At 32.5% G+C, this 144,179-nt stretch overlaps 2 protein-coding genes across 2 annotated transcripts; both read left to right on the forward strand.

Annotated features, from left to right (window-relative positions):
• The first annotated feature begins 9,180 nt into the window (after positions 1 to 9,180).
• On the forward strand, positions 9,181 to 70,675 carry Tk (Tachykinin). Its single transcript, XM_077434542.1, has 3 exons — positions 9,181 to 9,253; positions 67,377 to 68,326; positions 69,621 to 70,675. Exons 2-3 carry the CDS (start codon positions 67,381 to 67,383, stop codon positions 69,668 to 69,670), a joined length of 996 nt encoding a protein of 331 aa, XP_077290668.1. The 5' UTR covers positions 9,181 to 9,253; positions 67,377 to 67,380; the 3' UTR covers positions 69,671 to 70,675.
• A 1,915-nt stretch (positions 70,676 to 72,590) lies between these two features.
• On the forward strand, positions 72,591 to 102,139 carry LOC143914642 (COMM domain-containing protein 4). The gene is made up of 6 exons (XM_077434932.1): positions 72,591 to 72,656; positions 92,716 to 92,767; positions 98,202 to 98,339; positions 100,632 to 100,671; positions 100,745 to 100,948; positions 101,083 to 102,139. The coding sequence occupies exons 2-6, from the start codon at positions 92,765 to 92,767 to the stop codon at positions 101,265 to 101,267; spliced, it is 570 nt and encodes a 189-aa protein (XP_077291058.1). The 5' UTR covers positions 72,591 to 72,656; positions 92,716 to 92,764; the 3' UTR covers positions 101,268 to 102,139.
• The last annotated feature ends 42,040 nt before the right edge of the window (positions 102,140 to 144,179 follow it).

The raw sequence follows: 144,179 nt of genomic DNA on the forward strand, positions 1-144,179 counted from the left end.
AGACGATTCGTCCGTGGAAATCCACAGGTGCTTATCAATTGCAACCGGTGCGGGGAAATCCATTGTGGAAAACCTTTTTTCCACGGCTCTTTTCACCGCGACCGGAATACTTGTTAAAGTATTTTTCTTTTTTTTTTTCATGTTGTATCAATGGAAGGAGGAAGAGGTTGAGTATTTCCATTTTTAATACTCTAAGGACATTATTTATACGCAGAGGTCCCCCGGCAACACGGTGACAGGCCTTCAAGACATTTTCAAATATAATAATAAATATATCCATATATTTAAATATACATAGGTATATTTTCATGTACAATACATATGTATGAATGTAAATATATACTATTAAATATATCTACCAGTAGCGGCTCGTGAGAATTCATAGTGGGGGGGGGGCTGCAGAGATTGATCGGGCTGTAGTAGCTCGTTGACCATACCGGTGATCAAAAGAAAACAAAAATAGCATGCATATGTACTATATTAGGAGGCTGCAGCCCCGCAGCTCATGCCGATGACAAAAATAGCATGAATTTGTACTGTACAGGGAGGTCTGCAGCCCCGCAACCCATTTGGACGAGCCGCCACTGATATCTACATATGCTTTTTACGAAATGTATATGCATTTTTCCTCTCATGACTTCGAATTTTAAAATTATAATGAGCAGTTTTAAAGGGGGAAATAAACGAGAGTACCTAAGAACTATATGTAGTGACCAATAAGTTATTGTTATTGGTAATGACACTATTAACAACTAGTGTTGTGCCTGTTGATTTTAACTGGTGACTTCGAAAAGGAATTGGTACACGAATTAAAATAAAGTTATATATTATATGTATATAAATGTGTCACTCGTCAATCGGCCTGACGTCGCACATGCCTGTCGTCGCTCGGCTTGACGTCACATGACTCTCCACCCCCCCACTATCACGGGGTTCTGATATCGGGTATCTGATTGGCTGTGTGTCCACAGTCTGGTACATGCCCACATACCCACATCGTGTCCGTTTTTATATATATATTATAATGGCAGTGTTATTGCCAATAACACTGAAAAACAAAAAAATTATCGGAGCGGAAACTAATCAATCTTAAGTTTGACCCATTGAATTCGATATGACAATAATTTTTGTTTGCTTGTTCTTGTTAAAGAGGTATGAGCGTTTAAAAAAAATGTGCAATTTTTACAGATTTTTGACTTTTGCTAAATTTAATTGAAAATTTAGTATTGCTGTGCCAAAAATGAGTATTTGAATCAATTGTCAGATGTTACTAACCTCTTATACGTTTCACATGGTTTTCGTGTAAGCGGTCATTTTTTATATCCCTTATTCTGTAATATTCCGCAAATTTTTCATTTTATCTCGTTTATAAGGGTTGGTTTACAATCTCAATATTTTATTTGCTCGTCGAATACGAATACATAATAACACATTTTTAAGGTAAAAATACATATGTATGAAATTTATCTTTATAAATATAATAATTGGCCCATAAATTTAAATTTATGAGCCAATTATGGAATAATTTTATTTTGAACGATGATGTATATCTAATAAATACCTCGTTTTTAATTAAATTTAATTTGGGGAACATAAGGTAAATCGGCCATTAGATAAGGTCAAATAATAAACAATATAAAGCAAATTAATGAAATTATCATAATTACTTTTATATAAAAAGTTAAAAAGCATAATTAAAAACATATTATATTTGATATTTCCGGTATCATGATAAATTTATAGTCTACATATGTATGTACATATGTATATGTTACAGTGCGAGTGTACATTTCATTCGTTCATGATCATACTAGTTTGTTAATACACGAACCAATAGTATATACAAAATAACAAATTGACAAACGAACTAGTTTGTTCATGAATATATAACCTATTGGGCATAAGTACTCTCAATCGATTGTCTCATTCTCTATTAATGTATATATGTACATATGTGTATATGCTCACCTCGGGTGGCAATATTTTTAATGTTAGCGATAATGGGAATTATGGCAACGTTATAATGCGGTTTCCGTAGCATTTCCCATTTCAAATACTGACAGCTTAATTCAAATATTGACTGCTAAAAGTTTTATGCGTCACCTGGTGGGAGTCTATTTGAAGATAGCTTTCGACTGTTAGCACTTTAACTAAAAGTTGTAGTTCGTGGACAAACTAGTATGCTTCAAAACGAACCAAAATGGACAGTTGGACTGTACATCGTATGTACTATTTAATTCGGAGAATAAAAATGACGTAGTACTTAATTTGCTAACTAGCGAAAATAAATTCAACGCATTATTTTATTTCAATAACCGTCTACCCACATACGTATTTACATATATATGCATATAAACATACATATGTATATGTATATGTAAATTCAATTAAAGTATGAAGGATTTTAAAAACGACTGCGAATGTAATTACCAATAATATAAAGTTTGAAGTTTTTCAAAGAAAATTCTTATATTTTGTAGGTTTCCTCGGTAATTAGTTCAATATTTATTGCAATACGCTAGAAGTGAAAAGTTTATTTTTTGTTCTTTCGATATCAGATTTCATACTTCAACTTAACAAAGAAAGTTCATTTTATATAAGGGAAAGCACGTGTTTTTACGTACATACATATGAGCTGTTATATAATATTTGAATGGGGCCAATTTTCAGTCTCAAAAACACTATTTCAGTTTGATTTAATTCTCAAATTGTGACCACTACTTTTAATTCGACATGTCCAGACTTTCGGAAAAGCAGAATGGCTTATTAAAGGCCACCAGTATTTTTAAATACATATTGTAAAACGCAAAACATTATATTCAATGTTTTGCGAGATATTTTTCGAATATTTTTTGAAGGCAAGTGAACTTATGCCAATTTAAATTAATATAACAGCTAATATATTGCTTTTTGGATTGAAATAATATAAATATTAGCAGATTCTTAAATGCAACACTAATAATGATCGTTTCTTTAAATATATGTACAAAGTTGACGTCGTTTAATCTGTTTGAAGAAAAGGTACAGGTTTTTTTTTTGCATATTAGCTATCAAGACATAAACCCTGAAAGCCCATATAAAACATTCCATGAGACATGGATTACAATAGTATAAGTTCATTTAAAGTACAAAGAAAGATAATAGATATGATCTATGTAATTAAAAAAGTACTCATATTATTTATCGATATTTGCCAATTATTTTATGGTTGCAAAAATGCTATTTTTACACACCTCCTTTACGTTTCACTTACGATTATTACTAACCTCCTTTACGTTTCACTTACGATTATTACTAACCTCCTTTACGTTTCACTTACGATTATTACTAACCTCTTCTTACTTTCACTTATTTAAATTAAAATTTAAAGTATGATTTAATATTTCAGATATTAATATAATAAAATATAGTATTTTAGTATAAAACATTTTCAACCATCATTTGTAATTTAAATATTTATGCAATTCAAAAGGAGAATTACTAATACAGATTTGGCTGTATATTTTTTTTATACAAAGTACAAAATGTGATGTACATGTTAATGATTATATTTGTGTAATTACTGGTAATTATGATAGTACATGATCAATAAAACCACTGAAGCTTTTTTTTCAAAAGAAATCAATTACCCGTGACGTTGGTTTTCTTTTATATACTTTCCATATTTTCGTTTGAATCATAATTAGATATAATTTTATTGCAATTTGTCCAGCTGAAAACTTTCGAATTGACAGTGGACTTTCGAGCTAATTGAGCCACTGACAACGGAATGCCGTTTTGTGTGTTTTGACATTTAGGATACGAGAACAAATGTTTGAAAAGGACCTGTAACCAAATGGTTACACCGTGGATACGAAGTCTGTCTTAATTAAATCTGCTCGTCCAGCAGCGGTTAGTGTGGTTACTTCATACTTTGGGAGTCCCGTGCTATTATAAAATATTATCTCTAGTTTATATATTATATACATGTTGGCCAAGATTTACTAAAGCGTGAATTTTTTCAGGTTAAAGTTTCGACAGCTGTGTGAAATGTCAAAGGGCAATGATTCATATTGTTTTATACTGTGTATTTCCGTATGTGACTGCTATATTATTTTTAGATTTCGAGAAAAGCATTTTAATTCAAATGAAGTACGTATTTACGTAGGCTTCAATACGGGTGTGAAAGTCAATCATAGGTTGATTATCGTAATTGAAAGTCAAACTAATTCGATTTGTTTGAAGAAATGTTGATCCAATTTTCTAAATTGAATTTGTGTTATTTTTAAATGGTCTGTGAGACTAAACAAATATACTTTTTGTTTATATCACGAGCCCAAATCATGAAGTGTTATATATTTTTATTTCATAACATTTATTTTATACATATAATCTCAACTGCGTCCTAAAATTTACACTTCATATATCACTTTACAAGGTTTTAAATTCCACAATAGAAAAAAATGTTTTAAATATTTCAATAAATAACACGTTCATCTCTTCAATTTGAACCACTTCACGTTGATGAAATCACGTTTTTTGCCATTTTTATACCTTTCAATCGATTTTCTAGTTTCCTTGACCCACTATTTTTTACAGTGTATCAAAATTTTATTTGTAAATATGGGTGACTTTCTGAACAGAACTTAAGTGAAATTGGGAAATGAATCGTAAATATTATACACATATGAGCGGTTATATTTGAAAATGTAATTTCGAGAAATATCTCCCAAAACATTGTATTATATATAATGATTTGCGTTTAACAATATTTAAAAATACTGGTGACTCGTAATACGTTTATCTTGTTTTTCCAATATTCCGGACATATCGATTGAAAATAAATGATAATAATACGTGAATTAAGTCATAAATGAAATGATAATAATACAAAAATAATGTTTTTGGAATTGAAAATTGGACTTCCGCCACTTTCAAATATAACGGTTCACATCTACATACAAATATAGTCGAGGAGCACTTATGTATTTAGTACTAGAACTTTTTAATAATATGTGTATGTATATATGTAAATATGTATGTATACGAACCATCAACATAGTTCAGCGGTTAGTGTGTAATGCTTTCAACTGGGTGGTCATGGGTTCATTACCTGGCCTTTTGTTGCTGGCCAAACCTTGGATATATGTAGCTCCAGGTCGATCGATTCCTATGAGAGTTTGCTAATTTATCTGATTTTATTGAAACGGTTCCACCAAACTGGCAAAACCTTTTCTGTTTCTCGCAAATTCGAATTTATACCATCTCAAATTTTCTGATAATGTAAATATGCTACCTACTCTGTAAAATGTTTGTATTTCTCGAAATATTAGTACTATCGGATTTTTACATAGATGTCTCTATGATATTCTATAAACATAATTGTTTATAAATGTTTATTATATACTTTCAATACTTGTACAATATACCTATACAATTGTTGACCATAAATATACCTATATAAGACATAAACCTGTATAAATTAATAAATAAATAAAATGCACAAAATAGCTTGGAGAGCATATTTGTATGTTATATGTACTTATTGATTCGCCCTAATATGTACCTACACATGTACATATGTATGTAGTTCAAATTGATCGGAGACTAGTCGCACAAATTTAAGATAGTTTGTAAATCAACTGTATTTTATCTTTAATAGTAAATAAATATGTATACGATTTCATATCGATGCCAAGAAGCCGGTTGTTGATTATTAGCACATTAAGGACCTACATACATATGTACCTATATGTATACTTAAGGATCTTACAATTTTAACGACGGCTGGACATCGGTTAAAGTGATGTAGAACAACTTTAATAATACATCAGTTTGAGACTGTTTTTGGATGTTAAGCGAAAGTTATCCGTATTGACATCGGACAAACTTGCAAGATTGATGCCACGAGGTGCAGAAACTCACAAACTATTGGAAGGTGTTTTGGATAATCTTGTTTGAATTAATTAGAACACGTGAAGGTTTTGTGCTGCCAATTAGGTACCTATCCGGGAAACTACAGTTTGAATCCACCACACTATGAAAATCTTTATTAGGTATATGTATGTACATATGTACATATGTATATTACGTTATAGTATCTGCTTTATAAATATGAATACAATTTTAATGAAGAACCACTAAATTTGGTATATTATTTCATAATTTCATGTACCTATAAGTACAGATCACTTTTTTTTTCTTCTAATTTTAACCTTCGTGATCAACGCCAGTCAATTTGATTAGAATTTAATATAAATAAATTGCGATCGGAATAATATTTACATATATGTAATAATAGTATGAAAAATTGAGCATACATGTAATAGAAAAAGTATTTTCACAATCCAGAATGAATGTATGTATGTACTATAAATACGGTATATGAATTCTACGTATGTATAATATAATACCTATCTCTATACATATTTATATATATATATATATATATATATATATATATATATATATATATATATATATATATATATATATATATATATATATATATATATATATATATATATATATATATATATATATATATATATATATATATATATATATATATATATATATATATATATATATATATATATATATATATATATATATATATATATATATATATATATATATATATATATATATATATATATATATATATATATATATATATATATATATATATATATATATATATATATATATATATATATATATATATATATATATATATATATATATATATATATATATATATATATATATATATATATATATATATATATATATATATATATATATATATATATATATATATATATATATATATATATATATAGCACTTGTAAACAAATTTAATATAATCTTAGGGGTAGAGAGGCGACTAACATTAGATACAGGTAGGTAAGTCAATATCCGTAATTTTTGACGGAAAGTTTTGTAATATTACTACAATATTTTCGGTTCTTCGGTTCTGTAATCCACATGGAAACTGTTTTAAAATATGATAGGGGAAAAACGAATAAAGAAAGAAACATCGATTGTGAGGGCTCAGGTGTTAAGATAAAGTGCGGTACATAATCTTTATGATTGACTACAATTTAATACATTTTGGTAATGCAATGTTGCTGTCACATTCGACACATTTTCTGTATGTATAAGTATATTAAAGTTGTATCAAATTTAGTTACATACATATATTATACATTGTATCATTATCATTTGCTAGAATTTTTTTATCTTCCTTGCGGCCTTTCTTTGGTCCTTTTACATTGTCTAGGGTAGCATTCTAGCACTTATTTTGTCCACCTTTCGTTCATTCTTTCAGCTACATGACCCACCCATTGAAATTTAATATTTCTACACTCTCTCCATTATACCCACTACTCTTTTCAAACTTCTTACCCACATATTCCACTATCCATTTCTCATCGTTTTGCCGAGCATAGTGTTCCATACTTCTTTGTGTGCATTGGATTTCGTGTAACACCTTGGCGTTTAATGTCTAAGTTTTACATCCATACGTCATTGGCAAAATATTTTTTTTCAGGAAAAGTGGCATTTTAGATTTAAAACCGGCGTTCATTCACCCAAATGCACTCATCCTAATTTCATATGTCGCTTTATGTATTTCCTCTTCTTTACTACCGGACATGTATATTATTTGCCCTAAATATAAATAATTGCTGAATTAATTGTATATGGTACAATTGTATGTATATGTACATATGTATGTACCAGTGGCGTGCCGTCATTGGACTAAAAGGACTAGGCTAATCCCCTAAAATCTTTTAAAAACATCACCAATTGATATTGTTCGCTCGGATCAGCAAAGCTCATAAAGCGGAATCGGACCTACCTGAGGTAGTGGTAGTGGATTTTTATGGTATGGTCTGCCGCATCATTCGCTTGCACGGACTCGCGTCTCAATTCTGATACCTTTCCGGTACTCGCGAATTATTATGTATATATGTAGGCGTCCCGTCGAAGACGAAATACTTTTTAATTTACTCATCTCTTCAAGCATTTATGGAATTTTCAATAAGAATGTTCTGATTTGTATATATCAAACATCATTATGAACTTTTTTTTTGGTTCAAATAACTAACATAAGTTTTTAAGTGCAAATGTGGTAAGGGACTTGGCTTGCGAAACGATTCTTTCAGAACAAATCAGTGCGGAGCTTGATTTTAGACAGATTATTAAAATTCAAAAATGAAAAATATATATTTGTATACATTTTTTTTCCATATATAGTCCCCTGTTTTAAAAATCACATTGGTATGTATACAAACATACATTGGTGTTGAAAGTATTTAAGAATGAAAATGATTTATTTATTTAGACATGAATAGTATGATGCAAAGTTTTGCGCAAATACCTGTATTTTTCATAACGTTATATTTAAAATGAAAAATATATATTTTTAAGATATTATTCACGTATGGTGAGATTCAAATGTTTTGTTTGATTAAAAATAAAAAAAAACAAGTATTTAAATATGTTCAATTGTTTTTATAGTATATTTTAACCGATGGCTGAGAGGTGAAATTCAACGCGAAAAAAGTACGTATTTCATCATAATTAGCTATAATAATTTATGACAAGAAGTATCTTTATAAGAAGCATCTTTACAGAGTTTGTTCCCGATTAATTAATTATACATTAGAGGCGTAATATTCGCACAAGTAACATATCGACATATGTATATTTAGACCAAAAGTCGATAGTCAGCATATTTGTATAGGTCGAAATTCGTACAATATTGTCAAACCATACATCTCTGGCTCGTAAAGCAAAGTTTATATGTAAACTGACGACAACAGCCCACATATCATTTGCACACGTAGCATCAGCTATTTTCACTATAAAAGACATTCAATCAAAAGTTCAAGGGTGCATTTTTTCCGACAGTAAAAAAACCTTCAACTGCAATCAATCCAATCGAATATCAAAATATAAAAATAGGCGACGTCAGAGAATGACGCGCGAATTTGCAGAAAAACCTTACAGATCGATACCATCTCTAAATTTACCAAACCATCGCACTGTTGGATCGCCGTTTTGTTAAGTTCGCGTTCGTTTCAGATCGACGGCCTCTGATTGGTCGTCGGCTGGTAGTGGGGAGGGATGGATGGCTGCCATTGGTCGACAGTGGCGGTAAAATCGCCGACAGAACAGACGAAGCACGCAGTGATCTTCGAGCAGCGCTCGCAGACTCACCGACATCACATCCGAACATCGCCTGCAGAATCCACCGAATTTGCAGGTGAGTCGACCACGTTTTTCCAACTTTTTATCTGGACGTGTTCTGTTTTCTTTTAGATTTTCCGATTTTCCGATTTTCCGACTGCGCTGGACCTCTCCGCGTTGAATATTTCAATTCGAGAGCGGAGTAAGTTTGAAAATTGACGTTCTATGTAGTAGGTGTGTGCAATTAATACTGATCTAACGAATCTGTAATTTGCTCTCGGTCTGTAATCAATTTTTGGATAATTGCATGTGTGAATATTCGACTAATTATATTATATATACGGCAAATGTTGTACGTGAGCTTTCATTGGATTTTTGGGCGAAATTTATGTCTTGATGTGTTTTGTAAAATTTTTATACACCTACATATATATATTATTTAGTATATTTCAATACGTTGAATGTTTTTCTACAATCGACAGATTTTGAATGATTTTTTTGATAGGTTGTTTCGTTCGTTTTTCAATTGAATTTCAGTCATGATATTTTTCACAGTTTTATATAATATTAATAATTTATAAAAAATATTTTATTTTCATTTTATACATAAAAAATTTGACGAGGAAAAATTATTACAACTATAATATATTTTCATTGATTTTAAAAATATGTATAGGTATATAAAATTTTGCTTAAGTAATTCTACAACACATTTTGAAATATTATTTTACATAGTTTAGTGAAATTTATATTTCATATTTACGAATATGTAGATCAAAAGACATTGTAAATAGCATTGAACTTTTCTGAAGTTTGATTTTTTAATATATTTCAGAATTTTAAACGAGTTGTCTTTGAGCCGTTACATTTGAAAGTGGCACGGGTCCACTTTTACTCATTTTGAGAAATATTTCGCAAAAAATAAGTATATTGATTTTCGTTTAACCATATTTAAAACAATACTGATGGCCTGTAATTTTTTATAATTTATGTAATATGTTTATTCTGCTTTTTCGAGATTTTGAACATATCAAATTAAAATAAGTGATTAAGACAAATAGTGTTTTTGGAACTGAAAATTGAACTTCCGCCACTTTCGAATAAAGCGGCTCGTTTAATTCAAACATATTATATGTTTTATTTAACTTTGGTAATAAAATTTTCTAATACATACATATTTAAATGTAGAGTATCTCCAAATTGAAAAAAACCATACAAATATTATACGATGTGTATTAGATGATTGCATATGTTCGTACCCGTTTACCATTAAAATCGGGCACGAATTTATGCAATCATCCAATATGCACAAATAAAATTGCTTATAAAATATGGTTTTTTTGTGCTTTTTAATGAAATTTTTCTAAATAAATTTCGGTTTATATGTGTCTTTATTATCCTTTTGTTTCTTCTTCAAATTCTTTAATTTAATTAATATCGTGAAACCTGGTCGCATAGGAATTCTAGACTTCTACAGTAGAGGAGGAAAATATATGTAAATTAAATTGAAATAATTTTTTAAATATATCAATTTGCTCTTTTTTTTTATCGATAACAAACATGTACATATTTGTGATATTGTTTCAGTACTATTTGAAATTTAGGTTTGAAAAAGTAGTGCACCCAAACGTACTCGTATACAAAAAGATATAGTAAATTTGTAGGAAAAAATTATATGATTTATGTGCGTAGATTAAAAAAGATACATTTTAATGCGAAGTATGTATATATGTAAATTCGGAGATTGTTAGAATTAGAATTTTTCAGAAAAAATATGATGAAATATCAGTTTTCAATAAAATATTTTTTTTATAAAGTTGTTCTTGTTTACAACATCAATAGCACATGTAATAAAGTTTAATGATGTTCTAGTTTGATTAAATTTAAACAAATTACTAAAGTTGCGAAAAAAGTTCCAATTTATTATATTTTAGGCGTGCCTAAAATAAAACGCGATCCGGTCTATATATATATTTATTTTTCTGTTGAAAATGAATTCCTTATATGTGCACACATATGTACATATGTGGCATTAATTTCGTCAACATGCAATTTATAATTTTTGTATATATTAAAATATATAATAACAGTGCGTGGTTATATAGAGAGATCGCACTTAGGGAAGAGTCGTCAAATTCCTTTATGATTATTTTTACGACTCCAACAGTTAAATTTTGCGGTAAATAACAGATTTAAATTTGACCATCTAGTCATTTAACCCTCTGTAGAATTTTATTTTATAATTTTGAAAAAAGCTTTGATTGACGTAATAAAATGTTTATAACGCTAATTTTAGTAAATTGCTTACATATGTATGTATGCTTATAATATACTATCCTGTTTTATCTGCATTAAAAAATATATTAAATTCAATATGTATGTACATACATATGTACCTATGTACATAACCATATGTGGTTGAAATAATATTCGAAATGAACACGAATTCGTATGAAATTCATCTATTTAGCAAACATGCAGTGAATTAATTGCTCTTTAATATGATTTTATATATACATATGTATGTATACGAATTCCTATGAAATTCGTTAAATTGCACATTCGATATTGAAGATTTATTTACACATATGTATTTTTTTTACATCGAATAGATAAGGAATAGTTCAAATAATTATGATTGAACTTTGACTTTTTAACTCACAATGATATAACGCTACACACGTTTCGTATTTTTACAACAGGGCTATAACAAAAGTGTCATATTACGTCAAAATATAGTGATTGTGTTTAAAACGCGATATCTAGGTTTATTATTATTGATGGATACGTTGAATGCATTACATTAGCTACCGAGTTTATAATTCTAATAGATTATATTGAATCGGATACAGCTGAAATTTGACAAATCATCGTGAAAAATATGTAAGCAGAGTATCAAATTTCGGGTCTAATTCGAGTCGTATAAATACTAGCGTTCAACTTTTTGTGGAATTCTTGAATAAAACGGTGGTTTATCTTTCTTAGTATGAAATTTTATATTTTCATTTTCATAAAAAAATAACTATTTATCAACTGCTTTGATAAATTTTTACTAGTTTTGATTTCGAGGTATTTTTAAAATATTGTAAATGCCGACGGTAGTCATATATTTAGAGGGCCGATTTAAGGGGGGGGGGGGAAGTCGGGGTTAAGTTCCAGGGCCCGGAATACTCGAGGGGCCCTACTATCATACTTTCTTATTCAATTATTTAAAAAAAAAATAGCAACCAAAATATAGGTATTTTTTTAATAGTTTTGATAGATCTTTTATAAATAAAAATATGTCTATAATATATTTTTTTTAGTTTATCATAGGAATATTTCCCCAGGGCCCGGTATTCCTCTCGGCGGCTCTGTATATGTACATACATACATATGTATATATATTTAAATTGCAATAATATTGATGTTCCTAAACGAATATATTATATGTAGTTCAAATTCAAATTTTCAAATTCAAATTTTTAAGAACGTAGTGTCCAAATTAGGGGTTCCAAAAAACCGCCCGAAAGAAAAAGCCAGTTTTCGGTTTTTTCCAAATAAAAAGCCGGTTGGCTGGCTTTCTCCGGTTTCAGAAAATTAAGTTTTTTTTAAGTTTAAAATTTTTATATCGAAAAAAATAAATGTAAATATATATTATATATTGCAAAAAAATAGTTTTTTATAAATTAAATTGAGTTATAAACTTTATGAACTTTCATAAGATCATTATTATATTTTATTATTACAAATAATACAATTTGTATTATATAATATATCACAGCCGTAAAATGGTATCCTAAGTACCCACAAATAACAAAACTATCAAGAATATATTATTAAAAAAATAATGTGTTACCTCGCAGAAAAACTATAATTGTGGAATCGTGAATAAATATTAAGAATACTGCTGAGATTCGCTCTGAGGTTCGCTCAACGTTGAAATATTTCCATCTTTCAAAGTTATTTTTACGCAACTGTTTTAGCTTAAAAATCCAAAAGCTTGTCAAACCGTTGCAAATTTCGGAAACAAATTCATTAGAAACGGTATATCACAAACATTTAAAAACCATAATGAAAAGTAGGTATGTGGCCTCAAAATTTAAAGGGCTTTGAATTCCTTCGAAGAAAAATCAATTATATTCCGGAAATTCCCATGCATTTTGCCATAACGCATTTGAGTTTACGACTACTTGTTTTTGTTGTCTAGTACAAGGTTTTGCGATAATAATGTTTTCTATACTTTTATACCTGAACTTGTGTAGGTCATTGAAACTACTTTCAATAATAATTATGACCTGGTCTTCGTCCATTACTAAATCTCAAAGAAACCGCTAAGTGATGTACCTTTTTTTGTCGTTCAAAGAAATATACGCCTATTACCTAAGAGAGTTTAGATATACGCAATTATTTTGATCTTTCTTAGAAATTCGAAATTCATAATTGCTAGTTTTGAGGAAAATACATTAAAAAAACCGGTTTTCGGTTTTTTGAAATATGGCCAAAAAGCCGGCTTTTCGGTTTCGGTTTAAGCCGGCCTGGAAGCCCTATGTTCAGACATCTTTGTATCAGTTCTTAAATTTTCGTAATTCGATATATGTATGCATGTAAAACAATGTACAATGTATTGTTCATATTGAATATGAATCATTCTTTTATCTGTATCATATACAGATATGTAGATTTGCTTTAGAGTTTTTCGCAATAAAATCATACAGAGTGTAGCGAAACGTAACCACATAGTGCATAAGTACGTATGTACATACGTCTTTTTCTAGATAAGTTTCAAAACAAATCAAACTTGAATATTACACTCAAGTTCGAGTAGTTTTCCATTACTGAGAGAGGGAGTGTGAGTAAGCGTGACTGAGTATATGTATGTACATAAGTAGGAGGCAAAAACTAATCACGTGAGCAAATAAAAACTTAACAATTAACAAAACGTACATCTGTAGGTACAACGTTTAGAGGATGAGTCGTCGAGTATTTCACCGACAGATATGGCACAGAATAACTACGTCCGAAGCTTGATTAAACTTTTACGTCGTCGAGTACCTACATACGATAGATAAAGAGCGAAAGCTTTTACTATTATGTGTGTTTCCTTTAAGGAGACTACCATTCAAACCGGCGGCATTGTGTATTTGACGTAGGTTAGGTCTTTACGACGTCGGCGAGGAGATGCAGGAAATTTTGAAACGATGATTGTGACGATGATTCGATGATATTAAAGAGCGAAATTGCATACGTGTTCCATCTCAGTGTACCTCGGCACGTAGCTTCGGGCTACGTGACTAAGATTTCGGCCATTCGTACCGTTGTATATACTACATACATACATAGTCGTCGTTTTAATTCAAATTTGAATCTGGGCAAATCTTACAAGTTGATACTTGTATTTGTATTGTATGTGTATGCTTTGACAGCGTTTGGGGTGATTTGATTTTTTTGTAACCGTCAAGATTTACGTATATTGGAGTGCTTTGTATGAAGAGTTTTCCCGTGGAAATTTTTTGTCGTTTTACCTGAGTTCCAATTTTCTTTAACGAGTCTAAGAATAGTGTTATCTTGTATCGTTGTTTCGACTTGAACAACGTATGGTGACTATGAAACCGAATGAATAACAAAGTAATGATTTTGAATAAATTTTCATTTAGTTAACGAAAATATTGACATAAGATATATTTGTATAGTATATTTTATATTATATGTACAATAATTACACAATAGGGTAAGACTTTCACTCAAAATTTATTGAGAGCTTCATTCATGCTATATATGTATGTATTTCGCCAGTCTTTATTACAGTACATATACGGGTGCTTGAAAATTAAGTTTGTAGATACATGATGATGTATTTTTCGTCCGAAGGTATTTTAATTTTTTTTTGTGGAATAAAGAAATATTTTTGTTTAACCGATTATTAACTTATCTCAAGCCTTAAAAACAATTTTATCATAATTTTGTTAAACACAAAAAAGCTCTCGATTCCATTTATGTGCATCTCACTGTTGCTTCGCGTCGGAAGAAGTCGTTAACGAGAAAATGAAATTATTTTTTCCTCTTCATAATCGAATTTTCAATGGAAAACCGGATGTCCGGTCTGTAAATACATAGTTGTCGCTGAATAACAGTCTTTTCTGCTCGACGGACATTCGAATTCGACTACTCCGGTATAAAATATATGCAAATAATACGTATAATAAAATAGATAGGCTCAATTTGTATGTATCGAAGACCTTTGGAATAGTTTCACTTGGAAACTTCGACTTTGACCTTTCATTAAGTTTTCTCTGACGGGTTAGTTATAGGCGTACTCTGCAATGTAATTTGATCCGGAAATCGTTTGTAACTAACCTAATTTAACCTAATCCTTCCCGATAACTATTGCACATTAAGCCTATCGACGTGCACACATACATATCTACATATATACGTATATGTGATCGAAAACTCGTGTAAAAATATGATATTAGTCTTATTATAATTGAGAAATGATACAGTGTGTTCAAATAAATTTCCTGAAATTAAAATAGATTGATCATTTAGGCTATCGTCCTGTGCGAGTAAAGGTCTTTAAGGGCACGCAATTTATGTATTAATTTCGCTTTAGTTCTCTCGTTTAAATGGACTATGAATGAATGGGCTTTTGTTCGAAAATATCAGCGTGTAATATCGCACGGGTGGTGATTTTCAGCAAAAGATATGTACATCTCACGACAGTTTGTTTCTCGTGTTTGAAAGACTTGAGCGTCATGAGATACGCGTGTTCGAACGACTTTTGAAAATCCCCAAAGGCAGACGTCAGTAATAGGCATTTTTTTCTTCTTATATGTACAGGTATGTCCCAAAGGATGAAGGATAATGAGGCAAAATCCGAGGATTGAACGCGCGTAAACAAGAAAGGGTTATGTCGAACGGATCGAAAAGCTTTCCGAGCTTCGAATACTGCGGGCTGCTGTTAAGTGGATTAGCGGTAGTGGCTGTGACCGTTTTAAAAAAATGGCATCTCTCCGAATTTGCATACCCAATGTGTCCGAATTAACTGCAATTTTGTTCGAATTCGATGGCTACCCGCGCAAATTGGAAAATCCGATGCTGTATTCAATTGTGGTATTTTTTTCCCCCGCGTTTTTCTGTCATTTTTAAAGCTTTCATTTCACCGTGTGCGACTTTCAGCGGTTTTGCTGTTCTTTTTTGCAGCTGAAATGATTGCGCATGAACATCATTACGCTTATACGGGTGAAGTTAAATGATTTAAAGCTTCGCTATATCTATGTACATACATATGTATATTATATGCTTACTTTGTTTAGATAGACTTTCGACCGTGAATCGTTACATGACAAAATTTGCGTCAAAATCAAAACAAATCATATTTACATGTAAAATTTTGAAATTGGATTTATATAAGAAAGATTTTTAAATGTTACACAACGAAATGAGATTGTTATGAGCGATCGGTAGTACCGGAAGTACTAGAAATGCGAGATAGGTAGTACTGGAAATGCGAGCTTTTATGTCGAACCCTTCTAAAATTATTTTTACGCAAACAAATTATAAAACAGCGGACTTCAAACGAACAATTGCATTATATTACTCTTGCGGCAAACTTTCAAACGGGCAATTGCCGTGCATTTCGATTTAAAACTCTCTGGAAGTATAATATATTTTTCTTTTTGAAATAAGATTGAGAAAGCTTTCGCCGAGCGAAATTCGTACACATAATAATTGTAAAATAACAACCGTGTTTCATCTCCACGACTACATAGACTGTGAAATTGAACCGGTAAAAATTTTACATTAAGCTTTTGTTTTTCGACTGCTCTTTTTAATCAAGACTGCATGTGTTCATTTATGCACATACATATGTAGACGTGCTTATATAATACACAAATAATGCGTAGAAAATCGCTAACTAATAATTTCGCAAAGTTGACACAATGACCGTTTCAGTGTGAATGGTCTGAAATATAATATACCTATAGTTATCGGCCGTTCGAATTGTTCGCGATTTCGAAAGGCCGGATGCTGTCATTGAAGATGAAGCCCGGTTTGGCGGTTCTTAAAGTGTCAATTTCTCCGACCATCCACAGTGTAATAATGGAACAAAAGTAAAGTGACTTTATATAGATGAATTGTACTATTACCGCATCGGTCTCCTCGCCTACTTTTGTTTATTCGGTTAATTGTACATAAATGGGAGTTTTTAATTAAATCTGCCGAAAGACAGTTGTTCCTCGTTGTTCTAAATACGGCGAATAATATACATAATTAGAGTATCCATCTGAAAGTTTGGAAATTAGGAATTATAAAATTTTATGCAATTTTCATCAAAGCGAATGGGAAACTTTCAAACAAAAGTTTTGAAATTTAACTCTTTAGGCTCTCGAACGCAGTTTTTTGTGTGAAAAAAAAATTAAAAAAATTAGAAGAATGTCCCCGAAGGGTTTATCAATGTCGTTGAATAATTTGAATTTGTCATTCAATTAAAATTACTGGACGTTGAAAGCCTTCTAAGAATTATTCATCGTGTTTTTTTTTGACGAGATGATGAGATATTTTCGGAACGTTTAAAGGGTTAATTAAGTATATCTATGCATGTATATATGTACATACACATTTTCAACGATATGTGTATATATTTAAATCTATACAGTTGTAATGAAATAAAAGTACGATCGTCTCAAAGGGAATCTCTTATAAGTCCTGGACGAGATAGAAGATACATAAGTAAAACATAAAATGCGAAAGGGCTTCAAATGAAGGAGTTCAACTTCATCATAAATTAATAAAGGTATACATTTATAATTACATATTTATTCAATGGTTAATAAATATTGCATATTCTATCTTAGGCACGTCTTTAATATCTTGTAGTAATGTATTAGTTGATAAATTAGCAAGACGATTTCTCATTAAATTAAATCGAGTTGTATATGTAAGATTATATTATATGATTGGCGAGAGCGCACACGTGCAAAGTTTCGCTTCATTGAATTATTTCGTTTGTTTAATATACATACATACATACAATGTAGTATTAGCTTAGCTTTTCATAAATGATTCTGCGTCGTTTTCTCGTATTTTGGGACGGTTTAAACCTCAAGATCGTAGATTAATTTCAGAGATAATTCGAGCTGTTTTATTAAAAGCGTTTCACCGGTCAATAGGAGAATTCAACGTTGAATTTATAAATTTTCTTTTGAAATTATTGCGAACATGGAATTTATTCTTATTTTGAGTAAATATTATGTATATATTGAATGTTATTGTAGATTTTTGATCCGTATTCAATTCGCGATAAAACTTAAATTGCGAAAGCCGCCCGCTTTTTGATACGCGAAAAATTTTTCTTCGGACTTTATTTTTCTTCTAGGCCACCGTTTTATTTCATTCTTAAAAAGGGCCAAATTGATTTATTTTTGACGAATGCGAACATGTGTGGGGGGCATAAGTTGTAATTTGTTGCGAAGAGTGTGCGATGTGTGCTATCGGAAAATACTCATGTTTCGAAATCAAAAAGTTAAATAGAGTTTCTCGAGGCAATTATTCGCATCGTACTTGACGTCCTTTCATTTCGTTTGCGAAAATAATGTAATAATATAATATATTTTATTTCAAATATAAGTATTTGTAATGTTTTTGATTCATTCGGGAGCGATTAAAATTGCAACCAAAACCTTCGAGAAAATCGATCGAATTGTTGTGTTTTAATTGAAATGAATTTTGACTAAGAAAAAGCTTTATTTGAAACAATCTATATCTCCAAAGCTTACTGAAGTGTATTTTTATATTTTTTAACGGTCAAATTATCTTTAGAAATATTGTACTTACACGTGATCAATGGTCGGGAAACTTCCTAACATGATATATAGGTACATTAAGTTTCCTATAAAAAAGTCAATCAAAGTATGTATATACAATTTTGTTACATGGTATAAATATTTTATTTATTTTTATTACATATATACATACATACATATGTACATCAAATATGCCATGACAGGAATACATCAAGGCGAAACATTAAGGTTAGATTATATTTGTACGTAAGAACTAGCAATTTTACAAACATAACAATACATAGATATAATATATGTTAAATAAATAAATAAATAAATAGAATACAATAGAGACATCTATGTACAATCAACAAAATTTTTGATACATAAAAAATTCGGGAGAAATACATTATGTTGGTAGCATACATATTTTTTAAAAAAATTCAACAAATTTAAGATGCCGAAAGGATACCGATTTATTGGATCCGTCAAACAATCGGAAAATTCTAAAAGGATCTGTGTTTTTTTTAATATATATATATATATATATATATATATATATATATATATATATATATATATATATATATATATATATATATATATATATATATATATATATATATATATATATATATATATATATATATATATATATATATATACATGTGATTGACTATTTAGGAATAGGGTTTATTTCATCACAGCGCCGAATCATTAAACACTAGTATTTACATTGACATTCATTAATTGAACGAAACCAGTCGTGAGATTCGTCATATACGTATGTATATCAAAAGTTAGTAAAATAAATCAGAAGAAGCGGGCATAAAATTAATTCGCATCATTTTGTTCGTATTCAGAATGTTAAATCGGGGAAAACCTTTTCGTGAAAATTAGCGGTTCGTTTTCATAGCGATTTCCATCTCAGCTCAGTGTTTTGCTTCTGTTTTCTGCCTGTGTAAATACATAACTGACTAATTCCGCGCGTGAATTGATTCGATTACATACTGTGTATGTGTATACTTCATTAAGGCACATTTTAGAGTTTGCGAAATTTAAATATACACACACACACACGCACACACTCACAAACGCATATATACCTACGTAACGATAAACAATAATATTTGAACACGCACGTAATCGTCTTGTTCGGTGTACCCATTTCGCTTAAATCTCGGCAATTAAAGCGCTCTCTCAAGCGAATTTCCTCTCGAATATTTGGAGTAATTGAAAACGCGTTGCAGTGTCGTCGAGATTTAACCCTTTGAGTGTTGCGCGTGCATTGAGCGCGAAAGACATCGCTGACATTCTCGGAGATTATAGAATTTTGCTGCGGATTGAATTGAATTATACGGCGTACGTACATACATGTATGGACATATGTACATCACTGTATAAAATGATTCATAGTACACTCACACCCCAATTTACGCGATACTTTTTTACTCGTAAAGTAAAATATTTTAATTGTTATTTTAGTTGTTGTTGCGTAATTGTGTTGGGGTTGCTTGTCGTTTAATTTTTTTTAATCAAAACACGTACATATTATATACTTAAAACGTTTATTTATACTGTTGTTAATTACGCGTTGTTTTTTTTAACATTTCATGTTTTTGTATGGGTTTTGTACGAGATTTTTCGCGGAAGCTTTCAACCGTGTTAATTTCTAACACGTAACCAGCAGTATGAAAAGTATTTTTCGGTACATTTTATATGGACACATTAATATCTATCGTGCGTAGACGTAACAGCAAGTAACAGTAGCCGACAAAATCTGGTCATACTATACAGCAGTATATGTCACCGTAATGTATCAAGAATAACCGGTTTTTTTTTTTTGGAAACCTAAAATAATTGGTTCACTGTGGAAGTTCACGCATGACATAACATCATAGTAGCGAGTGCACGCGCAGTAACGAAAGTGAGCATGTGCATATGAATATTTTCGGAAAAGTCATATTTTGACAGTATTGACAATACTGCACCGTGCTATCACATTCTGTTATGTATATTTAAGACGATTTTGCCTGGCACTCGGCTAAAACTTGTTGAACTTGCTGGAAATATGCGTTGCTGTGTATTATAAATAGAAACTGTCGTTTACGTGAGCTGCTGTGCTGCGCTGTAACCGTGCACTGCTGGATAGTATGAATAGACCTTAAATCAACATACATATATATATGTTGTTAAAAAAATCGTTTCATAAACACAGGTTTATAATAAATGAATCTATATTTGAAAATTTGCATTTATGTTGAATATTAATAGTTATTATATGTCTTATAGATAATTATTGAATGCATGAATAATACTGATCAATTTTTTTACACATTAACATAACATATACATACATATTTTACAAATATAGCTAAATAAAACAATTACTTTATGTACATAGATAAGTATGTATGATATGTGTTTAGATATTTTGGAATTTGTGTGTAATTAGACAGTTTTAATGATTCTTTCTTACAATTAAGTTGCAATTTCTGTAGGTATGTAAATTTGCTGTAGCTACAATATATTAGGCAAATATCAAAAATTAATACAAATTTATATATTTTTCATAATAAGACATTCATATTACGTTTATATTCATCATACCTGAGGAATATTATTAGTAGTATAAATATAACTTTGAGTTTATATACCCTTTGAATAATTTAATAACGGCCAATCACAAATACCGAACCGTCATTCTACATATGTTTACATAGTTATTATGTATAATATGAATATTATATGAAATATGAAATGACATTGATTTGAACGATTTCAATAAATACAATCTGAAATTCTCTTCAGTTAAATTTAATCTTTCAACCCAGTCTATTTTTATTTAAATGTGTTAGATAATTGTGAATATAATATATTAAAAGTATATTATCTATTATATTTCGAGTCAGATAAGCTTAAAAATAAACAGTTTGGAATGAGGCAGAAAATATTGTGATTAAATTGCATGAATTTACATCAAATTATGTATGAGGGGGCTGGCAACGAAAGTGTGTTCTTATGGTGTCGATTTTCTAACTGTTTGCACGAATTTATATGCAAAAGCGCAATCGCATGCACTTTACGATGCAAATGACATTTAGTCTCGGGCCACTGGCGATTAAATTATTTAACCCGTTTGTAGGGAATGCCGTCATTCAAAATAGGCACACTCGTCGGGCCATTCTATGTCTCAGAATTCAGATGGAGCTAGAGTATTCAGCGGTCGTTTTCCGTCGACAAAAGATCCGAAATTGTCTGTTTAAATATTTAATATCGCGTTTGGTTGGCTGGGGGTTAAGTCATTCGAACGAGCAGTTTACCGGCGCAGTTCATAAGGCTTTTGAACGCTGCACGTCAGATGTGAAAGCTCGAAAGCTCTCGTGACACAGTTGTTTAACGGTTTGATGAGAACGATCACACGCGTCGACCCGTTAAAGATCGAACACACACATACCTTTGATCTGGAATTATATGTATGTATGTACATACATACATAATATGTCATTAATTGGTTGCTTCGTTTGCAGCGCGTGGCGATCGGATCCGTTCGTCTTGAAGTTTTTAAATCAATTTTTAAAGTTTGAAAGTGACACCGTCGAGAGACTCGTTAAATTGTGTTGAGAAATTTAGTTTAAATTAAATATAAGTTCAATTTGTATTTTAATTAATTTACTCGGGAAAAGTTCCGTATATATGCATATCTTATCTTTTTTATCATATTCTTTTAGCGGTGTAATTGAATTATCTTATTGCATTTGTTGTTGAATGTATACAGGTTGATTTGAATTTTATATTTATACTGCATATTAGATAAGTTATATAAATTAGAAATCAATGGTTTAAATTGGTTTAAGTCATATTTAAATAATAGACCGCAAATTGTGAAAATCGATAAGGTATTAGCTGCTGAGTGTGAAACACCTCATGGAGTGCCACAAGGGTCCAAATTGGGACCTTTATTATTTATTTTATATATTAACGATATTGTTAGGGTAGTTAATAAATGTAAAATACATCATGTTTAAAAAACAACATATCATGTTTGCAGATGATATGGACATTAATATATGTCATAGGAAAAAATGTTGATGTAATTTTTGAAATTTTAAATAAATAATTAAATTATGTAAATGATTAGTTGTGTGAAAATAAATTAAAGCTAAATGTGAATAAAACGATGTGGTTGAATAATAAAAATGTATTTAACGAAGTTAGAATGGATGGTAAAATTCTTGAAATATTTGATAATATAAAATATCTGGGAATCCACATAGACTCGAGACTGAATTTTAAGGTGCACGCTGAATACATCATAAAAAATGGCTAGAAAAGTTGGTGTATTGTGTAGGTTAAGAAATATTTTAAGCAGAAAAATATAATTTAAACATAAAATTTTAGAGTTAAATAATTAAGAATGTATTTTTTTTAAATTAACTTAATAGCTAAAATTGTGTAAATAAATAAATATTACCATATGGCCAGAGCGAAAAATATGACATTTTGCGTCAAAATATGACATATTTCATAAAATTCATATGTTTTTTAAATAAAGATAGATATCCAGGGAAGTTCTTGACAACTTTCATAATCAAAATAGGTATAACTTTCATAATCAAGAACATGAAAAAAATAACAATTTTCTAAAAAGACCATTTCCGCCATGCAAATGGCGGTTGTGAGCGTTTATAGGAGTATAAACACGCTTTGTATAGGAGTTTCTGGTAATACGGCTACGTCAATTAGTAAAAATTAATCATAATCCACCCAATTAAACCGAAATAGGTGAATATTAAGCGCTTTTTTTTAAATAGTAAAATAATGTAAAACATTGTAAAAAAGATATATGGGAATAACCCACCTTTTTTTTTTAAATCTAGATAAACCGATTGGTTGGAAAGTATAGGTTATTTTTGATGAAATTTTTAATTTAATGTTTCCTGGATAAGACGCAATTTTTCGTTTAGCTCCATTGTGGGAAGCCTAAAATTTGCATTTTCAGTCCGACCTAACAAGTAAATACAAAAACTAAAATTTAATAAAAATATTACTAAAATAATTTTCATTATGCAGAATAATTATGTGAATATTTTCCTTAAAAACAGATTTCAAATGTAATGTTGTTTCAACTTAATTTATGTATTTTATTAATATAAGAAAAATATTCTATACGCGAAAATTTGATATGTACATACATATGTACATATTATACGTACATATTATATAATCGCAAATATCGGTAGGCAAAGATCGAAAATCGAAAGATCTTAAGTCGAAAGATCAAAAAAAAGGGTGCATGGTAAACGGTACATACTCACGTAATTTGCGCGAGCAGGATACAACAGGAACAAGAGGAACAGGCTTTTCCTCCCGTATTAATGTGCGCCCGCAGACTTAAGATCTTTCGATTTTCGATCTTTGCCTTCCGATATTTGCGTTTTCGGGCGTTTCACATTCGGGCCCGTGAGGTAGACCCTATATGTACATATGTATGTAATACGATTGTAAGTAAGCTTTTTCTGAAAATTCCGGAGAAATTCCTCGTTTATTCAACGAATGGTGAAATCACATCGAAACACTGTTATGAGGATGTCGAAATTTAGGACAATTATTTCAATATTTTTTATACGAGTAAAGTTTAATGATAGGAATTTAATTTGAAGGAATTGATTTTTTATTGACATTTTAGCCTTGCAATGCGTGTGTTTTGATTTGTTTTAATGTTAGCACTGTTGCCAGATAGTTTTATTACTTTATATATGTACATACATATATTATAGTTTGACATTCGACGCTATGAAAATATAAACTTGGTCCGATGTGTGAATGTCGTTTTTACGCGAAAAAATGTGTCTCGTTTTATACGAGAGTCGTTTCGTTTCTTGCCTACAACGAGATTCTTCTCATTTGAAACGACGACAGCTTAATGAAGATGGACACGTGAATTTTTTAGTACGCCAGTCGGCCACCCCGGCCAGGTATAACGATGATAAAAATGTTGGTATACATCATATAATAATTTCAAAAGCTTGAGCGAGCGAATTTTTCCTTTTCACCCGCGGTATTAAAATACCTACGGGACAAAGGGAAATTAATTCCTTTTCGGACGACCGACCGTCAGGCGTAATGTTAACATGAAAATTATTTTTGCGCTGTATGGAAGTCATTAAGTTGATAGTTTCATTTACGACTGAATAAATTACGCTGACAATCTTGCAATGCAACGTTTTGAATTCATGATAAAAATGTGTATGGGATAATATAACCTAACACTCATGTTATCACAACTTAGTAGTCACTTAGTCTAAGTTTATCTAGTTATTGGGCCATTTTTCTATATCAAAGGAAATTCAGATGTGATTCTGATTTGAGGTTTAGCAACACGCCCGAAACTTCTGTACCTGATCCAACATACCCAGAACTTCTGTACCTGAAGCTCAGAAGTTCCGGGCGTTTTGCTGAACGTCAAATCATACTTTGATCATGATGTCAAAATCCGCAATAGTGCAAAGACAGCTCGTAAAATTCAGGAAAGTGCTTTGTTATAGGCACCTTAAATTCTTGAAATGTTATGTACGTTTGGTTATTTTTTATGGAAGTGTTAAATGTGATGAAGATTAGAAAAATTAAACCTTTGAGCTTGGGTGTTATCGAAAAATGCTCCGCATCTTCTGGCCTGAACGTGTGATAGACGTTACTGTCTTACGAAATATAAGTACAGAAATTAAAATTTAACACAGAAAACTCACCCACTTGAGGCGTTTCATGAGAAGCCCAAAGTTCTATATATTGCAGACCATTATTGAGGGACGTCACAGAGTTGGCTCTAAATGTCTGTCCAGGTTGCAAACAGTACCGCTAGGTTATCATTTAGGTCCTTTACTAAATTTCTTATTTATATTATTGATATCGGGTCCTGCTTATTGAACTCATAATTTCTGCTGTTTAATGATTTTGAGCTCTTCCATTGAATATTGTCTAAACATGTAATGCTTCACTATATACATATGTATGAACTGTCTTAATAACCAGTTGTTTCTTAATGTTTCTAATTGTTAATTAAGTGTTCCTACATTAAATTCTCTGGGTTTACATCTTACATTGTTATCCTGTTTGTATCTTTTATATTTTTTTAAATAAAAAATTTAATACAAGATAGGAGTAGCCTCTGTGGAGAAGATATTCCACGCTGCAAGATGTCTGGAACAATTCCAACAAATTGGCCGAAATTGGGATGAGGTTGAAAAGAAAAAGATTATGATATTAATCATTTATAGTTTACTAATATAACCTTCTCAATAACTATAGTAATTTTGATTATATGAAAGTGAATCTCTCAGTATATGCACATACGAGTACGTATTTGTGTTGCTTTAAGAGTGTTCATTTGCTGGAATGTTCGTACATTTCGTAACGAATGAGCGGATCAACGATGGCGAAACTTTTGAAATAAAATGAACCCAGTTGTATGTAGTATCTCCATTATTTTATTTTCGTCTTCTTTTTTTTGGTCTCGTTGGAAAAGTAAGCGTCAGTGTAGCAATTACATTAAGACCTGTTGGAAGTAGTTGAGCGTTTCCGATTGCGTGACTAGAAAACGGATAAGTCATAACGCTTGCGCCTCCTTTTAAGGTGTTACTAATTCTCGATAATTATTTTCAATACATTTTCCCGTGTCGTTTTCCCATTGAGGGAAACTAATCGCATTCGAATACTTTGTCCGGTGCGAATATTTTTAGAAACAGGCTTTCGGAATGAGTTCGTCGCTCTCGGAAAAACTTCGGGAAAACTTTGTCTAATGTCGTCATAATGAAAAGTCGTACGTGGCGAAGGGGTATATTTTTCCAATAGTATTGAACCGTGAATGGGTTCATTGCTCTCGAATATTACTATTTAGCTTAGTGCTTATAGTCTTTACTCAAAATATGATATACGTATGCACGTATTTCTAATGGCCAGAAAGCCCAGTTTGAATGTTATCAATGTTTTACTATATATTCACGATCAATTCAAATCAGTCTATATGCAATTATTTATATCAAGTTTATTATTTAATTAACGATCAAATCGTTTCAATAAATACTGTAAATAACCCGTTCAAGTCAACTACATATGTATCTATACGATGTAAAGTTGCGATATTTATGCAGATATGTAGGTACGTACATATGTATGTTGGTATAGGTAAAGTCTCAAATTCAGTTCGCTACTTGAAGATTCGCTTTTCCAGATGAAACATTATATCGGATGTGTACTTTGTAGGATGAGAAAGATATGTATCGTTTACACTTAAAAGTGCATTTTCGATTTGTCGCAATCGTAAGCTGGATGGCTATCAGTTTAAATGCATTTCAGACATCAGTTGCACTCGAGACTTTTATTACAGATATCTGATATCTACTTTGCTTTTCTTCAACAACAAAACTATCAACTTTATGGTATTTTCGTTGAATTGTTGTATTGTCTTCATTCTGATTTCGATTGAATACGTTTTTTCGTTGGGTGATAATAGCGTTTTCCCGCTGAAAATTAACTGATTACAGTATATATGTACATATGTACATAGTATAACTATGATTGCATATTTGTCTGTTGATTTTTCAATAAATAAAATAAAATAAAATATAATTTTTACACCGTGTATCATAATTTTTTAATTATAATTTATTTATATTTTACCATGATACCCTTGAGCGACACTTATGGTATTAAATTTGTACATGTATAAATTTGAAATCATATTCAAATAGTAATGAGGAATAGGAGGTTTTGCCAACTTTATGACGAACCGATTCAACAATGAAATCAGATAAATTGGCAATCTACATATGATAGGAAACGATCGACTTGAAGTCACAAATATTCAGACTGGCAGCATTGCAGAAATACTACGAATAAATTATCTTTAATCGAGATCAGCCCAAGGCTTGAACTCGGGAACTTCTCAGTGGTTAGCATTAACGCATACTGCTGGCTATAATACAACAATATAATACTATAATCTCTGCATGGCAAATATTCAAATTAGCAATTAAGTTCTTCTTTAGCAGTAAGTGAAGTTGTTCTATAATTTTTTCATATGTTCATATTATATATATAAATACGCTAATCTGTGTGTGTGTGTGTCCTAACGCTAGCCGAGCATAATGAATGAATAGATAAAAAGCCTAAACTTTGTATAAATTCATTTCGTCGAGACTTGCGGCGGTGTCGAACCAGTGATCTCAAAATAGCCTCATATACATATGTAGGTCTAAACTGAACTTAACGGTCACTAACACCACGCCAAAGCCAATTCTTCAATTCGCCTTTTTTTTAAACATTAATTGAAAATTCGTTCTCGCCATATAAAAAATACGTAATTATAATCATTTTATTTAGCGAGGTTTTGAACTATTTTTTTTTTGTTTTCATATAAAACAATTAAATATATATTTTTAATTGAAATTATTGAAATTAATTTATATTTTAACGATATTAACCCCCGCGCCCAGAGCAATGTACGCTGACCATTACACTACGGTTACGATTGAAAAAACGCTCTAAATAACGTTAATATTCAATACTCGAACAGAACGTATGGGGAACCAATCACAGCCGAGTATTCGGTGCGTAGTCGCGTATCTTCCGTAGTTGTCGGAAGTGGTCGGCAGTCAGCTCGAGTAAATCGATTTCGAATGCGATCTCGATTTTAATTTCGTATTTGATTTCAATTTGATTTGATGCAGGGCGTACCACTTCGTAATTCGTGTATTAATTCCTTTCCGAAACCACCCGTTTCGATTTCTCGGGGCGATAGCCCCAGGGCGGCAGGGGTGTTTCAGTTCCAGATCCCGATTACTGTTTCAATTCCAGATCTAGATTTTTTTTCAGTTCTAGATCCTGATTCCTTTTTCATTTCCGGTTTAGGATTCCTTTTTGTTTCGGATACGGTCTCCATTTTCAGTTCCAGATACCGATCCCTGTTTCAGTTCCGATTCCCGATTTCTGTTTTAGATCCGCTTCCGATTAATTATTACTATACTTATTGTAACTTTATTTTTAATCATGTATTAATTTGTTTCTGAAACCACCCGTTGAAATTTCAACGGGCATAAAACTAGTATATATGTACATATATATATATATATATATATATATATATATATATATATATATATATATATATATGTGTGTATATATATATATATATATGTATATATATATATATATATATACACACATATATGTGTGTGTATATATATATATATATGTATATATATATTTATATATATATATATATATATATATATATATACACACACATATATATATATATATATATATATATATATATATATATATATATATATATATATATACATATATATATACACATCCTTTTGCGTTTAAAACAAAGCTAACCGTTCGCATCGAAACCCAACACTTTGTTTCGTGTCGCAAACGAGAGCATATTTCTTACATACGTGTGTTTATATATTTGTCAGCACATGTACCGTTAAATGTACGCATTGTGTGGTTTATTATACAGCATAAAAATATAATAGATAATTGTGTACGAGAGCTTTTACGCTTACAGTGTAACGCAAGGCGTAACGCTGCAATTAGAACATATGGTCGGGGTGTGATAACGCTGACGCGTAAATCACACTGTATAATCACTCTCCGTTTTGATTATATATTGCCACGATAACATTTTTATCGAATCGTAGAGATGTCTGGAAATATGTACATACATAAATTATGTATTATTGCTCTCAGACAGTTTTGTATACGTAGAAATATTATGCGTGTTTTGATACTTTGTCTCGTCACTCGTATCAATTTAACGTGTCTGGACTTTTTTCGTACGATTTCGTATCAATTATGAATGTACATATGAATGAATGGCTGCCTGTTCGCTTTTTGTTATCTGTGTGTAGAGCTTAAAGGGTTAGCGGAGCGGTATTTGTATGGTCGTATTTATTGGAATGGTTGTTCGAATATGTCTGAAAGGTTTTATCGAAGTAGTATTAATATCTTTGTGTTCGTATTTCACGGAAACATCGATAACTCGTTATATCATGCTGAAATTTTTGTTTTCATTACTAAAATGATTGATTAATGTTTTAAGGGGTGGTTTTTCTTAGTGGATTTTTGACTTGATAGTAATTTTAGTTGTCTTGATACTATTATATCATATTATGTATATTCGTATGTACAAATATTCTTAGATATTCTTATTTATTGCTATTGGAATTGGATCGTAAGTTTTATGACTATTTAATGTACATATTATCTGTTTGAATAAACAGAGTATATTTAGTTCTATTTATCATAAAAACTCACTTATGTTCTGTCCTGTATATGTATTTAAGTATATTAGTGTAATATAGTATTATGGTATGGGTTATCTTTTGTGTTTTTCGATTTAGGATTTTGATAATTTTTCCTGTTTTATTTGAAATAATCGAAAGCAGTAAATGATGTCATCTAGTTAATATAAAACGTGTTCTTTAGTACACCATAGAACTACCAATTATTCGAATACCGAATAGTAAATAATATTTAGATGAAATTTTAGAAAGATCAAGATATTATTAAAATTTTAAGCGATTAAGTGGATCAGATTGAAATAAAAAGAATACGGTTCGTATAAAAATGATTTGGGACCCCTAATTACATTGTCATGATGAATGGCAGTTTTAATGATGTAAATATATTTGAATGTAGTTTGTGAAAATAAAATATATTAATGGTTTATTTATTAGACGAATTGTGTCGTATGTGATGCAAATGCGTTTCAATAAGAAATTCAAATCCTTTATGTGGGTATTAGATTTTGAATAGGAACTTTATATGGAAGGTTCTCAAATACTCCAAAAGCCATTCTAATGCGAGACCTTTGAGTTTTTTTACGTCACCAGAGCCTATCGTGCTTCCACGTCGAATAATAACGAAATTGTGGATGGCAAGCCGAGAGAGGACGCTTTCTACTCTTTTGACGGAAAACGAATATAAATCTGAAGAAGAGAAATTTCGCAAAGACGGACAGTTCTATTCTAAGCGATTACGTTTTTGCATCTCTAGTGAAAATGTACATATTTTAGTAGTCTTTTAAAGCTATTTGCATGCATTTAAACTTCGGCAGTGCAACGATTCAAAGGTGTACCTTTTTTATTCAATTCCAAAGCTTCGCTATAGGGGTGTTGGATAACCGAAAATTCTATTGCTTTGGTCGTATGTGAGGGATGTTTGTCGAATTTTCACGTTCGAGTTGACAAACGGGTGAATTCTGTGCGGGCGAAGATTAATATCAATCGTGAGGGTGAGGTGATGTGAGGTTTCAGAGATAGTGGTGAAACTATTCGCGAACTGTTTACAATTCGATTTACATATGTATGTACATGTGTACATGCGATGTATTCAAATTGGAAGTTTGCCTCGGGAGAGTGATACGTGCCAATTAATGTTCGTTTACCGAGCACACCTGTTGCTTTGAATGTATAACAAATGTGCAAAATCTGATGTGATCAATGCAAAAATGTATAAACCAATTTCGTCTAAAGTATAATTAATAAGAGTAGATAAAATTATAGTTCTTTTTTGTATGCATCTAAAATCGGATATTGCTGCCTATCTATCTATATCACAAAATTTATATTTCATGTCGATAACACTTTGTATGTAGGTCCGAAAATTAATATTTATTATTCCGAGAAATATGTTAAGGATTCGAATAAACATTAATATTTTGATTGGATTCACATGCCAGCCCGCGCGAAAAATGAAATTCTCGTATTAAAACATACCCGATCTGATTTGATTTAACAAATATTTGTTCGTGTCTAGTATATATATATATATATATATATATATATATATATATATATATATATATATATATATATATATATATATATATATATATATATATATATTTACATACGTATGTGTATATGTATGTAATATATACATACATATGTTTTTGTTTCAAACATGTGTATAAAAAATGATCTATCATATTTCAGTACATTCTATAAAGAACGTTTTTTCAGTGATGATTTACAATGAAGTTAATGGTTAACGTAGCGTTGTGAGTATGCTTTAGTCTAATGAAAATAAATTCATATTTTTCCAATATTTGTTTAACGTCTGTTTTTTTGTGAAAAAATTCCGTTTGTATCACTTCAGATGTATCCTAGAAAAACACACCGAAATCGAAGTGAATGGAAAATGTATGAGAGGGTTTGTGGGAAATTGTTCCTCATCTAGAGTGCTCTATTTTTGCAGTATAAGTGCTTACACGAATCTTATAAAAGTCACGGATGATCGAGAAAATTGTATCATTCTTTGTTTGTACATATATATGTATATATATATATATATATATATATATATATATATATATATATATATATATATATATATATATATATATATATATATGTACATATATTCGCGAGAATATTCCATTTTTTTGTGTTATGTATATTATGAAGGAGATGAAAAATCACGAAAGACTTACTTTCCGAACTCGGAAAATGGAATTAAAAATATTTCAATGTGTGCTTGGAAACTGTTTGTTTATAGACATTTGATTTAACCCGTGTTTTGCACCAGAAAAGATAAATATATTTATCTTTAAATAGCATATTAATATATGTATATACATATGTATCGAGAACACAAACGCGTTTGTGAATGGTGAATTTTCCGACCATAAACGAGCATTTCGAAGCATGCGTTTCAGCTAAGTAAATTATGGATAATTTACTTAACTGAACCCACCTTCACAGCACCGCACTTTAAACAAATATTCGTATCGTGTGACACGGACAAAAATTTACAAGTACCTATGTATGCAGAGTTATATTTTCTTATAAGGCAAATGACTACATTTTCATGAAAAAAATGCATATTTTCAACTAAAAAGAAAAATTTATCCACATTTCAAATAATAAATGATGTAAAATAAAGTTTTTTAATATGATTGCAAGAATTATGAGTTCTTTTGAATATAAAAAAAACACATAATTAAGCATAATATACTTCTTTGGGGTCGTTTGTATCTCGCCTGTAAGATAATTCAACATTTAAAAATATAATACTCTGTCAAGCATGGTCGTCTCCGAATTTACATCACGCCTTCCGGAAAATCGAGAAAAGCAAGTAAAACGTATAATTTTCCCGACCGTATCAAACGAAAACATTTCCAGTAATTAAAACGACCATTTCGGTTGTGGGGTTGTGTTTTTATTTAAAAATATGTCATTTTGTTATAATTGAGATATATTGTTGGTTGGTTTGAATTTATGTACACAAATATATACATACACATGTACTTTTTATATTTGATTTGAATAAATTGCATATTTGTATCGTTCAATCGAATTTTAGCACTGAAGATTGATCGTTTGAAGTTTTAATTAAATACAGTTCTAGAAACAATTCTCATTTGTAAATATGTAAAGAGCAATTGCAAGTTTTGTCGTTTTAAATTATGTTGCGAAAGTTTTAATGTCGTATAATATGTACTTGCTGAAATTCAACATGGATTCCATGTTACGGCTCTTTCGACGTATTCAAAGAGGAAATTTTAAATTCTAATAAGATTATGAAAATTTCGATAATGTTTTGCGTAAAATTTATTTCATAGAAGACACAAAAAAAAAAAAAATTGAACGACATCGTCTAATTTGAATTTAAATGAAATAATTCGCCTTGAAAGCTTTCTCATTCGTTTAACTGACTTCATATGATAAGAATAACCTGCGGAAAATATTCCTGAATACATTAGAATACAAATAAAATGTAAACCATATGTTAATCATCAGGATTATCTAACAACCGTTTTTATCAGATAATTCATTACTAACGCATCTACTTAAAGTGATCGCATTTTCAAGAGGATTAATGTATTATTGGCATATACTGATTGTCATACGAGTATTCTGATAGATCGATATATTTAACAGCGTTCATATTATTAGATTCATACAATCGATATCCACTAGGAAAGTTTTCACATACGCTGTTGAATAAGCTTTCATACCATTGTCGTTTCGTTGGTCATTTTACCGATGCATTTTCAATGCAAGCAACTGGTTTTCAGCTATGTAGCTGAAAGACGCTTGGAATATTGATGATTGCCGTTAGCGGTGGTGATGATTGAGCCACTTGTGCCGAGCTCGTGTCGATCTCGTGGGAAATCAACCGTTTCATTTGCGATGCCAGCCATGGGCATATTTGCAAACACCAATTTGTGTGCGGTCTGCCACGACACTGCTTAACCTGCTTCGGTGTGAAATGACACTAGAGAAATATTCCTCGTCTATCTTTTTATCTTTATGGACTTCATATGGAGCTTATAGTAAAGGACTTAACGACGAGTTTCCCGAATTCGGGGATATAGGATCAAACAGTTCTAGGTGTCTTTTTAGTACGTCATGATTTTAATGTGTAGTTTGCTTTCTAGAAGAAGGCTTTTCATTTTAATATAATCAGGTTGTTTTGTTTAATATGTACATATGTAAGTACATATGTGTCATGGTTTAATTAACAAAAATTTCTCGTGGAAAATTTTGAAATATTTTAAATGGATAAGGAAGACGTTTTTTAATATAAAAATGTAAATACTTTACGAACATAAACATTTTTCCGTTGCTTATAATGAATCCAACTTTTACAATCACGTCTCAATCCCCAACAATTCGAGATGGAGAAACATACATATGTATGTACATACACGTGTACATGTGTTCGAAGAGTGTGAGATTTTTGTAACAATTTCTAATGGAATGATTTTTCCAATTCCTCGCCGTTTTAATTTTTTTTTACACCTTTCTCAATAAAAAATTTTGTTTGAGTTTTTGTCAAAGAAATTTATGTCTCAGTGACTTCATAAATTAAATTGTTTATATTATATTACGGTGATCATGACAGCATCGATTTTTTTAGATGTTTGCAATTGTGTGTTTTATTTTTGCAATAAATATTGCGAACATATTTTTATATTAATATCAAGATATAACGTAAAAATTTTTAATTTACAACGTTAATTTAAAAAAGATAAAGTAGTTGAATTTCGTGTGACATTTACATGCAATGAATACATAGAACAGTGGTTAGCGAGTTATACCTTCAACTGAGTGGTCACGGGTTCTATCCTTCACCGGAGTTGCTGGACAGATCTTGGATATGTGACTCCAGGCCAGTTATTTCTTATCAGAGTTTGCCAATTTATCTTTTTCCATTGAAACGGTTCTTATCATATTTCTTGTCCTTGAAACTTGTCCTATTTCTCGCAAAGTTCGAGTTTTTTAGATGTCTATATGATGCTCTATAAACTGTTTATCGATGTTTACAATTGGCCAGGAAGGTACATTAGGGTATATCTGTTAGGATTTTTTGGATCTTGAGAACCAATTTTATGTACATAGTTAAAAATAATCTAAGTGAAAAATAATCTTCTAGACTAAAAAATTAGAAACTGCAGATGATTAAATGGTGTATTCTTTCAGATTTTTGCGAAAGGATACTTCAAGTTACACGTACATATGTATAATGTATGTATGTATGTACATATGTAGTTATTTGCGGATACAATTTTGCACAATTGAAATAGTATAAATCAAATCGTTCATATCAGTCATAAATATCCGGATCATCGACTCGATCGTCGGACAATATGCGGCCTCACTAATAAAATCATTATGTGAACGTACTATGGTATTCATGCCACGCGTATCGAATAATCAAAGTGATTTGGCCCTAACTCGATTGGTTTATTTATCGCAGGCGAACATCCCTCTCTCGTGGAGATTTTTTTTCCCTTTAATTTATAATTTAAAAAATTGTCAAAATTTAATCATCGGATAATTTACGCGCACCGAAGGTCTTCAATAAGGCCTCCATCGCGTTTCGCTTTCAATATACCTAGGCTGGTAAATATATTACGCAAGTGTTAATTTAAAAAATTCACCTTATAAGTCTCTCGGGAAGCGACGAGTCGTCTAGAAAGTATGCACGATTTATGTGATTTTGTTATATATTTTTTTATTCAAATTTTTTTTCAAAGTTTGAAAAGGGGAGGGGGGGTTGGTATTCATCAAAATTTCCGTCGGGTCGTTCAAAGCGAAAGCTTAACGGGGAAAAGGGGATTTACAGGTGACGCGAAACGGACGTCGAAAGCCCACTTTCAATTTTATTTTTTAGTGTGTTTAAAAATTAATTGACGGTTAGCAGCATCCGCTTAAATGGAAGCCCGTTGGAGCTTTTGAAAACGGGTGGAATGTCGTCCCTAGGAAGCTTTCGGGTGTGTTGGAGCTTTCGTCTGTTAAGGCTTTGTGCGATATTTAAGTTTGGGAGTTTAATTGGCGTGACGATTACGCTCAATTTGTTACAATCAAAATGTTATTTTAGGCTCGAAAGCGACGTCGTTGAGACTTTGGGTCGTCGCGAAATAATTGGCAGTATGCAATTCAGTCGAAACAAATGCTTGTGCTCACACACATACATTCATATGTAAGTTAATGTGATCATACATATGTTTATGATGGAAAATCCTTTAGAAAACTGCAGTGAATAATAGTAATAATAATAAAATTCTATTACTCAAGTATGTATGTATAGTATCATGTCAAACTACACTGTAATAATATATTTTAAAAATACTTTGTTTTATATGTTGTTGACTTCAATGATCTCATTCCCTTATTAAATTACATTATATATTCCTGTGGATTAATCCTAAGGATGCGTATAAATTGGAGTATTTGGTGAAATTTGAATAATTGGTAAAACGTTTCAAGTGGAGAATGTACAGGTAAAACTTGTTTATGTTGGAGAAATTTCAATGTTGAATTGGTCGATCGAAATAGCGAGGATATGGTCGAATGAGCAACGTAAAGGCGTCTGACAGATAAAATATTGCGAATTAAATTAATTTAATGAAGAGTTTACCACCCGGAAAATGGATGGGAAAATCGCCCTTTGCGGGAAAACTACTCTCGTGGGCGACTATGGCCAAGTAATTCCCGCAGCGCTATTACGATATTTGCTTACATTCGAAAGTTGTTTTACGAAGTATATTAATGTATTTGAATTATTACATAATTAAATTGATTATAGTATATAGCCCGCAACATTAGAATTATCTATGGATTTGAATCATAATTTCACTAAGTCTGACATTGTATAAATCGAATGAATAAAGAAATATATGTCATTTATAACCAGCAACATATGTAGTTCAGTGGTTATCGTGTAATGGTTTCAACTGAGAGGTGATGGGTTTTTCCTTGGCCAGATGTTGCTGACTAGACCTTAGATATATGTGACTCCAAGTCGATCGTTTCCTATCAGAGTTTGCCAATTTATCTGATTTCATTGTTGAAATGGTTCCACCAAAATTAGCAACCTATCCCGTCTCTCGCAAATTTTAGTTTATAGCATCTCGAATTTGTTGATTATGATACGGTAATGCTACCCACTCTGTAAAATGTATTTATTTCTCGAAATATTAGTATAATCGAATTTGTATAAAGACGTCTGATACTGTATACATATATACGTATGATACTGTATACATATATATTTTAATGATTTTAGCAATTGGCCTGGAAAGCACATTGGGTATACTCGTACTTACAAGGCCTTCCTTATATATGATGCGGTGAAAGTATATTTTCACTGCCGTTTTAGTGAATTCATATTTCAAATACTTTAAATTTACTTCTGATACTTCTATTAATGTTGCGTCTTCTTCTTCTACCTGTAATAAAAAAACGTTTGATGGAAAATTTGATGATGATGACCAACTTTTGGAATTTGTCTAAATACAACTTAATTGGTGACGGTAATTGGTGCTCTATTTTTTATTAATTGGACAATCCTCAGGTTTTTCTTTGGTGCTGTTATGATCTAGCATCCAAGTTGACAGCATGTTTTCAATGTTCTGATTTGTGTGATTTGCTTTCACCGAATGAGTTGACGAAAGTATACATAAATACATCTATTAGTAAAATTATAATTTCACTGTAATCTTCAGTCGTATTGCATCTACATATGTACATATTATAGATTATAATGAAATTCCAGAATATTTGCTTTGATATAATATATTCAACAAAATTTGCAATTCAAATTGGTGTGCGTATAACGTCATACGATTTTCGTATTTGCAATTTAAGATAAAAGAAATATTTGTTCAGATATAGTGTATATGTCACGGTGAAATTATATTTCAAGTGAAAATATATTTTATATAAGTTAAAAATTGTAAATTAATTGTTTGAAAAATTTTCACTGCTTGAATTGGTGAAAATATATTTTCACTTAAATGTGCTTTCACTGTAACATACAGTTTTATATAAAGTGATACAATTTCAATATATATTTTCATTGATGGGTGTTCATCAATGTTCAGCATTCTTATGAAAGCTTTTTGCTGTAATTATTTTAATTTCACCGTCTATTATCAACAGTAATTATTTAAATTAACTGAAAAGAGTGTTCGTGAAAAATTCGACACACCTATTGTAATTATACGCTTACGTATGATAAATTCATGTGAAAAATGTCAACGTGCGAAAAAGTTCGTTTGAATTTTTAATCAGACTTTGTTTACGCTATGTACTTGTATACATATGTATGTATGTTGAAGTCGTAGTATAAAGCAAACCTTTTATTTTTCGTTGTAAGGTGAATTTAGAAGTTTATCTAATTTTCGTTTCATATAATAATTAATAAATTATGTAAATTTTAAGCCGGCGCAAAAAAATTAAATGAGAGTGTATGAAAGTCAATCAGTTTTGGTGAAATATTTAACAGCGAGGGAATCGCATCGGTTGATGTATTCTATTTATGTTTTATTACGGTCTTCCCGTGGAAATTTCCCGCTTACAAAATTTTAATTAAAACCGTTTCAATTCGAAATATTTTAATTCGTAATTAGCAATTTTGCATGTTTTACAAAGTGCCAAAACAATCACGTGGCGCGTTTTGCAATCAAAATCAAATGCTCACTCAGCGGGTCACATTTTCGAACATGTTTTTGAAAATCCCTTCAATCAGACTTAATTTTAACTTTCTGTGGTTTCGTTTCCGGTTCCGGTTGAGTCGGTACTCGGAATATTTCTTATCCGTGGCTGGAACAACTTAACACGATCTTGGCGGCAGTTTTCCGTAGTGGATATCGCATTACGTGGGAGGAAAAATTGTTTGAAATTTATCGTCATGCGCTTTCAGCATCCGTCCCGCAGGATATCCTCAGGCCTATCCTCACTTTGTGTTATTCCATTGTTGTAATTCTCATAGAAAGCATCTCCATTCAAACCTTTTCATATTTTTCAAAATATACATAATAATAATATTGCGAGACACCTTAGTGGACCATGCGTGATAGAAAGGGTTCGGGTACTGAACAAATGTTTGTGAGATGATGAAATTTGTCAAATATACTTATACATCACTTTCAAAATATTTTTTTGACACTATATAAACTCAATCCAATTACCTACTATACATTTTTTTTTCGATTTTCTGTTTTGATTATAACGCATAAATCATATTTGCACCATCTTAAAAGAAATTTCAAAATAATACATCTACATACAAATGTACATACGGGAAATAATTGAAACAAATTTATAGTTAGCTTTAGTTTAAACCTTATAGTATCATCATTAATTACAGCCATTCACAATCCACTGTTAAATGAAGGCCTATCCAACACGTTTCCAAATTTTTTTTTTTGCGCAACTCCCATACATCTTATCCCCACATAACTTCATCTACCTATCTCCTTGAAGATTCCTTTCACCTCTACATACATTCTCTCAGGTACACTTTTAGTTTTTAATCACCTTTAGTCCATTCTACCAACCACATGAACCGCCTATTGTCATTTTTATTTTTAAATGCTTTTTATTATTACGAAATTATGTTCACAATACATCTTGTATCTATTTTAATAGCTACTGATCTACTGATAATTTAATTTTGTAAGTTATCATAGTATTATATTATTCTAATGTTAATGTACAGTATAATAGGGAAAAGAGCTCAAAAACCTATTTATAATTTTTATAAATACTCATAATACATCTAATACATAATATTAATTAAAGACTCTTTAAAGTCGATGACCTAAAGCAGATCCTGTTGTCATTTCAATTTATTCACTCTCTTCATTATATCAACAACCCTTGTTAAAGCATATCGTATGTTTATAATATAATACATATATGTAATTATGAACGTTATGTGTAATTAAACACATATATGTTATTATGGTAAACACCAAGAGGAATTGAAAAATGTTTTGTATAGTAAGATATGATGGTTAATTTTGATCTGTTTTATTAGTCAGTGGTTATTTAATGTGTTTTATAATGGAAATAATTTTGTTGCACAGCAAAACCAAACTACGCTTTTTGTGCTTTATATACATAGATATATTATATGTAATGTTTGTATATGAATGCTTAACTGTGTATAACTAATAAGATACCTTAAGTCTCAAGGACTAAGTCTTAAGCAACCCAACTCAAAACCTCAAATTATTGTAATATATATATATATATATATATATATATATATATATATATATATATATATACACATATATACACATACATATACACATACATATACATACATATGTAGATACATCCGGAAAAAACGTGAGCTGAAATTAAATATGAAATGTGTGAAAAAGTGAAAAGTGTATTTTTTATCATTTAAAAATAAAAATTTAAAATTTAATTAAACAATGTTTCTCAATCTTCACATCGTTGTCATATATTTCAACTCGCGCTGACGTACATATGTATAACTTTCCATGGGACCGTTCACGACACGTAATTTCCGAAACATCAATTCAAAAACAAGGTTTATGTATTGAATTCATACGAGTGTTTGTATTCTAAGGTAGCATTTTCGCGATGAATATTGTAGTATAAATATTTCATATGCGGACGGGTATTTTCCTTCGAGTCGTAGATCATTTTTTTTTTAAATTTAATATTACTTTATAGATCAATATCTGTTTACATAAAGCCAGCACAGGATAATCCCCAAGGATGACTCTTTTCACCACCGACCGGCTTAACCGGAAATGCTTGTGGGGATTTCCGTCAGAGTCGTTCCAATGCAAATATTTTTGTCGCTTTTCCCCCGCGAAAATGCACGACAGTAAAACGACTCGACAAGCTGAACACGCGGATGATGTAATTTTTTTTAAACAAGTTGGAAAACCTTGAATTATAATTTGACTTGAATGATGTAGTATTTTTTAGCTTGACATTTCTGTTGAAGTGATTAAAAGCTTTTAATATATTTTTACCGAATCCGATTTCCGATGATGATATTTAGCCAATATACGTATGTATCTATGTACATACTAATTGATTGAATCGTCAGGGAGAGCTGATACAAGCTTTGGATTAATGGCATCTGCTTGGTTATTAATTCAATTTTAAAAGAGTAAGTGAATGTTTTCCAATAGTCCAGGGAACAAATATGAAACTTTCTTAAAGTAAATAAATTAAAAAGTATTTTCACGATAATTGTTTAATCATCCAAATATTAATAAGTAACGGTTTCGAGTCGGGCAATTAGCTGTAAACGAATAGGTTAATATCTCATACGGTCGCCTCCTATAGCCGGGAGGAAAAGTTCAATATATAAAAGCAACCTCCGCGACGAGGGGTTGGATAGCCCACTCGGGGGAAAGTAAATTGCTACAGCCTTAGAACTAATTGTGTAATTAAAGCCAAGCCCCAAACAGGGGCCTAATGGAGCCCTCAGCCACCTGAGATTGAAACCTCGTCGCGTCTATATTATGATCGAGCTTCCGTTACTCACTATCGATGTACATTCAATCACGGACACTTAAATAAATTATGTGGCAGATTGAATTGATGAAAGAATTCATATTTAGAATTTTGGTCGGAAGACCGTTTCATCTAAATATTATACATATGTATATGTATGTATGTGTAGACTATATTAAATTATTGCATCTGTTTGGTTGGATTTGAAAGGGTTAAAAAGCATCTCAACAGCATTACACAATGATTTGTATCCAACAATAAAAAATGCTTTTTATGTTTATGTGTATTCAAACGAAATAAAAGGCGCCTTTTTCACGCAATTTTCAGTTCAAACAATTGCTTTACCTCGTCGTTGCTTTTGTTGCCGAATAAACAAATAGTTTTTTTATATATATAATTTTAAAGGTCGTAAATCTTCAAGGTAATGTTTATTTTTTTGACAAACAATGTGCGAGTGAATAAAATGTAGAGCGTGTGTTTTATGCTATATTATATTTGCACCATATTGTAAAACGCATAATGTGTTTGTTTTAATTTATTACTATGGAAATGAAAAGGTAGGAGATACATATGTATATAATATGGTTTTTAAGTAGATACTGAGATTACGTTATTAAAATATATATAATTGATATATGAGGTAAGAATCAGTCAGTAAATTTAAATTTTCATCTATATGTATGTATGAATTTGGAAAAAAATAAATGAATTGAGTATATGTATATGTATGTAAAAATAGATAAATATGAAAGGAAAAATTGTGACCTACAAAATACGAAAATAAATAATAATGATTGCTCTCTTCCTTTAACCGATCATGTAGAAATACAAAAATTTTAAATGACGGATATTATTTTCGAAGTATAAAATGTGTCTATATATGTGTATACGTAGATATACTATGTATATAATACATATGGGGTACAATTTAACGATGCATTAAAAACATAACTTTGCTCCTTAGAAAAAAATCATTTGCGAATTAGAATAAAAGAAATTGCTTATTTAATAAATATATTTCTGTTACATAATATATGTTACATTGGGCAGTATTTTATTTGTAGTATGAAATAAAAAAATGCTTCGATCATTTAACAATTAAAAAAAAGCGTAGCTAACGGTAGAATTGTTTTAACAATTTTATAGTTTTCTATAATAAATTTGCAGTTTAATTCACAAATTCTTGACTCGCGAGTTATTAAGATTAAACACCTATTATTATATATTTTTTATTTATTATATAGAGTGGGCCAATTTGGACGGTTTCTGGTTGAAACGTTACTGATCATATCTGCAAAATCTTTAATGCTCAGCGTTAATGCGCATTTCATTCATTTTAGGTTGCTTTATATTTTTTCTATCGTGAAAGTAACTTATGAAATGCCCTCATTTTTTATAATATATGAGAATTTATATTTAAATTGTTCATTTATATTGAATAATATTTTTTTTATTTCACACAAATTTTATGAAATGCGCATTTAAATTGTCCCCATACATATATATGTACACACATACATGCATAATATGTATTTATGTTGAAATAATTTGAATATGAAATAATTTGAAGTAAAACATATTCGTAATAAGTTTCTGTCGTAAACGAGAATACGTTGTGCAAATATGAAAGTTAGACAATGTAATGTAAACGTGGATATTTTACACTGCTAATTTCGAAAGTGACATTTTAAGTGAAACACTCTTGCGGCAACAGGCAGGCCGACTGAGAAAAATGGACACAGAAAATAATAAATAAACAAAAAAAAGCTTCGAAACTTTTCGCATATCTCACGGAAAACGAGAAAAAGATCTATTTGCGACAAATGAGCGTTGTGAAAAAGCACTGAACAAGAAAAAATAAGGCTCAACGACGCGTAGGCGAGCTGTTCCTCGCACTTTTATCGGCTCGTCCATTTGAATAATTTCCATTTAAATGCACGGCCGACTTTTTTCAACATGAAAAAGTTTCAGAAGCTATGGGGCGCGCGAACCGCAGTTTGGATAGCGTGATAGCGTTATTTACATGGAGGTTTTGAACGCGCGCGAAATTCGAAATCCTCGTAGAATTCGCAGTCATTTGTCAGACGCATTCACCGGTTATCAAACTTTTTGTCACAGCTCGTGAGTTTGTATAATTATGAACTGATTTTCGAACTTAACTACAAAAAGTACTCGCCAAATGGCATAGTTTTTACAACACATTTAGTACACATATTATATTTCTATCACAAATAAAGCATATGAAAACTTTTTGGACAAACGAGCATTCAAGCTGTTTTCGAATTAAGGTCCGATTATATTGTTCTTCAACAGCTCGGCACAACTCTGCACGGAAAAGACTACTTCTATTCATACTATACGGCACCTTCTGTTTACGACACGTTCATACGTATTTTGGACGAGCGCAAGGCATGATCAGCTAACAAATACATTATAGAGCGCGACGATACGGTGCAATATTGCTCTCGTCGTATTGTCGATTCAGTATTGTGTTACGTATACTAAAAAGAGTCGCCGAGTAATTGCGATCGGATTAGGCCGGGTAGCGTCCTGAGAGACCGTGAGACCGGTGTAAGTGGTTTTAAGGATTAGCGACAAGCTAAGTGCACGAAAGCTAAACAATGATTGCACTTCTCATACCGTGGGAATACATATCCGAATACGTGACTATACAGTAGGTAAACAGATTAGACGTCCTGAGAGATCTACCCCTTATAAGGCGGTACATAGGCGATATCATGTCATTCTGGAATGAGCAGTGACAGTGCGTGTATCTCCTTAATCATCAATAAATGCTGTGATACGACTATTGGCCTTTTACTTGGTTCCTCCACCCACCCCTATGCAACAATTGTCACAATATGAAGTTTCCGAAATTATTCATATGCACATGGCAACACTTTCGTTAGTACGGTAGCACTTGCATATATGACGTCACCTCATGCGTGAATGTTTCCACAGTGGTCACAGAAAACCGGAACTGCTAGATACATTTCGGTGACATGTACTGTTGTATAGTACGAATAGATCGTGTTGGTTACTGCTGTTTCGTATACGTTACGGAACATATGAATTTGTCTATATATGTATGTACATATGTATGTAGAATGTACTAAAGAATATTTTTTGTAATGCTGTTTACGTGCGGTTGCCGGTGTGAGCTGTACTGGTATAAATGAAACTTTATATATTCAATAAAGAAGTAAATTAGTGAATTTATTTTTTTTTTTAATATTTTTTGTTGATTTTTTATATTGGTTAAAATCTTATAATCAATTTTTGACTCAGTTATTTCAATCCGATTTCCTAAAATTTCCAACGACAATACAATGCAATATATGTAAAAAGAATTTTTTGTTTTTACTTCACTTTTATTCAAATGTTACGAAAAATATATGAAAAAATTACGGTTTTTGGTATAAATTTCACAATAAGATGACTTAATTTGCATTATATGATTTTTTGATTATTTTTGGGAGCACTTTGAAAACCGCTGTTTCACATATGTTAATGTCAAGTTCACCCTACTGTTTTGTGAGATAGCACTTTTTTTCAGTATAAACATAAACCATTTTAGATCTCGGCGTAAATGTATTCATTATTCTATTTTTAATGCTGAAAACGTGTTCGACTGAAATTATTTTACTTTTGTTAATATGTCGTCGTTTTATGTAGAAAATTTAGATTATTCGTCGAATGTTCGAGAACTTTATGAATTTATTAAAACACGGCAAGTTTAGATTCGGCAAAATCATATTCGGTTTTCGCAAATGAAAAAGTTTTTAATACACGCATTACTGCACAATTTAAAGGATTCGAATCGAGGAATGGACTTCATTATTTAATTCTGAATACATTTCGATTATAATATGAATGCGCAGAATGTAATTAATGTATAACCGAAATGAGATTCGTGTAATGGTCGTGTTGGATGTTTTCATTACTTTTATATAATGCCGTCGAGCTTAAAGTGTTATACGCGGGTCTCAAAATAGCAATGTATATTCTAAGGGCAAGATTATTCGAGAATATGTACATGATAAAACACACGTTTTTCGAGATTTGTTTTCGCCGTTTTGCTTATGTTGCCGAATCGGAAAACGTGAAACGAACCGAAACGTCCATACTATTCGTCCTTGTTTATAGCTTCAATCGAGCGAGATAAACGGGATCGTGAAATTCTGGGGATTTGTCATATTTCGCATCCTACACACATGCAAACACAACCCTGCACATTTGCGAATGCTTATAGCTTATAGGGCCCGAGTAGAATTTTATAGGTCTGAATGAAAATAAGACGGACAAAACTACATACATGTTCGTATGTTGAAAAGCGAACAAAAACGTTTTAGCGGTCAGCTAATTGGTTTCTAGCGGTGCATCGCCGTTTCGAATTCTTGTTATTTTACTACTTTTTTTTTGTTTTCGACCACCCCTAAAAGCTCTAACCCTTTCGCGGCTTTTAAAAGCTTCTCGAGAGCCAGAAAAAAGCAAATGTTTTATCGCTTCGGTCGAGGGAAGTTTCAACAACTTGCTGGCTTCTTTCGTGTTTAATTTTTTCCTTTGAAGATTTTTTTATATATACAACCATTGTTGCATAAAAATACTGAAATCAAGGTAAACAATTTTTTTTAAATTGACTAAATTTGTTTTTATTCAATTTCTGCCAAGAAATCTGGGTCGAAAAACAATTTGTCACGTGTATCATGAGAAAGAACATGTTTCCCACCTTAAAATGGCATATTAATTGACTATTGTAATTTTTCAAACAATCTGAATGGTTTTTCAAAGGCCACTGAAGAAAATATGAAAATGCTACTGCTTTAACTTTTATTTGTTTGATGTGACCATGTAACAAACCCCTATAGCAATATCGGATATTATGCAAATCAGGTGTTTATAGAAATATTAGATAGCAAATGTCTGCAAGGATATAGGAAGGAGAAGAATATATGTCTACATCAGTGGCGTGCCGTGAAATTCTCCCAGTTTTTGTCGCACAGCTTCACTTACATGTGCGCGAGCAGGATACAAGGGGAACAGTTGACGTCATACCGAGTCCGCTTGTATTCTGCTCACGCACATGTAAGTAAGGCTGTGTGACAAAAACAGAGATAATTTCACCGCACTGGTCTACATATACATATATCTACGATTGAGTGTAAAATGGATATGTGGATTCGTATAAATCGAAGGGTCATTTCCTCGACCATTTTACTGCTGATGGCATGATTTGGATATTGCTAAATCGTGATTAATCGCACAAGCTTAATTTTAATTCTCACCAAGCTCATGTTAATTTTTACATACAAACTAATAGATGACAAATGATTGGAAGTCGATTTTTTAATAATTATTGAGACCTGATTTCAGATCGTCAGTCTTTGAATACTTTGTGATAGTTAATTTTTTTGGTACATAAATATTTTGTCCCAACTCTTATAAAGGGCAGATAAAATTCTTCTCTTATTCATATTATAGTAGTAGACTTTTTTGTTTTAAACTAATATAAATCATTGTAAAATTCTACGCGAGAGTTCAAAAGTTAACGAAGCACATCGTAGTGGTATTCTGAGACTTTCTAGTCTAAAAGATTAGTGCATACGTACATATGTTAGTCGCAGTTGACGCTTTATACTATAATAGGGTTTAAAGGTTAACTAACTAGCCTGGAGACGTATTCTCTTATAACTAATTATGCACTTAGAATTCACATCGAAAAACACATTGAAATGATACTATGTACTCATAGCAGAGATTGTTATTATTAGATTATGGAATCGGTAAATTTAGTTCAATAATGAAGAGAAGTAATAATTTTGCAAGACAATGTACACGATCCTCATTACGCGACTTTATTGGTTTATAAATCAAAGCACGCACTTACCTATTTCGTCGTAGAAATAGAGATTTCGTGTTCTCGTACTCAATTTAGTGTTTCATCATGCACACGCATCCAGAATAATAATATTTTCTATATTGATACGCGCGTCCCGGGGTATGCTTTCGACATTAAAAATAGATAAAAGGATTAAGCGGTCTCGAAACATCCATCAATCAATCGCGAAAATAAATTACGTTATATACAAGCTTATACATACATGGGTATATTGTATCGTAGATGTACGGGGGGCGATAAGAGGTTACCGGGAGGGCCAGTTGAGCTTTTGCCGAAATATTATTATGGAATCTTACGAATTGTTGCATGTTTTTTGTGTACATATTTTTTTTGGTTGCGAAAAAGGGCCGTTTTAGTTTTTTTCGGTGACGTGAAAATCTAGATTTCGCTTCGGTGATGTCGTATCTTACGCAATTTGCCTTGTAAATTTGTTAAATTTATGCAAATACATCGGTTCGACTAATTGCCCTATGCGCGTCCATATCTGGATACAACCGCGAAAATGGAAAATTTCACTCGTATTATAAAATGAAGGAATTTTCCGAATGATACTATTTCATTTTGAAGTTTAGCTTTATTTTAAAATTTTGGCTCTTTCTATTATAACATATGACTATACGGAATTATAAAAGGTTAATTTAAAAATATGATCCTTATAAAAATTTGGTGACTCTTTCCCTTAGTTGTTTTTTTAATTTATTTTAAAATTATTTTTACCATGATGTCATTACAGGATTGCCCTCAAGGCAACGCTTATGGCCAACTTTGTACTGCATATAAATTTGGAATTAAATTCAAATCATGGTGACAAATGAGGGTATGTGGCCAATTTCGTAGAATGTAGTGTGTAATAGTAGGTTTTGCCATTTTGGAAGGTCTGCCCAGCAACACTGGATCAGGACTCTTCGTTTGAGTCATTATACGCTAACCACTGAGCTATGATGCTGGTATGATTTTTTATTTTTATTTAGCTCAATATGGACATGATATGCTGTAGAAGGCCACTCTATATACATTTACATATGTATGTATATATGTATAATATGGTCTATAATTCTCAATTTAAAAGGTTTTACCGCATGCGCTTTGTATGTGAATATACAATACAAATAAACTAATCATAACATTTTTATAAATTTCTTCAATTCGTCCACTCGTTATCCATGCGGCCTTTTTGCCCTTTTACATTCTCTCAGGTACCATTCTAGCGGTTCTTTTGTCCACCTTTGGTCCACTCTTCTAGCTACGTGACTATATCCACTACCCTTGTCAAATTTCTCACCCATGTATTCCGTTTCTTATATCTTCTCGTTATGCCGAGCATACAGCGTTCCACTTTTCTTTGGGAGTCTTAAAATTTGTGTCACGTTTTGAGGTTCAATGTTCGAGTTTAACATTCATACGTAGTCACTGACAAAAAAAAATTGATCGAAGATCTTTTTCTTCAGACAAAGTGCATTTTTACAATGTTTTTATTTATTTAAAAACGGCGTTCATTCGCCCGAATGCACTTCATCCTAATTTCACACGTATCTTTATTTCCTTTTTTTTTACTACTGGACATGTCTATTATTTTCTCTAGATTTACATAATTACGGACTACTTCTACTGTTTTATCATTTAATGAAATGCTCACATGACACTATTATATTTTTTGTTTAAAAAAAATCGGAAAATGTGCTTTTCTTTCATTATTTTATTTTATTTTATTTTATTAATTGAAAAATCAACAGACAGGATGTACAGAGATAGGTATAAAAAACACAAAAAGTAAATAAATAATATATGTAACACCCGAGTCCAATAATAGATTTTTACAAAAATGAAAAAGATAAATATAAGGAAAACAAATTAAAAAGTAAAGAATAAAGGCATGACAAAATATGTAGTACATTGCATAATTAAACTATAGTATTAAAATATTTGGAAAAGGTTATAAGATAGAATATAAGAAGAAATTGAAATTTACAAATATAAAAAACAAATGAAAAAGGTAAATACAAAATAAACAAATGAAAAGGAAAGGAATGAAAGCTATAATATGATTAAATAGCACATTACATAACTAAACTAAAGTATAAAAATAATGGAAATATTGGAAAAATAGAATAGAAGAAAAAATGAATCAATCGGTCAAGATTCTCTTGATGTTAGACCTGAATTGATGTAGGGAAATACCAAACAGATCAACCTCATTCAGCTCTCCGTTAAACATACGATAAACGCGCTGCAGATAAAAATATTTTTGGGAATTAGTATTGAAAGGATCAAGTGAAAAGAGTGCAACGCGTCTAGGGTATCGAACTGGGATTCTGAAATTAACCTTATTCAGTAAATCAGAACAATCAAGGAAACCATTTATGAGCTTAAAGAAGAATATAGCATCAGAATGTCGTCGCCTGACAGAAAGATTGTTAAAAGAAAGGATTTTTAAAATGTCGGAAACAGTAGAATGGGTATAGGTAGGAAAAAGGTAGCGTAAGGATTTAATAAATTTAAGTTGAACTTTCTCAATACAATTAATATGGGATAAATAAAAAGGTGACCAGATAATTGAGGCAAATTCAAGGTGAGACCTTACAAAGGAAAAATAAAGTAATTTTAGTACATAAGGATCATTAAAGGGTTTTGTTGAGCGGAGTAGGAATCCAAGAGATTTAAATGCTTTGTTGGTAATAAAAGAAATATGTTCAGAGAAATCTAGTTTATTATTGAGTATTACACCAAGATCCTTAATAGAAGATGACGTGTTAAGGATTGAATGATTTAATTGATATTGATTAGTAATAATTGACTTATTTCTAGTGAAATTTAAAATAGAGCATTTTTCTAGATTAATAAAAAGATCATTATTTAAACAATATATAGAGAATCTATCTAGATCTTCTTGTATCTTATGACAATCGTCTATGGTGTATATAGGTTTGTAAATTTTTAAATCATCAGCGTAAAGAAGTATAAAGGAATGTTTGAAGATGTATGAGATATCATTAATATAGAGTAAAAAGAATAAGGGACCTAAATGCGACCCTTGTGGGACACCGGAAGGAATATGTCTAAGTGATGATCTAAAACCATTGAGAATTATGATTTGGTGACGATTTAGTATATACGAAGAGATCCAACGAAATAAATTTCCTCGGATTCCGAGGGACCAAAGTTTATTGAGTAAAAGGTTGTGATTGATTTTATCAAAAGCTTTAGAGAAATCCGTATAAACGACGTCTATTTGGATTCGTTTGTCCATATAAGATGTGAGAGTACTAGTGAAATTAAGCAGGTTAGTCTCTACCGATCTCCCCTTAAAAAAACCATGTTGTTCAGGTATAATGTAGTTTTTGAAATTGGAGAAAAGGAAATTATAGATAATTTTTTCAAAGATTTTACTAATGACAGATAGTTTAGATATAGGACGGTAATTCTCAATAAGATTCTTATCACCTTTTTTAAAAATAGGGGTGATGTAAGATAATTTCCAATAGTCAGGAAATTTACCGTTCGACATAGAAAGATTGAAAAGGATTGTTATGGGAAGAGATAATGGGACAGCACATTTAACAAGGAAAAAAGAAGGCAAACCATCACAACCCGCACCAAGATTAACATTGAGAGAGTTGATGTGACTGAGTACAGTAGATAAGTCAAAATGAAAAGTAGATAAGTTACAAGAAGAAGTATCTGTATTAGAGATAGAAAGGTTAATGGTAGAATCACTATTGAAAGTGGAGTCAAAATAGTCAGCAAAAATGGTACAGATTTCAGAACCATGTGAAGCCGACTTATTTCCATAATACATTACGGAAGGATATGAAGAGGAGGTATTTTTTTTTGAATTTATATATGACCAAAATGATTTGGGATTAGTTTTAATATTATTTTGAATAAGAGAAATATAATTTCTAAAGCAGATTAAAGAATATTTTTTAATTCGAGCTCTTAATAGTGAAAAACTTTGATAATCTAAGGGATTTGAATAAATTTTAAATTTTTTATGGAATTTGTTTTTTTCTTTTATTATTTTAATAAGAGACGATGTAAACCAAGGGGGATATTTGGTACGTTTAGATTTAAGAGTAAAAGGGACGTGGCATTCAATAATATTTTGTAAGGTATCGTAAAATTTTTTACAAGCTAAATCAATATTTAAATTGGACAAAAGTGAATTCCAATTGATATCGCTTAAAATTGGAATAATTGTAGCATAGTCAGCTTTTCTAAAGAGGAAAGTTTTATTATAATTATAATTCAAGGGTGAAGATTTGTTGTAAATTATTGAGATGCAAAAGGATAAATGATGAGAATCTTCATGGATTAGCGTAGAGTCTGCACGAGAAATATATAAGGGGAAACTACTAATGTCCTCTATGAGAATTTGAACAAATAAACTACATGTGTAAATACAAGATGTAATTTTTTTTTACTAAAAAAGTAGTTACTAAAATTTTACATATGTATACGTGTACGTGCCGTATAATATTTTCCATTGCACTCAAGAGTTTGCGTGGAATACATTAAATCAAAGCTTAATGATATATTTTCGTGTTGTCGTGTCATGTAAATTTAGTTGATTAAATTTTTAAGGTTTTAATGACACTATTCATACATACATGTGGGTGGGTGTGTCACCATGTCGAGAGAAATAATGCATGGAGGCTGTGGTAATGCAGCTCAATCGTCCGGATATGAGCAAAATGACTCGTCGCTGCATTCGAAATCTAATTTGAACGTAAACGCTTTCCAACTCCTCTCAACCCTAACTGGATTTCTCGTTGAAAGCCTTTTTAATTTGCAAGAAAATAGGCGAACGTGTCTAAAATTCCATTTAGACCCGTACGTACTATTTGATTAAAATCGTTTTGTGCTTCATTTCGCTCTCTCACACCACGTTTACTATTATACTAGAGGTATTATACATTATATTATATATTACGTAATATTAATAATGAGTTTATTTATACTATTTTAATCGTGATAAAAATTTTACTCATTTTTTTTTCAAACTGTGTAGTTTTTAATTGATAACAGATTATGTATGCGTTTTGAGTGATTTTAAGTTGATTTCATTATATTAGATGATTGCATAAGTTCATGTCTATTTTCAGTTAAAAAAAGTACATGAAATATATTTTATATCAAAATATATGTATGGAAATTGATCACGAATTTATGCAATCGTCTTATATTTTGGAGGAAATTTTCAGTTCTTATTTTCAATGAAACTAAACAACTAACAATGTTTTTTGGTAGAAAATACTTCTAAACACTTTTGATTTACTGTCAATAAAATGATCATTCTAAAAAAATTTACTGCCTACTAAAATAATACCAGTTTATATGATGTTTAGATACATTTTCTTTTTAATTTTTTTTTCTATTTTACAATTTTTTTAAATGTGAATGTGATGGTAGACAAATGTTCATAATGGTAAAATAGTGGAAGAATAGCCTATAGCTGTATTGTAATTGGATATGTAAGGATGTTGATAATCTTTGGTATCGTTTTAAAATTTCAAGAGTTATGATTGTGGAAATTATATAAAATCTGCCAACACGTATAATTAATTAAATTTGGCTTCCCATTAATTGAATTTTTTATATAAATCAAGTTTATATAAAAAAGCAAATTCAAATTGTTTACCATTTTCAGGAAAGAAATACATTTGAAAAATTTAGCTTTAATTATGTACTTCAGTCAAAGGAAAAGTTTAGCTTGTTTCAAACGAATATATACGTATGTACATACATACGTTTTAATTAAATTTTATATGTCGATGTATAATATGTATTTATGTACGTACGTATGTTTATTATTTCGAACATGTCCAACTTATGAGTGAATTAATTCATGTCAAAACCAGAGTAGTCATATTACGAGCGAAAGTGTCTAGATGAGAGAATAGATTTTCCTCGCTTCGATACAGTATCGGAGCCAGGCAGAAAAAAAAGTAGTTTTTCCCATCAACTTGCACGATTCACTTAACCACAAAAGGTTTTTCTTATTGTTCGCCAGACTTAATAAATATGTTTTTATATTGTGGGACACTTAATTGCTCGGACGTGATATTTAGATACCTACGTATATTTGTACATACGTACGGTACGGTACGTGTTGAAAATGTAATTAAAATACATATAATATTTATGTACCGAATTAACTTTTATAGACGTGCGTAATACTTTTTGTGAGACTTCGTTGACATTTAGGTATATTCTATGTATGTATGTATATGTACTATGTGTTATATTACTTTTAGAAACGAGCCGAGGAATCCTTTGAACTTTGATCCGAGTCTATTAAAATATATAGAATTTTTCCACTATTACCATGTGAGTGTGTGACATAATAATAAAAAAACGTATATAAAAGGAACGTTTTTCGAAAACGCTAGGGTCAAAATCAGTCACCTTATTCTCGAGGGACCCGTGCTGTGCTTTTGCCTTGTGAGATAAAATTCTCGGGAATCGTTTTTGATTCCTCTTTTTCCCTACTACATACATTTTGGTCAATACGAATATATGTATGTCCATATATATAAGTATGTTTGTATATACGTATATTCACATTTGATGTTAGGAAAAGTCTTCTTTATATTATACAAGTGGATGTTCTAAATATTTGGGAAATAATATCATAGTGAAAATTATGCGTATAAACATTCAGTTTTTCAATAGTAAGAGTTAATTGTAGTAGTTTTTTTTTAATATATCTAGGGATTTTATCTGTTTCATCATATTCAAGACGAGGAGGATTTGGATATGAATAGGAGTGCTTTGGAATATTACGTATACAATATGTAATAAGGTTGTATTAAATAAAGAAACATACCTATATACATAGAGTACATACATATGTAGTACATACATAAGCTCATTAGAACTGAACATGTTACTAAATCTGAAGGATTTCATATAAATCTCAATGTTACATATATGTACAAACATATCGTACAATTTTCCAATACTATACTAAAAGAGAAACTTTTTGAAATTATGTCCTTTGATAATATCATTAATTGACCAGGTGCGTTCTGTTAGGTTCGACTGTTTTTCAAACTGAGTTCGACTGATTTCGTATTTTGAGTGATTTTTATAATGATTTGTTTTTAAGTAGAAATTTTATTTGGCATTAGTTGGTTAGATGAAGGGTGCTGTCAAAATTTCGGCGTTGGATCCTCTCGGCGCGTCTCCGGAAGCTGTCTCCGTTTAAATATTTAATACTTCTTAGCCGGACGTTCATTTCCGGATCCGTCGGTGCCGGAAAACGGACCGCGACCCGCACGCGCGAACACCTGGCGCAGTTAAACGGAGGCTAAGGGTTCCCCCGAGGCTTAGCCCACGGGTCCTTTTGACCTCAAACAATGCGCAGAGATAGCATCTATTAAAACAAAGGATAACACGTCCGAATGATAACATCTTAACTGTTCCATTAAAGTTTTCGTATTAAAATATTACATTATTCTATAAAGTTGAATGGTATAAAAATATTTTTTTATCTGGATATGCTATTGCGTGTTTGAGTTTCGTAATTTTTTATTCGCATTCTTAATGTACCACAGAACAAGGGGTGTCAAATTAATTAGATCATATTACATATTCATATACGAAAGATTTTAATAGTGCATGTTATAGTATCATATATTATATAGTAGTGGTTTTACCCGGATTCGTTCAATATTTCGCTTAAACATGGCTAATCTAATAGTAAACAATCAGTTGTTTTTTATTTAGTTTATTTGAATCCAAAAAAACTGAAACAGGATTCCGGATCCGGAACTGAAAAAGTAATCAAGATCTGAAACTGAAAATAGAATCCAGAAACGGAAATGAAAAAGGATTCTGGATTCAGAACAGAAAAAGGAATCGGAATCCGGAACTGAAACACGAATCCGGATCCGGAACTGAAAAAGGAAAAAGGAAAATAAAAATTTGATGTTTTCGATAGCTCCACGGATTATTCGTAACAAAACTTACATATGTACATACATACAAAGTTTCTTTCGAAATTATATATTAGATTGAAAAATAAATTGATTACACACATATGAAAAATATGTGTGTTTATAAGACTTAGTGTATTTATTTAATTTAATTGAAAAATTGGCAATTAAATTGAAAAAAAAAAAATTTTAAACTCTTAAAGCATGATTATTTTCTTTAATAGTAAATTTTGGCACTATGATTTTGTTAAGACAATCTGATGAATATTTTATAATTTCGTAAAATGCTACATTTACTTAAGATACAAATCAGTTCAATTTAGTTCTTATATGAATGACTTGAATTAATAGACGCTGGATATATTTCGAATGACATAACATTGTATGAATTCACACGTGTGTATATATGTATGTACATAAATAAGCTTTATGATTTTTTTTGTATATAAATTTTGAGTTATTGACTCTTTTATGTATTTTATTACATTGTATCAAACTGTTCAAAGTCGTTGTAAGAACGAAATACATACATAAGTCTTATCTCAAACAGTCTTCAAGTAACAAAGAAAATTTTAGTATGATTGGGAATACGGCGAAATTAGCGCTTTTCCCCGAAAGGAAGAAGCATGTAAAGTGAAAGCCCTCTCAAATTGTCGAGATTATTCACCGCGGGAGTAGAGAGGAGCGCTTAAAAGGCAGCTTCCGGTTTACGGCCGGAGAATCGAGAAATCATCGGTCTTCAGAGCTTGACGATACAACCTTCTTTTTGGAGGAATTTTGCGAAGCCTGACCTGTCTCGGCTTTACGACTTCAATCACGTTTACGGTCTCCACTCAGTACGGTCCACCACGTCGAGAACTCGCAACTTTATTGTTGAGAGGAAATAAATAGGCCGCATCCTCTTGAGCTCGCCGGTTTGTTGCCGCGTTGTAAAAACGCGGAATTATTATACATATATATATACCTTAAGATGTCTACCAAACAACAGTTTTACTCATCGGTAGCTGGAGTTCTTACTCTTGATGATGGCGTGAGCGGGTTGTGTGTTTCGGGAGAAAGTAATTAATTTGTCAATTAACGGTAAATTTTAAATTTAAAGATTACTCAAGTTTATGCGAAGTTTAAATTGATTTTCTTTTGTTTTTATTTGTATGGTCGTAATTTGATGAAAAAGTTTCGCGTTAGACGGTAGGCGATTTAATTAAAACCAATCGTTTGGATCTTAAATTATATATTATATTCATAAAATGCTGGTTAAGGTACTCAACTCTTGCTTGGCTCAAAGTGTATATGTAATAAATTCACTTTGACGGCTGATTTAATATAAAATGGAAATGCGTTCATAGTTGCATTTCGTATTATCGGAGTTTGATCCCGTCAAATGTATGAGGCAGTAAAAATATCAAGATGCTCAGACAGCATGTTGGGTAGCCGGATGGTCTTTGAAAATAGTGGTTTAACAAGTATGTATATTGTTTATTTATTTTCTTTTTTTCCCAATGATGCCATTACAGTTTGCCACTGAGCGACACCTATGTTATTAAACTTGTAGATACATATATGTATAAATTTATAGATTATGAGTTTCAAAACCATTTTCAAATAGTGGTGACATAGTGGGTACAATGGTTTTGCAAATTTGATGAGGAATCGTTTCAACAACGAAATCAGATAAATTGGCAAACTCTGATAAGAAACGATCGACTTGAAATCACAAATATCCAAGTCTGACCAACAGTACTACAGAAATATTGTATTGATAACAGTCAAAAGCTATATTCAAATAGACTCCTACCTAGAGAAATTAAATTTCTCTGCTCCTACTAGGTGTCACATGATTTTTTTATCTGTTAAAATCTTTGAGATGTTAAAACGCCAAGTATGGAAAATCCCATGGAAACCGCATTACAAAGTTGCTATAATTTCCGTTTCGGGAATAAGCTAATGACTAATAGTTTGTGCATGAACAAACTAGTTTTTTTTTTTTTTTTCTATTGTGTACATATATTATAACTGGCCAGATTTGTTCGTGTGTTTAACAACTAGTATGTTCATGAAAGAATGAAATATACCATTATAAAAAACTACATAATTCCATTCAAATATTCAATATCTGAATTTTGTTTAAATGCTTTGATGCACATAAACTACATACACAATGGAAATATCAATACTTTATGTTTCGATCACGTTCTTTATTAAGCATGAATATGGCGTATGTGTGCGACTGCATTTTCACAGGAATTGCAATGCAAATAGCTCGGAATTAAAATTGCAAATTCGCCAAACGTTTCACTAGTGCATTTTTCGTATTATCGTATGCACTGTTCCGTATCGAGAGCGTGCGACAAAATTGGCACTCGTTCGTTCCGGAATTTATCTGAAAAATATACCACATATATTAGATAACGATTCTGCGTACAATATTTAGGAGAGTTTTGCAAGTTTGTATCGCGATCGAAATAATAAATTTGCATAAATCAAAGCGATATTGTGTTTTTTATGTATGTACATATGTACGAAAGCGAATGTTTGTTTTATTTATCTCGCTCGTGATCAATTGTGATATGCGGTAGGATATGATTCTTTATTAATATGTGTAGCTATCGATAAATTGCACTGTTAACGTTAGCTTAGTATTTTATAATGAAATTTAATTTCAACCCCTGAAACTAGACTAATAATTCCTAATGAAGTGTTAAGTCTGAGTGCGAGGAATTCCCACGAGCCGCAAACTATTAGGTGTGACGTGTGAAATTTTGCCAGAAAATTGTTGTGAATTTTCAGCACGTACCGTTGGATTTTTCTTAACGTAATAAATCTCACATATTCAAGCAAAATGTAATAAACCTCTATAATATAATATGAACCTGTCTTGTTATACATGAAAGTTTTTACTTTTAATTGTTTGTTGAAGGAAGGCTTTATATGTACGTCTCACACAGATTTGTTTGATGAATTAAAATTTAAAAATGTATGTCGAAAGTGTTCGGATTGCTGTTTTTCGGCAATTTTTGTTTTGGTCGTTAAAAAGTTTTGGAAGAAGATGAAATTAAAAAAAAGGTACGAAAAAAATCTGTAGTTATGGTGAAAAGTATAACGAAAAGCCGAGCGAAAAATTATAGGGACGAAATGGAGAACAAAGTATGGGGTGGCGGGGAAGAGAGGCGAAAGCTGACTAATAAGATTTGCCGCGTTTAAATAATAAGATTTACTCTTGAATGATGTCGTATGCTGAGTCCTGTACAGTCCTCTTTTGGGTTTTGTCGACCCTGATGGTCTTGCAGGGGGCGCAATTAGCGCCCTGGTCGTTTTTCTCTGTCGGTTAATTTTTGGGATTAGGTCGCTGTATTTACGAACGTAAAATTAAAATTATTTATTGCTCTTATTTATATAAACGATTCGTTATGTCTGACGGGACAGGATCAGCTTACGGAATTTATCGCCGAATTATAAATAATCAATACGGATCCATTTAAATTAATTCGGCAATTTGGATGCGTTGTCTCGTAAAGCATTATTGAAATAATTCAAACCTGCGAATGCTTTCATAGTCTCATGTAATGAGATTTTTTTTTGATATGCATTTATTCTTTATCATGGAAATAATCTGCACTTAATCTATCTCTTCTTCTTCTTCTTATAATGCCAAATCCGTATTCGCTTGTAGGTGACTACCATGGGCAGACATTATTTATAGCCGGTGCAAATTATCGATTTCAATTTCTTAATTTCTCGAGTCCAAGTTCCATCCATGACCCAATGTTCCGAAGTCAAGACAGCCTTTCTACCAAGCCACCGTTTGCCTTCTATGTACTTCCCCTCTATTATTGTTTGTAGAAGGCGATACTTTGGACCACGAATATCATGGCCAAAATATTCTATTTTACGACGTTTTACCATGTCAAGAAGCTCTCTTTTAATGAACAAGCCAAAGGACCGTTTTGTTCCTCACATACTCCTTCCTTAATCTACATACATAGGTAGAAACAATTGATGAAGTTTTGTGATCGTAAGAAATTTTGACAGATTTGGATTCAGAATCGATACCCTCCAACTATTGGTTTTCTTTTTATTGAAATTTTTTATTCAATCATCTCAATCAATTCAATCAATTCAATTCAATTTTATTCAATCAATGGAGTAGGCTGAAACGTTGTTACGCGTAAGAGATATGATTAAAATTATATAATAATTTTTTTGAATATTTTTACTACAGATGAAAGTACAATATTTTTATATTATTACAATATTTAGTATTTTTACTGAAAAGTTTTGAAGTTTGTTTTTATATTTTTCTACGAAACCTTTCGGCGTATTGAAATTTAAGTTTCAGATTAATATCAACTAATATGATAAATACAATGAAAATCCGTTAATCGGAAGTGACAGATTATCTTGATCGCATTTCTTCTATTTTTTGGAATCTTAAATATGTGTGCTCTTCACGAAAAAATAAATCAGTATAATCCTTGTATCAATGTCATGTAAATAAATAATGTACTACTGTAGGACGTACAAGGCTGAACATTTATGTATGTTTGTATTGTTTATGTACTAACTTAGTGTTGATAAGGTTTTGAATAGAATTCGTAAATAGGAAGTACATACTAATATTTTTTTAAACAATGTTTCATTTTTTATTATTTTGACTTTTTATATTATTTCTATATTTTTAATGCTTAGAAGTTTTGTAGCAATAAACAAATTATGAACGAAATCCGACAACCGCAAGAAAGTCTTACGCTAAATCCAAAATGTTTCCCTATATAAGCGCTCAAACGTGCATCGAGAACGTTCTCGTAGCCGATGTGTTTGTATGCGTCATATCGGTTTTTTTTTTTAATTAAATTCATATTTGATGTGTAAAATATTTAATGCAATGACGTCAAAAATATTTTCGAAGCACTCAAGTGATCTTAACATTTATCAAAGCTTTATTTGTTTGAAAGTTTTCCTAGCAAAATTGCAAAACAAATTATGTTAAAAATGAAAAATAAAGTTTATTTTTAAATTTAGTTATTTTAATAACGTGATTGAAAAAGTTTATGAAGACCTACTCAGTCATATATTTTACATGTACATATACGTACATAAGTAAAACATTAGAGAAACATCTTGTAATCGGAATAATTTTGAAATATATTTTGTATATATACATATTAGTTCTTTGACTGGCCAGCTTCTGCTCATATTGATCCTTTAAAATCGATAATGCCTACTTTGTTTTTGGACTAAGTTCCAGCCTCAAATACAGAACGCCAAACTGCTATTGCGATGACCTTAGATACTAATTTTCATACTTCATTGAAAATTTGAACTGAATTGAATTCAAAGCTTTGTAAGATGTTTAGTCCTATACTAAAAACGATCGGATAAGAGATAAAAAGTCCTCTGAATTGTAATAGTAAGTGAAACGTAAAGGAGGTTTGTAAAAATGAACTTTGTCCTCTCTTAAGATGCGACGGTGACATTTATGTACAATTTGAACGAGGTAGCTCAATTGAATATTAAGAGGCCTCTTCCCAAGCTCATTCAATACACGTGGCTGTCTGGAGCGAATTTCCCGTTTAGGAGGCTTTTCGGCTGAGGAACTTCTAAAATTCGGTCTTCAGTGTGTGCTAATGGGGCTTAGGCGCTTCGCACGGGTTTGGCGAAGCTTATCCGCGTTTCTCCTCTGAAAAGTTAAACCCACATACTGATATCAACGTCTTTGTCTCCGTGTCAAAGTTTTCCCAATGTGGCAACCCGTCGCTTTGTTTAGAATACTGACTGGGATCAACGCGAAAGGTCTAAAATTAAAAACGTCAAATTCAGAAGCTGCATTTCAATTAAGAGAAAATCGCTATTGAATATAAACAACAAATCAAAAAGTATCTAATTTATTTTAAACATAAATATACTAACAAGCTCGTACTCGATATAAAAATAAGATAATATGTGAGTTAAATTTAGTTTTCATAGAGATATTACTTCGTCTAATGATTGAAATTATTAAAGTGCCTTCAAGTCAGATACATTTATTTTTGGCCTTTTGATAATCTAAGCAGATTATCTACCTTATATTACGTACGATCGCGTTACGATGGGATTACGCGTGCCTTTATGGGATATTTCGATTTTAATAAGACACGAGGAGTGTATATATGTATGTACATATAGAGTAGTGTACTGCCTACTCTTATAACGGATTCATTCATAAAATATCGAAGTATGTTGTTTATCATTACCTACATATTATTTTCAAATTAAAATGTCTGTTATTTATATTCCTGTATATTCCTTGATGTATTTAATACTGGAAAATGTTGCGATAGTATATTATGTACAAATATGCTACAGTGAATGCCAGCGGTGTAACTACTATGATGCGGGGGTATGCGGTGCATGCCCTCGGGGATCTCCAAATATTAATACATATATTTAAAGTTTAGAAAATGTCATTATAATATAATATGTGATATTTTTAAATTTACATGTAGGCTAATACGGACATTTAAAATTTGCAAGTTTATTTATTTCATTGAAAAGAAAATGGGGTAACTTGATAACTCTTGCATGCGGGCCAAATTTTTCTAGGCATGTCACTGATTGAACTACCCAATTAAAATTATACTTTCACTAGTAAAAGTATACTTTCATTAACTCAGTCAGGATATTGGAAACATGTTGTTAACTTAGATGCTTGGAAAAATCGAGTATTCGCTTCAGGAATCAAACGGTTCCTATATGAAGGTATGCTTGGAGAAATAGCAAAAGTTGGTCTAACATCATCAAATTTGCCTTTCGATGTAATTAAACGTTTATACACTGAAGAAGATATTGTAAAACTTTTGTTGGAGGCAGAAGAATAAAACACAACATTAATAAAAGTATCAGAAGTAAATTTAAAGTATATGGAGTATGAATTCATTAAAACGCTGGTGAAAGTATATTTTCCCTGATAGGTTGAAATCACTGTAACATTTGAGCCATTATATTTGAAATTAGTGTAAGTCCACTTTTCTTCATTTTGAGAAAGATCTGTCAATATATTAAATATAATGTTTTGCGTTTTACAATATTTAAAAATACTGGTGGCCTGTAATACGTATACTCAGCCTTTCCGAGATTTTGGACATATCAAATTAAAAGTACGGCTAGCAATTTGGGAATCAATTCAAATTGAAATTGTGTTTTTGGAACTGAAAATTGGACTTCCGCCACGTTCAAATGTAACGGCTCATATAATGTTAAATTATAAGTCTATTTGAAAGGATATAAACATATGATCCTGTCAAATGGGATGCATAGTTGTCGTTGGAAGTGAATAAAGCTTGCTCGTGACTCTATTTTTAATGTAGAGCTATTTTTCCGTAGGATAAAAAATACTGATGACACACTTGTGAAAGCTTTCCCTTTTTTCCCACCTGCTCATAGTCGTGAAAGCGCAGTTCTTTATACGAACTCTGGGAATAAAGAATGCGAAAAAAATAAACAACAGCACGCAAAAAAAAATAAGCCGAAACAGAAAACCTCTTCTACATATACTTATGTGTGTACATGTATATATGTATGGAAGTCAACAGAAAAACTATTTAAATTTTCGTTAGTTTTGTTAAACTTGTTAAATTGTTAAACTTTCAGACACGAAACACATCTACATCGAACCTAAATCACTCATTGTTACTACTGGATTCAATTTTGCATTAATTCAATACTAAAACCCAAGCTGAATAAAAAAGAAAAACATTCGAATGCAAGTCAAAGTACGACTTAGTACATTCGCAGCCTGATTTATTCCTTCGCTCTCAAATTAATTTAAATCGCTACAGCTTATACAGCGGGTGACACAGTTTTAATAAATAAATATGTATATTCGCCCACCCCTACTTCCCGGGGGGGGGAGGGGTGTAGAGTTGCGGACAAAGTTACGACACTGGCTCAACTTCCACGTCTTCCCGTGTATACATTTCTGAGACAAAGCAACCTCACTTCGTGCTCTTTTGTTGTGTTGCGTTTCGTACGATGCTCGTTTCCGTTTTCGAACACGGGAAAAATCATATCGAAGAGTCATTGTTCTTGGAAAATGCGAGTCACAATCATCTAGAAAGCTTTCGATCCATCCATTCCAATACATACAGCCGGATTCAACGTCATAACTGTAATCAATGGTTTTGTTTCTGCATTGACATGCGTGTATGCATGTACATATGTACATATGTAGTTACCTTAACATATATGCATATATTTTTTGTGCTAATTATTACTTAGAGGTAAAGTTTATTCTTGGTATATTATCGTTATGAAGACAGTTGTAAAACTTTTTGAATAAAATTTGTGGGTATAAGATAGGGTTGAAGTCTGTGTGTGAAAATAGCTTTGAAACAAACTTACGTATTCATTATAATATAACGTACGAACAAAACAAGCAACTTTGTTCTCTTTATTATTGTTCCATCCGAAAATTCATCTCGAGACGCGTACAATTTCATGTATGATTTTTTTCATTATGATATAAATTCTTCAATTACGTATGCTTATTCAAATTACAAGTGCGCGTGTGTTACAGAATTGGATGATTAGAGACGATTGAACTGCATGTACATACATAGTATATGAAATGTGATACAGACCGTTCTTTGACACATTTTGATTAATTAAGATGAAATTTCCAGTGAGTAGATATTGTATATCTATAGTAAAATACATATATACAAATATATTTGTATATTGTATGAGGAATATTCCTTGCTGTTTGTTACCTGTTGACTAGGGTAGTTATGTATTTATGTATGTACTACATCATCAAAGCGGATCACATTAAAAGGGTTTTAGAGATGCTGTTATACTTGAATTATTTGAGCCGTCATCATAATAATAGCGTGCTTTGTTATCTGAGGTCATTTCGACTTGCATCTTGTTTACAAAATTAAATGCCATAACTATAATGCTTTGGAATGGGTTTGGGTGAGTCGTTGCTCGTATATACATACGTACGATCAAAGTTTTATAAACTAATCTAATCGAAGGAATTGAATTCGTACGAAAGTTTAAATTTTATTATATTTTCACTCTGCGAATTTATTTTGTAATGAAAATACGGTGACCTGAATCCATCGCAGGGTAAACTCTCGTATAATAATAAGAGTGCGAATTCACAGTTCTACTTTATGTAGTTTATCTGTATTCGATATGGCACGAATCTTATTACGTTATGTTATTATTAAAGTTTCTCAATGCAACTGTGTAATGGCACTGTGTGCATCATCGAAAATTTCATCTTCTTCGGAAAGGAGCTTTTCCGTTATGTTGTGTGCGTTCTCGTCTGAAAAACTTCGCATTCAAATCGACGACTACTCTTTCTATCCTTTTAACTATGAATGATATTATTATATCTCGGGGAAAACAAATGGAAAATTCTTGTTGTTTCGAGGAAAACGAGCGAGAGCGACTGGGATGAATTTACTCTGCGGGACCACGGCGTGAAAACTTTCCCGCGGAAGTTTTTCCTTTGTAATCACTTTGTTAACGCACCTCAATCCTTCGCTTTGACGCCAGAATTAACGTAGATTATGATGAATATATTCTAATGATGGTAATATTATTATAATACGTTAATTTTGAGAACGAATCTTTTGTGTACATATATTGGAAACATGTTGGAAACGCCTGAAGTTAACGTCAACAGGTAAAAGAAAACTGTTTAGTTCCTTAGCAGTATAAAAGTGGAATACGTATGAATCTATACTTACATACATAGGTATATTTTCGTATAAGATCAGTGTTAGTCAAGCAATTTAGATGAAAATGTATTAAATAAAATTTTAATTAGATATTCGTAAGAGGTACAAATTCTGCATATATAATATGTATGTAATATGCACTATTCTTTATTGATTGTAGTATTTATATGAAAAAAAGTAAATAATAATTGCAAGTGTTTATTTGTGTGGTCGTCCAAATTTCCAAGAAAATAAATGTGCGTTATTTGCATTTTTTTTAAATTCGGACAATCATTTCAATGCATAAAATGTGCACATAAAGCAATTTTCTTTGTATAGAATAATTTGTGTTAAATCGCATTTGAGTAGTTCTCATGTTGGTTTGTATTTATTATATCAAATTCACTCAAGTTATTATCGGCATTTTTTTTAACATTAGATGTCTCCATATTTATAGGATTAGATTACGGTCAAACCAAAATAACAATAAATGTTCCAACAGAGCATAACTTGAGTGAATTTGCAAATGAAAGCAAAAGAGCAAAAAAGAGGTTAAAAATAGCCAAAGTGCCTCAAAAGCATTTTTTACCATTCAATATCCGGTCCTTTATTTATGATATTTAGAGAATCAATTTTAAATATAATTTAATTAATCATATTAATTTTATATTATTAACCAGCAACATAGCTCAGTGGTTAGCATGTAATGCTTTCAAATGAGGCTACACCTTGGATATATGTGATCGTTCAGTATCAGAGTTTGCCAATGTATCTGATTTCATGGTCAAAACGGTTACACCAAATTGGCAAACTATTCCCGTTTTTCATAAATTTGAGTTTCTAGCATCTTGGATTTGTTGATCGTTATAAATATGCTACCCACCTACATATTCTGCAAAAATGTACGTATTTCTCGCAAAAAAAATTGGTGTATATCGAATTTGTCCATAGATGTCTTGATGGTATTGTACATACATATATTTGTATATACATTATATATGTACATGTATATGTTTATATTTTTTTGTATTTGTAAAATATTTTTGAATTGTTAGGTCTATGTAGAAAAATGGGAAAATTGTTCGGTCTATGTAGAAACTTGTAATAAAACACAAATTTAGACATCAAATAAAAGCGTAGGTATCTTTTAATTTCTTTTAAATAAAATTTTATTTTTATATATTTAATACACGTATAATAATAATTGTAACAAGTAATAATTGTACACGTATTTAAGAATATGAAGAAAAAATTAAAAAATCTTTCATTGAATATTTTCTCTTCCATTAGTTACATATTTTGAATTTTAATTTCTCAACTACAAAGTACCTGTTTTGTGAAGCGTGAACGAAAAGCATTATCAATTTGCATATTTTATTCGAAAATAACAAATTTTAAGTACAACTGAGACAAGTAGGCGTCTCATTTCTGATGAAAACATTCAAATGTGAGCACCGTTGACCTACAGAGAGTACTCAAAACCCAGGGGTTTGTACTTGACGCCTACTAATGACGCAAACTCTAGGCTTTTTTTACATCTGGCCATATGTATATGTACATGTATAATATTTTTCCACAGACATAAAGAAAATACAGTTGAAAAGTGTATTAGACGAAATTCATTCAATCACGAAATTTTATAATACGTCGACCATGCAGATTTTTCCCCCAGTATTTATTGAACGACTTCAATTGTTCAACTATGCGTATTAAATAAATGGCATGTGGAGAAATTTTGACAATAGTATGAATATACATATCTATATATATATATATATATATATATATATATATATATATATATATATATATATATATATATATATATATATATATATATATGTATGTACATATGTATATATGGAGTTGATCGCGCGTACCAGACCTTCATTAGCTTAAAAGCCAACAAACAGTAAACGGAATCGACTCGATTTGCTTATTCGATTTGGTACTGCCGTACATTGTCAATATACCGAATATCAATTACGGTGGCTTTCAAATTCGATTACGTTCACGAAAATTTATAGAACGACGTCTATTACATATTTTCATTTATTTTATTTGCGTTTTTGTTTCAGTAAAATGACCTCGAAAACGATCTGGTTGACTTTGACGTTGGCGACCGTTGCATCTATGGTCCAAGCTGATATCGGCAACAAGAGGATTCCGTCTGGCTTTCAGGGGATGCGAGGCAAGAAGAGTGTCGATTATGCTAGCTTTGACGAGAATCCGATCCCCATGAGTGCATTCGATAAAATGTCCCTCATAGATTCCCTAGACGAATCGAGATTGGCCAATTTGGAGAATGCCATGTTGGAGAGGCCCGATCTGTACTACGGATATCAGGATCACGTCGGATTCAAACGAGCACCCATGGGCTTCCAAGGCATGAGGGGAAAGAAGACTTATTTGATGGACACGGGACCTTCGGCGTATGCAGCTTATGCTGACATGTTCGATGATGATTATTTAGAGAAGAGAGCACCGTCTTTAGGCTTCCAAGGAATGCGCGGAAAGAGGGAGTTCGAGTATGCTCCGTTTGCTTATTCTGATAAAAGGGGTCCTTCGGGATTTCAAGGCATGCGTGGAAAGAAGAGTGGCGATGCATCTCACATGTTGGAGGCACTGAAGAAAGCCGATGAAGTTGATCTTGTCAAAGATGATCTTGAGAGGTCTGAAAATCTTTCGCACGAGCAACCTATTAATGGTTACGATATGGGATCTTCTGACAATATGATTGGTTTGAAGCAGAGACGAGCTCAGGGCTTGGGATTTTTCGGAGTCAGGGGTAAGAAGATGCCGTCTACTTCTTCTTTCTTCGGAATGAGGGGCAAGAAAGGACCGTACGATCTCGCACCCTTCAGGGGAAAATTTGTGGGAGTTCGCGGCAAGAAGATGTTCGAAGCAAGACCGAGCGAATTGCAAATGTTGGAAGATAAGCTTACTTGGAATGGAGATTCGTCTTACGAAAAGCGGAAAGGACCTAGCGGATTCGTGGGAATGAGAGGGAAAAAGTGGATCGCACCAGGTGAGTTAAAAATAAATCTCTCCGTAATTATTTTCGAGTCAGAAATGTATAACAGCGGTAAATGAAATTAATTCCGAATTTTTATATGAAAATTTTTTTTAGTTAAAGTAATATCATTTTAATTGTTTGTTTGAGTCATGAACACTAAAACAAATTAAAATTTAAACATACATATCTATATACATATATAGGGATTCCAAACAATGTGACATATTCCGATACCGGTATTACCGTTTAAAAGAGTTCTACTAGTGGTAGTATTGAATTATTTAAGCAATTAATGGACTAAAATTAATTTATAAATAAATATTAATTAATTAATTGTCCGAAAATCATTAATTATTTTAATTAACTGTTAACTAAATTTTTAATTAATTGATTTCTAAATTATAAAAAAATGTGTTAAATCAATCTACCGCTCGAATTACTGATGAGTGAGTAAAAAAAAAGTAAATAAATTTTTGCGGGCTCATTGCTTTGAAGGTTTTATTGTGTGGATGGTTTTTAGCTTTTTAATATTATATAGTAGTGGTTTAACCCGGCTTCGCTCGGTATTTGTAATATAAACCGATCAAGCGTGGCTAATCTAATAGTAAACATTTTATTAAATTTATTTGAATAGTTTTATTTTATTTAATTTTATTTGAATATTCATTTCATTTTATTAAATTTAAAGTCACGGATTCTACCACCCAAACCTTGCATACATACATTAAACCTTACATACAAAGTCTCTTTCGAAATTATATATTAAATGTATTCAAATAATTGAAAAAATAGGCTTCCGAAAAAAGGCAATGAGACTTTTTATTGTTAACTGCCAGTTATTTATTTATAGTTTTTTTTTGACCATTGTGGCATTACAAGAAGAAAACAATGGCCTACATAAGAAAACAAACAAAAGAAACATAGTACATAAAAATGAATATAAGGGAAAAAATAAATATATGTATATATAATGTTATAAATCAATATACATAAGTATTCGAAAATAATCTTGGGTATAAGTACGATATTTTAACTATATTTTATATTTTATTTTAAATTTATGATAAATTTGGCGGCTTCTTTGAATAACAGGTCAAAAAAAATGTCGAGTGTTGACTCATTCTTTCCATACAAACTAGCCCATACAACGTTTTTTTTCTAAATTCAAAACAATTCAAGTAATATAAAATTAAAATCATTATATTTCGGTACTACCGGCAGTACCGAAGGTCGAATTTTGAACAAAAACTGGTAATATATGTATAAATAAAATATACATATAAACATATTTATTTTAACATTTCAGATGCAGCTCTTCCAAAAATCAACAGTGCCAACGGAAACGAAGAGGATTAAGTTAAAACTGTCAAAATTTAAAAACGCATTATCCGTCTGAATTAATTAAACGAAAATTGAATGAACCGACACTTATTTTGCATACAAAACACACTTACATCTATGTATACCTATGTATAATAGCCTGATAATATTTTTGTATAATTGAAAACAATTATTCGATCTTTACATTATATTATATATACTTTCAAAGAATATCTGCTTGAGATGTTCATTATTTATTTGCAAAAAGAGTAAAAAGTATATGAAATTGAATAATATTTTTAAGCATTGTTAAGATTATTTAATCGGCTTGAGTGTGCGATTAAGACGTGTCGTGCCGAATTGGATCGTTGGTCGATGTTAATTTTTTCATTTTTATAAATGTGTGCATTTTCTAGTGAATTTTCGAATAATACTTTGTTTATGCTTGAAAATTTTACAATGTTGATTTTTTATGTATCGGAACAAATCGTGTTCTCGTACCCGTCAACCGCATTTTCAATTTGTACCTATGCCGTGTAAACAGCATGTGTTCGAAACTATAATTGAAATCAACAAACGATACGAATTCATTGTTAATTCTACACTGTAGAATCTACAGTATTGAAGCTTTGCGCGTGCGTGTCTGCACGTGTTGTGTGTATGTAGTATGTGCGAAAATTGATTTTTTTTTATTCATTTACGTATAATCCATATATCTATGCTTTATTTTCCTTTTAGATAGAAATAATGCAGATCTGAGCATTTTGGTGTGGCTGGCAAAATGTTCACGTCGACATGTTCGATTCCTATGCAATTTTATTGATAGTATTTATTTTTGGTTTTAATTTATTTTGTTTATTTATTTAATTTAAACAATTGAATATATTATAAACAATTGTATTATAATATATATATTTATGTGTAATTGTAATATTAAAAATGATAGAATATGTACCTTTGTTGAAGTGTATATTATTAAATAATGTTTATTATTAATATATGATGATTATAATTAATTATTAATAATAATATATGAGGCAATACCCCAAAGTTTGAAGTGATTTTTCTTTTGATACAATTTTTCAAATATAATACCCATATAATGTATTCTTTTCAGAAGGAACATCAGTTTGAATAACAAATACATTTTTTACTAAGAAACATGGATTCATTTTTTTTTCTTAGAGAAGCAAATAATACTTCTTTCATAATTAAAGTTTCACTAATTCAAAAGAAAACAATGTTGAAATGAGATTCTTTTTGAAATACTTTTCATACAGTTTAATATGAGTGAAGAAAATCTCAAAGAAACTCACCAAATATAGGTACAACTTTTAACAAACTACTGCAGCACTGTACTGATTGTAATAAAAATAAATATATAAGGTATGAAGAATTGAAGTTTTAGTGAAAAGAGTAATATTTTTTAATTCATAAAGATTTACTAAGGAATTTATATATGTAAATACATATGTATATTATACGGACATAAAAGGCATCGTAAGTATGTACATAAATTATAATAAGAGTATGATGTTAGGCTCAACAATTCAAACTAATTTGAGAAACAGAATAGGGCTAAGTTTAAATGTAGGTATATATGTATACATACATATGTATATAACTGACTGATATTGACTCGCAATAATATGTAGTGAGACCACAGTGAGATAGTTTAACCACAACACTTTACAATATACAAACAAACTAATTTTAGCAGTAATACTTCATTTATAAATAAGGCCATTCCTTAATACAACATTGTCGATACACAAATTAACTAATTGGTAAATAATCAAACGGTTTAAATACAACTTAAGCTAGTGAACATGTTAGTTCGTTTAAATAATGCTGGAAATATGCATGTGCATGTATCTAATTGTTTATGAAGGTTGAGTTTTAAAAGTTCATGTAAAATATGTAAACGACTCCCACACTTTGTTCAAAAAATATAGTCAAATCGAGAAAGCGAAGCGATGCACTCGTTGCAACCTACTGGGGTGGGTTTGTGTTTGCTTGTGATAAAATTTGCATAACGAGAGCCAGCGTTAACTTATCCATTTCCCACACAATGAGTCAAAGGCTGCAGTTATGCTTCAGTTGAAAATTTTATGCAAACTAGCTCTAAAGTGTATACACTGATCAGTCAAAAAGTTGATTATGTTGAAGGCCCATCCATGTGAAAAAAATGCTGGATATGAAAATTGATTATGAAGCGTATTTCTATAATAATTAGTATTATTAAAGTGACGTTGCGAGAAATTTTAGGACATTTTTCAATAGCCTATATATTGGGCTAATAATGTTATTAATTCATGGTATTTGATCGCGTAACAGGAAATTTCTAGACTTTTTCCCAAATATTTAAAATCAAATGCTTTCTGTATAGATTTAGAAAACTTTTTATGGGTAAGTCCCACATTTGAACATAAAACATTTGGTCACTTTAGATTAAGTCCATCACAAGCACACTGGATATAGTATTTTATAGTAGATTTTATTAATTTGATTTTGTTATATTTTAAGGAAAATGTTTATTATACTTTTTTCTGAAATATAAAATAACAAACGACTGATGCCTGAAATATAATTATAATAGTTGTTTTACTCGGCTTCGGTTAGTATTTGTAATATAACCAGCTTAAACATGCTGAATCTAGTCTCTTTCGAAATTGTATATTATATTAGAATATATGTGATTGCAGTCGTTCGAACAACTGCGCCATCTATTATTATTTTCAAAAAAAAGTTTAAAATAGTAAAGTCTTTTGTACATAGATGGCAGTATGCAATAAATCATAGATTAACAAATATTTTGAGTTGTAATAATTGATTTAAGCTGCTAAAAACTAAGAATAGCCTCGTAAAAATGGGAAGCTTTTTTAAATTTCTAAATGAATTCTATGTTTATTTTAATTACAAAAAAAAGATTTCATATTATTTGCGTAGTATGGACAAAAAGACGTGTGCTACGACCAAAGTCAACTGTCAAAGTGACAGTTGATAAACTCGGATTCCAGAGGTATGTTTGTATTCATTAGCAAAATTTTAAGAATATGATTTTTTGATTCATCTTAAATTATTTGTAATGTTATGTTATGAAAATTTTGTTTTCGTCATTTATATGACATTAAATTAATACGTATTTTATTTTAAAATTTAAATAATGGTTTTTAGAAATGTATCTGATTAGTCATTTTATTTTATGTTAAAGCTATACAATAATAGTTCCATCCTTAATATAACATTATATAAATATACACAATATTTTTATTTTATAATACATACATATACGGTTGCGAATAAGATTTAGGAAATCCAGCCAATATTTCCTAGAGCGTATTCACAACATTTTCCTAAGATGAAAATGTACAACACATCTCTCTCAAATATATAAAATCACAAAGCTTTTAAAAATGACCAAAACCAATATAATTTGATTTTAAAAAGTTGCCAAGTCATTAAGTCAATGATAGGGTATACATATACATATGATTGGTTTATTTTCCACTCCAAGGTTGAAATTTTCTTTTCGATTCGTCATTTTTTGACATGTTTAATTCATTTACGAATCTCTTGCCTGCCCAAGTGTTGAATTTGAGTCGCTTTCGTCCAATGGAGGTCATGTCTTTCAACGGAGAAATATAATCGACGTACTCTTTAATCAAATTATCAGGTCGTGATCCATAGTCATAAGTTCGCTTCCCTGCCCATTTGTTGAATGGAATCTTTTTAAAATCCGATTTCACAATTGATACCTCACCTCGATTGCTTGAACGTTTTCCTCCCCATGACACAAAAGAAGGTCTCTTTGGTAGTGTTCTGCTGAAATCTAACCCTTTTTTAATTTCGTATTTAGATAATGGAGCAATACGTTTCCCAGCCCATGATCTAAACGTACGTTTGTCAAGTCTGTAATCGTCATTATCACCCCTTGTGTTGAATCCGTCTTCCGTACCGTATGGATATAAGTTTTCAAGAAACGGGTCCTCATTAAGTAATACATCCTCATTACCCAAATTGCCCAGTTTTAAGTCGAACATTGCTCTCGGTGATAACAGGTTTATTGCTCTCATTAATTCGTTAATATCCTCTTCTAATTTGAAGTCTCCGTTTTTGTACTCGGGTCTTCCTTCATAGTGAAGTTCACTTTGACTGTTTGATTCTGTTTCCTGTTCATTCGACAACTCATTGTCGTTGACATCATTTGAACTCTTTTCTAATCTTTCTAATGGTTCGAGACCTGTCGGTTGTCCAAAGTCTTCGGTGCTTACTATAGTGAAAGCCCTGTACCATACAATGAACAGTAATATCCAAAAGCGGGCCATTCTGAAAAATCAAACGTATATAAATTAGTATCGTTTTATAATTGTAAATCTATGTATGAATCTAAAACAACAAAAAATTAAATTGACTTTTGCAATGTAATTGATAAACTTTTGATATGCTCGTAAGCAAATAGTCAGTTGACTGTAGAATTGAGGCATTTTAAATAAAATAACAGTAATATAAAGTTAAGGAACTTGAATCCTATGGTCATATTCAATGTTGTATGAATATTGCCAACTTCATAGGTTTCAATTTTATTTGTATCGATATTTTAACTGTATTTGCTACCGGTGAGCTCCGTTCAACCGAATTGAAATATCCTTATAAATTTGCTTTAGTTGGCTTTGTATATTGTATACAAAAATGATGTTGTTTTTTATGCATGTATGTATCTTTATCTTTAATATACGAGCATATATTGTGATCATTGATAGATTTTTATGCATTAAAACACCTTAAAAATATTTAAAAATCGTTTAGCAATCAATTCTTCCCATATTTTTTTAATAGTTAATGTTTATCTTGTTAAATAAGTATTTCACTATGTATAACATTTTCGTATATATTACATAGTGAATATATTTTCACTAGTGAAAATATATTTTCACCAATTCAAGCAGTGAAAATGTATCAAACAATGAATTTACAACGTATAAATTTAACCCTAACAACCCAATCTTAAATGAATAGGGCCAACCCTTACTTAACCTAACGTATCCTAACCCCTAAATAATACCAACCCTAACAATCTAATCTTAAATGAATAAAACCAACCCTGAAAATATAACTGAAAATATGATTTCACTGAAACGTTAGTGAAAGTATATTTTCACTTGAAATATAATTTCACTGTGACATATACATACATACATACATATATGTTAGAGATGAAGTGTATCTTACAATTGTAATATATTTTGACTAGTTGGAATATATTCCATCTAACCTGGTATCAATTACCGTTATAGTGTATTTTCAGTTGTAATATATATATTTTGACTAGTTGGAATATATTCCGAATATAACCCACGTAAGTTGATTGATATGTCGAATTTTATTCCAATTGGTCAAAGTATATTACAACTGAAAATACAGTTCCACTATAAGTGAGCACTAGGTAAGATAGAGAGGTTAGGTTTTCCTGAAAACGTCATTCGTCTAGTAAATTGAGTTGGAAAGTCACATTTTTTTTGTTTTGAACACATTCCTAGATTAATCGTAATACGGTACTCTTTACATTTAATCGTAATATTAACGCATTATTGAATTCTAAAGCATTCGCAAAAACATCACAGCTTTCAAAACTCAGCTGTTATAATACAACTGGCGCACATTGTTGAAAGTATATTTGCGCTTATAGAGATATAATTTAGCAGTTGAATTGTATTCGAATATGAATGACTTAAAAAGTCAGTTGAAATATATTAAAATCGAAAATACACTTCGACTGTAACATATGTGTATATGTATGTATGTATGTACAAACTCGACGACGAGACACACCAAAGAAGTCGGTAAAACGAGTCTCGAGATATTTCAAGTAAATGGAACGAGGTAGATCCATTTTCTACTATATAATTTAATTTGATGTAAAAAATATTAAATTGACTTAAAATTATAATTTTATAATGTATTAAAAATTGTAGAATTTTCTTATTATTAATTTTATTCTAGAATTGAATATTTTACAGTTTTAAATATTTTTTATTCAATTTAATTTCATTCTATATTTAGAAGTCAATACATGGAAATTTTGATCATAAATAATAATAATCATTATTTTTAAATCGACAAAGGTACTACTAAAATTTGCATATTGTACATACATACATGTTAAACATATAAACTTAAAATTTAATTTTCCCAACAAAACATATTGTACATATTGTTGCGTAGGCGTGGGTGGAGGATCCAAGTAAAAGGCCAACAGTCGTTTCACAAAATTACATGATATCGCCTACGTACCGCCTTATAAAGGGTAGATCTCTCAGGACGTCTAATCTGTTTACCTGTTGTACATATAGTCACGTATTCGGATATGTATTTCCACGACATTGGGTCTCCACGTACCGATTCTGAGAAAGGACTAATAACAGTCATTGTTTAGCCTAAATGCACTTAGAGTCCAGATATAATCCTGGAAGTAAGTGCAAGCACTTAGTTAATCCGTTAACAGATATCCGTTGGTCTAAGTGCAAGCACTTAGTTAATCCGTTAACAGATAACCCTTGAACGGTCACATAGTCTCTGGGATTCTATTCGCTTAATCCGCGGCGTACGTAACAATATGTATGTATAATTAAAATCGGCCTCCGTGACGAGCCGGAATGTTAAATTACTGAAAACGCAAATATCGGAAGGCAAAGATCGAAAATCGAAAGATCTTAAGTCGAAAGATCAAAAAAAAAGGGTGCATGGTAAACGGTACATACTCAATTAATTTGCGAGCAGGATACAACAGAAACAAGAGGAACAGGCTTTTCCTCCCGTATTAATGTGCGCGCGCAGAATACGGGAGGAAAAGCCTGTTCCTCTTGTTCCTGTTGTACCCTGCTCGCGCAAATTAAGTGAGTATGTACGTGAGTATGTACCATGCACCCTTTTTTTTTGATCTTTCGACTTAAGATCTTTCGATTTTCGATCTTTGCCTTCCGATATTTGTGTTTTCTGTAATTTAACATTCTGGCTCGTCACGTAGACCCAATTAAAATACATATTATTTGAACTAAAACAATATTTACATGAGGCTTTTGAAGTGTAATTTGAAACAAGCACCAAATACTTTGTGCTTTCAACTGAAAGTGAGAGAAAAGAAAACAGCCGTCAGGAAAACTTCGAACGACTAACTACATATCCACAAAACATGAATGAATATAACTGTCGAATTCGCATAGTAACAATGTAAATATCTCTCGTGTACGTGTTGGTTTTATTTTTTTATATGTTTTTAAGTTTCTATCACAAATCAAATGATCGACGTTAACGATTTATTGCTTCATATGACTGATACTATCCAGCCACCATTTTGTCATAAGTCTGTTTCCCCGTTGAAATATTTTCTTCTAGTTTGCATATGAAATACCGCTTTTAGTCCACGAATATGTTAGACAACGTCGAATACGATACAAAACCGTCGTCAATATGATATATTCGCCTATTTACTTCGCCCAGCGCAAAAATGGACCAACACCATAAACTACTCAACCTCCATCAAAATTTACCCTTAAATTTTTCAATGTATGTATTCAGAATTGATTTTATTTCTGTATTTATTTATCGTGATACTGTTTATATAGTATTTATATAGTATCAATTTTCCTGTAGTGCATTATTTTAATCGAATTATGTTATTGTATGATTAAAATGAAGTATAGAACGCTGTATGCTCGGCATAACGAGGAGATGTAGGAAATGGAATACGTAAGTGAGAAGTATAACGAGGGTATTGATATAGTGTTGAGTAGGGGTGGTTTCAGGATCCAAATGAAAGGCTAAAGTTGCTTCACAGCATTTATTCAATGATCCCAGAGGTCCACATGGAACCACCGCCCACTCCAGAATAATCTGATATACCGTATGTACCTCCTTATAAAATACAAGTTGCACAACACAGCTTCCCCGATCCACTAATGTGTCTATTGTCTAGGCACTTTCAGGTCTACCCTGACGAGTCTATTGTTTACGCACGCACTCGCCCAGGTCTGTGAAAACTCCAGCGTATCATTTGTTCGGGCACTTACTGAGTTCTTTTAGGCTAATCCGAGGTCTATTGTTCAACCTCGAATGCACTTAGACTGTGGATACTCTCTCTCTCTCTCTCTCATGTTCCCACGTCACGATATAGTGTAGAGAGTGAAGAGATTAAAATGCAACTGGAGGGTCACGTAACTAGAAGGGTGGACGAGACAAGTGCTAGAATGGTACCCAAGAGAATATAACAGGATGAAAGGAAAATGGGTGGATGAAATTAGAAAAATTTGTGGTGTGAAATTGTTGAGAGTTCCGCAAAACAGAGACGAATTAAAGCGTATTGGAGAGGCATTCATCCAGCAGTGGATGGTGAATGGCTGTAAATGATGATGATTAAAATAATGCTTATTATTAAATTATATTACTATTACGTAGAATTTAATTTTCGAAGAGGGTTGGTTGAACGGATTTTATTTATTTTTCAGGGATGGCATACCTAGGACATGAGAACGATTTTCAATTTTGATTTTATTAAAATTCAGATTATTTTTAAACCGTATTTTTTTCATAGTTTTATAATAATTTAATTTTCACAAAAATTTTGTTCAAATTCTTTTCATAAAAGTTTTGAAAGCTTCTTTTCTTTTCTTCCATTAAAAATTTCTTGGCACGCCTGACACCCAGTTAATAAATATTTAGAAATTATAGAACGCGGACGTAAAAAGGTTCGCCACTACTGTTATAAATAATCCTAGGATAGTAAAACTTATGCAATATAACTCATGCAATATAAAACTTATGCAATATAAATTGCATGATACATAAATAAATTATCCTTTATGGCTCTTCCGTTTTCAAAATGTTTGTCATGAATTTGTTTGTTTGAAATATTGAACTTTTGACTTGAGCATTGAAGCAATGTTTGCATAAAGCTCAAGTCGAACAGGAATAGATACGGTGACAAAGCTCATATCCTTTGGAGCAGCATTGCACCTGCTTTTGATTCTTTAACTAAATATGACTTTTGTATCTATGCGGTTTTCTTTCGATTCGGTTTATTTTCGATATGCGGTTTACTTTCGATTCGTTTTGAAATTTTTTTAAAATCTACTTTTTAATTAATTGCATTATAATAGTACTTCCTATTAAAATGCATAGAAAAAGTTCGTGTAACAACATAATATATTTTTACTTTATCTATGTACGTAGTAACAATAGATGAAATTTTGTGATCATTTGAAAATTCGAACTCGAGATTTTGACTGATTCGAACTCAGAATCGATTACTGATCACGTTTTCATGATCTAGAAAAAATGTGTATGTGTCTGTATATTTTGGGTCCTATTGAACTGAAACGTAGTATCGTTCAATGAAATTCTTATTGACACGACATAAATTTTTAAGTTGACCGATTATATCCTCTTTTTTTTTAGTTTTTGAATTCAATTATCTCCCAAACCGCTAACTGAATCGGACTGAAATTTTTTTACGTGTAATAGAAATAATAATCTTTATAACCTTATATTTTTATCTGAACCGGAAGTAGTACTTTTACTCTAGAGAATCGAGGTTTTTTATGTTTTTTGAAACTTTTTGGTTTATTGAACTGAAATTTCATATCTACAAGTTTAAGCTTAATACCAAGTTATGTATAAAATTTGGTAAGCATCCCTCAACCGGAAGTGGCAATTTACTCTTGTTCGATTTTTCTTCCACTATTTTTTTCGACCCCCTTAAACATGTGTGGTCGTCACGAAAACATTCAAGTATAATTCTTGTATAAATGTGATAAAAAAAAAATGAATAAATTTAATAAACCGGAAGTGGGATTTTTTCCTCATAGAAAGGTCAAAAATGTTGTCGCCTGGATTCTGTCCACACCCCTGAACGTATTAAGCTGAAAACTTATATTTGTATTTTTTATGTACTAACTTAAAGCTGCTTAGGTTTTGGTCAGAATGCGTAAACCGGAAGTAGTATTTTTTTTTAAACAATACTTCATTATTTTATTTTGACCTTTTAAATTATTTTAATCTTCTTGATATTTTTGTGTATAATAAAGGTAGTGATTTTAAGTATTAAAAAAAAATGAACAAAATCCGACAACCGGAAGTAGAACTTTTGTCTTGCGCATAGTTATTAGTATTTTAAATCTGTCTGTATGGTTCAATATCGAATTTTGTTTTGTAACCTTTTTATATTCCTCAAATACATAGATAACGTCATGGGTTGGTCACACCCGATTGTTTTTATTTGATTAGAAACTTCATTGAAAAAGTATTTTACATGCATATGTAATTATATGATAATGTATGTATTTCATAACTATGTACGTATTATATAAACGTAATGTTACGTATGTAAATTATGTGTAAAACTATCGCTCAGCTTTCACGGTTTTTCCAAAATGGATTTTTTTTACATCAGATTGAAATACAGTTTAATTGAAGAAAACTTTCGAATGTAGTAATTAATCAATCTCTCTATTTCGAAAAAATAGAGAGATTAATCATAATTATAATATTAACAAGACTCGTAGCAGAATCTCACATATGTACATGTGTACCCCGAATTGAACCTGATCAAATTATAAATTATTTAATATTGTATTGATTTTTATTAAATCTGCATTTATCCTATATGTATATAGATTTCTTTTTTATATTTACTCGAATTAATAAACCGTTTTACATCAGATTAAAAATATTCAAAAAATCGTCTATATATCACTACTTACGATCTCGTTTGAAAATTTCTTATGCAATACACGTTTAAAAAATATTATTTTTACTTAAAATTTAGCTTTTATTTTCCCAATTTTTCTATTTTAAAATTTAATTGCGTTGTAAAAATTACATTTATTCTATAAAAAAGTAACTTGATATTTCCCTTCAAATAATACAGAATATTTGTACAAATCACGTAATATCAAAAATTGAAATATATCTTACATACGCACTTCATTTTAATAGAATTAATAAAACTGCATCTTTTGAAGGAATTATATTTTAAATGTATCATATGTAGGTACATATGCGTATTTAATTTTAAACGAGAAATTTATACTTTAAAATTGTCATAGTATCATTATTTTTAACAAACTTTAAATATATGTAGTATTTAAAGTCTATTTCACTTGTTTATTTTTTAATATTTAAAATTGTATATTTTATTTTTACAAACACTCGACAGCATTTTCACACAAGTTATTAATTTTAAATTAGATCACACATCGAATCAACTTCACAATATATCGTTATTGAAAAAAATGTGAATATAAAATTAGTCGTTACCTCGATTGAGAGTTTTGGATCTCCTAGTTATCTCCTTTCGATTGGGTTGTCCCACTCGGGGCTCGATAACTGCATGTGATTAATGTTAACCTGTTGAATGCCACTCTATGGCCAGTAACCACCCAACTGTTGGTTGGCCAACGAGTGAAGTTCTCTCTGGAAACCCACCCCTTATATGGAGATGAAAAACCTAATGCGCACACTGCGATCCAAAACGTTTGAACACTTCTCAAACACGTAAATGTCAATTTGTACAACTATAATTTCTATAGTTGTACAAATTTCTAGTCCTATAATTTTATGATATATTAATTACACTGATTGACAAATGACGACTTTATTTTTTGGTTTAGAGACGAGATATAAATTTTCTTATAGATCTATGCCCAGTGAACACGAATATGCTTATAAAAAATGTTGATTGGCTCGAGATTCAGAGATTTTATTTTATTTTACAAAATCAATTAATCAAGCATACTCATTATTATCATATAGAATAAAGATAACATTTTATTTCTGGTTACAAAATACTTATTGAAAATAAAAAAATAAATTAGATAGGGGCGCAATTTTTCCTTTTACCTCAGGTGACAAAATGTCTAGTACCCGTTCTAATATTTACATTTACATATTTACATATAATATTTTTGCCACAGTGACATAACAGAATACTCTAACCAGACATATAAGTATAATACAAATACTGTATATACCCAGAGCCGTAGCGATGTTTTTGCCGCCCTTGGCAAATGTCAAATGTTTTTCATTATATTTAAAGAATTTATTTAATTTAAAAAATACATATTAATTGAAATATTTAAATTAAACATTAAAAAAAAACAGGGTATTATTTATATTTCGGTGATTATTATTGGTCACAAAGCGCTCGCCCAAAAGTCACCCAAAAATCTCTATACCGGAAAATCTGGGAGCCGAAAAGTCCATCATAATAACGATAACTATCATACTAACGAGAACTCGAGTGCCAAATATTCCGTATTCGCGATTTTCACAGCAAAAATTATGTTTTGGGTGATCGCAATATGACTAATTATCATTATTTATATTATAAATGTCCCAAATTTTTATGATTCAATTTAGTGCAATGTTCAGTAACTTTTACAAAAATTTCATCCAAACTATTTCTCGAAAATCCGATGATCTATAAATATCCTGTTCTTTCTGCTGAAGTGCAGTGTTAACCTTATTCCATTTATCAATTACTAGCTGTATTACCCGGCTTCGCTCAGTGTTTATAATATAAACCGCTTAAACATGACTAAGCTAATTTAATTAAAAAAAAAAAAAAAATTTAAAAATTTAAAAAAAAAATAAAAAAAAAAATAAAAAATAAATAAAAAATAAAATCAAAAAAAAAATAAAAAAAAAAATCAAAAAAAAATTTAAAAAAATAAAAAAAAAAATCAAATTTTTTTTTTGCCTTCTAGGGCTTCGCCCTCGGCACCCCCCTGAGCCTTTGCCTTCTAGGGCTTCGCCCCTCCACGCCCCATGAGCAATTGCCGTTTAGGGCTTCGCCCCCATGATCAGTTGCCTTTTAGGGCTTCGCCCCTCCGCGCCCCCATGATTCAAAGCCGTCTAGGGCTTCGCCCCCCTTAGTTAATGCCTTTTAGGGCTTCGCCCCCCGCGCCCCCAAGATTAATTGCCGTTTCGGGCTTCGCCCCCCTTAGTTAATGCCTTTTAGGGCTTCGCCCCTCCGCACCCCCATGATTAAATGCCGTCTAGGGCTTCGCCCCCCCTAGTTAATGCCTTTTAGGGCTTCGCCCCCCGCGCCCCCAAGATTAATTGCCGTTTAGGGCTACGCCCCCCTTAGTTAATGCCTTTTAGGGCTTCGCCCCTCCGCGCCCCCATGATTAATTGCCGTCTAGGGCTTCGCCCCCCTTAGTTAATGCCTATTAGGGCTTGCGCCCCATGAGGCTGGGCCCCCCGGGCCCCCTTCGGGGCCCCACGGGGCTGCGCCCCTTGTGGCGCCCCCTTTTGAGCCCCATGGGGCTGCGCCCCATGAGGCTGGGCCCCATGAGGCTGGGCCCCCCGAGCCCCCATTCGGGGCCCCACGGGGCTGCGCCCCTTGTGGCGCCCCCTTTTGAGCCCCATGTGGCGCCCCCTTTTGAGCCCCATGGGGCTGCGCCCCATGAGGCTGGGCCCCCCCGGGGCCCCACGGGGCTGCGCCCCTTGTGGCGCCCCCTTTTGAGCCCCATGGGGCTGCGCCCCATGAGGCTGGGGCCCCACGGGGCTGCGTCCCTTGTGGCGCCCCCTTTTGAGCCCCATGGGGCTGCGCCCCATGAGGCTGGGCCCCCCGAGCCCCCATTCGGGGCCCCACGGGGCTGCGCCCCTTGTGGCGCCCCCTTTTGAGCCCCATGGGGCTGCGCCCCATGAGGCTGGGCCCCCCGGGCCCCCTTCGGGGCCCCACGGGGCTGCGCCCCTTGTGGCGCCCCCTTTTGAGCCCCATGGGGCTGCGCCCCATGAGGCTGGGCCCCCCCGGGGCCCCACGGGGCTGCGCCCCTCGTGGCGCCCCCTTTTGAGCCCCATGAGGCTGGGCCCCACGGGGCTGCGCCCCTTGTGGCGCCCCCTTTTGAGCCCCATGGGGCTGCGCCCCATGAGGCTGGGCCCCCCGAGCCCCCATTCGGGGCCCCACGGGGCTGCGCCCCTTGTGGCGCCCCCTTTTGAGCCCCATGGGGCTGCGCCCCATGAGGCTGGGCCCCCCGGGCCCCCTTCGGGGCCCCACGGGGCTGCGCCCCATGTGGCGCCCCCTTTTGAGCCCCATGGGGCTGCGCCCCATGAGGCTGGGCCCCCCCGGGGCCCCACGGGGCTGCGCCCCTTGTGGCGCCCCCTTTTGAGCCCCATGGGGCTGCGCCCCATGAGGCTGGGGCCCCACGGGGCTGCGTCCCTTGTGGCGCCCCCTTTTGAGCCCCATGGGGCTGCGCCCCATGAGGCTGGGCCCCCCGGGCCCCCTTCGGGGCCCCACGGGGCTGCGCCCCTTGTGGCGCCCCCTTTTGAGCCCCATGGGGCTGCGCCCCATGAGGCTGGGCCCCCCCGGGGCCCCACGGGGCTGCGCCCCTCGTGGCGCCCCCTTTTGAGCCCCATGAGGCTGGGCCCCCCGGGCCCCCTTCGGGGCCCCACGGGGCTGCGCCCCTTGTGGCGCCCCTGGCGGGGCCCCATGAAGCTACTCGCCTTGCGCCCCCGCGGGGGTGAATCCATTGAATCGAAAAAAACAAATCGGCGCCCATGGATCGAAAAAAAAAAAAATCGAATCACGTGTTTTATTTCTCGTATTTTTATATAGTAATATATCTTACATACGCACTTCATTTTAATAGAATTAATAAAACTGCATCTTTTGAAGGAATTATATTTTAAATGTATCATATGTAGGTACATATGCGTATTTAATTTTAAACGAGAAATTTATACTTTAAAATTGTCATAGTATCATTATTTTTAACAAACTTTAAATATATGTAGTATTTAAAGTCTATTTCACTTGTTTATTTTTTAATATTTAAAATTGTATATTTTATTTTTACAAACACTCGACAGCATTTTCACACAAGTTATTAATTTTAAATTAGATCACACATCGAATCAACTTCACAATATATCGTTATTGAAAAAAATGTGAATATAAAATTAGTCGTTACCTCGATTGAGAGTTTTGGATCTCCTAGTTATCTCCTTTCGATTGGGTTGTCCCACTCGGGGCTCGATAACTGCATGTGATTAATGTTAACCTGTTGAATGCCACTCTATGGCCAGTAACCACCCAACTGTTGGTTGGCCAACGAGTGAAGTTCTCTCTGGAAACCCACCCCTTATATGGAGATGAAAAACCTAATGCGCACACTGCGATCCAAAACGTTTGAACACTTCTCAAACACGTAAATGTCAATTTGTACAACTATAATTTCTATAGTTGTACAAATTTCTAGTCCTATAATTTTATGATATATTAATTACACTGATTGACAAATGACGACTTTATTTTTTGGTTTAGAGACGAGATATAAATTTTCTTATAGATCTATGCCCAGTGAACACGAATATGCTTATAAAAAATGTTGATTGGCTCGAGATTCAGAGATTTTATTTTATTTTACAAAATCAATTAATCAAGCATACTCATTATTATCATATAGAATAAAGATAACATTTTATTTCTGGTTACAAAATACTTATTGAAAATAAAAAAATAAATTAGATAGGGGCGCAATTTTTCCTTTTACCTCAGGTGACAAAATGTCTAGTACCCGTTCTAATATTTACATTTACATATTTACATATAATATTTTTGCCACAGTGACATAACAGAATACTCTAACCAGACATATAAGTATAATACAAATACTGTATATACCCAGAGCCGTAGCGATGTTTTTGCCGCCCTTGGCAAATGTCAAATGTTTTTCATTATATTTAAAGAATTTATTTAATTTAAAAAATACATATTAATTGAAATATTTAAATTAAACATTAAAAAAAAACAGGGTATTATTTATATTTCGGTGATTATTATTGGTCACAAAGCGCTCGCCCAAAAGTCACCCAAAAATCTCTATACCGGAAAATCTGGGAGCCGAAAAGTCCATCATAATAACGATAACTATCATACTAACGAGAACTCGAGTGCCAAATATTCCGTATTCGCGATTTTCACAGCAAAAATTATGTTTTGGGTGATCGCAATATGACTAATTATCATTATTTATATTATAAATGTCCCAAATTTTTATGATTCAATTTAGTGCAATGTTCAGTAACTTTTACAAAAATTTCATCCAAACTATTTCTCGAAAATCCGATGATCTATAAATATCCTGTTCTTTCTGCTGAAGTGCAGTGTTAACCTTATTCCATTTATCAATTACTAGCTGTATTACCCGGCTTCGCTCAGTGTTTATAATATAAACCGCTTAAACATGACTAAGCTAATTTAATTAAAAAAAAAAAAAAATTTAAAAATTTAAAAAAAAAATAAAAAAAAAAATAAAAAATAAATAAAAAATAAAATCAAAAAAAAAATAAAAAAAAAAATCAAAAAAAAATTTAAAAAAATAAAAAAAAAAATCAAATTTTTTTTTTGCCTTCTAGGGCTTCGCCCTCGGCACCCCCCTGAGCCTTTGCCTTCTAGGGCTTCGCCCCTCCACGCCCCATGAGCAATTGCCGTTTAGGGCTTCGCCCCCATGATCAGTTGCCTTTTAGGGCTTCGCCCCTCCGCGCCCCCATGATTCAAAGCCGTCTAGGGCTTCGCCCCCCTTAGTTAATGCCTTTTAGGGCTTCGCCCCCCGCGCCCCCAAGATTAATTGCCGTTTCGGGCTTCGCCCCCCTTAGTTAATGCCTTTTAGGGCTTCGCCCCTCCGCACCCCCATGATTAAATGCCGTCTAGGGCTTCGCCCCCCCTAGTTAATGCCTTTTAGGGCTTCGCCCCCCGCGCCCCCAAGATTAATTGCCGTTTAGGGCTACGCCCCCCTTAGTTAATGCCTTTTAGGGCTTCGCCCCTCCGCGCCCCCATGATTAATTGCCGTCTAGGGCTTCGCCCCCCTTAGTTAATGCCTATTAGGGCTTGCGCCCCATGAGGCTGGGCCCCCCGGGCCCCCTTCGGGGCCCCACGGGGCTGCGCCCCTTGTGGCGCCCCCTTTTGAGCCCCATGGGGCTGCGCCCCATGAGGCTGGGCCCCATGAGGCTGGGCCCCCCGAGCCCCCATTCGGGGCCCCACGGGGCTGCGCCCCTTGTGGCGCCCCCTTTTGAGCCCCATGTGGCGCCCCCTTTTGAGCCCCATGGGGCTGCGCCCCATGAGGCTGGGCCCCCCCGGGGCCCCACGGGGCTGCGCCCCTTGTGGCGCCCCCTTTTGAGCCCCATGGGGCTGCGCCCCATGAGGCTGGGGCCCCACGGGGCTGCGTCCCTTGTGGCGCCCCCTTTTGAGCCCCATGGGGCTGCGCCCCATGAGGCTGGGCCCCCCGAGCCCCCATTCGGGGCCCCACGGGGCTGCGCCCCTTGTGGCGCCCCCTTTTGAGCCCCATGGGGCTGCGCCCCATGAGGCTGGGCCCCCCGGGCCCCCTTCGGGGCCCCACGGGGCTGCGCCCCTTGTGGCGCCCCCTTTTGAGCCCCATGGGGCTGCGCCCCATGAGGCTGGGCCCCCCCGGGGCCCCACGGGGCTGCGCCCCTCGTGGCGCCCCCTTTTGAGCCCCATGAGGCTGGGCCCCACGGGGCTGCGCCCCTTGTGGCGCCCCCTTTTGAGCCCCATGGGGCTGCGCCCCATGAGGCTGGGCCCCCCGAGCCCCCATTCGGGGCCCCACGGGGCTGCGCCCCTTGTGGCGCCCCCTTTTGAGCCCCATGGGGCTGCGCCCCATGAGGCTGGGCCCCCCGGGCCCCCTTCGGGGCCCCACGGGGCTGCGCCCCATGTGGCGCCCCCTTTTGAGCCCCATGGGGCTGCGCCCCATGAGGCTGGGCCCCCCCGGGGCCCCACGGGGCTGCGCCCCTTGTGGCGCCCCCTTTTGAGCCCCATGGGGCTGCGCCCCATGAGGCTGGGGCCCCACGGGGCTGCGTCCCTTGTGGCGCCCCCTTTTGAGCCCCATGGGGCTGCGCCCCATGAGGCTGGGCCCCCCGGGCCCCCTTCGGGGCCCCACGGGGCTGCGCCCCTTGTGGCGCCCCCTTTTGAGCCCCATGGGGCTGCGCCCCATGAGGCTGGGCCCCCCCGGGGCCCCACGGGGCTGCGCCCCTCGTGGCGCCCCCTTTTGAGCCCCATGAGGCTGGGCCCCCCGGGCCCCCTTCGGGGCCCCACGGGGCTGCGCCCCTTGTGGCGCCCCTGGCGGGGCCCCATGAAGCTACTCGCCTTGCGCCCCCGCGGGGGTGAATCCATTGAATCGAAAAAAACAAATCGGCGCCCATGGATCGAAAAAAAAAAAAATCGAATCACGTGTTTTATTTCTCGTATTTTTATTTTATTTGCAGACGTCCATTCTCTCACAAAACAACGAATTAGATGGATTTAAATCCATATGTAACTTCATGTGTAACGAATTCGGTCCAAAAAAAGTTTTAGTTATTTAATAAAATTTCTTTCTGACCAAAACCTTATCAAATTTAGTACGTAAAGAATACAAATATAAATTTTCTGCTTGATAAGTTCAGGGGTGTGGTAAAATTTTTTTTTTACTTTTTTAAGAGGAAAAAATCCCACTTCTGGTTAATTAAATTTAAAGATTTTTGTTTTTATTATATTTTCATCACATTGACACAAAGAATTATACATAAAATCGTGAAGAGCAGACATATTTAAAGGGTCGATTAAAATAGTGGAAGAAAAATCCGGTAAACGGCCAACAGGTCACTTTCGGTTAACGGGTGTAACACACGGAGCCACACACATTTTTCTATATTATGTAAACGTGATCGATTCCGAGTTCAAATTTTCGCATGATCACAAAACTTTATCTATTGTTATTACGTACAAATGTACATAGATAAAGTGAAAATTCGGTAGAAATGAAGTTAATTGATAGTTTTTAGTGACTCAGTTTGATAGTCGATTTTTGTTGACCATATGAAGATTTGTGGAAAAAAATTTTCGCCTACGGCGCTTTTTTCTGTGGTGCTTTTGCCATTTTTCATGTACCTAAATTTGTATACTCCCATTTTTGAAAATTTTATTTTTTTCCCTTGATTTTTAGCGTAATGGAAAGAAGAAAGTTTTGTTATATGGGGGGGGGGGACAAATTTTTTTAACCCTGACTCCTGGCATGCACTGATTTCAGTCCCAGTCCGCCACTGTATGTATGTATATAAAAAATAAATGTTTGTCTGTTAGTCTGTCACGTATGCGTTCCTATACTATTCAACCGATTGCGACGAAACTTACAAGAGTTATTGTGTGCATGTCCGCGATGGTTTATGTAAAAAAAATCGTTTTCTGTAATTTAATATTCTGGCTCGTCACGGAGACCGATTTTTTCGATTCAAATAAATTTAATAAGAAAATAAATAAATATTTACTATTAGATTCGCCATGTTTACGCTGTTTATATTACAAATACTGAGCGAAGCCGGGTAATATATAATTTTGAAAGATATTTTTTAACTACATATGTATGGCTTGGGTCGGAGCATTCAAAACAAATCAAGTTTCTATGATGACGATATCGATATCGTTGAATATTATATATTTTTTGGATTCAAATAAATTTAATAAAAAAACTAATGAATATTTACTATTAGAATCGACATGTTTACGCTGTTTATATTACAAATACTGAGCGAAGCCGGGTAAAACGACTAGTTATTAATAAAGATTAAATGTTGGTACCATATGTTGTTCTTTTAAGTCAAATTAAAATATTAACAACAATCTTTCATGAATGTTAAATTGAGCAATGGAAACAGAATCAATGGATAGGGGAACATTTTTTTTAACCACTTGAAATTATGACGTCACCGTCAACATTGAAGAGCTTTTGTCGGCCCACCTCAGTGATTACTTTATTATTTTTCAATTACTTTCAAAATTTAAAACTTCTTGGGGTTGTTTTCTTTCGGCGGTCTTTTAATTTGGCTGTACAAATTTTTCGACGCCCTAAAATCCTCCCCTGTCTCCTCGAATTCAGACACCGTTTCGAGAAATGACTTTTATTTTAGGCGAACGTAGTTAATTTTTATGCCTTATTCATTTTTTATCGTGCTTTATAACGACCTCACATGTGCATTATGTACGAATCATTTAACCCGTTGACGCACATCCAACCGTGCGTGTGTCGCGAACCAACAGTGTGCATCAAAACAAACCGTCAAATTTCAAACAAACAGATTTCATCGCAAAGTTGAGTATCACTGGACCAATCGGCGCATAGTTTGTTTCATCATCTTGCCGATAAATATGTTGTTTTTCCGAGCATAAAATTTTCAATCTGTTATGTTTGCTCATGTAGAAAATATAACACAATTTTAAGCATACTTTTGTCATACGTTTTATCAGCATGGATCCATCACATATGTTTTAATTAATTCTCGGCTCCTTTATTTATATCCGCACAATTTATCTGTAAATGTTAAAAATTTAGTGTTTCGAGAATGGTTTGAGTAATTAACGCGTCTACATATGTATGTACATATATTGTATGCAGTGGCGGACTGGCCATACAAGCGAACATGCCCGATGGCATGTGGGCCCCACTATCTGTTAGAAAATATGGGCCCTCAGTAAAAGTAAATAACTTTTTAACTATTTATAGGATATTGCAACTTTGGGACCTAAAGTTTGGGTATTTCAACAAAACAAATTTCTTACTATATACACAAACAACTAATACCTGCTTTAACAGCCCAAGGATCGGTTAACTTTTTTTTATTAGGCTCGAATCGTGTAAGTTTCAAAATTTGCGTGGGCCCATTTCCAACGTCAATATTATGTAACTACTGAAATATAAATGGGAATAAACAAATTTTCGTGAATAATATAAACAGAATTGCTTAAAACAATTTTGATAAGACGATTCATCATCAAACAGCGATTTAAATTTACTCCATACTTTCAAAATAACATTTGATTATACTTCGATGATATAGTAAGATTTAAATACACAATTTTAAACAGTTTCCGAATATAAAATCTATTCCTAATCTAGACACATCCATGTAAATAGATATATAGGATAGGGGCCCCCTCCCCAAAATCTCGATTTTCGATTAACATTAATTGAAAATATTATGCATTTTTTTCAGCGACGTAATTTGGGAGGGCCATAGGGGGGCACTCGCCCCCCTAAATTAAGGAATAGTGTGAATTTAGAAAATATTATGAATTTAATGATTAATGAGATACTATGGATCTATGAATGCTACGTTTATTTCTTATGTACATATGTTATTTTTGGGTAACTAATAAAATAATCGCTGTTATGTGCTTTGAAGAAAAACAAAACAAAAATTTATCTATTGTTATTACGTACTTACATATGTATAAAGTGAAAAGACAGTTGGTAGAAATTAAGTTAATTGATAGTTTTTTGATGACTCAGTTTGATGGTCGATTAATGTTGACCATGTGAAGATTTGTGGAAAAAAATTTTCGCCTACGGCGCTTTTTTCTCTTTTTACATAATATTTTTTTATAATTACTTTTTCAAAAATAAGTTCCTTTTTTTATATTTTATAACTCAATAAGGTAAAGGATATTTTCCATTTTTATTCTGATATAAAAAAGATTTTTTGAAAAAAAATTCAATTTGACCAATCTTTGCCTGCCCCCACCAAGAAAAAGCTGAAATGACGTCCCTGATTGTTTTCTACCGAAAGTAAAAGCCGCTTTTATGCCGCATTCTATTTACCCAGGACAAGGGTTAAAACGAAATATATGTACAATGAAATTTGTGGATCTATTTTGCTTTTGCCATTTTTCTTGTACCTAAATTTGTTTATTCCCATTTTTTAAAATTTCGTTTATTTTTTCCCCTTGATTTTTAGCGTGGTGGAAAGAAGAAAATTTTGTTATATGGGGGGGGGGGGGACAATTTTTTTTTAGCCCTGGGGGGGCCCCCTTTGACTCCTGGCATGCACTGATTTCAGTCCCAGTCCGCCACTGATTGTATGTATAACCCCCACGAAAATAGCTAAATTTATTGCGTCAATGGTAATAGTCCTGCAATACTAAAATATTAAATCTTTCAAAAATAGAATCACCGATTCGATTCAATTTGTATTTTTACTTTATACATATACATATGTATTAGGGTTTCTGATTTCCCGGACTTTTTCAATTCCCGCGACACGGGACGGAGCTCAGGATCGTTCCCGGGATCCCGGGACACATGTAAAAAAACTTTTTTTTTTCAACTTAATATATTTTTTATTAATAAAAAATATTTATTTATTTACAAAACAATACATAATATATCTATTATCTTGAAAAAATGTAAATATAAAAGTGAACTTATTTAAAGTAGCTTTTTAAATAAACTAAAATATTTAAATGAGAATCCGAAAGTCTAATTCTAGATTTGGTACAAAAAATTCCAGCAATGGAAAAAACTCTGTTAGTTTCGGTCGAAGTTGGTATTATTGTTAAAAGGGACGAAAAAAATTTTTAACAACCTCTTCTTATTTTAAATTATCGGTTTTTTCTCCTGTCAGCATGTATATTTTAATTTATTTTTTAAAGTCGATATTATTTTGTATATTCGTCTTCGATAACTCCTTATATAATTCTTCATTAATCGTCAAATACACAATTGTTTAATCTTCATCCGAATCTAAAAGAGTTTCTTCCATTGTGGAATCGTCAATACAAGAAGGATATACTCGCTTCATAATATTTTCACCATAGGATATACATTCGCTTTTATTACAACATTTAAATAATGTTTTTTTCAGTATAAAATCAGAATCATTGAACATTTGTGTAAAAAAATCAGTTTTATGCTTTTTCTTTCAAATCAGTTCCTACTAATTTGGTGACATTTACTCAATTGTCACTATTATTTGAATTTAATTTCAAATTTATAGTAATACTATAAATTTACATATAGTACATGTGTACAAATTTGGCTATAGGTGTCGCCTTGAGGTAACCCGTAATGATATTATGGTAAATATAGTTTAAAAAATAGCTTCACTTTGCAATTCATTCAATGTAACCGAATTCGTTTGTATTATCTATCGAAAAGCTTAAAAGTTTGTAACTACATACATACATACATACATATGTATATAGTAAAAATTTCACTGAAATTTTCATGCTATTTATATTTGATTTCTTTTGGTTTCAGAATTCTGCGATACGTTTCACCAAAGCGTCTGTAATTTCCAGAAATAAATATGGTAAATTAAATATATGTAAATGCATTCGCATTTTATTTTTATTACACACTAGCTGAACCCGACATGCGTTGCAGTGCCACAATAACGCATGCAATTCCCGTTCCCGAAAACATTTGAAATTATAGCGTTGCAATGACACCCATTCCCGTTTTTCCCAATGCCGTTCCCGTTTTTTCCCGTTTTTTTTCACAGTAATCTTCCCGGACATGCATACAACAAATCCTGAAAGTTCCATCGTTATCGGTTCAGTGGCTTAGGAGCCCATTCGAGACACACACACAAACATTATTTTTTATATACATTTGTACATACATACATACATAGATTAATTTATTTTTCATAATTCAAAAATAGTATCTATTAAATTTTTTAATAACATTATATTATCATATTGAGTCAACGCTACATAACAGGTATCCCCAATTCGTCGCTATGACCAAAAAATTAAAATATACATTTTATATAAAATATTTAAATCAATTGTCAGGTAGACTTTGTTACATTTTCACAAATCATTTCACGCGAATCGAGTCGTATTTTGATTATGCAAAATCTCTCATTCAGGGACCTCATTTAGGGGGGTGGAGGCATTTGCCCCCCCCCCCCCCCTAGATTTGGCGAGCCCAGAAAAATGCATGACATTTGATGAAATACTATGAATTTTCATCAAATTGATTATTCGTTACTAAAAGTTTTGGTCAGCCGAAACTGCAACAGGGACGTGATTCGAAGGGGGAGGGAGGGGCAATTGCCCCACCCTCAAATTTGGCCAGGCCAAGAAACGTTGATGAAATATTATGATTCTTAATCAAACCGATTTTTTTTTTACTAAAAGTTTAGCCCAGTAGAAACTACTAAAGCAGAAATTTTAAACGGATGCGGTGCATCCGCTCTAAAATCGCCAGACAAATTGAACGACAGATTAACGGACGGCTGCTTTAAATGCAATTCTCGTCTTCTTGAATGATAGATTGCACATAAGATGACGGGTAACCTTTCGATGTGCACAGATGCAATTATTAAAATGGTAATTATTAAAATTGAGTTGGATCTTTCAGGCGAGTTTAATAAGGGAAGATTCGATAAGTTCCGAATCTTGCCTTATTAAACTCACCAGAAAGATCCAGCTCAATTTTAATAATTGCATTTGTGCACATCGAAAACTTACTCGTCATCTGATGTACAATCTATCATTCGAGAAAACGAGAATTACGTTTAAAGCTGCCGTTCTGTTAATCTGGCGATTTTAGAGCGGATGCACCAAACCCAGCTTAAACATGTCGATAAGAAGTCAACTTTCCACAAGTCTATCAGATTTATTTATATACATATGTATAAAAAAACAACCCTCTGGAAAAATCTGAAATGACGTCCCTGCACTCATTATTTTTGGGTCTATACTATTATATATTAATTATATTATATTATGTGTAGATATTACATATGTAAAGGTCTACCTCGTTCCAGCAACTTGCAATATCTCAAGACTCGTTTTCCAAACTTTCTCGGTGTATTTCGTTGTCGAGTTTGTATACATGTGTATACAAACTCTATATATATATATATATATATATATATATATATATATATATATATATATATATATATATATATATATATATATATATATATATATATATATATATCATCATCATCATCATTTACAGCCATTCGCCATCCACTGCTGGATGAAGGCCTCTCCAACACGCTTCCACTCGTCTCTGTTTTGCGCAACACTCATCCATCTCATTCCGCACATTTTCCTAATTTCGTTCACCCATCTTCCTTGCGGTCTTCCTTTTACTCTTTTGCCTTCTCTCGGGTACCATTCAAGCACTTCTTTTGTCCACCTTTCGTCCATCCTCCTAGCTACGTGACCCGCCCATTGCCATTTCAATCTCTTCACTCTATCCACTATGTCCACTACCCTTGTCATATTTCTCACCCACGTGTTCCGCTTCCTGTCTTTCCTCGTTATGCCAAGCATACAGCGTTCCATACTTCTTTGAGTGCATTGGATTTTATTTTGCATCTTGGCGTTCAGTGTCCAAGTTTCACATCCATACGTCATCACTGGCAAAACGCATTGATCAAAGATCCTTTTCTTCAGGCAGAGTGGCATTTTTGATTTAAAAACAGCATTCATCCGTCCAAATGCACTCCACCCTAATTTCATGCGTCTCTTTATCTCTTCATTTTTACTACCAGACATGTCAATTATTTGACCTAAATATAAATAATTATTTACTACTTCTACTGGTTTATCATCTAAGGGGATGCTATCAGGCATGCAATAACTATTGAACATTAGTTTAGTCTTATCTACGTTAATTTTTAATCCTACTTTTCTACTTTCCCTGTCCAGCTGTGTTAGTCTGATAAGTAGGTCAGCTGAATCACGAGCTACTAAAACTATATCGTCTGCGAACCGAAGGTGACTCAAAAAGCGACCATTGATGCTTACTCCGGCTGTATCCCAATCCAATTTCCTGAAAACTCCCTCAAGCACCGCATTGAATAACTTGGGCGAGATTGTATCTCCTTGTCTTACTCCTTTTCCTATGCTAAATCTATCTGTACCTGAAAAAATTTTAACCGAAGCTGTGGCATTCTTATATATTGCAGCTAACAGTCCCACATAGGGTTCCGGCACTCCCTGTGTTTTTAGAGCGTTAAGTACTGCATTATGACTAACTGTATCGAAGGCTTTCTCATAATCGACGAAACCTAGGCACAATGGCCGTTGATATTCGTTGGCGCGCTCGATTAGTTCGCCAACTACTTGGAGGTGGTCCATTGTGCTGAAATTTGCCCTAAACCCTGCCTGCTCTATAGGTTGGTTCTCGTCGAGGATATTCTTCAGCCTTTCTGTAATAACCTTCGTGAAGAGCTTGTAGACCGCTGAAAGTAGACTAATGGGTCGGTAGTTCTTGATATCGCTTTTGTCGCCTTTTTTGTGTATTAAAATGATAGTTGCGTTATTCCATCCTTCTGGTATAACTTGGTTCTGGATGCATTTGCTGAAAAGCCTAGCTAAGATATTAATTAGGGGGGGGCCGCCACATTTTAGTAAGTCAATGGGAATATTATCTTCCCCTGGGGTTTTACCGTTCTTTGCAGTTTTTAGCGCGGCCTCTACTTCGCTAGGCAATACTGCAGGAACCCTTTGGCCGTGTGTCGATTCCAGAGCGGGGAATTGGCCGTTGTCGTTCTCGTATAGTTTTGCATAGAACGTGTAAACTCTGTCTATGATTTCTTCTCTATTCCTAATTATTACTCCGCTCTCTGATCTGATTGCGATCATTTGGTTTTTGCCTAAGAAAAGATCCTGTTTGCACTTTTTCAGGCTACGGTTATTCTTAATGGTATTTTCTATTAGCTTGCTGTTAAAATCCCTGACATCCCTGACTATTCTCTTTTTAATTTCCTTATTTACTAGATTGTATTCTTGCTTATTATTATCCCTATCTAAATTCCTTTTATGCTTAATTAGGTTTTTTGTTTCCGCTGAAATTTTGCTTAATTTAATCTGTTTCCTGAATCCACCTAATTTCTTACCTGTTGAGGTTAGAACCGAACTAATTACAGTGTTCAATTCCTCGATGTCTGCTTCTGGGTTTAATTTCCCGTATCGATTTCCAAGTTCGAGTTCGAATTCCTTTTTCCTAGACCTTAGTTGAGCGAAATCTGGAGAGTTACTGCATCCTTTTATTAATTTCCTACGTTCGCAATTTATATTAATGGCCATCTTGGCACGGACTAATCTGTGATCGCTACCTATATCTACTTTACTTAAAACACTAACGTCTTTAACATATATATATATATATATATACGAACATGTTTTACATAGTCAAATAATTATTTTACGAGATAAACATTAACTATTAAAAAAATATAGTAAAAATTTATATTTTAAATATTTTAAAGGTATGTTAATAGCTTAAAAAATTATGAATGATCACAATATGTCTCTCATATTAAAGATATTAAATACATGCGTACAAAAAATATTTTTGTATACAATATACAAACTCCTGTTTAAGCAGACAAAAAGTTTGGAAAACGGGTCCTTAGATATTGTGAGTTAGTAGAACGGGGCGCTCCGGTAAGTAATTTATTTTATAATATTATATTTGTTGTTGGAGCAGTTTTTCTAGATTTTAAGCGAGCGTTCGAGACAGTAGATAGGAATATTTTATTACAAAAATTATATAAGTTAGGAATAAATGGTATAGTATTAAAGTGGCTTCAATCATACTTAAATAATAGAAGGCAAAGAGTAAAAATTGATAAGGTGTTATCCTCTGAATTTGTAACACCTCATGGAGTGCCGCAAGGGTCCAAATTGGGACCCTTATTATTTATATTATATATAAACGATATTGTTAAGGTAATTAAGATGTGTAAAATACATTTGTTTGCAGATGATACATTGATATATATAATTGGAAAGAATGTTGATGTAATGTCTGAGATTTTAAATATAGAATTAAATTATGTGAATGACTGGTTGTGTGAAAATAAATTAAAGTTGAATGTGAATAAAACAAAAATGATGTGGTTGAATGGTAAAAATAAAAATATATTGAATGAAATTAGAATTGATGATAAGTTAATTGAAAAAGTTGAAAATATAAAATACTTAGGTGTATACATAGATTCAGGACTAAATTTTAAAATGCACGCTGACTATATAATAAAAAAAATGGCTAGAAAAGTTGGTGTATTATGTAGATTAAGAAATATTTTAAGTAAAAAAAGTAAAATTTTAGTGTTTAATTCAATTGTCTTGCCACATGTGGTTTATTGTGCCACTGTGCTTAATTTGTTTAGTGGCCAAGATTTAGAAAAAATGCAAAAAATACAGAATAAAGCTATGAGAGCTATTTTGAATGTGAGTAGATTTAAGAGTATTGGAAGTATGTTAGATGAATTAGGATGGATGAGTATTAGAATTAGTCTAAATATTAGTACATTGTCTTTTGTTTATAAGTTAGATCATAAGTTATTACCTAAGTATTTTGATGATTATATAATAAGGAATAGAGATAAACATAGTTTTTATACTAGAAATAAGGACAAACTAGTTGTAAGTAGAGTAAGAAAGAATAAGACGGCTGGGGGTGTTTTTCACAGGGGTGTGCTCATGTATAATGCCCTCCCTGAGTGCGTCAGGTCTGCTAAAAACATGGATGCATTCCTGCGAGGTGCGAAGAGACACCTCTGTGAGGGACAGTACATATAAGTTAATTATAAATTTTAGAGTTAAGTATAATAATTAAGATGTATTTTTTTTAAATTAGCTTGATAGCTAAAATATATATAAATAAATAAATAAATATTTTGTGTCTACACTATGATAAGTAAAAACTAAAATATTAACATTCCCCTCTAGGCTTATATGTAATGTTAAAAAATTGTATACTTTCAGGATTTGAAATGCTTCGGTGGTAACAAATGCCCGGAATGGGTAATAGCCGGTTTGTTCGCATGCAGCAAGTTTGATGCACCAAATGCCAAAATGATCTGTATGACTATAGCCTCGCATGCAGCTGGAGAATCGTTGGATGTAAGTGAAAAGTATTGTTTTTCAACTGTTTTTTAAACGAACTATGAGATGATACTATCAAATTTAGCTGGTATTTTAAAATTTTTCTTGTATTATTTGACGTCATCACATCTAACGCTTGCCTTTGCAGACAATACGGTATTGTAATAGAGGTTCGTTGTGAGGGTTGAGAGGTTTCAGGCATAATATCGGCTGTGTGCGGGACTCGAAACGAAGTAATGTCTCAGGGTTATCCTTTTATCACATTACTGTGGTGCGACTCCCTTCGCAAAACTGGATACGATTTGGTCAGTACCTAATTTTCGAACTTGGGCTGAAAATAAAGCACAATATCCTATTATAGGTGCCCGTAATTTATATTTTGGAAGAACATTTTTATATATTAAATGTGAGAACAATTTAATATCATATATGTATGTATGTATTCGATAGGTGCTGATATTTTTAATAAGCGAAAGTAAGAAGAGGTTAGTAAAAATAGGCTTTTTTACTAATTGAGTATGTGTGTGTTTTGTATTTGCATATTTGTATCGATTATACATTTTTATTCATCAATAGATGATTTTTACTTTCATATGTGTGTGATTCGTAGTTTTTCTCGACATTTCGTCAAGGCAAATGTTATCCCATCGCCGATCAGGTGTAGAAAATATTTTCATTCATTATTCATCATAAAAATATTCAAAATATGGCAGCGGCCTTCAATTTTGGTAAGACTTGACAAGAGTGGTATTTATAACTTGTAAAAATAATATGTAATAAGAATCGATTTATTCTAAATATAAAAGTATAACGTAAATTGATGTTGATTTTGTTCCATTATGAAATAAGCTATAAAAACGAATTGTTTTAAAATGTATATTTTACCATTTATTATAATATATCCATTGGGGTCGGCCACGTAATGCTGGTTTGCTTCCCCTCCGAACAAAACTCTCAGTGTCCCCTGCAGATTAATGTAAATATTTATGTTGTTCTTTGTGATACGCATTTCATCCATTGTGAGACATCAAAGGTCCACCCACATAAGTAGTTTTGACTTAAAAAAGGACTATTTTTACCACAAATAATCATTTATCTTCCTCACATATGTATATATGTATGTATAAATTGTATAATATTTATAATATTATACTTGCCTTATGCCTAAATTTAATCAGGCTATTTATGTTGTAGTGACATATTAATTAATTTTATTTATTTAATCATTTAATAGCAAATTCCTAATTGTATACAAAATAATAAACTAAAACATAATATGTCGACATTGCTTCAACTTATATAATTACATCTTCCACGGAAGTATCCATTAACACAGTGCTTCCCAATAACTTTCATGTCACGACCCCCTAAATCTGAAAGAATTAATTCCCGGCCTCTAAAAAATTTTTTTTTCTAGTTAAAAGGTTTATTTCGCAGTAATTATTACAATTATAATACACATATTTATATTTAGCACAAAATTATAGGAACTTGCTTACAAACATTTTTTTTAAATAAAAACTATGCACACATGAAACAATTTAATGCGATAGATGAGGTCGCATGTTTTTACATAACAAATCGATATCGGGTTCAATGTCAGAAATGCTAACTCGCAAAGCAACTTCCAAAGTCTCCGTGGAAAGGTATGACCTTTGCTTATTTTTTAATATAAATAATGACGAAAATACTGTTTCGCATAGGTACGTAGTCGCGAAAGGAATAAGAGTTATCATGGTTTCTTTTCCAATAGCAGGATATTCTTGCTATCGCCTTAACCAAAATTCTGAAATACTTTTTTCATTAAATTCCACTTCAAGCAAATTATCTGATCTGATATCGATCAACTCTTCCAATTGTTCCTTTCATCCTCATTCAAGTTTGGGAAATATTTCCTTCAATATATACATTCCCTAAATATGTAATGTGGAAAAATATTCATAAATGAATATTTGTACTTTCTATTGAATATGTTCACGGCCCCCGCAAGAAATCCTACGGCCCCCCAGGGGGTCGTGACCCCCAATTTGGGAAGTACTGCATTAACACACTTCAAGAAGGTACCGATGTTATTTAGCACCTCTAATGTTTTCAGAAAGGGCATTGTATGTAGATTTGAACACTTCTTGCAGTTCTTGCTATCTTAACTCTACCTAAATATAATTAATTTATTCTTATTTCTAGTTTTATGATTATGCATATCTCTATTCCTAACTATGTAATTATTAAAATATCTTGGTGATAGATTGTTTTCAAGCTTATATACATTTTCTTTTGAATAAAAATATTATTTTATTTCATTTGTTTCAGGAAGGAGAAATAAAATCAACTCTCGCCAAATACGATATGGGTATGTGTGTAAATATTCATGTAAAATTTTATAGCTGTTATGATATTTTCTATGTTTATTTTATTTTCCTTAGATACTATTGAAGATGTGCACAAAGTAGTTGGTTCAATATTGTATGTTTTAAAAACGACGGCGAAGTGGGATTCAGATAGTGCACAGCTGGCAGCCGGTATGCGTACCATACGCATATCGAATCATATGATACGTGGTTTGAGAGCAGCTTTTGATGAATACGGCGCTGAAATTGCATCATCCATGAGAAAGTCTCCTTTGACTCGTAATTTTATTTTATTTAATAATTTAATATAAGTAAACTTTTTATAGTGACATCTATCGTAGAGTGTAAGAAAACATTTGAATTGATATAATTGTTAAGTGACACCTTTTGATAGTTTTCTTCTTTATTTTCAGTTACTAAATTAAAGAGTGTTTCAACCTCACAACCGCCAGAGAGTGCTATAGATTGCATCGAATTGAATTTATCTGTGGAAGATTGCATCAATAGAAAAACGAAAAGTCATAGTATACTCTTGCAAAAGGAAGATATGGCTGATTTAATATCGGAATTGAAGAAAGCCAGAAAATACATGGAATAATTATTTTATATAAGTAACATGTCTACAAATTTATACAGCTTATTTTCAGTAATCCAGGCTCGAATTATCCGTAATAATCCTAGTCATTATAAAAATTAGCAAATATGTTCAAACAAATATTGTCGCATTTAGGAAATTCTTTCCACACAAAAATAAAATAGTTTTCCAAAAATTTTGTAATGAAATAAGAAATCTACATTTTATTCTTTGAGTAATTTTTTATATGCGCTTAATGAATTTCATTGAATTTGCAAATAATAGCAATAAATTAAATCCTGTGTGCGCCACTGAATACAATATTCTGTAAATTTACACAAATTTGACTTCACCGCCTATCCCAGTAAATCAAAAGTTTGCTGTGTGCCAAGAAATGATATTTTTTTATATTTATCATATTTAAATGTACAAAATTTTTAGTAAAATTCATATGTATAATGATTATGATAAGTAGATATATTTAATAATACGTAATTATTTTTTAAGTTAAGATCAATGTGAAAATAAACTTGTCTTAAGCAAAAGCTGAACTTGTTCTGTTTTTTATTTTAAAATTACACAAACGAAAACACAGTATGGTGCAGGTTATAAATTGATTTTTGGTTGCCAATAAAAATATGCATTTTTCAATAGCGAGTGGAATTCGGCAAATTTGTTTCATATTATACACATGTATGTATGTATATACATATGTACCTTATATTTGTTTAATTTAAATTAATAAGACTTTTTTATAAAAATCTTCATTCCATCATATTTTAATGTATTTTTAGTAGTTAAATGAAAATTATAACTAATTTCCTCTTTGTTAATTGAGCATATAATTATATTTATTATTTTCAAAATTGAAGTTATTTCAATAAAAAGACTATATATTAATAAAACACGTATGAGTATGACTACTTTCTCAATGCAGAAACTCCATTATTTAATCGTGTTAGTGTTTATGTTTGGCCGATCTGTTATGTTGAATCTTCAACGTCATCCATTTTAATCAACGCTGTCCCGGATTCATCGGGAACGGTGTGGATGGATTGCGCATAATTACCTGCACGGTGGCGTTAGTTCTGATGATGCTTTGATGGCCAATCAACACTGCGAATGTGGCCGCTACCGTTGTAAGCTGAATATAAAGCAGTCCGCACATACATAATACAAGAGCCGCACCACTGCACATACACGATCCTCATCCCTGCCCCACACCATCCCTCCCATCTCGTGACCCACCCCATTCACCCGCTGACTACTCTTTAATGATACTTTGGAAGCGCGGGCCGGCGTGCCGTTGGCCAGGGATGGCCAACAATGACACAACTTACCACTCACTACGACGAGGTGTCATATTTCAACAAATTTTCTGCATATACATACATATACATATATTATAATAATAATTTAAAAATCAACACTATTTAATATGATCATATAATATATACAAATAATTTAAAATTAATTTGATACAAAACAATTGAAGCAAATATTAAAAATAAAGTAAATTACATACAAGGCTAAAACATTTATTAGTATACACGAATTTGATGATGTAAGCATTGCATACCTCTATTTTATTTATTTAATTATATTTACCAGAAAAGGCTATATTTCTTTGTACTTTCCTTCTTTTTTTCCAAATAAAATCATAAATTTAACTTTTCAAAAACTGTAAATTACTTTGTTTTACTTTTTTTAAATCATTTTTCATATGTAAATAAATATGTTCTTTTCGACAACTGGTTCTGTACAATTCATATCTATAGTAGAAAATTGGTAATGTTTAATCACATTTATGCATAATAGCTATTAAATATGATTTAGGCATGCTATTTTATGCTTTACTAAAGACACTTACTTTTGATCACGAATATCAATTTATCAAAATTAATGTTAATTTCTTTGGTAAATTTTATACAATTGCAACAAATTAATTGCACGTTTTTCATTGAACATATCAATATTGAAGTCATATATTGCTATTTTATATACACATTATACATATGTATGTACATATATAGGGTTTGGTGCAAACGATCGACAAGCGCCAGACAGACTGAACCACAGATTAACTGGATGGCTGCTTTAAACGCAATTCTCGACTTCACGAATGATAGATTGCACATCAGATAACGAGTAATCTTTCGATGTGTAAAAATACAATTATTAAAATGGTAATTATTAAAATTGAGTTGGATCTTTCTGGCGAGTTTAATAAGGCAAAATTCGGAACTAAAGTATCAGATGCACAGAACGTATACAGGGTAGGTATGTCGGGACTTTCGCTTAGTGCAAGTGCGAGCAGTGCGCACGCATAAGGTACACGTACAGTTAATCTGTGGTTCAGTCTGTCTGGCGCTTGTCGATCGTTTGCATCGCATCGACATATATAATAGCATTTTTATAACGATTTTGATTCTTAGAAAACCTTTAAAATATGGAAACAACACATGAGCCGTTATATTTGAAATTGGCATAAGTCCACTTTTCTTAATTTCGAGAAATTAACACTATTTAAAAATACTGGTGGCCTGTAATACGTTTATTCTGCTTTTCCGAGATTCTGGAAATATCGAATTAAAATAAATGATAACAATTTGTGAATTAAGTCAAAAAGAAAAAGTGTTTTTGGATCTGAAAACTGAACTTCAACCACTTTCAAATATAAAGGTTCATATTTACTTAAACATTATTGAGCTTTTCTTTAGACAAACACATTGAAAAAAGGTTAAGTCCAAGTCTGAATTAAGCATATTCAGACTTAGACATAAGTATATGTATGGAAAATGCAATTTTTTTGAATAAAGTCTGTGTATTATTAAAAAATGAATTGCACGTTTTTCCTTAAACATGTCAATAATTAAGTCATATTGCAGTTTTATATGTATGAAACATATTATTCATAGATTTTTATTATTTTATTTTATATTTAATTTATACCATGAAGGCCTAGCAGGTAATTCTGGCGAGAAACATTGTACATTTGATACAAATATTATTAATATTATACAAAGTACATAAATACATATAAATTAATATCCACACAGACATTTATTGTCAAATTTGTAAAGTTGCAGCATTTTATACAATTCAGCGAAATTCGAGATTGCTGAAAACTCGAGATTTAGCGAGAAAATGGGTTAAGTTGCCAATTTGTTGGAACCGTTTCAATGAAAATCAAATAAATTGGCAAATTCTGATGGGAAACGTTCGACCTTGTGTCACAAATCCAAGGTCTGGGCAGCAAAAACCAGTGGGATTTGAACCCGTGACCACTCTGAGCATTATATGCTAACCACTAGTCTATTCTGCTGGTTATATCGACGATATATACACATAGCAAAACATTTTTCCAATGATTTTGATTCAGAGAAAACCTTCACAATATTGAAATATATATATATATATATTTTTTTTTTTAATCAATATACACTCGCCATAACAGATTTGCTCCAATGCGACGGGTGTACGTTAACGAAATACAGAATACATAAACAATCAGAAATACAGTAATACATACATATACAAGCAGAATATATAGCATATAACAATTAATCAGAAATAATAATCATAGAGACATCTATTGATTATTTTTAGATTTTTTTTTGTATACAATTTTTATACATATAATAAATACGAAATTATAGAGATGTCTATAGAGATATCTATAGATTTCAGATTACTGTGTATAATTATTACAAATTATACACAGGCAGATTTTGTGACAACAGGATTAGATCTAATACCAATTTTCAGGAACCGTTTCAGCAATGATCAGATAAAATTGGCAAACTCTGATAGAGAAACGATCGATTTGGAGTCACAAAACCCCCAAATCTAACCAGCAGTGGTGAGGACTCGAACCTTTGACCGCAGTGGTGCTAAATATATACGCTACCATTAAGCCAAACTGCTGGCTAATATGTACATATGTACTCAATGAGAAAACATTAATGAGTTTTTCCTTTGCAAACACTTTGAAAAATGAATCCCTTCAATGAATTAAAGCAAATATTCAGCACACTTAGACTTAGGGCATAGTAGGTGAATAATTCTTCTTTTAAGTATATGAACGCTGAAGAAAAATAAACACCGGATTAAATGTTGCCACCCACTGGGGGTCGTCCCCTGGTTATAATGTACACGCGTCTGATATTCTCGCTTTTATAATAATAATATTGCTAATATCGTATGTATTATCTGTCCGGAGATGGGGCAATAAAAAGGTCATTATCGACGGTGGCGCAGGCGGCGACCGCCAACGCAAACTTCGCCTGAACCACCTCCTGCCCCCATACAATCCCCTCTAACTCTAGGGGACGCCATCTTGGTCATTCTGCGAGAGGGGGTGCGAGGGGAAGAGGTCGTGAGGGGGGTATGGGACGAAAGTTGGCCAACGCAACTTGTGCGGCTTGAACAACTCCTCAAAACTTTGTGGTAATTACGCCTTCATGATGTACAAAATGGCAGCTTGAATTATTAACATGGCCGCCCGGAGGACCTTCGCCATTTGCGAGATGGCCCCCGCCGTTAATGACCGTGCGAGACGAGCTTTCATTTTATCATTTAACATGAAAAATAGGTGTCACACATGCGAACAAGTACATATTACTGATGTGAGTATCAAATTTTGTATTGCATATATTATACATACATTGTATATACACATATCGATATTCTCCTTATGAAATACATACATATGTATCTATAAACTCAATGAGATTAGTTTTTTTTTATTACATACCTCCTTTACGTTTCACTTACGATTACAATTCAGGAAAAAGTTTGCCTCTTATCCGATCGTTTTCATACTTTGCCATATTGCTCACTTTGGTCATCAATATAAGTATGACGATGGTGCAAAAATATCGTGTAAGACGCGTTTGATATCTGCCTGGCGAGATAGTCGTTGACGTTTATCCATCGTTTGTTTATTAGTTTTAAACATAGATGGCGGTAGTAAAATAAAATTATTGTTTTTATTCAAAATAATAATTTTATATACAAATTATAGAAGAGGTATGTTTTTAAAAAACTTTTTTTATTTTAATTTAATTATTTTAAATGCTAATAAATCTTATATATATATAAAATTGAATGTCTGTGTGTGTGTGTGGGTGTGTGTCGTATAGGCTCCTAAACCACTGAACTTTCAGGATTTGTTGTATGCATATCTGGGAAGATTACTGTGAAAAAAAAACGGGAAAAACCTCTTAATAATAATATTCGTAATTACGATTTTACTGACGCGAAAGTAAAGCTATCTTCCTGCCTTCAGTGCAATAAACGCGCCGCGCCTACCTCGCACTCGAATGTGCTGACCATTCAGGGCTATACCACAAATACAAAGCGGATGGCCCATTTCTAAAAATATATCTATATACATATATAAAATTGAATGTCTGTGGAACGGGAACAGGAACTGGAACGGGTATTGCACGCGTTATTGTGGCATTGCAACGCATGCCGGGTTCAGCTAGTGCTTCATAAATTATATTCACAATAGATCTTATAGGTATAAATATTATATTCAAAGCAAATGTTGCTTGATGAGTTGCTTAGGTGATTGTTTTCCTATATTGGTTATTTGATTTCATTATAGCCAGCAGTATGGCTCGGTGGTTGCATTAATATTTAGTATTGAGAGGTTACCGGGCTCGATTCCGTGCTAATCTTTAATGCTGCTGGTCAGATTTGGATATTTGTGACTCCAAGTCGCTCGTTTCCTATCAGAGTTTTAAAATTTATCTGATTTCATTATTGAAACCAGTGGGGTGCGGTGAAATTCTCTCTCTTTTTGTCTTGCAGCCTTACTTAATGTGCGCGAGCAGGATACAAGAGGAACAACCTGCTCCCCTTATATCTTGCTCGCGAGCATTAAGTAAGGCTGTACGACTGTAAGGTTGAAACGGTTCCTCTATCAAATTGGAAAAAACCATCCTATCCACTATGTCACCAATATCTGGATTTGGTTTATGTAAAATACGTAAAAATGTATGTACAAGTCTAAATCCATAGATGTATCTATGTATTAATTTAATAATAAATTATTAGTTAATTTTGTGCTCTTCAGCACCTCGGAATTCAACGATTTTTATAATAAAAAACGCTGCAATGTTTGTAATTGGCTAAGAATTGCAATGTTTGTAATTGGGGTGTACCTGTTAGGCCTTCCTGGTATATATCTATGTAGAAATAAAATAAAATAAGACGTTCATTAATTAAGACGTTAATTCGGACGTTACTCGTACGTTATGCGGAGGTTGCCACGTTACGAATTATATCCGAGTGACCAAATTAAGAAACTCGGTTTGAGTGCATTCATATCGTGCTAACCCAGTATCATGTTTGGAAATAAGCAATGTTAGAATGAATTTTACCTGTACGACTTATTCGTTTTTGCTATATATTTTTTTGAATCAAAATGATAAATAAACTTCTTTGAATGTTATTACTATAGGGTTTTGTAGGAAATTCATTTGAATGATATTTGTATTCAGTAATGAATTTTGAAATTGCTACCCTTCACTTCAATAAATTAAAGGTATCGAATGTATTAATAATTGCACTTGTTAATTAATCCAGAACTATTCATGAGGAGAGAATTGAGAAGATTTATATGAATCAGCGAATTGAAGACACAATAAAAATGCATAAGAGATGAACTCTGAACGATCGAGGCTACCAGAGAGCTTAACGTGAATTTGAGTTAAATTTGGAGCAGCCGCCGTTGAGCCAATTAATTGGATTATTATAAATCCATTTTAACGTTATGCATCGATGTATATATAATATACATATATATGTATGTACATATATGAAACAATCTTATATTCAAATTTGTATCTAATAGTCAAACTCGCCCATCAGATTTTTATTCATTCGAGATTCCCCTTTTATCTTTATATTTTTATTTTTTTTCGTATCATTCGCAAAATTGCCGGCGGCAAAGTTACCGTTTACCACAAAAGGAATACCCAACTAAGGCAATGCCCAAAATAAAAATATAAAAAACCAATATCGAACATATAAAACGACGACTTTCGACGTTCGCAATTCAATTCGGCGAAACCACACACACACACACAGGCAAAACAAAACGCACGAAAATATTTTCATTCGACGAATTTTCTCGTCGAGACAAACGAGACGAGAAAATTCGAGACTTTATTTTCGCTCGCGCAAACCGGCATAAAATCGCCTCTCATCGAATTCATTGTCATACAAGAAAAACATGAATCCACAAACGTATAAAATCCATTATTATTTTATTTGTCTAATTTTATTTTTTTTCCGGGAGAATCGACGATTGAAAATCGGCAAAGAGATGCGGTCATTTGTTCCATGTTACGCTTGCGGCGTTATTATGTGAAATAAACCAATAAATGTAAGCGCGAGGGGTGAGATTACGGATGGTTCGGGTGCAGGAGGAAAGAGGAAGGGGGAGGGGGTTGGTCCAGCACAGATTCCCTGTTTATCCCCGGGAGCCCCCTATTTTCAAATTCAATTTTTGCGATCATCCGCCGCAGATCCCCGCCGGCCCCGGCTTTGTGTATTGAAATACGAATCGAATATCAATCGGATATACGACCGGTCGGCAAAATCGGCCAACTCCGATTTCAGCTCTGGACATATTATACATACATTTTATCAATTTATAAAATATACATAGATATTAGAACGTATTAAAATTCCAAATTTTATGAAAATTATATAAATTTCAGTATTACCAAACTTAGAAAATCTTTAAATCATTTTATTTATTAATTAAGATTGCTATATATTTTCTAGATTTTTCTTGGGCCCGTATTTACTTACAGTAACTTCATTTTGATTTGATCAGTAAATATATGGTCAGTAAGTTATATTATTGGTCATTGCCTGCTTGACAATAAATTGTCTATTTATCAAAAATTACTTAAAACCACGGTCATTGGCTTACTGACCTTACTGTTTACTGTTTGCTTACTGTTTGCTTACTGTTTACTTACTGTTTACTTACTGTTTACTTACTGTTTACTTACTGTTTACTTACTGTTTACTTACTGTTTACTTACTGTTTACTTACTGTTTACTTACTGTTTACTTACTGTTTACTTACTGTTTACTTAATTACTGTTTACTGTTTACTAGTGGTTTACTGTTTTATTTACACATATACGTAAAAAGTACACTATTTTCACTTAATTTTTGTAAAAGTTACTTTTTAGTGATACTGTCTATTCTATGAAAAAACTGACCATTGAAACTGTTGCATTTTTTTGGTAAGGTGTCCATTTATTTTGGTGACCTTGTGAGTATTTATTTTAAATATTTTTAGGGATGTAGAAATGTATATGTATATATGTATATGTGTACCTATGTATGTAGGTGTACATGTATGCAGTGGCGGACTGGGACTGAAATTAGTGCATGCCAGGAGTCAAAGGGGGCCCACCCAGGGTTAAAAAAAATTGTCCCCCCCCCCGATATAACAAAATTTTCTTCTTTCCATCACGCTAAAAATCAAGGGTAAAAAAAAATAAAATTTTCAAAAATGGGAATAAACAAATTTAAGTACAAGAAAAATGGCAAAAGCAAAATAGATCCATAAATTACATTGTATATTTCTTTTTAACCCTTGTCCTACGTAAATAGAATGCATCATAAAAGAATGAGGCATAAAAGCGGCTTTTACTTTCGGTAGAAAACAATCAGGTACGTCATTTCAGCTTTTTCTTGGGGGGCGCAGGCAAAGATTGGTCAAATTGAATTTTTTTTCAAAAAATCTTTTTTATATCGGAATAAAAATGGAAAATATTCTTTGCATACACACCTTATTGAGTTATAAAATATGAAACAAATAAGCTTATTTTTGATAGAATAATTATAAAAAAATATTATGTAGAAAGCGAAAAAAGCGCCGCAGGCGAAAATTTTTTTCCAAAAATCTTCACATGGTCAACAAAAATCGACCATCTAACTGAGTCACTAAAAAACTATCTTAATTTCTACCGAATATCTTTTCACTTAATCTATGTATATATATATATATATATATATATATATATATATACGTAATAACAATAGATAAAGTTTTGTGATCATGCGAAAATTTGAACCAGAACGTTACACATCTGTTTTTTACACATCTGTTTTTGAGACAAAATAAAGTAAAGGGGACCTTTCTCACGATTCGTTCTATAGGATAAACAATTTCTAAGAATTTTACCCAAGGCATACCACTTAAAAACCAAAATATACTTGTTTTGAATTTTATTTTCTAAGAAATGAACGTAGATCCATAGTATCTCATTAATAATTGAATTCATAATATTCACACTATTCCTTGATTTAGGGGCGCGAGTGCCCCCATATGCCCCCCCCCAAATTACGTCCCTGAAAAAAATGCATAATATTGAAAAATTAATGTTAATCGAAAATCGGGATTTTGGGGAGAGGGCCCCTATCCTATATTTCTATATACATGGATGTGTCTAGATTAGGAATAGATTTTAAATTCGGAAACTGTTTAAAATTGTGTATTTAAATCTTACTATATCGTCGAAGCATAATCAAATGTTATTTTGAAAGTATGAAGTAAATTTAAATCGCTGGTTGATGATGAATCGTCCTATCAAAATTGTTTTAAGCAATTCAGTTTATATTTTTTACGGAAATTTTTTTATTCCCATTTTTATTTCAGTATGTAGTTATTACTAGTCACCGGAGCCTGAGGGGGCCGTGTATTGTTCAAAGGTTGTAAATGCATTGTTAAAGGTTTGCCGAACAATGGATAGCACTGTGACTATCCTACCTCTAGTTATTACATAGGTATTGGTATATGCATAATCTTGAGGTTGGAAATAGGCCCGGCAAAAGGGCCCACGCAAATGCTGAAACTTACATTTAGAGCCTGTTCGAGGCTGTTAAAGCAGGTATTAGTTGTTTGTGTATATCGTAAGAAATTTGTTTTGTTGAAATGCCCAAATTTTAGGTCCCAAAGTGCAATATCCTATAAATTTTTACACACGTGAAATAATTAAAAAGTTATTTAATTTTACTGAGGGCCCATATTTGCTAACAGATAGTGGGGCCCACATGCCATCGGGCATGTTCGCTTGTATGGCCAGTCCGCCACTGCATGTACATATGTACATAGTTACAATCTGAGGTTCACTCTAGAAAAGTCAGTAAATATTTATAGCTCTTCTGAAGTACAAGCTACATATGTAAATACCAAAATCATTGTTTGTTTCATGACTATTGCTCATTAAATACATTTTATTAATTTATTAAAAACAAACATTTTGTAATTTATTTAAAAAAACGTCTTGAAGATTTGAGGATAAGAAATCTTAAATTTAGAAAAATTAGATTCCTACTATTCATAGTAATCAACGACGCTTTTTCTGCTAAATTTCAATATTTTAGCATTTCACATCGGCAATATGTATGTACATATGTAGGTGACTTTTACCAAGAATTAAACATGTTATTAGTTTATAAATACACATTGAAGATTTTAAAATATGAAAACATTCCTCAATATATTTTTAATAAATAGAAAAGTATCAAACTGTTCTAACAATAAGATTCGATTTAAATACTCGATTTGTAGCACAAGCCATAGTAAATATCGGAAACGAATGACAATAGAAACTTTCCAGAAAATTAATTATATAGCTTTAGTACTTGCAACTGTGTAGAATCGGTTCGACGTGGTCACTTTGTGAATCTTTCACAGTCCAGTAAAGTTATCGCGGCATCAAAACATCCCCCGGACGTGATTCGCCCACGCGGATAACCGAACGCCATTACCTTATTTATTTATATGGAAGAGGGAAGAAAGGGGGTGGGGAAATAAAGGGGGGGGGGGAATGAGAGGTGGTTTGGTTTTTGCACGGCAACCAAACCGAGTATTCCCGGCAAAAAATAAACATTGAGTTATACGGCCGACCTCAAACCGCGCATCGGCTCTAATTCACAAATAAGCCGGATAACGGATCAACCAATAATAAATAAATATACTATGAAATACATTTGCATATTGAAACAAATTGGATTCGTACCATCGCCGTCCCTTTAACTCACATACATTCATGTGTGTACTACATAATATGAATATTGATGAATTTTAATCTACGAAAATGATAAAGTTTGAGAAGCCGTCGTTGCACACAACAGACTCGAATATTTGCACTGACCGTTTCGTATGTATCGGATATCTGTGTTTTATTCCCAGGGAAAAATATCGTTAAGATATTCGGAGGCTTGGACGAGATGTGTAACACCTGGCACACACGTAGGTTAAACTATCATGGGAGGGCTTTATTCTCGAGCTTTCAAAAGAAAGCTTCGATATACGCTATACTTTCTGGCGTGTGAGCTTTTAATTTTGATTAGAAAACTTTTACTATATATACGTACATACGTATATATGATACGAGAACCTTATATCATTAAAAGTATATCTGTGGTTAAATATTGATATCTGTGGTTAAATATTAGCCCTATATCTACCCTTTTGAGAATGTATGTACCTACATAGATTAAGTGATAATAAGAGATAGTAATATTAGTGTTAGAAAACTATTTACTCATTTTTTTATAATACGCAATGATAGAACAATATTATAAACATTATATGTATATTGTCATTTCTTGTCATAAAATATTAGTAGTATTTGTTGCTAATCTATTTGATTTCAATGCATAAATATAGATTAATATTAAAGAATGGAATGAAAAATAATTATATTTTAATCTTGAAAAATACTATGTAATACTATGAATAAGAGATAAGTAAAAATACTAAATAATATGAAGCAACACATGGTGATATTAGCACCAAAGATTTTCTAGATACAATGGTAATGATCAAGGTTGGATTTATTTACCAAAATCCAAGGGGCCTTCAGCCGAAGTGTATAATCAGAGATGTTTTAAAATCACAACTGGAACCCCAGCCGATAGTTCTTAAATATTAGACACTTTGCACAACTTTGCATAAGCCATAATCTATTTTTCAAAGCTACAGTGCTATTACTGATGCCCTCAGATCTTTATCAAATTATATACAAGGAAAACATCCATATGGCTTTCTATTGCATTTTCTTTTACTCGTGATAGTGGGGGGATTGAAGAGGTTTCACAAATTGACAAATGGAATAGTTTAGAGCCTCTCTTCATCTAAATCTGGCTCCGGTAACTATACTTTGGATGAAAAGTGCCCGAAAGAAGAATATTTCACTTAGGTAATTACATCTTGAAAATCAAAAGCTGTTTTATATTATATGTAAATTCATATATGTACATTTTAAGGAACTGCATAGTTACAAAAATGTTTGTATGAATTATTAATGTAAAGAATCTGACTTAATTATTTATACAGGTATATGCCCATTTTTTATTTAACACGTCATCTATTTGGACACATTTTTGTAGAATTTTAAACTACAACAAATTTTGAGATTTATTTATTTTACATCAATTAATCAAGCACACTCGTCTAACAGATTGCTCCAAAGCGACGAGTGTGCTAAAAAGATTAAGAAAGGACAAATAAAAAACTAAAAAAGAACTAACTCAACCTTTCTAAATGGTCGCGACTTCCGTAACTTAGGAAGTGGTGCAGAGAATGAAGAGAGATGTGACAAATGTCAATGGCACCATCCAGTGAATTTAAGAAACGGAGGCCACGAGGAATGGGAGAATAACTTAAAGCCACAGTACTAGCCAGAGATGTTGCAAGCTCAAATTCTGGAAGAAATAGGACAGGATTGCCAATTTTTTGCAACCACTTCCAATGAAATCAGATAAATTGGCAAACTCTGAAAGGATTTGATCGACCTTGGAGTCACATATCCAAGGTCTGGCCAGCAACAAAGCCAGGAATAGAACACGTCATCATACAAATCATTGCACGCTAACCATGTTGCTGGTTAATTTATACATACAATACATAAAAAACAGTAGCAGCAAAATTTCAAACAATAATGGAAGCAGTTACAAAACGTACATTATTATAATAGTGAAACATAAGGAGAGCAATTGGGAATGCCTTACATATGCAGTGAGCACTTATGTACGTATTTTCATTATACATACATACATACATATGTATGGACATATAAGAAACAGCCGCGAACATAAAATATCTCCGTGAGGCCCAAATGAAAGATAGAAGATCAAAATTCATTCACACATCATATCCAGCTATGAAAATAATGGGGCACAGGCTAACAGACAAAAAGGGTAAAATAATCTGTGATTACCTACGCTTATTGAGCTGGCAATGATAACAGTCAGGAACGTTGACGATTTCATTAAGAAGTCGAATCGCTCTCAGAATAAGAGCCATCCGATAAACAACTGTGGTCTGGCCAGCAACAAGGCCAGGGATAGAACCCGTGACCATATAATTGGAAGCATTACACGCTAACCATGAAACTTTGTAGCAGGTTAAGATATCAGATATCATTATAATTAGGTAATAGTTATTTAGTTATTCAACAGCTATGTATAGCAAAGCTTAGTCGTTAAATCTTAATAACTATTGGTTACACTTTATGTTGTTGTCTGAAATTAGAAAAGAGACGTACTATAAAAGTAAAATATATCATTGTGAGACTTACATCATGTATACATATGTACATATGTATGTACATAGAAGTGTACTTGGATAAAGTTATTATAAATATTGTAAAGCTTTTTATTACGAGACGTGTCACACTGCACACATGGGAAAACTGGATTTTCTTTTTCCGTTGTTTTTCTTCGTGTTGGTCAAGCAATTTCAATTTTTGAATAAGAAATGTACGGTAGGGAAGTCCCCTTTCGCCAGTTGGCCGTCTCAAACTTCTGCTTCTATTCAAATCTGACCGTTTTCCAAAGCTCGCGTGTGCCGAATGCATTACTTTTGCGGCGAAAAGTCGCCGAGAAATTGTTTCGATTATAGAAAAATAATTTCCATATATATTGTGACACGTACGTGGAACGCATTCAAAATTTATAACACACATACATACATATATGCGACAAAAATGGATTCTCCCCTCTTTATCGCCATTGGCGATTGATGTCGATGTCTATAAATAATTATATGTATTTTTTTATAGTAAGTTTGTAATTCTAACGGTTAATTTGGCGATGGATCACGTTGACTTTACTATGACGTATGCTCGGTGTAATTGGCTCGCGATTCGCGCTTTTCGTCTGCGGTTGGCACAACTTTAGTCATAATTCTACATTAAGCGAGTTAAGGGGATGACGTGCGCCAAACTGAGAAGAGGAAAAAAAACAAAAGTATCAAACATAAATCCTTTTAATGGCGAACGTAGATTTGGCTAAAGGATGGCTGCCGTTTTGGAGGCGTTCGTTGTTTTTTTTTCTTTCATTTTCCAGCTACGCTCTACACTTCTGCCGGCGATAATTGACTGAAATTTATAGTTTGGTCATTTTCTTGTCGCATATTGTTACGTGACACTTTACTACAAATCTGCTTCAGCACTGGAGCCCCGCCCAATCCATTCCTTCAGGGCTGTCGCAGCTTTTTCCAAATTTGATATAATCTATTTATTGCGTTAAGATAAAATTATAAAAATTTACAATACAAATTTCTAATCGCAATAAAATTTTCATTGACATTTCCCGTTTGTAATATCTACATATGAACCGTTATATTTGAAAGTGGCGGAAGTCCAATTTTCAGTTACAAAAACACTATTTCTGTTTGACTTAATTCACAAATTGTAATCACTTCTTTGAATTCGATATGTCCAGAATTTCGGAATAGCAGAATAAACGTATTACAGGCCGCCAGTATTTTTTTAAAATATTGTTAAACGCAAAACATTATATTTTTTATATCATTATATCATTATGTTTTGCGAAATATTTCTCGAAATGAAGAAATGGGGACTTATGCCAATTTCAAATATAACGGCCCATATACATATTTATATACTTTTTACATACAGATAGCATTTCAAAAGATTATAAAATAGTCGAAGTAGTCAGAAATTATTTATATAAAATTTAGGACAAATAATAAACACGTCTGGTAGTAAATAAGGAATGGTGGAAGTTAGGATGGAATGCATTTGGGCGAATTAACGCTGTTTTTAAAATAAGAATTCCCCTTTGCCCGAAGAAAAAGATCTTCGATCGATGCTATTTTGACAGTGATGACTAAAGAGCGGACCCAGAGCGCGCCGTTCGTTGTTCACATGTTGTAAATGCATTGTTAAAGGTTTGCTGAACCTTTTTTACAAAGCATTTACAATAATTGAACAATAGACGGCGCGCTCTGGGTCCGCGCTTTAGTGATGACGTATGGATGTGAAACTTGGACGTCGAACGCTGAAATGATACACAAATTCCAATGCACTCAAAAAAGTATAGAATGCTGTATGCTCAGCTGTATGCACGGAATTCTGTATGCGGTAATGCGGTAATGTGTTAATGCTGTATGCACGGAATACATGGATGAAGTAAGACGATGGCAGTGGATATAGTAGAGAGAGTGAACAGATTTAAATAGCAATGGGTGGGTCACGTAGTTCGAAGGATGCACGAAAGAAGTGCTGGAATGGTACCCGATAGAATATAAAAGGTTGGAAGGTAGATGGGTGAACGAAATTTGTAAAAATGTTAGGGGTGAGATGGATGAGAGTTGCGCAAAACAGAGACGAATGGAAGCGAAGTGAATGGAGGTAAATGGCTGTCAATAATTAAATAATATACATATTTACATATCATCAAAACCAAGAATTGCATTCAATATATGATATTCTGCCAAGTTGTCTTCACCCTATATGTACATACATATATTTAAAAGTGGTATAAAACACGCTATAATATTTCCAGAGTGTATGGATATTTATTTACTGATCTAACTGCGAAGTGATAGCTAATTAGATTGGCGAGTGACCTCTATACCCGTACTTACAAATTTATTTCCATGGATATAACCTTAATATAAAAAACGATTTATTTTTACATACTGTAGTGTAAATTTACAACTGCGGCGTAACGAAGCAGTAAGATGACATAATTCTGAAATTTTTGTATTGCGGCCAAGCAGTAAGTAGCTGTCGAGAGAGGAAGAGGCGCCCTGGGGCGGCCGGCCACCTAATGTGTCACTTAAAACACTTTGTTATCGGGCCAAAGAACATCCGGGACCGAAATGAACTACATGCACAGTCCCAGTATACGAAACGTGCGAAGAAAAAGCTCAAAGCCAAAATTAAGCACAAGAATATACATATGTACATATGTATTATATAATAAAAACATATATGCATATGGAAAGTTGTACTTTGTTCCTTGAAATAACAAGAAAGATAAATATATATATATATATATATATATATATATATATATATATATATATATATATATATATATATATATATATATTTGAGTTGAAAATATAAAAATGGCACATGTATGAAATCGTTGGATAGTATTCGTAAAGGTGCGGTCAATGATCCAAAGAACATATGCTGAACATGGTCAGGGATGGGAAACGATTTTCAGTGATCAATTTTCACTAGAGGCCAAGTTTTGATGAATAGTTTGATGCATACATTTCCAAAGCAATTAAGATTACCTTGACCAATCCTCTTAAGGCCACCGGGCAACGTTGCTTTCCCGTTATTTAGATGGTATCGTTTGTGTCCGGTGTACGTTAGTGCGTGTATAGTGTCGGGTGGGCGCTAAGTGAGACAAACGGCCACTCGGGGGGTTGGACCGCAACCCCCCCTGGGTGTCTCAACTACCCCCAGCTTCCTCCCCACACTTCGAGAGAGCACGCGGATAAACAAAAACAGGGGAATCCGCACCCTCGTTACGCGCTCTTCTTCTAATGACGTTTAAATCATTATGGAAACTTCGTCCTGGCTTTATAGTCGCCGCCTTTAGACACTTTGAAAAGGGTACAAATGCTCACTATCGCATGTGAAGCAGAAATTGTCAATCGTAGAATGTCGAGATAATCCCTAAATTTTTATTTTCGTAAAATAAAATTATAAGTATAAGCTATAAGCAACCTATCCTAAAGTCACGAAGGCTACCAAGAAATACTGTATTGTATGGCATCAATTGACTTTGCTCATTTCATTTTAGGCTACTATACTTTTTCTTTCAATTTTTAATTTTTTCATCAACCTTAATTGAAATGTATGAATGAAGAATATTATAACAACAATACTAAAATTAATAATAAATTCATCATCTACATATACTAGCATGTAACAGACTGACCACTGAACGTAAACGGCAGTACAAACAATATTATTTAGTACCTTCTATATGAACACATTCATATGTTCCGTAATATGTACGTAACAGCAGTAACTGACATAATCTATTCATATTATACAGCAGTAGGTACATGTCACCGAAACATATAGATCAGAATCGGTTTTCTTTGGCCACTGTAGAAATATTCACGCGTGACGTGACGTCATAGTGACGAGTGCACCCGTACTAACAAAAGTGTTGCCGTGTGCATATTCATATTTTCGGAAACGTAATATTGTGACAGTATTGACTCGACGATACGACGCAAGCAATATTGCGCCGTATCGTCGCGCTCTGTAATGTAAATGTAAGGCGTTTTTCCTCGCACTCGTCCAAAACAAGTATGAACGTGCTGAAAACGGGTGGTGCTGTATAGTGTGAATAGAAGTAGTGTTTTTCCGTGCAGTGCTGTACTGAGCTGTTAATGTGCAGTATTGGATAAAATAAACGGACCTTAAGACAGGACGATTTCGACAATGCAAATTCAAAATGATATACATACATATATGAAAGTACATACGTACATATGTAAGTAGTGTGAATTAAAATACTCTATCATACGTTCCAACGCTGTAGAATGCTAAAAAGCTGAATAAATTTCAATATATGTACATATATGTATGTAGTCCTACATATACAGACGTTACTCAGCGAAGTATGGACACCGCGCAGATTACGCAAATTCTAAATTCACCGCTTTATTGTGAAAAGTAGGTTCGTGAAATTAAAACAAATATGTGTTTAAAATGATGATACATAGTTTATTTATAATATTATTACAAAAAATATATAAAATAATTAATATTTTGTATGTCCACCCTTATTATTTAGACACATTGCTATTCTCTTGGGCATACTCTCGATACAAGACGCAATGGTTGATTTTATTTCAAGATCTCCCTGCCACAGAAATTTTTTTTTGTTTTAGCATATTTTTATTGGTACATTGGAGCTTATTTAATTTCATTTTAAGGGTATGCCAGACATTTTCTATAGGATTTTAGGACATTTTCTATAGGATAGGGAGAAAGGAGAGGTAAATTGTGGTTGGACATGATTTTTTTCACAATTTTGGATGTGTGGCGGGGTGCATTATCTAGCATAAAGTGCAGGAGATTCCCATTGTCAATTTTGTTTTGCTTTGAGAGCAATAAAGTGTCTCACAATACAGTTATACATTGCGAAGCATTCATCATCTCTTCTACAAAATACAATGGCCCCAGACCTTCCCCACTAATTGAGCCCCAAATCATGAGTGACAGCGGGTGTTTCATTTTTTTTATGACGCAGGACTCATTTTACCGCTTGCCGACTCGCCTGCTTACGTATTGTTGAATTGGTTTCATCAAATGAATTAAGGACTTGTCAGAGAAGTGAACCTTAAAAATGTTAAAAATATCGATTAATTCAATTCATTCAAAAAAATTAAACAAATAATTTAATTTCAATTAAATTACCCCTTTCCAATCGTCAAGGGTGAAGTGTTGATGAAGTTTCGCCCAATTCAGTCTCGCTTTTCGCATTTTTTGGGTTAAAAGTGGTTTTTTTTTTACTGGTTGTCGACTTTTAAACACAGCTTCGGCGAGGCGGCGTCGGATCGTATTGACCGAAATATTAATATTTGCTTCCCCCAAAGATGTTTTTATTCCTTTTGCTGTAATGAACCAATCACTGTTTACGACCCCGACGATTTTTCGATCAATTCGTGGACTGAATTTTCGAATGCCACGACAATTCGTCCGCCGGGTGACGGTGGGGTCATCATTATTTTTCAGTCTGATACTGATTTTATGCACAGAACCATGACTAATCTTCTCTTTTTTGGCAATAGACCAAAGAGAAAACTGTCCAGTCTTTAATAATGCCACAATACTGCTGATTTTCTCTTTCGATAAATCTTTATTCCCCACTATCTAAAAACAAAAACAACAACAAAGAGGGGGAGTTTTACAAGCAATTTTAAACTAATAATAAATTTATTTTAAAAGTATAAACACTTTAACTTACTTGGGAAATACCGTAGAAATGCAGGATAAAAAATATCTTTGATTCAATCTTCACAAACACTTTTTTTTCGGAAGGAAGCAAACATCTCTGCTGACCGGATTTCGGACACGAAGTGTGCTTTTACACTCAATTGGGTTTTAAAATATTTGTATGAACAATACTGCACAAAATGTTTTGTAGACTAATACAATAGGATACTGTGCATCGTTTAAAAAAAAAAGGAACCCAAAATGTCATTCATAACGGGAGCAGGTACAAAAAATACCCTTCTCCGACCGCTGTATGAACTTCGATGAGTAAGCACTGTAACATATAGTTATAGTAGATACATACATAGATCTAGATTACATACATTGAATCCCAGTTGTTTGGATTGGATGAAAATTGCGAAAGCTAGAAATATAAAATTGACACATAGACATTTTCAGCTGTAGACTACGACTATACATATGTAGTAATGACAAGCATTATATTTTGGATGATTTCAAATAAAAAATTCCTCTTTCTTGTTTGGGATGTTAATATCTAAGATGCATGTTTATACACATATATTGAATTATATATCACTTTTTTCGGGGTAAAATATATAATATCCATAAGTTTGTAACCACTGATCAACTGAAAGCGCTTGACTAGGCACAAATGACACTAAACTTCATTATCCTAATAAAGACATTTCGGTGGAATGAAGACACGTAAGTCGGTCCATAGCGTTAGTTGGATTTCTCTCGTAATTAATTGCCGCCTATACATTGCCGTATAATATTATATTAATATATTAATTATGAGCGGAGGGTCAAGGGTTTTTGTCATGTCGCTGTCCGATAAAATGAAATATATTATTTAAGTTATAGAAATACGCGCAAAAAATAAGGTTGCGATGGGTTAATATCGTAGAGCCCGTCCTCTGTGAATTATTTCAATATAAATTATTGTTTCTTAACTATTGCGAATTGGACCACAATCTAAATCTAGTATAATATAACAATAGATATTATAATACCAATCTACTTTACTGGGGATTTCAATCAAAGTTGTATCATTTTATTATTCCTCATAGTACTATTTTTCGACTTTTTAAGGCGTTTTAGTTTCGGTTCGGTTTTATGGGGTTGCCAATTACGATAAGGCGATTCAACATGATCAATAGCTTTAGAATGATACATATGTATGTATATGTAATGTTTGTGCGCAAAAAAACAATAAGGAGGGTGAGAGAAAGGCGCGGGAAGTATTGCGATTTAAATCACGAGAATTTAAATGGCCGCATCTCGTACGTCGCGCATTACAATATTTAGATAATAATGTGTTTTGCATCCATAAAATTTGAATGGAGATAAAACTGGGGGTCGCGCGGCTCCGAATAACAATTGATAAAGTTTATTATGTTACGTCATTAAGATAGGGGATATGGGAATGACCGAAATTCACCATTATATTTGCGCGCATTACGTTTAGTTTAGTTTGGGGGGGTTGACGCCGATTTAAATCTCAAATGTGAAAGCATTAAACTAACCCCGTTCATTAATATTAATTAAGGCCGTCAAAATGATTTTTTTACTTAATCTGCATATTGTATGTGGGTACATGTGTTATTACGTTCCAGTTAAAAAAAAAAGTTGTTCTTTGAATATTTTTTTATTACTTCATTAATTTATTATTTCATATTTCTAGCTTTCGCAATTTTCATCCCATCCAAACAACTGGGATTCTATGTATGTAAGTAATCTAGATCTATGTATGTATCTACTGTAACTATATGTTATATGTATGTATGTATGTAGGACTACATACATATATATGTATGTAAGTCTTTACATATAATACATATGTATGTATGTACATATAGACCGTATTAATGTACATTAAGTGTGTTTGATAATATAGTACTAATGTCAGATAATAAAGTTCCTATGATGATCAGTCAATACAATTAGCTGATAAAGTTCGAAGGATATCGTTGAAACTGGAGTGACTAAAACAGTATGATTTTTATACCAGAATCCATGTACAGTTGAAAAAAAATTAATGTATGTACATAAATATATATTATGACTAGGGATAGAGTTGTACATTACCTTAATTTACTGAACACTGAAATTGATCGAACATTGAAATTTGCTTACAAAATATTTATTTCACTGGAAGGTATTAGAGCTGGATAGTAAATATTGTATGAAAGATTAAAAGCTTAATAAAAATTTAGTGAAATAATTATAAATTAATGAAGAAATAAAAAAATATTCAAAGAAAAACTTTGTTTTTTAACTAAAAAGCCTTCAAATGAAGTCAATCGTGGATTTTAAGAGAAATTTATGATTTTTTTCTCTCTTTACTTGACTTGTTTAATAATAAAATTTCAATATTATCTTGTTATAAATATAATATAAGACATCACATTTGCTTGGAATTTGGACTACAGGTTATTATAATACGGAGAGATTTCTTATTAATTCGTTTTGTTCTCCACCTTCTACGTGGTAATAAGCAGTGGCGGATCAAGTAAATCATTTCAAATTTGAGGCCTCCACTTCGTGAAAAAATACTATCATCGTTGTTACCATACTTTTTAATATACATATATGTCGTTTCTCATTAAAATTTTACAAAACCATATTTTATTTATTTATTTACTATATGTACGTGAAACACTAACAGTTTTTGGAATAAAATAGGTACTATTTCAAAATACTACGTAGAATAGGTATTAATTTCATTTATTCTTGGCTTACGAACGTATTGTGGACAATGATAATAATTTGTAAGTTATAAATTTTGGTAGCAAAGGTCCATTTCAGGGGCTCCGAGATTCGAGATTCGATCCGGTTTGCAAAATTCCCCATATGCTTCCTGGCAATATGGCAAAAGAAGGAAAAAATCTGATTTCTACATGTTGTGGAGAGTCTGTCTAAAACTGCCAGCCCTTTGAGGATGGAGACGATCGTGCGTCTTGCGGTCCATGGAATGCGCAACATCCGCCTCCATCAACACATTTCAAAGGCATCTAACATGTCCCTTTCTCTCTTTTTTAGCGTCTATGTCTCGACTGCATGCATTACAATGAGGATCAGTAGATATCGTACCAGACAGATTTTTGTTTCCTCGTTGGATTATCTATTAATACGCGAAGGTTAAAAGAAACACATATGTACATATGTATCTATGTACGTACATATATGCATTTAAACCAGGAAAGTCGATACGATATAATCTAATTGCAATTTTATACAAGTTTCCTATAGCCATACATGTACATGCAAGTGTCGTTAAACATTATAATTTATTAGATTTGATGATAGTGCACATCATACGTGTATATAATAAACCAATGAAAAATTATCTAGTCGACCTACCGCGCGCACGCTCGCTCGTGCGTATCTCGAATGTCGATCTCTCGACACAATAAGGGTTAACAACCCTTCATCGCGGTTGTCCGAAACGCTTTTAAAGCAACCTTTGGCACGTGGCCGACACGCGACCGGCACGCGAATCGCGTAATCCGTCCGCGATAACGCGCCTAATAGCGTAATTCCACACTGTAAACATACACGAGGGTGCCACGAACCGTGTAAACACCGGAACAAATAGAACGACAACATGCCCAATCGATGACTGAGGGAATGATTACAACTTTCCTTTAAGTAACATTTTGTGATATTGTTTTTTAAATGTTGAAATTGAGCGAACGCGACGGATTTAGAGCGGAGTGAGTTAGCATAGTCGTCGGTTCGATTACAATAAACGCGGCCATTAATCATCGACAACAAACTTATTTGAGCTTCGAAATCACTTGCCAAACGCTAGGAGACCTAATTCAATTATAAAGGGGATTTTTTATTATTTAAAGTCTCTCTTTCGATATTTTTTCGGTAGTTATCGCCAACTACATAGACGATGCTGGCTCTTTCGCCTGATTAGAAACGGTTCCGATGCAGGACCGAAGCGATCCGTTCTCCAATAATTAAAAAAGCTATTCAAAAAATATGTGATGAATTATATTATTAAACTATACCAAAAATATGTATTTATTAAAAAAAGATAATTTATTTAGTTTCCATTAGTAGCCTTGGTAAATACATTTGCGCACTTTAAAAAAGTCGTTTTATGAAATTCGTTAAATGAAAAAATAATTCATCTTGAGATAACTATCGAACTCGGTTGTTGTCGTTGTCTATTCTTTTATCAACCCTGAAAAGAGGTAAGTGTGAACTGAAAAAACAAACTACACAATTAGTGGCGTTGAAGGAAATTACAAAAACAACATAATAAAATCAATATTTATCAAATAGAATAAAAATTGCCTGTCAGTTTACAGAAAATTTTGCGTGTGTGACAAAATTAGCCATTTATATGTAGATATCTTCTTCTATTTATATCACGTTCGATTCAGGCGTAAGCCTTTTTCCAATTTTGGACAATCTGTTGGAATTTTTCTCGACTTCTTGCGGTGTGAGATAGCTTTTTCTACAGAAGCCACTCCTCTTCAGTTCTTTTTTTACTGCAACCAAGACAGACATTTACGACTCATTCAGCGTCGTCTCTGTATTTACCCTCTATAGTGATATCAAATAGGTGGAACTTCCTGAACTTCAATATTGTTCTCTATCATTTTTCGTAAGCTACTGTTACTTGTTACTCGTTCAGTTCAGTAGATGCGAATACCACAGCTCAAATGGTTCAATTCTTCTCATGGTTAACACATTTAACATCCACGATTCACTTCCGTATAAGAAATCTGATTGATCTTTTATATATTTGTATTTTCATATACTTTAATATATATGTAATTCAACATATAAATAAACTAACGTGGGTTAGATGGAATATATTCCAACTAGTTAAAATATATTATAACGAAAAATACACTTCAACTATAACGGTAGATGGAACCGGGTTAGATGGAATATATTCCACTTTAACTGTAACATATACATACATACAAGTGAAGATACATATGTAGATCAAAATCTGAATCCACACAAGGACAAAAAATGTTAATATTTTTGGTATTAAATTTTTTCAGCGTTATCGTTTTACGTCTTTGTGTGCAAAATCTATATTGAAGAGTTTAATAATTAATAAATATGTATGAATGTCTATGTACATATAGATAGAAAATGCTAATGCATTTGATCGTGGTGCGTTTATGTATAAATGTATTTTTGTTTATGTTTAAATGTATTTTTTATGTATGTATAATTGATTAGTATATTATTTTCGTTATGTATTAATTTATGTTTAATTATTATTTTGGTTTTTTTTTGTTATATTTTTGACCATTGTGGCACTTAAATCTCAAATAATCGAGCCAAAATATATTTAATTACTTATAATATCAATTAAGTGTAAATTTTATGATATAAATATATTCATGAGTCTCAAATAAAAATTTTATTTAATTTTTTTTTCCATATAAAAACAATGGTGAAGTCCTGCCCTGTTGGGCCATTTCCCGTCGATTTTTTTCATGATTAACGACTTGGAAAACGATTAACGAAGCGTTTTCTTGAGCCGTTAACTCGCCGTCGCTAAAAAGGATCGGTCCGATATCGATGAACTCTCAAAGCGTGCGTTCAAATTTCCAAAATTTAATTTTCGTTTTATTAAATCGGTTCAATGTACCGGAAATACCACCCCCTCATTCCCACTCTCCATTTCCATCTCATACTGTACAAAAGTTTTTTTTTTCACCACCCTCGTTCCGCTAATACATTCCTGATCTATTCGTATCGACCCGGTTCGAGAGTTGGCGAAATTCGGCGCTCATTATTCATTCGAAATGCACCGGTAACTTGAGTAGTGGAATGGGGTGGGTTTTTCTCACCCCCTGAGAAATGCGAATGGGGGTGTGTGCGACACGTGTCACCCCGGAAAACGTCTTGCGATCAAACCCGCCTAATTTATATCCAATAACGAAATGAAACGGAGGAAAAAACTTCATATTTTACTTTGGGGAAATATTATTGCCCCTCGATTGCAAGCACGGCATACCCTTGTATAAAATGTATTTCAATCGTTGATTTCATTATCATTTCCATCATGGAAATCTTCAGAAAACGAAATGGTTCTTAATATATTATAAACAATGATACTATAACTAACTGTACGGTTACCATATTTTTTTGGAGAAAATGAAGGGCATATAAATAATCGATTTAAAACTTCAAAAAAATGATCTATAAGTTTATAACATTTATTATAATATTAGCATGAAAAATTATTGAAATTTAGAAGATATTTATCGCTCAAATTATTACGTTTAGATTACATTTTTGGCTTATGAAATTCACTAGATAATCATTTACAAGTATTTAATAATGACAATCAATAGAAAAAACATCTGACTGTTGGTTCCAATACTCATTTTTTTCATAGCAATACTAAATTTTGAGTTAAAGACCGTAAAAGAGAAAAAACTAAAAATTGCGCATTTTTTTAAATCTTTTATCTCACAAAAAACAGGAGCCCACAAAAATCATTGTTATATTCGAATTTAGCGGGTCAAACTTAGTAAAGATTACCTAATCTCTGCTCCACTAATTTTTTTTGTTGTTTATTGTAATCAATACAGTTTTAATAAAATTCATCATTAAATATTTTGACATTAATATTGTAAGCGATAGTCGATATTACAAAACAAAATACAAAAGGGCAATTTTAGAAAATAAATAAATATAAAGGAAAGGACAGTGAATTTAAGGACTGTCATCTTAAATGAAGGACGTATGGTCAACGTACATAAGTATGAGCAATGATTTGGTGATATAAACATTGAAAAAATATTCAAAAATCTGTACAGATTATTATTCCAAAAAAAATGTGAACTCGGTTTTCAATTACTTGAACGTTTTTAACTGATTCTCTGAAAAATCTTAAAAATGTTACATCATAGCAAAATAATTAATAAGTTGTCATCTACCTACATATGTACATATGTGAAAAATTCGAAATAAGGCTTCTATAATAAAAAGCATAAAATTAAATAAAAATTGATTTCAATTTCACTTATTCGATTCAAATATTATTTCATTCAACGTAAATCGTGCGATCAAATCATTTGAATTGATAGACATAAATTGATATGCAGAAATAAGACTTTTGCGTAACAGACGATTGTTCCCAAACGTTACCACAAAAGGGGGAGAGTGGGAGGCATGAAATGGTCTGAAGGGTGAGATGAAAGGAGGGGGAGGGAGTTTCAGGCCCGATTCGACCGATTCGATGCCCGATTAATAAAAACTGTGATTTTATGAGCGAGCACTTTGTAATTTTATTAAGTTTGTGGGGTACGTCCCACCCCGCGGGGAGAGACGCCGGTGGGTGGTAAATCACACCCCATACCACCCCCCACTTGGTGCAAACTCCGAAATGACTTGCATATTGTTTTTTGCTCTCTGGTGTGGCGTGATTTATTAATCCGATCGTTATGCGCGCATTACCGACAAGTTTTTTTAATTAAGACCCAGCTCCGGTCATACGTATGTAGCCGCTACTAGTACTAGTGATTCTCAAACTGGAGGTACAACTTTTAAGAATGTAAGAACTTTTAAAAATGCATACCTTTGTTACTTTTACCGTAAATACGAATATACATATTAATTGTAATCCTATGTACATAATTTTATATTTGATATGTTTACGTTATCTGCTATTATTGATTGCTATTGTTTTTTATGATTATGTATAAATGTATTTTTGTCAGTGTATATTTTATTTATTTTATTTTTATTTAATTTATACCAGGAAGGCCTAACAGGTAATGTGCCTTCCTGGCCAAAGACAATTATATAAACATATACACTATCCATATATACACAAATACTAAAATATCATACATATGTATATAAATAAAGATAAAACCAACATACATACACATTATGCTAAATAATAATATTACAAAATGAAAATAACATGTGTTTATATTTATACATATGTTTATATTTATTTTCTTTCTCTTTTTTCTTTTATAAGACATTCCCTTCTTTGTTGTTTTTTTTATAATTTGTAATTATTATTATTAGCCGTTCTTATATAGCTTATTATTTTTATGATTGTGTTAAATGTGTTGTTTGTGTATATATGTACATATATGTTTTATTTTTGTCATGTCTAATTTCTTTCGTTATTGTTTTGACCATTGTGGCGTATAAGGAATTCCTCTAATGCTACAATGGTCTAAACTTTAAATAAATAAATAAATAATGTAGGTATGTACGTGGATAATCAGTAAGCAAGTAATATTTATAATGGGTATGGGATATGTGCAGAACTAAAAGTAGGAGTGTGTTGTTTATTATGGTTATATTATTTTATCAAATAAGTATAGAATGAACAAATTAAATGCTTGAATGGTACCCGAGAGAATGTCAAAGGGTAAAAGGAAAGCCGCAAGGAAGTTAGGTGGATGAAAAACGTGTGGGGTAAGACACGTAGAATGGTTTTTATAGTTTAATAGTTTTACACATGCAAAAAGTGCACATGCCTAGTCTATATAGGCACAATTCTTGGTAAAGCTCACCCCGTGTTTTCGGTACTATTTTATCCTTGTATTGGCAGTGGTCGATAGCGTTGATTCTCATATTTGAAGAAATGTGGGAGAAACTTGACTAAATAATAAGATCGTACGAATTAATATTGACATGAAGACAAACATATCGCCGCTGAAGTCTATGTAGACGTGCCGTGCCGTACTTTTTAGTGTGTTACGCTAAACACATGAATGGAAGCGTGTTGAAAAGGCCTTCATCCAGCAGTGGATGGTGATTAGTTGTAAATTATGAGGATAGTATAAATATATAATATATGTATTTAGCTAGTTGTAGAAAAATATAGGAATAATACTAGATTTTCTATCATTTATATTATATATTAATTTATGAAAACAAATTGTTAACAGCTTCTTCAATATAAAAAAGTGAATACTATTTAATACATATTAATCCAACATGCCAAACATATAAGCTCTTCGTTGTGGCTATTATACTGTGGTGAAGTTTTCTTTTTGTTATTTGGTAATTTAATCAATTTCTTCCAAAATATTGAGTAAAATACAATTTAAAATGTTTGAGAAGAGAGTATCAAACAACTAGCAAGGCGACGAACGTCGCCACTCACTTAAGACTTGCATTTACGATTCGGTTCAATATATTAAAATCGCTCGTAACTTGAACCTCCCCTGCCTCCACACTCCTTAATTCTTTAGTTAAAATTAATATATTCAAAAATGTAATAAATTCCCTTGTCAAAATTTTTAAATTCGATTCCACCACCCTCAAACAGCCAAGGGAGGGGATGAATCAAAGTTTTTCTTAATCAAATAATTCAAATTAATTGTTTCAATTATTGAAATTATTTTTGAAATTTAAAAAATCATATAATCCTATACTAGTATGTGTTTAAATATATTATACATAATCTAAGGATAATTAATGATCAACATTTTTATCTAAATACTAAAATCATGACTACCTACTTCGTGTCTTACAAAAGTCTTTGATAGACATCGTCGTGTTTCTTTACCGGCAAAGATTAAGACGAAATTCAGACATATTTATTAAGAAAGTATTTTCCGTTAATAATTGATGTTTACTTTATATATATACCTATTTAGTTTTTGATTTAAAATTTCATTGTGTTTGGACCATATTATAATTGTACGATGACAGCAAACATAGAAACGTAATTTTAAATATTGTATTAATATTCTGTTAAAGTGTTGCGACTTTTAGTTCACCCTGTGTAGGTCTGGTTATTAGTATTACAGTAGTGCGATTCAATAACGTGAAATGTGTTTCAAGCGATAAATTTTAAAACAGCATTTTCATTTCGGATAATTTGATTTTCTTTTCTTTGAGCTTTCCTCCTTGAAACACCTCCGTGGGGGAGACTCGCTGCGATTTGAACGAAATTCATTTTATAAAAATTCCAATCAAATATCTCATTACATCAAATAGAATATATGTACGTATGTATATTTGAAAATAATCATAACTGTCAAAAAAATGTTATTTAGATTTTAGTAAATATCCTATTCTATTTGATTAGAATAAGTGCATATTAGTAATATTTTGCCAGCCACCTTTTCAATATTCTTTTTTTTTAATGTAAAAGCAAATAATAAAATTAGCATTTGGTAAAATAGTAAGTAACAGTAACAATATTAGACTGTTTTCCGTTAAAATAACCATCAATCTTATCTACTAATCTTATCTCGAAATGATGATCTCTACTTTTCTTTTTGATAATATAGTAATGTGAACGATTTAAAATTCAATCAATTTCACTATAACTGTATAAGAACATCTTTATTATGAATGTGCATAGTAAAGATGCTCTTCGATTTCCTTCTTAAATTTATTTCACGTATTGTAAGTTGTAAAATTGCCTCTGGTTTTCCCCTTTTAGAGCTTTGATCATAATGTAGTTTGGCGCTAACGGCAGTCCCGTGCGGCGCTCTCTTTGCGCCAAATATCATAAAAATACAAAATAAGCCATCCATTCACGGACATCAATACATTTCCGGTTTGCAATTTGCAAATGGGCCGCCGCATTAGCGCAATTTACGGCCGCCAGGGAAACTGAGCACCCACCTATTCTCCCTTCTCATACACTTTTCACGGTTCAAAATTGAAAAAAATATTATTGCGCAGCGCTACGAATTAAAATGCGTAAAACGAAACTGCGTCTATAAATTTTTGGCCCGTTGTCGATAATTTTAATCGTGAAAATTCGAAGGAGTTCCAAAGAAAATAGAGGCACCTACAAACTCGAACGCTACCAAATTGCAATAATAAATTTGCGAGCTGTTTACTTTTTTCGGCTGAGGTATGTTTCTCAAATGCTCGCGAGCTCTAATCGACGCCATAAAATCGAAAACTTAATCTAGAGAATTTACAATTCTTTGTTCCACACTTCGTTGGTAATTTTTAAAGTTTATAAAAGACATAAAATTTAAACTCGAGATATTCGAATTGTTATTAGCATTGTATATCATTTACAGGCCAAAGTTTACTAATTTGGAATCATGAATATTAAGATTTTTCTTAATAATTAAATACTTTTTCTAGCAGAAAGGTAGAAAGCTTAATAATATGTGTATAACATACGGATGATCTAGGGCTAACGTATATATTTGAATTATTTTAATATCGAATACCGACCCATAATTATGTATGTGCATATTTTTTTATTTTTTACATATATACCAGGAAGGCCTTACAGGTAAATCCCAATGCGCCTTCCTGGCCAATTACAAATACAAATACAGCATTTTTATTATAAGTCGTTGAATTGCGAGACACTGAAAAAACTCGCAAATTAACGAGACATCTATGAATTGTACATAAATTTTTATTGTACATCAATCAAATTTTTCAAATAGTGGTGACATAGTAGGCAGGAAGGATTTTTAGCCAATTTTTTTTTTCCGGGAACCGTTTCAACAATGAAATCAGAGAAAATTGGCAAACTCTGATAGGAAACGATCAACCTGGAGTCACAAATCCAGGTCTGACCAACAGCATACTCTGAAAAATTCATGTGTATGTATATATGTAAATATATTAGGCCGGACCGAATAATGCGAATTCTGGACATCTTACAATGGACCTGAACGTCAAATAAAATTCATCTATTTCAAACAATATCCCTTGCCTCTGACCAATTGACAATCGCGACAAAAATCAACAATCAGGCATTTTTGAAATTCTATAAACCAGCGGTTTCCAAACTTTATGCTACCACGCCTCCCTAAAAAAAACTTTATGCTCCGCGCCTCCCTACCTTTTATTTTTTAATAGATATAATAATATATATACTTTGCCAATTTATCTGATTTTATTAGAAACGATCAATCTTGGAGTCGCATATCCAAGCCAGCAACGAAGCCAGAGATAGAACCCGTAACCACACAATTGACAGCATTTTATGCTAACCATTGAACCATGTTACTAATTAGTTTGACTGAATAATGATTATTTAATTAAAATGAGTTTTGAAGAATCAGGTTTGCAGTAACTCCCATACAAAGTCCACTGCACTCACAGCGGCCATTTGTTTGGTGGAAGCGGTATTTTTATAAAATCAATATTTTATTCATGGTTCCGTCGTTCTTTTGATAATAAAGGTTACTTAGAACTTTCTTGGGTTAATCTTAAGTTTATATATATGTACAAAAAGTAGGGAAAAAAATTACGAATTTATGAAATACTAGTGTTGCTACTCAGCTTCACTCGGTAAATGGAAATTAAATGAAAATCATGAAAAAAAATCTTCACTTGCTATTTTATTAAATTTATTTGAATCGAAAAACATTAATATTATTTAACGACCGAAAAATCACAAACGTCTTTGACCAATCCAGCCAATCAGAGATGACTTTGACGACAGCCAATCAGAAACGAATTACAAACACTGTTTCGGTTTTATATATGTATAAGATAAGCAGATTTAAATGTCACATTCATAAATTAATATTGCTTGTTTTTCTTAAAAAATATAAGCATTTATTCTGAATTGTTGAAATTTATATTTCAAATATGTGTCTCGTATGAACATAAGAAATAAATGAAATTTTGTTTATAATTTAGAAAAAATTGAAAACAAAATAATTAATTCTAACTATTTTTTACCAAAACGAAATGTAATCGTTTTCATTTTTATTGTTTTCCAATAATAAATTAATTAGAAAAAACCACCACGCGCTAAACTTTTCGTAATTAGAGTTTATTTGAGGCTTTCTGTTCTGGAAGTAGTGAATTTTGAACAAAGACTCAACTTTATCTTGAACCATGATTTCTGAACAGATTTATTACTGTCGGTTTCAGGGCTCATATCGACATCAACTCTGCCGTCAAAGGGTTGAAGCCGAGTCGCTTCTTTTTATTATATTTATGCGTATACACGTTACCGCGGATAACGAAATCATAGAAAGTCGTAACCCATAAAGTACGCAAGCCAATATGATGGCGATCCGCCATTTTGAACCGTAAAAAAATATTTGTATGGCCACGAAAACACACGGCTTTTACGACTTTTATGAAACGCATTATATGGAAGCGATTAGCTACCGGCTCTCTACTATATATTTTTTATTCGATTAAGTTCAAATTGCGTAGACGAAATAAATACAAATACCCACTTTAGTGTGTGTGAAAAAATGTGACTGGCGAAGCGCGCGTAAAATATTTATTGAACTAATCTGTTTAGCTACTTGCCGTCCATTAAAGAAAATATACCTACCGATGAGAATGTCAGATTCGAAAAGTCGGAAAAAAATAACACGTTACGACCTTAATGGCTTAATGTTCGGTCATAAAAATTATAAATTATATTAAAAACGTCGACGAACGACGTGAATTATGACGAAACTCCACTTAGTGTACATATTGTATGTATGTTCATATGAAACGCACGGCGCTCACAAATACATTTTTTACTATACCACTATTTATTTATTAAATAAATAAATAATTTTTATCGACTATTCGGTGAGATTAATTTAACGATCGCTCTAAAAATCCCCCACGTTGTAATTTAATTTAAATCAATCGAAAGGAAACAGTTAACATAATTTATTTTATATATTTTTTTACTACGTAAATGTGGAGTTATAACATTTATAGATTGAATTAGTATTATTAATTTCAAACACACCAATTATGTAAATATAAGGATTATTTAAGTTCGCCCTCATTCTTTGCAATTTAAATTTCTTTAGATTCAAACACAACCTTTGTGTTTGAAATTATTGATCTTTGCTAGAATATCTTTATAAAGTAAGCAAAAAAAAATTATGATTGTATAAATTCATACTTTTCATGATCAAACTCCATGTCCGAGAGTGATGGTTCGACCAATCGACCTCGAATAGGTACATATTCGGGATCCGTAAACTTTCTGACAACACTTCGCATCGTCCTAATCCCACACAGCTCCTTCGGCAATAATCCTGTCGAGAAAATCGCGGAAAAAACTCATTCCGCATTTTAACCGCGATAAATTCAAAGCACCAACGTCGATGGGTAAACTTGAACGTTTTCTGTTTGATCGATAACCGGTTAATATCCGGCTCGCTTCTCCCCCGCAGATTACCCCTTCGTGCGGTTATTAGGGGGTCTCGGCTCTTATGGGAGGGTGAGGTGAACCCGGTGGGTGGGTGGGGAGGGTTTTGCAATGATTCGGAGACATTTGCTTTTTTATCCGGAGACGTTCCGGGGTCTTTGCCAATACATTGCATAATATTTCTGGACGGGCGTCGTAAAATGTTTGCGTCGGGGCACCTGGCCCCAGGTGGGGCCGCCGTAAACTTTTATTCCTTTCATTTGTTTTAATGCTCATGTCTTCCGAACGTATGAATCCGAATGCCTCCTGAGCAGTTTCGGTGCTTTTTTGCCCCAGCCGTCGCGCCTCCATCCCTTAAAAAATAACCCTCTACCCACCCCATCTAGGCCGAGATATGCGTGTCGTAATTGCAACTCTCTTCCGCGGAAAAAACGGAAACGACAAAGGCTCACGATCGTAGAAACAATTATGACATTTGATGATGTACACAAGGTTGTACTTAAAGTCACAATAAAACAGTGCCAAATTTGGAAATGGGAATTTGAAGTATATATAATAATTCACTTTTAATTTTTTTAATCTAAATTTTAGAACTATTTTATTTATAATTTTAGATATACCTACATATGTAAATAATTGAATATGTGTACCAAATTTTTTTTTTGAAAATATACGGTACTTGATTTTGAGCTTTGCTCTTTTGACATGAAAATGTTTTACTAGCAGAAGCGTCTGAAGAAGATTACTTTCTGGAAGTAATAAGCAGTGAAAATAAAATGAATAATGATTTGGTGGGCAGAAAGAATATTTGGAATAACAATTTTCTATGGAAATTTTGATAAGAGAATTTTCACATGATATGTACTACTATATGAAATCAATAACATTGAAATTTTATAAGACGCTTTAAATATAATTAATACCTAGTTTAGAACATTAGTATCGAAATATATCAATATTTTTTTTGGTTTATTAGAAAATATAAACTTTTTATAATATACATAAACGTATTGAGAAACTTTTTATATATGTACCGATGTACGTATTGAGAAAATGAAATTATCAAGCAATATTTACTATGTTAGAATTAATTAGAATATGATAATGAATATCATTAGCTGCTCAAATTGGTACGTTTAGTAAAAAAAAATGTTTAGGTAAAAAAACAATTATTATAAACGTGGTGAAATACAAAACTGGGCAAATAAACGCATGAAAACTTACGAGGAAATAGTGTGTATATTTTTTACGTTTAAAATTCGCTAAATATTTAATTATAAATATTTTAAAGGAATAAAAAATCAATAGAAAAAACATCTGACAATTGATTCAAATCTTTCAAAACAGTCAATCAATAGTCACAACTTTTAACACAGCAATACTAAATTTTGAGTTTATTTTGCGTTAAATTTTAAACGCTCATACTTCACAAATAAGAGCAAACCAATAAAAATCATTATCATATTAGAATTGAGTAGGTAAAACATAGTAAAGATTGATTAGTCTCTGTTTAGTTATTTTTTTTGTTGTTTAGTATAATCAGACGCTGTTAAAATTTAGTAGACAGATAGCAACTGTTCATAAATAAGTTAAATAGGTAATATTCAAGATAAGTGGGTACTTATTGTTTATGATATAGTACTATTATACATTATTATTATAGCTATCTATTGAAAGATTACTAAAGATGACTAAGGGGTGAATCCTTTTTAAAAATGAACATGGAGCATATTAATATTAATTACCGCCGCTTTTAGCTCGATTACAGATTCAATTTGGCGAACGCCATTAAGGGCAGAATTCTTTACACCCTTCTAGACGGTAATTAGATTAAGTTCATCCCCGTTCAATTCGAAATGATCAAATGAATGAAAATCGAAAGCATAAATCAGAATATGCTTGCTAATTTTACAATCAACGTAATTGCTGCTTTTCAAAACAATCGACAAGTATTAATGTATTCATACCTCTAAGTAGATAAAAATTTAAGTATGTCATTATGTGTGATATTTACTATAGCTTATACAAGATTATTCATTATATGTCAACATTAGTGAAATTAAAAAAAAATCTTGTATATGTATTAGGGTTAAAATTCGAACTTGGCTAATACGAGAACGGTTCATCAAGTAAAATAAGACAATTGATATTAATTTATCTTTGACGAACAGGCATGTGATGAATCGTCTATTTTTGATAAATTGTCCTTGATGAATAGTCAGTCTCAAAATATACATTTTCTTCATAGAAATTTTTAAACAACGCATTTTTAAGCTCTAAAGTTGGACTCATAAGCTCCTTAGTTACTTTTACAATATAACATGATAAATAAAATTGAAAATTGGCCAATAAATTTGAAATAAAGTTTGACTCGAAGAAAATTGTTATGACTACGTTTTGATCATTGATCAAGTAACACCGGATATTCTTATAATTTCTGGAATATTTTCCGGAAAACGAGGTTTTTTTGAAAGGTTTGAACGCCTAGGGCACTAAAGCCAATATATTCTCGAAGTCGAGCGACGAACGACGTCATAAAAAATGAATTATTGTTAACATGTGTAAAAGCTCAGACGCTAAAAACGCTATAAAAGCGCGACGCCGACGACCGACATCTTTGTGAGCGCACATAAATTACAAAGAAAAAGTTACAAAGGAATAATATCGACGGAAAAACTAGCCACTGCGCATCAAGGATGAAGATGCTACATCAGTTCGATAGCCGGACACATCTTCTTTGATTGCCCGGTGCAATAAATTTCAATAAATCATCTCCGGTTAAGTGCCGTGCCGGTTCAGTGACATCCAGTCGAAATCTCGGATTGCTACCGCTCGTGAATTTTTAATTAGATCCCCCGACGAGATCGATTTCCACGTGTTGTTGTCGTCGTCCTGCGGTGAAAAATACGACGAATAAAAACGCCGATCTACAGAAAGGAGGAGACGATCGGTCACTTTTTAATGTGGTTGTAAAAGTGGAATCGGTTGACTGCGAGGTATTCGTCCGTTGTGCATTTTGGATCGCTCACAACATTGTCAGTGAAGAGCTTTTTGAGACTTTTACTATAAAAATATAGTGCTGAACGGTATTTATATAAGCAGGTTGTAAAATTTATATTCCATTCAAACACGACAATAGTTTGTTAAAAATTAATTACCTTCAATTATTTTGCTAAAAGCTCAAAGCGGTACTATTGTGAAAGAGTCTGCAAAATGCATTGTCAGTGTAATGAAAAGTGAATTCAGTAGCTTTGGCAAACTTTCGATTGAACGTTTGTGACGGAAAATCTGGGAAAAATCCATTTCGAAGAATGCATATTCAAAGTATAGAATCAATTTAGAAATAATATCTGGTGAATGACGAAGTGTCTATTTTATAGTGCGATAGTACTTCATTAGAAGTGCCTAAATAGTTGACGTAAAAGTTATATACATACATACGTAAGTATATATTACATATTTTTATAATAAATAACTATTATATTTAACCAGTTAAATAAAATAAAATAAATTTAATCAAATGTTTGTACATATGCATTTGTATATTAGGTATTGTTGATAGGGGTCTACCTCACGGGCCCGAATGTGAAACGCCCGAAAACGCAAATATCGGAAGGCAAAGATCGAAAATTGAAAGATCTTAAGTCGAAAGATAAAAAAGGTGCATGGTAAACGGTACATATTCACTTAATTTGCGCGAGCAAGATACAACAGGAACAAGAGGAACAGGCTTTTCCTCCCGTATTCTGCGCGCGCACATTAATACGGGACGAAAAGCCTGTTCCTCTTGTTCCTGTTGTATCCTGCTCGCGCAAATTAAGTGAGTATGTACCGTTTACCATGCACCTTTTTTTATCTTTCGACTTAAGATCTTTCAATTTTCGATCTTTGCCTTCCGATATTTGCGTTTTCGGGCGTTTCGGTAAAAGTTAAATAAAAGCTAGGATGGACGACGGGTAGATAAAAAGTGCTCAAATAGTGCCTGAGGATTTCTAGAAGGAAATAAGGAAGACAGGTTGGACTATGAAAAATTTTTGGAACACCATGAATGAAAGTAGAGCAAGATACATATGTACATAAGAACATAAGATACATAGATACATTATGTGATGACATTCAACTAATTAGTTTTTCTAATGATGTCTGTGTTTATTAAAAAAAAATACTGCCTACATATATAATTTTATTTACAATATAATTGTACTAGAGTATATTTAAATTGTTGATATGTTGATAATTTTTAAATATTCTTCTTCTTCTAATGCTGAATCTGTATTCGGATGTAGACGACTACATCCGAGAATTCTTCCCTATCATAGGCAAGCCGAAACTAATTTTTCGAGTAAATATTATATTACAATATGTATGTAGGTATATTCACTTTTTGTGTCAATGTTCTGTAAAAATATTGAAATACTGTATGCTTGAAGTTTTTAATAAATAAATATATTTAATCATAAAAACAGTTGCTAATTTTGAGTACAAAGAATTTATTTTTCTTGTATTTGTACTTACTTATACATGTGTGGTTAAATTAATAAGTAGATATTCAATAGAAAAAATTGTACGCGTATATTACGTAGATACATCCATGTTCTATTACAGAATGTTTTTGTACAAATACGTACATAGAATCAAGAAAAGTGCATACAATAACGAATATCATAGCGATATTACATTATGCACAATGACACTGTATTGTCAGTATTGGGATTTTACTCGAGCGATTTGATAATAACGATATTCGAAGGGGAGAATATCTTCGGAAAAAAAATTCTAATAGAAAACACTGTTCCATAACGTTATTTCAACAGATATTATCATATTACGAATCATACGAAGCTCAAATTGGTAAACAAATCAAACGCCAACTTAATGAACATTAAATGTGGCGAAATGGTTGATGACCATAGCATTATAACGCGAACAATTTGAATTATCGAAGTTCAGTGACACGTCAGCGACCATCCCTCCCCAAATTCATACACAATGCACATCATCCCTTTGTACAAATTTAATATTGTAAATATACAAAGTTAAATAGGGAGAAATAATTCGATTTGATTCCCCGCGGGGCGGAGGGCACTCTAGTTAAACTTGCGAGAGCGTAAGCCGCTTGACTTTGCCTCGGATTAGATTTAACCAGTTTAGGGGTTTTTTGCATTACGAACGAGGAAACAGAGGGTGAAAGGGAGGGCTTTAGTGACTACAGACACTATTACAGAGGGGTTACTTTTATCTGGTGGCTATTCGCGTTAAAGCTGGCTTTTTGTTATTTAAAGACGAGCGCGTTGTTAGATAAGCTGACCGCGTTTTAAAGGATCTAACAAAATGATTAAAACACACTGATTGGCAATCATAGCTGATATCAAACCCCTAAAATAGGTAAAAGAAAAGGAATTATTATGAAAAATAGAAAATCTTTTGTTTAGTCACATCATTTTTACGCTGTGAATAGGTTTCGTGAGCCTTTCAATTAAATACCGATTTATTTATTCTGTATAGATATTAGTAATGTTTTTTTATAGACATTTGCTTTTGTGTTAGTCGCCTTAATGAACACAAATGTAATTTCAAGGTAATATTTATTACGATACAATAACACATTTAATTTGAATGTCAAACAAATAATAAAACATAATAATTTCTATTATATTTTTCGAGTTAATTATATTCGTATATGTCATTACCTTTATACATATGTTACGCATACATATACATATGTAGAAATTATAATTTATATTACATGCAGGTACACATTTAAGACACAATTTTGAATAAAAATATTTAAAGAAATTTCTCTATAATATTTTATTTTTACCATGTATATACATATGTATGTATGTGGGTACATTTAAAGCTCGTATTACTTGGATTTTCTTAAGTAGGTACATATGTAGGTTTTTAATAGTTCCTTTTTCTATAAAATTGAGTTAATAATTAGATTAAAATCTGCTGATGTTAGCATCCTCCTAAATATTTGGCTATTAGATTGATTAATGAAATAAATCGTAATTAATTGCTTTATTCAAAAACCTTATTTTTCCTAAAATAAAATTACAATATATTTCTAATTTTATTTTAGTCCCACATGCCAATTTTATTAACACTTGCAGGATAACGGTGAATATTAGAAAAGGGGCAAAAGAAACTGCACCTCACCCCCCAACCATACCTTTTTTTATAAAAATATTCCAATAATTTAAATTCCCTGTAACCATAAGCTTATTTACAATCGACACTATTATTCATCATTTGGGGAGGGGAGGTTGGGGGGGGGGAAGCTCCCCCCACTTCTAGATTTGAACGGGACTATTCACTTTTTTAGTATATTAAGAATTTAATTTCATTTCATTTGAATTAAAATACTAAACCAACAAAAATATAATAGATATTGAAATTCTTTAGAACACTGTCATGTTTATAAGTTATATTAAATTATAAATATAAATAAATTATAAGTTATAAATAGAGGTAGGATTATAAATTATAACACATCCTTTTTTCCCCGAAAAAAAATGTTAACTACCAAAAATATTTTGTTTTGTTGTTTATCTTGCTTTGAAAGATGGTTGTAACACTCTTTTATCCTACGAAACAAATTGTTGAACAGGATTGCCTTTCTATTACCGAAAAAATGAGTACAGTGATTTTTTAAATTTTAAATTTTTTTTAATATAATACACCCCCGCCCCCCCCTCAAGAAAGTCATTCGTTACTACATAGTCAAAAATTTTTCCCTGGTAAGATGAAATGACGCCCCTGAGTTCAATGTATCTAAACACTATCGATAAAGTATGAAAAGACGTAAATATTTTTAAATTAAATTGTATATTATACGCCAATGAATCACAAACCTTTCGTTAGAAAATATATCATAAATGTGTGTGAAAATATTAATTTGAAACTAGCGTATCAAATTGGTACGATCAATGTTTTGAATTCATTCATTCATTTTAAATTAAATATACGATACATACACGAAGGAATTATTAAATAAATTTATTAATTTAAATATTTTATGTAATAATATTCATATATAATATATACCGATCAAATGTAAACCACATACATATATATGTATGTACATATTATATGTAAAAAATCCATCCGTTTAAATTTTACTCGGCCAAAAGTTCGCAAGTTTTTTTCTGTTTTCTTTTACGTCTGTGTGGAAAAACATCGAATTGTGGCATTTTCCGTATGACGTGATCAGCTGGACCGCTGGCAGACAACTGATGGTTCCACTCCACGTGGCGCGAGGTGGGTTAGGGGGGTGAGTGGGGCGGAGCGAGACGTTAAGCCCCTCCTTTTCCCCTCTCCAGACCAATCAACACGGTTCCATTTTTAAATCCGTCCAATCAAAGCGGCATCAATCTTGTATGTGAGGTCACACGACTCCAGGGGCGGCGGACAAACGTGTCATAACAAAAAAAAAAAGCCTATATAAAATGTGTTAATTGTTTAACTGTACAAAAACCGAACGTTTCCAATTGTACGAAATTAAAATATTGCATTTGACATGACCCATCGATTGGATTATTATTATATTTATAAAGTTTACAGTTGTTACAATTTAAAATGGGGTTAATTCCATTATCGAGAGTAGGTACACTGCATAGTTTAAAAATTTTCACGGTTCATATTTTTTAATTAGCGTAACGATAAAAGGGGTAAACTGGTGGGGTGTTGTTCCGTTCGGGTTAGAGCGCCGTTGGGACCGCTTGATGTTTACCTCCCCTTCTCCGCGGTGTCGGGGTTCGCGGACAATAATGGTATGAGGTTTGGCTGCATCATGGGGCATAAAGTGCATTCATTAATGAGTGGGTGCAATAAAATGAAGTGCACCACGCCATTGCGCGTATTTCATTACCTTCCTATTAAATGTATAGAAATTTTACGACTGCACTGTAAAGAAGACGACAGCAGCTATACATGGGAACATTGTAATTCATTTGAAATTTTATAGTAATTGAAAAAATATGAAATGAAAACTTTTAAAGCAGATATTTATTTACCTAGAAATAAGTATAAAAATCATTGAAAACAGTTTTAATTATTTCAAAAAGTTAATAGTTTAAAACAAACAAATTTTCTAGTAGCTTAGAACCAAAACAAATGAGAATATTTTTCGTTTAAAGTAGTTCAGTATTTATGTAGTTTAAAGTTAGCGTTGACTGTATTTTAATAACATTGATAGTAGAATTAGTTTCGAGTCATCGGTGTTTTATTCTACCTATTAGTTTAATTTGAGAAATGAACGTTTGCGCATTTTAATAAAAAGTATGATGTTATCATCATTATCATCATCTACAGCCATTCACCATCCACTACTGGACGAAGGCCTCTCCAACACCCTTCCATTCGTTTCTGTTTTAAGAAATTCTCATACATCCCATCCCACACATTTTTTTAAATTTCATGCAATAATTTTCCTTGTGGCCCTCTTTACACACTTTTAAATTCTCTCCGGTACTATTCGAGTACTTCTTTCATTCATCTATCGTCAATTATTCGAACTATGTTACCCACTCATTGCCATTTCTATCCCTACGTATATTGTAATAGTATACTATGAAAAAAAAACTTTATAGTTTATTAATTTAAATTTATTTTGTGATATTTAGGCAACTACTTCGTATAAACTGATACTTAGTATAATGTGAGTCACTAGCTATTTATAATTGATTTAAGACTAATTTATTTACTTAATATCATCATCATCATCATCATCTACAGACATTCGCCATCCACTGCTGGATGAAGGCCTCTCCAACACGCTTCCACTCGTCTATGTTTTGCAGAACTTTCATCCATCTCATTTTGCGGAACTCTCATCCACACATTTTCCCAAGTTCGTCTATCCATCTTCCCTGCAGTCTTCCTTTTACCCTTTTGCATTCTCTCGAGTACCATTCTAACACTTCTTTTGACCACTTTTTGTCCATTCTTCTAGCCACGTGGCTCGCATAGTATTAAATTAATAAAATAAATAATAACAATAATAATAACTTTTTATTCCAGACCATAGGGATAATAGTGCAATCCCCATCGTCCATATAAATAATATAAAATAAAATATTAGTTTTTATGAAATAATATTTTTAAATTTAAATGCACATAAAAGTATACTTTTCTGCATTTGTTTACCTCGGTTGATTCAAAAATACCTTTTCTTAACTATTTTTCAAGCAGAAGCTAACATGTTTTTTATTATGGCTGTAGTGTTTTTTATTATGGCTTTGTTAATTATGGCTTTATTAATGTTTTTTACTATTTTGAATGGCTGTAGGTGCAAGACATTCCTCATGTTATATTTGATATGTTTACGTTATCTGTTATTATTAAATGCTATTGTTTTATTATGTTTATGTATGGATGTATTTATGTTTGTGTATAAATATATTTATGTTTATGTTTAAATGTATTTTTTTATGTATAAATGATTAGTATATTATTTTCGTTATGTATTAATTGTTATTTTGTTTTTTTTTTGTGTTATATTTTTGAGCATTGTGGCGCATTAGGAATTCCTGTAATGCCACATTGGTGTGAAATTTAAAATAAATA

The sequence above is a fragment of the Arctopsyche grandis genome, chromosome 7 (assembly GCF_051622035.1).
Source record: "Arctopsyche grandis isolate Sample6627 chromosome 7, ASM5162203v2, whole genome shotgun sequence".
Taxonomy (NCBI): domain Eukaryota; kingdom Metazoa; phylum Arthropoda; class Insecta; order Trichoptera; family Hydropsychidae; genus Arctopsyche; species Arctopsyche grandis.

What these genes read in the sequence shown, in the direction of transcription:
- LOC143914642 (XM_077434932.1), top strand. An exon ending in TCTCGCCAAATACGATATGG is followed by an intron (nt 100,672 to 100,744) that starts GTATGTGTGTAA and finishes TATTTTCCTTAG; the next exon opens with ATACTATTGAAGATGTGCAC. An exon ending in GAGAAAGTCTCCTTTGACTC is followed by an intron (nt 100,949 to 101,082) that starts GTAATTTTATTT and finishes CTTTATTTTCAG; the next exon opens with TTACTAAATTAAAGAGTGTT.
- Tk (XM_077434542.1), top strand. Translation starts at nt 67,381, where the DNA reads ATGACCTCGAAAACGATCTGGTTGACTTTGACGTTGGCGACCGTTGCA. An exon ending in GAAAAAGTGGATCGCACCAG is followed by an intron (nt 68,327 to 69,620) that starts GTGAGTTAAAAA and finishes TTAACATTTCAG; the next exon opens with ATGCAGCTCTTCCAAAAATC.